Source organism: Arvicola amphibius, chromosome 5 (assembly GCF_903992535.2).
Source record: "Arvicola amphibius chromosome 5, mArvAmp1.2, whole genome shotgun sequence".
Taxonomy (NCBI): domain Eukaryota; kingdom Metazoa; phylum Chordata; class Mammalia; order Rodentia; family Cricetidae; genus Arvicola; species Arvicola amphibius.
Window position 1 is genome coordinate 24637732 of NC_052051.1, and position 141788 is coordinate 24779519.

Sequence of the window (141788 nt, forward strand, 5' to 3'; positions counted from 1 at the left end):
CTGGGGTGGCTTCCAGACTCTCCCAAGGTCCGGCCCGAGCCCCTTGTTCAGGATGGTGGTGTAGGGGTCACTAGGGGCCCTTTGGCTAGATAGTGATCTTGGGCCCACCAGCACATCCCTTTGGAAGTACCTGCAACACACCCTCAGCGCCCCCCTCAGATCTCCCTCTCATAGTGCCTATGACCCTTCCCCAGCTGACCCCCCCAAGGCCTTTGGGGACCCATGCACAGAGTCAGGTGGGGCTGCTATAAGAACGAGATGAGACTAAGTCTCTCATCTCAAAGGCTATTGAAACTAAAGGGAGTTTAGAGCTGGCCCTGCCCACTCTATTGGCCACCTTGCTTCCTGCCTGCCCATCATACCCACGGAAAAACTGACCGCTTGGGAAGCGACGAGCTTACACACCCAGCCTTCACTTGGTGCATCATGTCTGTGAAGAAGCCTGAGGGTGTTTGGGGGAAATTGCTGGGTTAGCAATTGGGGTGGCTTCCCACTTACCCACCTCCTACGTGGACACCCTAGGTGTTTTCTTTCATTGGGGTTCCCCAGCCTCAGACAGGAAGGACACTGGGAGGAGCCTTCAGGTAGACCAAATAATTGGCAAGTCTGTCCTTACCCCTGCCGATGACCTAGGAGCTGCCCTCGTGGCTGGGGAGGAGTCTGGGATTAGAGGATAGCTGGAGAAGGATGCGGTACAGGCAAGAGAGACTCCACATGACGCCATGTCACCCCCACAGGCAGTGACCCTCGGACTCACCCTACACTTGACAGGTGAGGGTCCTCAGTGCCACTCCTGACCCTGTAGCTGTGTTTCTCCATGGTGTCCTACTGAGAACAGCTGGATGCCCTGTTCACCAGGCCTGGCTCCCCATTTCTCTGTAGAAGTTCACACCCCTGAAATGCATTCTTGATTTAAGACCTTCAGATATTTTTTAAAGAAAGAAAAAAACTCATGAGGGCTTCCTGGGTATCAGATAATGTTAGAACTACCATGCCCATAGGTTCACTGTAGCAGAACCTAAGCTTCCTGGGGCAGCTTCCACCAGAGTGTTCGGGTTGTGGGGACTGACAGGACAGATTGGGCTCACTTTGGAGTGCTTCCGGGATCCTCTTAAGAAGGAGGCTCGGGGGCTCTGTCATTAAATTGCTTGCTGTGCTGCCTCGGGACCTGAGTTTGACTCCCAGCACACACACGAAAAACGTCAGGCATAATGGCATGCCTTCATGGTCACAATGCCGGGGAGGTAGAGACACACAGATGCCTGGGGCTCATTGGCCAGTCAGCGTGCCCCAAAAGGCAGGCTGCAGGTCAGTAAGGAACCTGATCTCAGGAAAGATAGCCAACACCTGGTTGTACACAACAGCCAGAGAGTGGAGAGGGAGCTCACCAGAGCTTCAGCCAGAGGCAAAAGATGACACATGCTAGCAAACTCTCGGCCTCCTGAGTTAGTTACAGCCCAGGCCCCCACTTGTGCTCTATTCGACTTCTTAGAAACCCGAAGCCTCCAGAAAGAGCATGGTCTCACTGAGTCATGGCTATGTCTGGCCTACTACTAACCTGGTGTAAGGTCAGACTGTGAGTCTGGGCCAAACCATCTGCCCTTTTGGGGTTTCCATTACTCCTTTTGATGAAGAGGAGGCAAGCCTAGACTCAACCCATTGCCTACATCTGGAAGGTTCAGCCATGTCCTGGACTTTGAGGTGTTTTTAAAGCTTTAGATTTCAGTGTCCCAGACCTATATACATTATGAACTAGCTGAGCAGCGAACTGAGCTGGGGTGGGAAGGGCACCCTGAGATCCAGGGTCTAGGTTGAGGGCCACAGCTCCAACTCTGACTCCACAGCCCCAAGGTGTGTGTGTGTGTGTGTGTGTGTGTATGTGTGTGTGTGTGTGTGTGTGTGTGTGTAGCTGGGAGATACAGATATGTTCTGTCTGGGGTTCTTAAATCCTAGGCCACAGGAGGCTCCAAATTCCATAGTTGTTACAGGACAAGAGGGGAAGGTCTCTGGCCTGGAATTATCTAGCCATGCTCTTTCCACCATGAGGTGGGGGACCTGATATTCTGCCCCTAAATGAGGGCTCTGGGTATTTTAAAACATTTTCTAATGTATTTAGGTTTAAATAATTCTCCCAGGGTCCTCACCGTAACCTAGGGCTTCAGGCATCCTCCTGTCTACTACTGTTCTTTTGTTCCATTGCTCCCGCCTTCCTGGTAAAGGCTGGGAAAGTTCAGAAATGCTCCATTTCTGTCGTTACGGAGAAGGCCGGTGAGGTTGCTTGACCCCTCAGTGATGATCCAGTGGCAGAAAGGGACACTTTGTTCCTCCTACCCCATTCCTGCTACTCTGTCCTTACCTCCACCAGACCGGTCACCGTGGGCTGCCTATTATTCCCATGTACAGCCACTAGAGGGTGTGACTCAACCAGGAACTGCCAGCCTGTTTGCAGCCCACTCTCTGAACCTGGGGATATATTGCTGTCCTGGAGGACAGGGAGAGACTGCCTCCCAGCCTCAAGTGAACGGTGACTTAGTGGAATGGCCCTCACAGCACCACACGACGACGTCTAGACTCCAGACCCAGGCCCCAGGCCATTTCTAGCCCACAACAGAAACCTGACTCAGAAGACAGCGTCCGACATTCCAGGAGAGCCATAGCGATACCAGCCCCAGGCAACCATGAACATCCCAACTAGTTTTAAGAAATTTCCATTCATCCCGTGGGACCCGTCTGACTTGGAAATGTGCATCCTAATAATAAAAATGATAGTGACGGTGGGTGATGATGTTCCATATTAGTTTAACAATAAAAATGATAGAGACGGTGATGATGGTGTTCCATTTTAGTTTAACAGTAAAAATGACATTGATGGTGGTGATGGTGTTTCTCAGAAAATTGGAAATCAGCCTACCTCAAGATCCAGCAATACTACTCTTGGGAATATACCCCAAAAGATGGTCAATCATACTACAAAAGCATTTGTTCAACTATGTTCATAGCAGCATTATTTGTAATAGCCAGAACCTGGAAACAACCTCAACCAAAGAATGGATAAAGAAAATGTGGCACATTTACACATTAGAGTACTACTCAGCGGTAAAAAAACAATGACCCCTCGAATTTTGCATGCAAATGGATGGAATTAGAAAACACCATCCTGAGTGAGGTAACCCAGACCCAAAAAGATGAATATGGTGTGTGCTCACTCATAAGTAAATACTAGCTATAAACAAAGGACATTGAGCCTATAGTTCATGATCCTAGAGAAGCTAAGTAATAAGGTGAACTCAAAGAAAAACAGATCCACCTGGAAAGTCAAAATAGACAAGATCGCTTGACAAAATTGGGAGCATGGGGGTGGTGAGAGAAGGGAGAGTAGACGGGAAAGAGGAAGGGGGAAGGGGAGGGTTGAGGAGAACTTGAGGGAATGGGATAGTTGAGATGGAGGAAGGACAGAGATGAGAGCAAGGAAAGAGATATCTTGATTAAGGGAGCCATTATAGGCTTAGCAGAAACCTGGCTCTAGAGAAATTCCCAAGAATCTACAAGGATGACCCCGCCTAAGACCCTAAGCAATAGATGAGAGAGGGCCCAATCTTGACTTTCCCTGTAGTCAGACTGATGACTATCTTAATATCACCATAGAACCTTCATCCAGCAACTGATGGAAACAGAGGCAGAGACCCACATCGGAGCACTGGACTGAGCTCCCAAAGTTCAGTCGAAGAGTGGGAGGAGTTTACCTGAGCTAATGGGAGCTCACCAACTTCAGCTGGACTGGGAAGGAACAAGCATAGGACCAAACTAGTCCCTCTGAATGTGGTTGACAGTTGCATGGCTGGGGCAGAGTGTGGGGCCACTGGCAGAGTGGTACCAGGATTTATCCCTACTGCATGTACTGGCTTTTTGGGATCCTGTTCTCTTTGGATGGACACATTGCTCAGCCTAGATATAGTAGGAAGGGCCTTGGACCTTCCCCAAAGCAGTGTGCCTTACCCTCTCTGAGGATTAGATGGGGGTGGAGTGGGAGGTGTGTGGAGGGAATGGGAGGAGGAAAGGGGGTAAAAAAGAAAAAGAAAAAAAAAAAGAAGCCCTGCTTCTTGGCCTCCTTCCTCTGGCTTACTCGGATACTTTTTCTAATACACCCGAGGCTCACCTGTCTAGGGATGGCACCACCCACAGTGGACTGGGGCCTCTCATGTCAATCATGGATCAAAATCATGCCCCACAGACACACCCACATCCCAATCTGATAGTGGCAATTCCTCAGTTGAGGTTCCTCTTTCCAGGTGACTCTACTCTGTGTCAAGTTGACAAAAACTGTACAGAACAGGCAAACAGCATATTTTTCTCTCATGTGAGGAATCTGGTTAAATGCGGGTGCACATCCCTGGGAATGTAAGACACGAAAACAGAAACAGAACTGAGAGGGAGGAAGGCATCTAAGGGGAGGAGGAGAAGAGAATGGAACATGGGTTGTATGTTATGTGGACAGAAACGGAACTGAGAGGGAGGAAGGCGTCTAAGGGGAGGAGGAGAAGAGAAGGACATAGATTATGTGTGACGGGGAAACAGAAGCAGGGAAGAAGCCCAGAAAGAAGGAGAAGGAAGTGGATGGAAATGGGTGGTGGTGGTGGGGGGGGTAAAGACAAAGTGCAACGATGGGCACATTTGGGAACACCCACGGTGGAACCCCTTCTTTTTGTTGTTGTGTTTTGTTCAGTCAGGGTCTTTCTATGTAGCCCTGGCTGACCCGAAACTCGCTCTGTAAACCAGGCTGGCCTTGAACTCACATAGATCCGCCTGCCTCTGCTTCTTCAGTGCTGGGATTAAAGACATGTGCTACTACACCCTACTTAAACCTCTTCCTCTGTAGGCTAGATTTTAATAATAATAATATTAATAAATCACAGTCAAGGTGAGGGATGGAGAAAGGGAGGAAACAGAGACAGAGGGTGGGAGGTTGTAGGACCACCAGATTATCTGAACTGGTTATCTGAACACGGGCTCTGTGCTTGGCAGTCTTCTCCTCCATCAGCCCAACACAGGAAAAGCCATTTCCCGGGAGAACAAGAGCTGCTCAGGTCACACAGCTCGCTGAGGTCACAGTGGTAACCGTTCCTCACAGGTTCTGAGCTACACTGGACAAGCATCTGGACCCATGCCATGGAAGAAGAGAATTCCCTGCCGTGAGCTGCCCTCTGGACTCCACATGTGTGCCATGGTACGTGTGCACACGTGTACACACGTACGCACACACAAAGTCAGTAAATAAAATGTAATTTAAATTTTTCAAAATGTCTTTATTGTTCATTATAGCCACTTAATTTGCGTTTCTCTGTTGACTGATTCTGAATATCTCCTCATGCATTTACTCATTATCAACATTATTAGCACCTGTGGTGGTGAATCTTGATTCTCAGCTTGATTGGCTTGAGGGTGGCCTGGAAGATTAGTATAGCACATTTCTCCTGCCCATGAAGGCTTTTCTGGGGAAGATAAGCCAAGGGTGGGGGTGCTACCCAGAGTATGGGAAGCGCCGCTTCATATGCTGGGGGCCAGGTGGAACAAAGAAAGAGAGAGGAGGTCACTAGTGCAGGCTTTCTGCCTCTCTCTGTCCCTCACTCCCTTCCTCCGTTCCTTTCCCCTTCCTTCCTCCCTCCCCTGCTCCATCCTGGTTACAATGATGTGAACTTCTCTGCTTCCTCACAACAAGTACCCAAATCATAAGCAAAGTGAGTTTGCCCCACACAGTTGTTTCTGTTGTGGATATCTGCCAGGGAAGACTATAGTCTAAGCCAATAGAAAGTTGCTATTAGCGGGCCAGTGACTACACTCGGCGTTTGGATCCCAGTGAGAAAGGCACCTTTCTCAGGGTGAACTTTTAAGCACAAAAAACCATGTCCTGGGCTGACACACTTCAGTTAACAAGACAGCTAGCCAGAAGCGGAACTGCAGAAGCCTAAAAGCAAGGTTAAGGCGTTTAGAGACTTTCCCAGAACTGCAGACTTTGATGGATTAAGTCATTGTTTTCATTTTGGCAGGTGGTGGTGTCTACTGGCTGAGTTTTACAGCTGAATGGTACTTCCATCCTGGAGTCAGTTGTGCTAAGATCTGGGAACTGTTACATTCCTGTCCAGCATTTTGTCACAGAGTCAGGAAAAGTAACCAGTCCAAAAAAATTGTATCAGGGCCATTGCTGTGACTAAGTCTTACCATTTGGTTCTTAAGTCTTTTTTGTTTGTAGAGGAATTAGGAAATTAGATAAGCAGGCTAGAGAAGTCTAGGACATGCTACATAAAACTCAATGGGCAGTTCTAGTGGGTACTCAGAAAACCGGAATGCCAATAGAATGGAGGCAGGGACTCAACCAGTAATTAAATCAAAGGCTGCTGATGCTACGCTCTGGCAAAGACCTTGCCAGAATTTTGCCCATATCCTGAGATTGGGACTGTAGGTTAAACATGGCAGAGGGGATTTCAGGGTGTGGTGGTTTAGATGAAACTGTCCCCCATAGGGTTGCATGTTTGAATACTTGGCCCCTAATTGATGGCACCCTTCAGGAGGCTAAGGAGGTATGGTCTTACTAGAGAAAATTTGTCAGTGGGGGCAGGCTTTGATGCTTCAAAGCCTCATGCCACTCCCAGCGCTTTCTCGCTCTGCTTCCTGCTGTGGATCAAGATGTGAACACTCAGCTTGCTGCTCCAGTTTCTGTGCTCGCCTGCTGCCATGTTTCCCCACCCCAGTGGTGACAGACTCTTAGCCCTCTGTAACCAAATAAGTCCAAATAAACCCTTCCTTCTAGAAATTACCTTGACCATGATGCTTTATCACAGCAATAGAAAAGTAACTACTACACCCAGCATTCAAGCATTGTGATTACTGCCTACATTGAACCAAATTCACAGTGAGGATCAACAGTAAAGAGCAAAGGAAGAAGCTGGGAGGTGGTGGCACACACCTTTAATCCCAGCATTTGGGAGGCAGAGGCAGGCAGATCTCTGTGAGTTCAAGGCCAGCCTGGTCTACAAGAGCTAGTTCCAGGACAGGCTCCAAAGCTACAGAGAAACCCTGTCTCAAAAAACAAAACAACGCAAAACAAAACAAAAAAAGAGGAAAGGAAGAAAGACTGAAAATTTGACAGCTTTGTCAGAAAATATGGTATAAGACTGGACCTAATTTCACAAGAAATTAGCACCACTAAAGAAAGAAGTTAGGAGAGCTGGAGAGATGGCTCAGTTGTTAAGAGCACTGGTTGCTCTTCCAGAGGGCCTGGTTTGATTCCTAGCACCCACATAGTGGCTCATTGACCAACTGTATCTCCAGATCTAGGGGATCCGATACCCTAACTTCTAAAGGCACCAGGTACACACATGGTGCACAGATATATGTGCAGGAGAAAACACACAAAATAGGAGAATAATTTTTAAAAACAAATTTAAAGAATGTGTGTGGTAGTTTGAATATATTTGATCTCCATAAACTCACAGGGATGGCACTATTAGAAGAGGTGACTTTGTTGGAGGAAGTGTAGTCTTGGAGGAGGCTGGATGACACATGCCTTTAATCCAGACCTTGAGGCTAAAGGGCACGCCTTTAATCTGGGCCACACTTTCTGGAGGGTCAGGCTTTGAGGTTTCATATACTTAGGATACCACTCAATGAGTCAACCAACTTCTTGTTGCCTGCAAGATGTAGGACACTCAGCTATTTCTCCAGTACCATGCCTGCCTGCATGATGCCTTGCTCCAGACCATAATGAACCTCTGAACTAAACTGAATTGAACTGAACCTCTGAACTGTAAGCAAGCCACCTTGATTTTTCCTTTATAAGAGTTGCCGTGGTCATAGTGTTTCTTCACAGCAATAAAAACCTAAGACAATGTAAGAGAGTAAAGCTACCTGAAAGATGTTCCCTTGAAGAGTACCTGCAGGACACCTGCTTACACAGGACCAACCACCTAGACACTGCTCACACAGGACCAACCACCTAGACACCTGCCCACACAGGACCAACCACCTAGACACCTGCCCACACAGGACCAACCACCTAGACACCTGCTCACACAGGACCAACCACCTAGACACCTGCTCACACAGGTCCAACCACCTAGACACCTGCTCACACAGGACCAACCACCTAGACACCTGCTCACACAGGACCACCTAGGGAAGATGTCTTTCCAAGACTGACTGTGTTCAGCTGCCAAGCACTTGGAGGCCAATGCTCTGTGATCCAAGGGGACCCCTCACACTGGTGGCAGACCTTGGTGTTGGTCAAGTGATGCATGTCTGGAGAGGGTATGAAAGTCTGGAGTTATTGGGTCATGACTTCCACCTAGATTCAAATAGAAGGCCTTGTGGGGGTCAGATGATGTGTGCCGGGGTCAGAGTCTCTACAGGTGGTCTCTGAGAGCCTGGAATATAAAGCTGTGAGGATGAAGCCTAAGTTATAATGGAGACCACAGGGTATTGGAGATGTCAAGACGGTGAGGTATCTGCTGAGCAAAATGCAGGCAGTGAGTTTCAGTGCAAGACAGAAACTATGTAGACTGCCAAGGGCAAGGCCACAAGACAGGTAGAACTCACTTCCCACCAGTGTGCATGCATCCCCTGATGTAGGACATGATGCTACAAGATTTAGTGTTTACCTTCCAGGGTGTCCATCTTGCTTGGGTCCATGCATTTTTTTTTCTTCTAAGTCTCCCATTTGGTACGGGAATGCCTCTACCACACTTTGGGTCTTTACAGTATGCCATTCATTTTTGATTTTACAGGGGTTTGCCTTTGGTCTCAGAGGAGACTCTGGACTTACACTTTCACACAATGCAACAGGTGCCCAAGCAGCTGCGAAGACTTCTGGGATGGACCAAATGCATTTTGATTATGAGATACAGAGAAGCCTTTGAGGGCTTGAAGCACAATGCTTGATTTAAATAAGAGTGACACTATTTGGGGAGGTTCTGAAAATGTTAGGATGTGGGGAGTATCTGGAAGAATTAAGGTCACTGGACCATATCCTAGAGACCCCCTTTCCTCCTCTTCCTTCCCCTCTCCTTTATCCCTCTCCCCCTCTCTCTGTCTCCCAAACACCATTAAGTGAGGATCATGCACCCTTGCTGCCATGACACACCCAGACACACAACATCGAGCAACCATGAACTGAAACCATGAGCTCCCCCCAAAAAAAGCCTTCCTTAGGTTGTGTTCTTAGGGGCCTTGTCACAGCCATAAAAATGTCTGATGAACACAGTACCTTGGGCTGGAGCTGGCTCTGTATTCAAGCGCACTCTGAAGAGAGCTGCTCTGAAGAGAGCCAGGCTCTGTTCCTAGCACCCACAGGGTGGCAATTCTAGTTCCAGAGGACCCCACAGCTTTTGCTGGCCCTCCACACTCATAGCCATGCACGTATGCACCAACATGCAGACAGGTAATAAATAAACACATAAATAAAAACAAATGTTTTAAAACTAATAAATAAACATAGTATCTTTTAAAATAGCTTATCCTTTTTAATGCATTGTTTTCTTCTTATTGAGTCATGGAAACTTTATCTCCTTTGTTTCTCTACATAGAGATCAAGTATAGATCTAGAACTATTTAGACAGACAGACAGACAGACAGACAGATAATAGATATCTTGTAGATACAAGCCTTTTACTAAGTGTTGGTTTTGCGTGCATCTTCTAGTCTCTGGTTGATCTTTTCATTGTCTCAACGGGGTCCATGCTGTTAGAACAGAACTTTTACATGTTGTTGTTGCTTGGGTTTTGTTGTTGTTTTGGTTGTTTTTGTTTGTTTAACACAGGGCATCCTGTTTCCCAGGCTGGCCTTGAACTCGCTGTGTAGCCAAGGATGATCTTGAACTCTTAATCCTGCTTCCACCTTCTGACTGCTGAGATGATAGGTGTGTGCCACCAGGACAGGCTCCAAACCTTCACATTTTAAGTAAAAATTTCCAGTTTTTATCATTCATAGTTTTTCTGTCTTATCTAAAAATTCTTTGCTTAACCAAAATTCACAGTGATTTTTTTTTCTCCAGAAATTTTATGGACTTAGGGTTTCCATTTAGATCTTGGCTCTCTTCTTCAAGGTATTCAAGTACTTGAGGGGAGGTGATGGTGAGTTTGTCTTCATTCCTTTAAATTTTTTTTTTTTTTTTTTTTTTTTTTTTTCGAGACAGAGTTTCTCTGTGGCTTTGGAGCCTGTCCTGGAACTAGCACTTGTAGACCAGGCTGGCCTTGAACTCACAGAGATCCGTCTGCCTCTGCCTCCCGAGCACTGGGATTAAAGGTGTGCGCCACCACCGCCCGGCTCCTTTAAATTTTTGTCTTGATTTTGTGTGTGTGTTTATGAGTGTGTGTTTATGAGTGCATTTAATCGTATGATTATGAATGAGTTGTGTGCATGCCTGAGTATGTGTTGCATGAGTGTGTATATTCATGAGTGTTTGCATGAGTGTGTGATGTGTACGTGTGTGCATGTGTGTGCATGTGTTGCCATGGACACTAATGTGTGGAGGTCAGAGAACAACTTGAAAAAGTCAGTTTTCTCCTTCTATTATATGAGTTCCAAGGATTGAACTCAAATTCTTGGGCTTGGTAGCAAGCCCTATGCTTGCTGAGTCATCTCTCAGGTTCTTTTCTGTTTTAATATGACTATAGAATGCAGTTTTACTTCTGGAAAATTATCTTCCCTGGGAACTGGGAAGTGACTGGGCTGGTAAACAGAAGATGACGTTGGATCCTCAGAACCGGTTTAAAGTCGTCACAGCCTCATGCCTGTAACCCTGGAACCCCCGTGCCCAGATGGAGGGCAGTGAGAGGAGGATGCAGAAAGCTCTCAGGCCAGTACATGGCAGGAGGGAGAGACCATGTCTCACAAAGGGGCGAAGATGAAGACCAATGCCCAAGGTTGTGCTCCGGTCCCCACACACGTACTGCACATGTGTGCGAAAGAGAGAAAAAAACAGAAAGAACATTATCTTCCTGCCGTGCTAAGTGGCACATGCCTGTGACTCTGGAGGCTGAGGCAGGAGGATTGGGAGTTGAAGGCCATTTTGAACTACCTATCTAAGAAAGGGAGGGAGGGAAGAAGGGAGGGAAGGAGGGAGGGAGGGAGGGAGGGAGGGAGGGAGGGAGGGAGGGAAGAAGGGAGGGAAGAAGGGAGGGAAGAAGGGAGGGAAGAAGGGAGGGAAGAAGGGAGGGAGGGAGAGTATTGACTACCCTCCCACGAATGTATGAGATGATATTTATTGCAACTTTGACCCAAAGATAAACCATCAGAAGCCACCTGTACCCCTCACCTGCAGACTGCCGGGGGGCAGGCACTGTGGAAAACTACAGCAACAGCAGCGGTATCGGCCATCAGTCAATGTACGTCTCAGGGGCTGGCTGCACACTGCAGGATGGAATCCGCTCTGGTGGCCCAGTGCCCATGCCGACTCTGTGGTGTTTGAAACCATCTTCATCAGGCATCAGAAAGCATACAGCTGTCCTAGTGGGGTAGAGGGACACCTCTAAAGAGTTCTGTCAGCAAGGGACAGCACAGGCTCGAGTGTACGAATGAGTGCTCACTGTGCATTTCCTTACATGTGTATAAAACACCTGGAGAAATTCACAGGGAACTGTCCACAGAACGGCCTCTGGGAACAGGGCTGGGGTCTGGAGGGCAGAGTTGGGGACATTAGCTTTTCACAGTGTCCCTTTGTAACACTGAGATGTCCTGCTATGGTTGGAGAGTACACCCTCCGAAAACAAATAGGAAATGGAAACAGAGGACATTGCTTCCCCAGAGGCGGCTGTTGGGGAGGCCCTCTGCCTTTGAGATCGTCCCCTCCTCCTTCCCAAGACACATCCACCGGCAGGCAGCTTGACACAGAATTCTTTCTCAACTGGGGAAACTGAGCCTCTAAGCAAGGTCACTGGGATTGGACCAAGATTCTGGGTCAGGTAGCCACTAAGACCAGGACTGAGAGCTAGTGAGGGGCCCTTAGTTCGTCCTGCCCCTGAGGAGACCCTGACAGAGTCACTTGAGGGCCAGCTCAGAGGCCAGCCCATCTGGAAGCTATCTGTGCCCTGGGCAGAGAGGACAGTGGAAGAGGGTGGTGGAAAGGGCAGGAGGAGGGCAGGAGGGGGGCAGGAGGACCTGGGGTGTGTGCACACATCTGTTCCTCATCAAGCTTGAACTGTGGACTGCACCCCAGCCCTGGAAATCTCGTGTACCAGTCACCCTCAGACTAGCCACCCTCCCCATAGGACAGAGCAGCCTCACATAAGATCCGTGGGGGTTGGGAGCAGGCAGCCTGGCTGTAGCCCCACGCCTCATGGCTTCCCAAGTTCCCCTCCTGGTAAAGATTCCATAAGCCAGGCAGGCCAGAGGTCCCTGAAGGTCTTACAGCGATCATTTCCCCACCTCCCTCCTGGTCTCCATACCATAGGGCAGGTGACCACACCGGAAGCTGAAGTGTCCAATGCAGATCCAAACAATGTGTGCTCAGTCACCCACATTGCACAAAGCCACTGAACCAGGCGCCCCTACTATCTCGGTTCTTCTGACAATCCCACCAAGGCTCCGAGACGTTGAGTAACTTGCCCGGAGTCACACAGCGTGCAGATGGCAGAGACTGGCTATAAACCTGAGTATCTGACTCCAGAGCTCCTACATCAAAGCACTTCTTAACCATCCTAGCCACCCAGGAGCCCAGGTTCTGTGGGTACTTATGGCACTGTCCCCTGAGGTGGGGTTAAAACCTGGTGCTCCTACCGGTGCTGGTTGTCAAGGCCACAGAGGAACTGCCACCTCCAGCAATTGGAAGAGAGCAGGAAGACAAGAGAGGACTGGAGATTGGGGAAGGCCGTGTGATGGCTTGTTTTTATTGTCGGACTTGTTTGGGCTCCAAGGAGGACCAAGTAAGGGGGAAGACACACTCTGAATACAGGCAGCCCCGCCCCACGGACTAGGCTCCTATAAAGATGAAAAGAGGAGGACTTGAGCAAGCATGAGGTCATGAGTTCAAATTGCCTAAACCTATACTTAAAAAGAGAGAAAGAGAGAGCTGAGCACAGCAGTCCACACCTATAATCTGGTCCAGTCCAGTTGAAGCTCCAGGCTCCAGGCTCAGTGAAAGACCCTATCTCAGAAAACAGTGGGCAGAGATTGAAGAAGATACCTAATGTTAACCTCTGTTTTCTCTCTCTCTCTCTCTCTCTGCCTCTCTCTGTCTCTCTCTCTGTCTCTGTCTCTCTGTCTCTGTCTCTGTCTCTCTCTCTCTCTCGTGTATGTACACCAGTACTCTCTCTCGTGTGTATATACACCAGCACACACACACATGTTCACGCTCACCAACACACACAAGTGTTCACACACATGTGCACATATATTCATACAGAAAAATGAAGCAAAGGAGAAAATGAATTGCACAGCAGTGATCACTTGGCTCTGCTCTCTGACAGCAGAGGCAAAGAGGCCCTGCAGTCAGTCAGGGATGCCCTGCAGTTGGGGACACCCTGCAGTCAGGGACGCCCCCCAGTGGGGATGCCCCGCAGTCAGGGAACCCTGCAGTCGGGGATGCCCCACAGTCGGGGATGCCCCCCAGTCGGGGATGCCCTGCAGTCAGGGACGCCCTGCAGTTGGGGACGCCCTGCAGTCGGGGATGCCCGCAGTCATGGACTGTATCTTCGAGCTGTGAGCCAAAATAAACCCTATAGGAGCAGGGTGGTGGGGAGGGGTGGGAACTCCACTCTGGAGCACAGTCTGGACCACCCTGCTGGTAGGGTAGATGAGATGTGGCTGACTCCTCCATTAAAGAACATGGTGTCCACTGACCTCCTGTCTAGGATGCTCCCTTGGAGAAGCAGGCTTGTGTGGACTAAGTGGCACCAGCAAGGACTTCCCGACAGCCCTGCTAGTAACAGGATATTAGCCACAGCTCGGTTGCCTGGCAATGGCAGCCGTGTGGCCCAGCCACACTGTGGCAAACTATGCAGCGATGAAAAACCTGAGGCCGAGCCCCCGTGCTGACAGGCTCTGTGCAGAACCCATTGTTCCAGGGACAAAGGAAGCTGCTGGCCAATGTGTGCAGTATGGCTCCTGGGGAACTGTCTGCGCAAGGAGCTGGGAACGAGCAGCAAGTGGAGCCAGGAGTGGTTGCGTGGAAAGAGTCACCACCTTACGCCCTCCCAGAGCTTTCCTCACCGAATCAGCAATGGCTATATCAGAATGTTTTCTCGAGAGCTGTGCTGGGTGTGCGATAGAGCACAGCTGAGTCTGATGAGGGTGTTTGGGGCCCTTGTAACTATTTGGAAGTACAGACACTGGCCAGTATGTGCAGTGAGCATCCTGGGGAACTGGGAGCTGGGAATGGAAGAAGTGGTCCAGAAGAAGGTAGATGCATGCACAGAGTTTTAAAGTTTGACCGGAGCCCCTTCCCCAGAGCTTCGGGTGTCTGGCGGGTGGTAGTAGCAGGAAGAGGGGAAGCTGGGAAGGAGAGAGGGGAGTTGGAAGACTGGAGACTTCCAGTGTTAATGGTGGGCCAGAGTCACTCTCCCGAGAGAGTTTTACCATCCCATCTTCCAGATGGGGAAGCTGATCCTAGAGTACTTACCTCCCTTGCAACCAGCCAACAGCGGCAGCACAAGCCACACAGGCTGGCTGCCACCGCAGCCTGTGCTCCCAACCGCTCGGCTCTACCCATGAGCCATGACCAACTGCCCTCAAGTCACAGGCCAAGAGCCTGAAGCCTGACTCCAAGTCCACACTGGCCCCTTCCAGTGGAGGAGGAGGGCAGCCAGCAGCCCCTGGCCACTCCGCCAAGACGCCTGGGAGTGATTAGGACCAAGCCCAGCACTCTGGCCAGAGGCGCCTTCTGCATTTTAATTACATTTTAATAGAGCTCCCAGTCACAAAGCCCACAGGCAGGGCCAGCCTTCAGGAATGTGAAGAGAAAGTGCCTCCCCATGAGAGAAGATGGTAGAGGCCCAGGTAGAAAGACTTTAGGACAAACAGGAAGACTCAGTCCCAAAGGACTGATCTGTCCCCATCCCCCGCCTCTTGGTTGAACATCCAAGTGTCATTAACCGTTCTCCTACACACTGACTACTGAGCCACCTACCCCCCTTGAAGCCAGAAGGGACCCAGGTCAGGGTCTACATGATTATCCTGATGACAGACCTAGTAACAGTCATAGAGAGGCAAAAAATAGGAAGTCCCCACAGTGACTGATAGCTACCTTGTGGTGACCTTGGGACTGGGCCATCCTCATTCCACAGATGAGATGGGTGTTGAAAAGCTGCTCAGAGACAGACAGCGGCCAAGTGTAACACCACGCTAGCCCCTGAACAGTGAGGAGGCCAGCCCAAAGAGGGTACAGAGCCGGGCGGTGGTGGCGCACGCCTTTAATCCCAGCACTCGGGAGGCAGAGGCAGGTGGATCTCTGTGAGTTCGAGACCAGCCTGGTCTACAAGAGCTAGTTCCAGGACAGGCTCCAAAGCCACAGAGAAACCCTGTCTCGAAAAACCAAAAAAAAAAAAAAAAAAAAAAAAAAAGAGGGTACAGAGCAGCCGCAGGTCACAAGGCGAGCCAGGGCAGGACTCTCAGACTGTCCCCTTACATACCAGGCTCTTCGGGAAGGTGAGACTGTGGGCTGGGTTCTGAGGGCCTGGATTCAGGCCTGAGTCTCTCTCTCCTGGGGGACTCAACCTTTACTTGCCAAGGGCCCAGAGTCACAGAGTGCAAACAAGAGAAAAGGCAGGGAGGGAGGGACCAGCTGGTCCCCTGAAGAGGAAGAAGACATCCCTGTCTCTCCAGTGATTCTTCCTCCCCCACCCCCACAGCTGGCCTTCAGGTAAGACCTTCCACTACTGCCCACCAGCGCTGTCCTTTGTCACAGCTCAGGGCTGGTGGTCATGCTGCCTCCTGCCTCCTCCACTCGATCACATTGCCCTTCCTTCCATCCCGTGATAAGCTGTCCGACCTCAGGAACTTTGCACTGGCTATCCCCTCAACCCAGAGCATCCTCCTCATCAGTCTCCCTGGGGTTCCCTCTGCTGTAATGTCTAGGCTCCAGGACCACATGTGGTCCCCAATGTGGAGGTCCCCAGGCCCCTCCTGTCTTATGTCTTGGGGTCTTCATGACATTCATCCCCCGCAAACTCCTAAGGTTTATTTACTTGCCTATATGTTCTGTCCTACCTTCCCCTACTGGACCATGTGCCTGCGGGGAGGTCCAGGGTTTCCTCGCATCTTCTTCATACTGTGAGCGTGGCTGCAAAGGTACCCGGTGCTATCCCACAGATCATGCTGATGGCCTGGCCTGGGGAGAGCAAGGGCAGGAAGCTCAGGGAAGGCTCCACCCACCCAGAGCCTTAAGCTCTCATCTGTGAAGCTGGCTGACCTCAATGCTGTCTTCCTTCTGCCTCAGCCAGGATTGGATAGCCTCAGCCTGCCAGCCCTGGCCCCTCAATGCCCTTGGATGCTGCAGTGGCTCTGTGATTACTACCCTTGTTATGGCTAGTGTCCTGTCTTGTCGCCAGACCCTCTGCCTGCCTGGGCGCCGTCTGGCAGTCCAGGCAGAGGAAGTCTCTAGAAACATCTGGCCTGGGTTTCACAGAGTGGTCACCAGGGTTCTTAGGGGCGCCTCTTGCCTGCCTGCTCCCACTGATGCCAGTGAGGAGGTGCTGGGATGTTACCATTGTCCTGCAAACCTTTGAGGGCTCCAGGAAGAGGGTAAAGTGTGACGTGAGAAAACCTGTGCCAAACTTGCCAGTGCCCAGCCCGGCAAGTCCCGGAGAAAGAATTGGCAGCCCTGACAGACCCTAGCCCAACCCCCAAACCCCAGCACCTCAGGTTCCCCCATCTTTCAAAGAGCCCCAGGAACATGGCATGTCTTGGTTAGGGTTTTTATTGCTGTGATAAAATACCATGACCGAAAGCAATTTGGGGAGGAAAGGGTTTATTTGGCTTATACTTTCCCATCCCTGCCCATCACAGAAGGAAGTCAGGACAGGAACTCGAGTGGGGCAGGAATTTGGAGCCAGGAGCTGATGCAGAGGCCATGGAGGAGGGCCGCTTACTGGCTTGCTCCCCCACAGCTTGCTCAGTCAGCGTTTTATTGTAGAACCCAGCCCAGGGATGACCCCGCCCACAATGGGCTGGACCCCTCCCCATCAATTACCAATTGAGAAAATGTGCTACAGGCTTGACTACAGCCCGATCTTGTGGAGGCAGTTTTCTCACTTGGCATTCTCTCCTCTCAGCTGATCCTAGCTTGTGTCAAGTTGACATAAAATTAACCACCGCAGGAAGGGAGACCTGGGGACAGGAACTCAGTCAGAGATGCCTCCTCAGCAAGGGATGAATGCCAGGGAGACCTGAGTTGGGTGTTGCTTCTTTAGATTCTTCCAGCCCCAGTCCTAGAACCATAGAACCGGTTGCTGAGCAGAGTTCAGAGAGCAAACACCCTCAGTGCAGCTGTCCTGGGACCTGCAGGGCAGGCACCCGTGTAAACAGGTGTGTGGCACAAAAACTGCCCACCTGCATGGAATGGGGGCAGGTTTGGACTCAGGTCCACTTGGCCTGAGAACTATGGGGATCGCAGATTAGAAGGGTGCGAGAAAGAAGTGCAGGGAAGGGGAGGAAGATGGGGGGAGTTCAGAGAAGAGATCCTCAGTCTTCAGTATCCCAAGGGCTGAAAAAAAACCACAAGCAAACAATAGCAGCAACAACAACAACAACAACAACAAAAAACCAGTATGACTCCATGACCAAGCAAGGCAAAACTGGGCCTGAAGGCCAGAACACTGTGCATCTGATTCGTGCTATATGGCTCAAACTTTCTTCGTAGGGAAATTCCACCTACAGGAAAAGCCTGGTGGAGCCTGAAGCTAGAGCCTCCACATTCCAGGGTCTGCCATGAAACTGGCAGCCAGGAACAAGGTGCTAACCATCCTGCTGACCCAGGACTGGAAGCGTGGCCCCCACATCACTACTCTGTGGGAAGACCCTCCCTGATTCTACACACTCATCGCCTCGGCAAGGGTGGCCACTCAGAGTCAGGTGTATTTGCCTCTCTGCTGGTCACATGACCCACTCTCCCACAGAGGAAGGAAATCCCTTTGCTGTAGTGGTGGTGGTTTGCTGTCTTGGAGTCTTCCATGTTCTAGGCCGACCTTGAACTTGCTGAGAACAACTCTGCATTTCTAGCCCTTCCACCTTCACCTTTGGGATCTAGGACCCCAGGCACGCACCACCATTGTGGTGCTGGGGATCGAACCCAGGACTTCACATCTACCAAATGAGCCACATCCAATTCCCTGAAGGACTCACTTGAATAGCACAGGAGGTCAGCATGAGAAAGAGTGGCTGGTGGAACCAATTAGTGTTTTTCTAAGGTTTCAGAGGTTCGAGACAGGAGGAGAATCCCTTGGAATGCTTTCTGTTATCCCTAAGAGGAATCCTGTGTGGTATTGCAAAGATGAGTTCAGATTTCTCTTAGCTGAGAGTGTGGCCTTAGGATCCAACAGGTTCTTGGATCTGAGAAGCAAATGTCTTCCCTGCAAGTGATGCTCGCCCACATCTCTCAAACTGAGCTTGTCATATAGACGACAAGAAAAGACACATTTGACTGCACAGCCCCCGGAGGAGGAGTGTGCTCTGAGTTAGCCAAGCCTGAGTCTCACTCCAGGGTGCAGGTCTCTGGGCATTCAAGAAGGCCTCTCAGAGAGCACATAGGGAGACTGGGTGAGGAGCAGGAGAAACACAAGACCATGATGAACATAGCCAATGGCAAGCCCAGTCTGGTGTCAGTAGCCTGAGGTGGGAGACGATGGACCAAGGAGCAGGGCTCTGCAGCAGCCGATGCTCAGCCATGCAGAAACGGACAAAAACAGGCAGCTGGAGCAGCTCAGGAGTCCACAAGATTTTGCCTTCTGTTTCAGAAAGCCACTGCTGCCACAGAGGTGAGCTTTAGATAGCATTTGTCTGTCTGAACTTCTAGCCCATGGAGCGTGAATCTGCCTTCCAAGAGCTTACGGTGCCCCTGTTCTATACAGCTGCTGCACCTGCCTGCAGATTGTGGGGCCAGCCACACTCTGTAGCAGGCAGAGACGAGTGTGGGAGATGGGGTGACTTCTCTGGGTTTAACTAATCTGCGGGGCGGATGATGAACCAGGGTGTGTGAGTCCAGAGCCTGAAGTACGCCATTATGGGCAGCTGGCATGGCGTGTAGAGGTATGGACCAGCTCGGTAGTGCACACAGAGTTTGTGGTGTGGAAAAATTTGGCAATGAGACTTAGTCTGCCATGTAGACCACTTGAGTCAGTGGTGTGGACTGAGCGGGTGCTACCCCTTGGGCTCATTAGGACTCCATCAGGTCACCCCTGTTATTACTCAGCTTAATTGCCTTGCATTATCCTCAGGCACAGAGTCCCTAGCCATGGGAAGTCCTTGGTAAATGTTCTAGCAACCAAATGACAATGATAATAATGCCCATAGTGTGAATCTGGCCAACCCTTGTTCCAAGAACTGATGGTGTTGAATGCAGATCTAGTATCATCCCCTGTAATAACGTATGGTTGGTAAGTACGGGACTAGACCCATTTTGCAAGTGAGGAAACTGAGGGTCATGGACACCAAACCTTTCACTCTCTCCCGGTCACTCTGGTTGCCAGTGTCCATCACTGACTGGGAGTATGGTAAACACCAGCCTCAAGTGTCTGCACCAAGATCGTCATCTGAGGGTCAGGAGCTGGAAAACGTCAGTGCCTCTCAGCCCCTTGGCACTGCTACACTGATCCCAAGAGCTAAGCAACAGCCTTTGAGAGAGAAAATGGGCCATGAAGAGGCAGTGAGGGCAGAGCACACAGTACAGTCCCCTGGGCAGGTGCGGGAGGCTCCAGGGCTTGGAAGCAGGACACGTTGTAGGGCTTGCAGGAACCTAAGACCACAGGTCTCACTGGGCCAGCCAGAGCCCAGGACAGATTTCTAGAATTCTCAATAGTTTTGGTTTTGGTTTTTTTGTTTGTTTTGTTTTGTTTTGTTTTGTTTTGTTTTGAGACAAGTTTCTCTGGGCAGCTCTGGCTATACTGGAACTTGCTCTGTAGACCAGGTTGGCCTGGAACTCACAGAGATCCCAAGTGCTGGGATTAAAGGCATGTGCCGCTGCCACCCAGCTTGCCTGTTTTAATGGGTTTTTCTATTACTGGATTTGGATGCCTCTTCATAAGTATCTAACTCTCCCATCAGAGACATATTTTTGCAAAATTTTCTGTGGTTTTCTTTTTTATTGTCTTACACTAATAATTTTTAAAATGTAAAATGACTAAGTTTGGTGAAGTTAAACTCTTGAGCCTCTTGTCTTGAGTCACATATCCTGTGACTTGATTTTGTGACTCTGAGATCACACCTGACAGAAACTACTTACTCAGACAGACATTCCCGCCACCCTCGTGACCTGCCTCCACCAGACAAGCCACGTCGCCTAAAGCCCCGCAGCCAACATAGCGCAGCTGAGTTCAAAGCATGAGGCTGTGAGGCACTTTGCAAACTGGGATATGTGATTCGAATTTTTGCTGGTTATGGTTTGTTTAAGATACACACACACACACACACACACACACACACACACACACACACACACTGCAGCCCTGACCATCCTGGGATTCACTGTGTAAACCACACTGGCCTTGAACTCACAGTGATCCGCCTGCCTCTGCCTCCCAAGTGCTGGGGTTAATCAATGAGGTTTTTAACTGTGTGATCCACTTGGAGTCTTGCTCTGGGATACTAAAGGCTCTGGGTTTGCTCCAGTTCCCTATACCACTGAGAAGAGTAGGCTCCAGGCAGACACCAACCAGTCCCCACAGGCATGGGTGGGGTAGTAGTGGGGTGGGGAGACCCCTTTAGGTTCAGGTGACAGCTCAAGAGTCGCCCTGTGGCCATCCACCACACAGGTGTCTCTCAGTGCCTGCCCCTCCCACCTGTGTAGAGTGGGCACTGCCTGGAGAGAGGGCTGGGCACAAATCAGACAGAAACAGGAACAAATGGACGTGACATACCGAGCATGTGCCCAGTGCCCAGAAAGCCTCCTCTGGTAGCCATATTAGTCAGTGGATTTTAGTAAGTCCCTTTCCCAGGCTACCTGACACGACTACCTGAAATGACAAAAGTGGACTCGCCCAGAGCTTCAGGACCAGAAACCTGCCATCACTATATGTCTCCCTCTGGGACTCAGCCCGTCCCTCCCTGCATCTTCCCAGCCTCTGGTGGTGGTCATGGTCCTGGTTGCCAATAGCTTGCAGTCGCATTGCTCCATCTTTGGTGACATCTTTACAGGGAGCCCTGCCTGGTGTCCTCTGTAAGGACACCAGGTGAAGGGTTAGGGAGTTTTTCTGCGGTAGGAGTGGGGACTGTTCAGCCGGAGGATTTGTCACGCTCAGCCTTACAGTCCCATATCCATGTCTTCCAGAATACTCCATCAGACTAGCGAGCTCAGAATAGAACAATCAAGAAGAAGCAGAGAGGTCACTGGTCATGTCTGAGACCCAACAGCGGCAGGAACTGTGGGGATTGAGTCCTCCCTGTGCGGCACCCACACGCACCACTCATTCCATCCCAGTGACAGTTGGATGCATACTTGTGTTCACCCAGTTAGAGACTGAGGCTCACAGCCTGTGGACTGGCTAACAAGAGCTGCTTTGGCTCCTGTTTCCTCACAAACCCCCATTATGGGTGTCTTGAAGAACCAGTGATTCACATGGGCTCCATAGTCCAGGATGATCCAGTTCGATTGGTCTAAGGTGAAGTGACAGGAAGACTTACTTGGTCATATGTCTTGTTCTCTAGCGGGCTAGCTCAGCCTCACTCACAAGGTGGCCACAGGGTTCCAAGGAAGTGGAAGAACAAACCCCAGGCCAGGCCAAACCTCTGTAGGCCTCTGTTTGAAAGTGTCCCTCTGGCCAATGCAGGTCGCAGGGCCAAAACCAGACTCAAGGTCTGTGGAAGAGAGCTTACCTCTTCATAGGTTGAGCTTACCTCTTCATAGGTTGAGGGCATGGGGACAGGGGAGAGGAACTTGTTCCTGGGCGTATGGGGAGGCCTACCACAGAAATAACCCGCTGTCCAACAATAGGGGCCACTTAGAGAACTCCCACTGGAGGCGAGGAGGCCTAGGCCACTACAAACACAACAGAAGTCTGTGCTGAGGAAAGTGTGTCGTCCTTGTGTGTCATCAAGAGAGAGTTAGAAACGTGCACAGGTCCTTTCCCAACCCCAAATAGTCACAAAAGTAAAACTGGACAATACCAACAGCAGGTGTGGTGACCTAGATAGGTGGGAAGTTACCTATAAAGCCACATCTCAGCAGGGACACCCTTCACTCCATCCCTTAGACACGGGACACTTGCTCTGGGCCAAAAGGCTCTGGAGAGGGAGAGACACAAAGTCACTAGGAAAAGCAAACGCTCCTGAATGAAGCCAGCATCCCTCTGCAGGGCTGAAGGAACACGGGGTATAATTACAGGACACAGCACCTCCCAGCAGGAGGGAAAATGACCCTAGGCTTGAGGCCAAGCCAGGATATGCAATCTAGACAGACCTGGAAAGAGCTAGCTGGAAACAGCGGGCAGTAATGCACATCCCACAGAAGACTGACTGCCTGCTTTCAGAAAATACAAAAGTGCCTGTATCATTTGTATATATCCATAGGAACAGAGCAGCCTGTGAAGGCACATGCCTGCATTGCCTTGGCTGCTGCAGTCCTTTTAAAGCTGAAGACAAATTTAAAAACTCTTGATCTAAGTGAGGGATGTGTGCACTGCAGGGTGGTTTGCTATGACATTTTTCCAAAAGATAAATCTGAAATAAGTAAAATAAAATTTAAAAATGGCTTAGAGACTAGCCCTCGTGTGTGTGTGTGTGTGTGTGCACGCACATGTTTAGGAAGACATCACTGAAAGCCTATATACATGTAGAAATTGCTGAGGGAAATGACTGTGGAGCTGACCGTGGACTCTGCCCCAGCTGGGGAGCACTTTCCACCAGGGACATACTGTGCTTGTTAAATGAAAATAAACAGAATCCAGAAGGGGCTGTTGGTTCTCTGGGTCACAGGCTCCTCCAGGCCTCTGCAGGGTCCCAGGTTCCAAAATAGATCTACACCCCCACCACCACCCCGACCTGGCAGGCCTGGTCCCTCATCCTGGAGGAGAGCCAGAGGCAAGCTGGGCTAAGCTCCTGGCCTGAGAAAGGACAGGCATGGCAGTGGCCCAGGCTATCCAGGGCCGAAAGGACACATCTTCCACTGTGGTTCTCAGGGTCCCTGGTTTAGCGGGACCGAGGTAACACAATGGCTCAGGAGCTCAGAAGGGAAGGCAGAGGACAGGAGGACCTTATCTGGAGCTCGTGTGTCTGACCACAGAGATAGTTGTGTTTGAGGCTCATCTTCCTGGGATGGGGCTGACACACCGGGTGACTTGGGATAGAGGCAGTGCAGTCTCTGGACCAGTTTCTCCAGAAGCGTGCATGGAAAGAATCCCACCTTCTATTGCACCTTCGATGTCACGGGGATAATTGGATGCAAAGAGACACTGGCTCTTTCCAACACCAACACAGGTGACAGTAGGCCACCTGGAGTTCTCTGGTGCTAACACTTAAGTTGTACTGCCTCACACCACCCTGTGGCGGCCAACATACCACCCAGGTGCAGTACCTCACATCCTGCTCCTCACTAAGGGGTGGATCTCTTCGGCCTGTCCTTGCCTACAATGCTGAAGGCTCAGGCCTGAGGGACTTGGATGCTCTCTGTCCCACTTTCCCACTTTGGGATTCTCTGCCTTGGGAACCAAAGGGCTGCCATGTATATGGGGCCCAAGACACTCCATGACTGGACTGTCTCAGCCAATAGTCAGAGCTAAGGCTGCACATAGTGAGGGAGGGAAATGCTGTTTCTTTTCTCTCTTTCTGGTGTGTGGTTTGTGATGTGTGCGTGCGTGTGTGTGTGTGTGTGCGTGTTTGCGTGTGTGTGTGTGTAATGTACTGTGTTCTGCATCCCTGCATGCTGGGTACTGGAGTAGAAAGCATGTGACATATTGTTGTCTTGGGTGAAGGATTATTCAGCACAACATAGTGGCTGCTGCAGGAAACTTGATCTCTGACTTCCTGGGGACACTGACAGACCATCCTCCAGGGTTGTTACCATCCCCTGAGCTTCCTGCCAAGACCTCACCATGCCCACCAGTGCTATGGGAAGTGCCCGGGGAATGACCTCTGGGAGGTGGGTAGCACTGCGAGGCCAGGTTGGCGGCAGCCCTCACTCACCACCCGAAGGATGAAAAGCAATCTGGAGAATGTCATCTGGAAGGTGCAGCGTGACCATCAGTGGGGATAAAGATGGGTGATATTTATCTTCTTTATGCTCCAGATATTTAAGGAGACCAAATTAGCAAGTGACTTAACAGGTATGGCTCATTTCTCACCTGAGTTCCCGAGAGCAGAAAAATCAGCTATTTTGGATCACTCAGGCCTGCGTTTGACTTTGATGGCGACCTTCCTCTCCAGCACTGTGTCGGTTCCCTGCGAGATAAGAGCAAGGCAAGGCCCAGGACCCCACAGGCTCACCGGGGAAGCACAATGGCTCACTTGAATGTCTGAGTTCCAGTGGGGGTGGACAGGTGGGAAAAGGACTTTGTTCCCCCTTGGGTTTCCTGGAAGACTACCAGGGTCTCAAGAGACCAGACCCTGTTCTACTGTTCCAGGCTTTAGCATGCAGGGCAGTGTAACTAACCCATTCAGTCCTCCAGCCATAGCAACTGGGCCAGGAATAGCCATGTGCCCTGAGCTGGGATGATTCCAAAGCCATTGGGAAAGTGGCTTTCTATTTCTGAGGGATGCTGAATTGATAGAAGACAGTAGTGTCAATGGCAGGAATTGTCAGAGGATGAAGCCAAAAGATGAAAATCATCCTGGAGAAGAAGAGGAAAAAAAATCCCCACTTCTGTCTAAGCTCTGAGACCCAACCATCTCTGATGCTAGACCCTGACTTCTCAGCTGTATTGCTCACCAAGCTCTCTCTTTGACAAACTATTTGAGCAAAAGTCGAAGTGCTAAATATCAAAAGTGTGTTCTCCAAGCTCTGCCCCCATGCTGGCAAAATGAAAATTCACCTAGAAGTCAGTTAGTCTTCTACACTTGGAGGCGAGATACTTAGAGTGGCCCAAATGGAAACTTCCTGCCACCCCAGCCCTGAAGGAGAAAGATGACACTCCAGTTCCTCTTTGGGACTGTACTGAGCCAGCTCCTACCCAAGGGTGGGAGTTATTTGTTCAATAAACTCTTATACATGCTTCTGTGAAGCTGACCTTGGACAGGCACCAGGCACTAAGACAGAAAGAATGGCCACAGCCAGAGGGTGCTGAGCCTGGGTCCAAGCACAAGCCTTTATGAGGCAGGGGAGTGCTTTGGTAGGGACACTGTGGCCGGGGCTATTGGAGCAGTATTAAGAGGAATAGACAAAGCAAGGAAGTGGCCCTGCAGGACGCACATGGGGTGACTTCCGTACAACTTCATACAGAAATGTGAGCCTCAGGCCTCAGGTGGCAGAGCACACACAGAGGACCCCATCAGGTGTCAGACAGTCCCACAGGGGTCTGTGAGCCACCGGTCTGGACTTGAGAACAGAGGGTGGGTCCATGAGTGCGTAGGAGAGAGCACTTGGTTGCCACACTGGAAACAGACTAGCATGCCTTCCTGGCAAGAGACAGGCCTCCCTCTATGACCAAGACAGCTGAGTTTTCTGGTCCACACGGGCTGAGAAGGAGCAGAAATCATTGAGCTGCAGTTCTGGAATTCTTTCGGGAAACCCAAAGCAAGATGCTAGCCGGAAAGTCATCTAAGAACAACATTCTGCACTTCAGCAACATCAACTTGCTGAAGTTTGTCACTCAAAATTAATACACCTCTCTCCTCAGCAATCCCCACCACCACCACCACCACCAAGAACCAAACCCTAAGCTTACCATGCCCTTCTGGACCTCTTTCCAAGGGTGTTAATCCTGCCCATGGGGCTCTGCCCTGCCCTCCTCTTCCTTAGCCTCCTTCCCAAGGCCTTTCCAGTTGATACATAGACTTGAATAGGTGCCTACCTACAAACCCTGGGGCAGTCCATCTCCAGACCACAGGGAGGAGTGACAGCTGGTCTTCATTTAACATGCACTGTGCACTGACATTATGAGGCAATGGTGGCTATTAGCCCCATAAGACAGAAGAAAAAGAGTCAGTGAGGTGACTTCACTTGGCCATGGCCACAGACAGAGACGTACAGGCCATTTAGAGTTGCGTACAGGCCAGACTGGTCAGTGGGCTCAGGACACTCAGAACTAGAACAGGGCAAAGCAAAGCTGGCTGGATGTGGGGCCGTGCAGAGACACAGAGGGAGATCATGGCTCCTTATCAAGCCCAGCTACACAGCCCAGGCTGCCACATGGAACACAAGCCAAGGTCTTTGTGCTTCCACTGATAACTTTAAGACATGATATGGTGTTACGCCCAGCTTGATGGAAACACTTGAAATCATCTTTGAAGCCCAATGGTGAGAAGTAGTTCGGCCTTTCACCTGGCTCTCTGGAGCTGTGTGCCTCTGTATCCCTCAGTGGCCTCGTGAGAAACCTGCCTACCTGAAGCCACTACACTGGTGACGACTCTGAAGAGACCCGGAAGGTCAGCTGCTGATAGATGAGAAAGGAAGCCTTCAGATAAAACCCGACCAACTGTCATGATGCTGTGGGAAGGACTGGAGCCTCAGGGAACACCCACACTCCTGACCTGACAGATGAAAGCAGTTACTGTGGTTAAAGCCACCAAGCACTCGGGTCCCTTGTGGGTGCTGTGATGAATGGAGAGGCAGAGTAGGTGGGTGGCAGCGCTCTGGACAGAGAATGTGCCATGTGCACATGTGCAAAGGCCCTCAGAGAAGAAGGGATGTGCCACAGGTAGTGGGGCCAACAGGTAGCCACCCAGCACAGGCACTGGAGACCCGGCTCTTCGTCTGGTCTTGCCCATGCTCTTCTGTGAAGTATGACCGCCTCCTCTTTCTGCTGAGGGAGAGCTGTTAGCGTAGCCCTGAGTCTATTTGGCTAACCTGCGCAGGGAGTGAAGCCGTGTTTCTTTCTCTCGTTCATTTGTTCTCTCCATCACCAGAGGCGTCTCCTGTGCAGGAGACTTTCCACTGTTATCTGGAGTCCACATCACAACCCACAGGAGGTGTGAGCACTATTTCCCGAGTCTACCGCAGACAGGCTGGGGTGGCAGAGGGTCTTGCCCGCTGCCAGGGCTAAGAGGCAGAGAACAGTGGGACTGGTAAGGGGCAGGGGTAGAGGGGAAGGTAATGGCTGCCCAGCCTGACCCCCTCTCCCTCCCTACCCCCATCCAGCGCAAGGCCTTTCAGACTATGTGTCTTTGAACAAATAACTCAATTGCTCTGGGCCAGGCTTTGTTTTCTCTGTGGTAAAATAGAGAGGAATCCTGCAGGCCTCATTGGGGTCAAGAAGCGTGTCAATCAAGAGTCATTATGACAGCTTCCCTTTAGTCTACATTCCTGTGTATCCAGCACATACATGAGACTGTGCTCCTAGTCTGAATTCGTGGGTTTCCTCCTCCACGGCCCCATCTGCAGTCAAGGTGAGCAAAGCAGAGGTAGCCCACTCACTAAGCAGGCATCTTGAAAGCTGAATGCTGTCCTCATCTACAGCTGTTTTTTCCTACCAGAGTCTCACACCTGGTTCAGGGTCCAGGCCCCAATGAGCTCTTGTTCATTCATCCATCCATCCATCCATCCATCCATTCATCCATTCATTCATTTACCAGGAGTTCACAATACAAAAGAGAAGAAACACTACCATGAAGGTGGACTAGCTACACCCCGAGGGGCAGGACCCAAGGACAGCCCATAAGCACAGCTATCAGTCCCCAGTGGCCATGGCCCCAGGGACAAAGCTCTGCATTCTCAGACTTTGACTGCAATATCCGTAGGAGGGAGAAACACAAGTGTGTGGTGACACCACGCCTCCCTAGTGTGTCCCTGCACAGCATGGCCGGATTCAATTTCTTCCATGTAAAGTGGGTCTTCCATGCTCTGTAAAGTGGGTACTGGCATTTTTCTTGCTCAAGAAGAAGCCAAGGCATAGAGGTTAAGTGACTTGGTGATAGTCACACAGCTGGTAAACGGTAGGGCTAGATTTTGAACTGTAAACTGAAAATTCCTCAAGTCCGTGAGCCAGGACTTACAGCATTCCTCAAACAAGAGCTGGGCTTTGCTCTGTTTTGCAGCAGGAGTGTGAGATTTAAGGCCAGCCACCTCTGATTCTAGGGGTACTGGCCAGGATACTCCCCAGCCCAAGACTTACCACCCAGAACAGGAAGTTCTAGGACAACCTACCCAGGAGACTTCTGATTCCTGGCGCCACCACGAAGCCAGAGCCACCACAGGGCAGAATGCCCCCGCCCCAGGCCCCAAGGGAGAAGGGAGGCCAGGAGCCAATCGTGCTGGGCACCCACAGGACTCTCCTCCAGGCTTGGAAGGCTTTCTGTCTCCAGGCTGCTTCCCCAGCCTCGCCTTGATCCCTCCTTCCCCAGGCTGCTCTGGGGGTCACTGCCTGTGTTCCAAGCCTAACTTGGAATCAGAAGGGGAAGGTGGTGGAGGGGCCGAAACTTGAGAACCAGTCTTTGGGGGACAAGGGTGGGGGTGGAAGGAAGAAAAAACTGGGGAGAGGAGAGGAAAAAGATTCAGATGCTTCCCACTGGGGAGGGAGCCTTGCATGAGCTGTGGTCCAGTGTGTGCATGTGTGTGCCTCTCTCTCTCTCTCTCTCTCTCTCTCTCTCTCTCTCTCTCTCTCTCTCTCTCTCTGTGTGTGTGTGTGTGTGTGTGTATGGGCAGCCTCGAGTCTGGCCAAGGAGGACAGGACAACTGTACAATCAAAGCCTCAGAAGCAGAAAGGGACAGAGAGAGGACAGAGGTGCCTGGGGGGTTGGAGGGGGGGAGCAGGAGGCGAGGCCTTACAGGGGAAGCCAGCAGCTGTGGCTGCCCTGAGTATAAATAGCCCAGAGGAGCTGGCCCTCAGGACTTATAGCAGTAGGAATCTGCAGCCACAGTCTGTCTTCACAAGCCCCAGCTGCACAGCTGCACAGCACATCTGGGCAAGTGCTGGCTGGTACCTCTGACAAGATCTTCTCAGCAGCACTTGTTCTGAGATGCTCTGCCAACCAAGCATGCTGCTAGGTGGCCTCCTCCTGCTGGCCACCATGACCACAGCCCGGCAGAGAGGGTCAGCAGCCGGTAGGCGCCGCAATATTTACCGGGTCCAGCACGGCCAGTGCAGTTACACCTTTGTGTTGCCAGAGCCTGATCTCTGCCAGCTGGAGCCTGTGGCCCCTGAGACTTTGAGGGGCTCCAACAGCCTCCAGAAGGACTTGCCTACCTCCAGGCTGCCCCCGGCAGACTTGCGAGCCCAGCGTGCCCAGCGTGTGAGCCAGCTGGAGAAGATACTAGCAAATAACACGCAGTGGCTGCTGAAGGTACAGCTGGGGTTGTGTGGCGGGCTAGTGGGTGGCTAGGAGACTGCCCATTATCAACATCAAGAGATGCTCATCCCCAGCCAGAGGGGCTGGGGCTTTGTGTTGCATAGAGCCTCTGGGATATGCGGTTCAGAGAGGACGTGGGATGAGGATGGCGATCAGGCCTCATATGCAAGGCTGAGCACCATGTGGCTGGGAAGCCAGATGTTCATTCATTCATCTAAGAGGAATTTGCTGAATATGAGTCAGGACCATTCTAAGTGCCGGGCATCCCCACAGGAACAGGACAATACGTTCTTATCTAATGGGCTGAGGAAAGGGCGCGAAAAAGTTGTCTGCTTGTGTGGGGCAGAGACAGGAAGAAGGCACAGGTTGGCTTTCCGAGGTCAGATCCTTGGAGAATCTCCGAGGAAGAGAGCAAATGGGTACCTGGAGGGCATCCTAGCAGAGGTGAGGCTATAAGAGCACTTAAGTTAGGGTGGGGGAAGGGGTATTCATGGAGGGATGATCAGGCCACAAAGGCCCTTGGGACTTTGGTGTCTAAGTGACTTGGCTACCACAGTGTTGTAAGCAGGCTGAGACTAGTAGATTTGGTTTAAGTAAAAGTCATACTGGGTAGAGTGGCCTCTGGGAGGTCAGGTGTGAGGTCTCCATGGATACTGCAAGCTCCGTACATGACGTTCTGGAGTCTATAGAATGGCTATTTGGTTCTGTCTCCTCTTCCTCCTCAAGTCATTTCCCAGGTCCCAAATCCTATGCCCACAACTCAGCTCAACTTCCTAGACTTCAGGACAGTGTTGGCAGCTGGCATCATCCTCTCTCTCAGGTCTGCCCAGAAGCACTCTTCCTATACCCGGTCCATCCCTCCTAGCCCCTGCCATAACACACCTGTACCAGCTGTTGGCTTCTCTGTGCTCGTTTACACAGGACTTGCCATCTCTCCTTTAGATGCTGCCTTTTCTTCCTGCTAGCTCCCTACCCCAAGTCCCAATCTCTCGTCCTTGAACCTCCTAGTACTAGCGTCTGGGATATAGCTGAGTCAGTAGAAGATTTCGACTTGATGATCACCGAGACCAGTCACTTGACCCAGGTACAGGATCCTACCTGGGTGTCAACCACCTAGATTCATAATCCAGGGAGTCCTGTGGGACTGAGGAATGATGGGAGAGTCCTCCAGCCTGACCTCCCTCACATTGGTGGACCAGGAAACCCTGATTAGTTGTGGATGAACAAGCTTATTTCCTTATCTCACAGTAGGTCAGGGGGCGCTGAGAACATCATGAGACTCCCAGGCACCCTTTCTGCTGTGTCCCAGTGGCAGGAATGACACCAGCACCATGCAGTTGGTGCAGAGGCAGTGGGTTGATGGGTTTGTAGTCTCTCAGCACAGTCCACACCTGAGTCACCCCAACTCTGAACTCAGTCATGGTCCCTCTTATTCACATGGAACAAAGGGCGGTGACCATCCCTTCGGGCAAGGAGCGTCACCCACTCATGCTGGATTCTCAACAGGTTCCCAACCTGGGCCACTCTCTGGGGGGTAGTCTGGCCATCTTCTGGGTAAGAGGCCTCTTGGGTTGAGCACATTCTTTCACAGACCTTAGCATTCACACCTGGTCAACCAGCCCCTGTAGAGCCTGCTACACATCAGACCCACGGACCTACACCTGCCTAGAAGTTTCTTGGCTTGAATATGTTACCTCCTTGGGTGGCGGCAGAGCCCAGAGCTTCAGTTATTCCTTCACTTCAAGACTGAGAGAAGAGGCCTTGCCTCCCCAGGCCTCACCAAGTAATAGCACTGTCCTAGGAAGATTTAGCCAGACAATGCCCAGGGCATTCTCTTTTCAGTGGGTCCTCGGTGAGTCCAGGGTATTTGCTCTAGGGTCCTCTGCAAACAGATGTGAACCCTGAAGGTTTGAGCCTTTCGTTGCCCCCAATTGAGATGTGTACCCCCCCCCTTTGAATAAACACACACACACACACACACACACACACCATTGTCCCACACAGACACAGTTTCATACCCCTTGAACATGCTTCTCATCCCAGGCAAGGGAAGTTGTGCCTTCTATGGCTGCAGCTGGGACTCTCTTTAGTCTCCTGTCCCTTCCTGGCATTGCCTCGGGGCCATAAAAACTCCAAGTTACATTTTTTTTTTTTTGAGTTTGGAAACATTCTCTGATTATATCTTCACAAAGCACTACTAAGCCTGCCCGAGCGCTCCACCACAAGTTCCTTCTCTTGAGCTGCAAGGGAGCCCCTCCCTGGTGTAAGCTTAAGTAGCCAGCACCTACCTGCTTATCTCTAGCTCCCTGCCTGTTCCTGCAGTTTATCTATGAGGAACCTGAGGCAGGAGGGGTCGGCAAGTCCCTGTCCAACTGTGTATGTCTTCTCCTGACTGTGGAAGCTGGATACTGAAGGATAATGCTGGAGGGAGCCTGTTGCCACCACCTCCCCACCGTGTGGCTGCTGGAGTCCTACCACCCACAGTTGTGTGAGCCCCAGCCTCACCTTCCTTCTCACACTCTTCCTCCCTGCACCCCTCCTTTGCCTTTCTTTACCCTACTCACCCCACCCCTCTCTCCTCCTAGAAAGCTTCTGTTCAGTGGCTCATGACCCACAATGCCTTTCGTGGGCTGGATGGTGCTCAGTTCCGCTCCGTGCCTCTACCTGGATGAACTGCTGTGGCCAGGAGGGATGAGGGGTGGGCATGGACAGTGAATGAAAGGGTTTCCTGCTGAGTAGTGTGACACAATGGTTAGCCACAGCCCTACCAGGATGACCAGGACCCTTGCTTGGGACAGCAGATATAACGCAGAGCAGGAAAGGTCTCCTCGCCTGAGACCTGGCAGGAGAATGCCTGGCCACAGCTGACACCCCAATGCTCTGCCTTTCGTTACTGGGGTTCTCCATTACTTCTCACGGTGTGCACAGGTCTTGGGTCTTCCAGCCATAAAGTGCCTTCCTTGACTTCACTCTGTCCCCTCATCTCTTGTCTGTGGATGAGGAACACCCACTCCAGACCTCAGTGCTGGGCCCTACCCAATGTCCACTGTCAGAGAGCAGCATGTCTTCCCGAGTCTCTAAGGCCACAGGGGAAGAACAGACATCAACCATGGAACTCAGGTCCTGTGCTTCCTCGTCTGCTCTGTGTGAGCACTGCCATGGGGTTCTGAGGCCTTCCCCATGATCTGTCTCTGCCTCCCTGTTCCTAGCTTTCTTTCTGTCTCTGTCTCTGTCTCTGTCTCTGTCTCTGTCTCTGTCTATCTGTCTGTCTTTGCCTGTCTGTCTCTCTTTCTCTATGTCTTTCTGTCTCTTTCTCTCCATCCCTTCTTTCCTTCCTCCCTGTCACCCTGCGTTTCTCTCTCCTTCTCCCTGTCTCTTCCTGTCTCCTTCAAGCTCTCCACCAAAGTTCCTAAGCAACCTCTCCTGCCTCTACCTCTCTGGGTGTCTAATCTGGAGAGTTGGACCCAGGACCCCAAGGTGCCCACCCTCAGCCAAGATGCTTGGCTTGAGGCCCTCTGCCCCCTCTGTCCGCAGCCACAGGAAGAGGAGTCGGCTCCACCGGTGTGCAGCCTCCTGGCAGCAAACAGATTATCTGGGCCCCTCAGCCCGGTGGCCTGGCCTGCAGGCCAAGGGTCAGGAGGGCATTCAGCAGGAACCTAGTGTGGGGTCCTGGCCCCACCCAAGACCCTCCCAGGCTGACAGGGGCTCCCAGAAGCCCTGGCCTCCCCAGGCTGCCTGTAAATTCTTGGCATTTTCAGCCTTCGGTTATGCAAACAAGAGATAAATCTCAGTTGCCACAAGAAATAAATCTTGGTTGCCGAATGAAATAGCTTGGGGTTGGTTTCCTAACCTCTCCACTGGCTTTCTGGGCAGTCGATGCGGGGGATGGGGTGGAGCAACAGCCTCTGCTTCTGAGAGGAACGGGATGACTTTTCCAAGAAGGGCTTAAGAACTGCTGCTCCGGGAGTCCTGGCCCAGGATGAGCAGTTGGCTGATACTCAACTGGAGGCAGCAACAGTGGCTGCCTAAGGCCCGTCCTGCCCCCAGAGGGACAGGTTTATTTGTTCATGTGGCTTGGCCAGTCAGCCTGTGGGCCAGGGCCACGTGTGTCTAGCTCTGTCTCCTCCAGTGCCTAGAGAGCTCGGGCTAGGATGCACATCCTCCCTGTTTCCTGACAACAGGAAGTGCAAGCCTCAGACAGGTCCATGAGCTGTACTTCCTCCGCGACGTTCGGTCATCTCAAACTCAGCCACATTCAGTTACTTCAGCCTCCGAGGGCCCCGGAATATAGCCGTGTTGACCTTAGGGTCTCCCCAGGGCCTGGAACAGCTGTGGCGAGGAGCGCGTCCTAAGGGTGCACTGGCCAGCTATGGGACCCTGGGGGAAATCATCTGTATGGGTGGATTCTTTAGAAGTGAAAGTCTGCGTACTCGCTGGCTCCCTGCATAACCAAAGGATAAGGACAGGAGAAATTAAGGTTGACATTCACTAGGCACTTTCTGTGTAGTGCACATTTGTGCTGTGCACTTTGTGGAGATGTTAGCATTTCATTCTCATGGTGACCCCAGGAGATGAGACTGTCAATGGTGAGGAAACAGGCACCGGGAGATGGGGTGACCCGTCCACGGTCGCAGGGGCAGCAAATGTAGATCCGATGAGAGCCGTGCTCTAAGTACCAAGGCCAATTTCTCATAGCTGTGAAGGCTTGAAATCCCGGGAGTGCCGATCCTCTGCCTGGGATCCCGGCGGTACCGCTCCATCCTTGGCCATGCCACAGGATGACTTGTGGATCCCAGCTGCATGCCTGCCGACTGTCTTTGCAGCCACTTGTTCTGTTTTTTTTTTGGGGGGGGGGAGAGGGGGGAGTAGATGGCACTAAAGTGTGGATATCAAAAAGGCTGATGGACCGGCAGGGCTTCTCTCCCAGGAAACACCACTGTGGAGCTGGAGAAGGCAAGGAACTGACACTGGAGTCGGTACCCACGTCAACTCAGGTCTCTCCACTTACACAGAGCCTTTTTTTAAAAACTCCCTGAGCTTCAGTTTCCTCATCTGTGAAGTGGGGATTATAATAAAATCCCCCGGTAAACACAAAGTAAAGTAAGACCTGAAAATTATCTGGTGGGGTCTCAAGGTAAAGGGATACCTGGGGACCCACTTCCCTCAGGCAGTTAGGCCAGCAGAGCCTGTGGACCCCTACTCCTGGCCCTAGCCCAGCCTCCATTGGTCTATAGCACAGCAGGTCCACCGTGCAGGGGTGAATGTAGACCAGTAGAGCCTTGTGGTCCCCTACTCCTGGCCCTAGCCCAGCCTCCATTGGGCTATAGCACAGCAGGTCCACCGTGCAGGGGTGAATGAAGGAAGATCATTTCTGAGCAACTGTGGGCACCTCCCTCAGGAAGCTCTACCGTGGTATGATTTGATCTCAGAGGGAGCAGACAGGAGAGAGGGGCCAGCCCTGTCCATCAGCCTGGCCTAGTCTGCTCCTTGCCAGCATTCTCGTCCATTTGTTCAGCTTGATAGGAGATGCATAAAACCTTTCTGGGCCTCCTCATCAGCTCCAGCTTGGTTTCTTTGCATTCCTTTTGGGCGCTTTAAATGTTTGCTGAAATGGTTCGTGTATATAAAAAGACAGGGAGAGGAAGCATCCTGCTACAAAGACAAAGCCTCACCAAGGCCATCTTGCTCCTGCCTCTGCCCCTCCTCCCAGCATAAAAAGCCATTCTGTATTTTGTGCTGGGATGCACAGCGCCTCTTCTTGTCTCCTCCAAGCAGGAAATGCAAGCAGCTGGGCCCAAACCCTGCCCATCAGTTGTACATCCTCTGCCACATACGGTCACATCAACCTCCTCCATGACCCTGTACCTGGCCCTGCTCTCTTCTCCCGTGCCATCTTCAGAGTCTGCCTCAGACTGCTAACGACTCAGGACAGGCCTGCAGAAACAGTTCTGCTTACCAGCTTCAGGGCAATGCTGGTCTCTCCCAGCTTCGGCTTACTCTCTTGGCGAGTAGGGACCATCACACTTCCCTCTGGGATGCTGGGAACCTGGTTAGGGAAGAGCCGTGCACTGCAGCTGAGCGGGGAGGAAGAAGAGTGCTGGAAGCAGCTCTCTAGATCACAGCCCAGGTGAGGTGACTACAAGTGATATCACAAGCAGGGTGAGGAACGGAGACTCCTGTCTAAGTTCTCTTCACAGGACCTACTCAGGGGAAGCTCGGATTCTTGACTTCGTTGCAGGAAAGAATTCAGGATGAAGCACAGTTGGATTTTATTTTAATAAGAAACTTTAAGCATGGGACTAGCAGAAAGAGACACTTTAGAAAAGGAGACGGCACCCTCAAGCGTGGATCCTTAAGGTCTCGCTCAAGCGTCTGGCAGAAACTATGTTTTCGATTTTGATTTTGATGACTCTAGGGTTACATCTAAAAGGTTGCTAAAGCCGGGCGGTGGTGGCGCACGCCTTTAATCCCAGCACTCGGGAGGCAGAGGCAGGTGGATCTCTGTGAGTTCGAGGCCAGTCTGGTCTACAAGAGCTAGTTCCAGGACAGGCTCCAAAGCCACAGAGAAACCCTGTCTCGAAAAATAAAAAAAAAAAGAAACAAACAATCAAAAGGTTGCTAAGAAACTTTTCTCTTTTTTCCTTCTTTATAAAAAAAAGTGGGGTTATAGGGTAGTTCTAGGGGCTCTTAGAATGGGAAACAATCTCATAAGATAAACCATGGGTCATAAGGGTGAAAGGGACCTAAGACATTCCTTTGACTGTAAATGGCATTTCTTGTGAGATTCCTCACAAATTGCAGGTTACAGTGGGGAAAGGAGGGAGGTCTTATGTGCTTAGACCTTAAGCGTGACTCATCGCTATTTTGACGTTCTTCTTTGAAAACATCTTGATATCAAGAGAATACTGTCTGTGTGTTGGCAGCCTGCACAGTCAATATTCATTGTGCTGGAACTGCTGGCTCTCGGGGGAGGTAGGAGGCAAAAGCTTCTACCAGATTCCAGAGCGAAGTGCTCCCTTCCTTCTGTACCACCCAGTGGTTCTGGCCCAGGAGACCTTGCAGAGCATGGCCTGGTGGAGCATTCCTGTAACTCGGCCATTCCCCTTGGAAGAAGGGAGTGCTGAGTGAGTTCAGAGCAGCTATGTGGATGGCCATTGGGACCTCTCTCCCAGTGGCCACAGTGAGAGGAACTGCAGCTGGACAGGGATGGAGGACTTGCTGTTCACACTACTCCTCTTGGCTCCTTGGAAGTTTGAACCGTGTGTTTTTTTTATCTGCCTTCAGAAGAAATTAAAATTGTAGCCAAATGTGAAGCCCATCTGTAATCCTAGCACTTGGGAGGTAGAGACAGGAGGAATTGGGTGTTCAAGACCAACCTGAGCTACATGAGAACCTGACTTAAAAAAAACATATTAAAGAGTTAAAATTAGAGACATGTGAATTGAAACTGAGAGAGAGAGAGAGAGAGAGAGAGAGAGAGAGAGAGAGAGAGAGAGAGAGAAGAAAATTACCTGAGGAGAAACATCTGAGTTGACTCATGGCCTCCACACTCAGGCGCATACACACACAACATTAAATGTTTCAAAACAAAGGAAACAAACTGCCTTGTGACTTCCTAGAAACAGATCTGTGTCTGGTACAGCCAATCCTGCTTCTCTATTCGTCCTTGGACTACGTGGATCTGGTAGCAGAGCTGCTCTGTTCTGTGCACAATATCACAGGCGCACGATGATCTAGCAAGGGACTCACGTCCCTTCTGTCACTAGGAGCTGGGGGCACACCTCCATTGTAATACCCACAGCTATGTGACACATGAGTATATCTGTCATTTCCACTGGTGACCAGACCACTCTGGTCCCTCCTGGCCTAATTCCATCCACATAAGAAAAGTTCGCTTTAGCAAGAGATTATTTGGAGGGAAAATATCATTTTTTTTAGTCTACAGATTCCCTGAATTCTACTAAGAGATTCTTTGGGAACACAAGGAGCTGAAGAGATGGCTCAGCAGACAAAGGTGCATAATTGCTCTCCAAGAGGCCCGGAATTCAATTTCCAGAACTATGTCAAGCAGTTCACAGTTACCTGGAAATCCAACTCCTCTGGCCTCTGTGGGCACCTGCACTCATGTATACACACACACACACACACACTTAGAAATAAAATAAATCTTTGAGAAAAAAATGAATACTTGGTAGTGTCAGGCAAGATGGAACATTCCTATGATCCCAGCACTGAGGAGGCAGAGGCAGGAGGATCACATGTTTGAGGCCAGCCTGGGCTGCATAGTGAGACTGTCTCAAAGAAACAGAAGAATATCTGGTATATATGCTAGCTGCTAAATACATTAGTTATACCTGTATTCATTCACAATATAATTTTGACGTTTATTTTAGTGTGTGTGTGTGTACGTACATGCATGTAAACAAGAACACACATACATATGTGTGGAGGTCAGAGTGTAACTTGCAGGAGGTGGTTCTCTTCTGCCATGAGGGCTCCCGAGATCACAGTCAGGTCATCAGGCTTGGCTGCAAGCTCCTTTACCCCTGAGCCATCTTTCTGGCCTTTCATTGAGCTTTTAAAATACAAACATATTTGAGATGTGTAATATGAACAGAAGATGGCTGTCCCCCCCACTGTCACTCCTCCCCAGAGGTTGGTCAATCCGGCTAACCGCTTGCCGTCATCCTTGCCCTCCATCTGTGCACACACAGCACATATCACCAGCATCTTCCTTCCACAAGAGTAGGGCCATGTCATGCAGGAATGGATCTCCACTGTGGCAGGAATGAGTCCACACTGTGGATGGCGCTCTGGTCTGGTCATGGTGATGCTCACCATGCACACATCTGAAGAGGAACAATGGAACAAGGAAGAGGCTCGGCTGTGGTGTCAGCCAGCATTGCCAGGAGGTAACTGTAGCACACACGTACTAGGGTTTGTCACCTGCTGGTTACACAGCCACACCAAGTCATCTTAACAGTGCTGCTAGAAACCCTGGGGGTAGAAGCTGTGATTATCCCTGTTTCAGTGAAGAGTCTCAGGTAGATGGAGACGCTTGCCTGAGACCAAGTGGTGGCCACCACTGATCCAAGGCTTGACCCCCTTTCTATAACAGTGGCTTTTCTGAACCCTGAGCCTCATGCACCCCAGAAAGACACATGGAGTAGATTGCTCTCACCAGCCTCGACCTTCAAATCCCACACATACTCCAATCTACCTTGTGGCCTTCATCCTTGCCTTCCCTCCACCTGAAACCCCTCCATCCTGGCTTTCCTCAGGCTGTTGGGATCTCATCCTCTTAGTCCAGATGACCCTGACCAGCTTGTCTTGAGTGTTCATCCTGCCTGGTTTGGTTAGGTGTATATCACTACTGTGGGTTGACTTGTTTGCCTAGTAGGGGCCCTGGAAACAGAATACTTATTGATTTTACTCATCTCTGACTCCCTATACTAAGGGCAGGGCTGGTTATGTAGCAAGGATTCAACAAATACTCCTGAGTGGATATGTGCTCGAAACTCAAGGTCCCATGTTGGTATAAGAAAGCAGTTCAAATTATAATTCATATTTATCTGGGACATTTTCTAGAAACTTGTGTTGTGTTTCTTTTTTTATTGAGGCATAATCCACATATAGCAAAATCCATGTACTGTCATCTCATGGTATAGGGTATTGCCAGCAACCCTAAAAGTTCTCGTGTCCCTTTGAAGACACACATGCCCACTCAAGGCCTGGTAGATGGAGATTATGACTTGCTCAAATGTCCCACTGGTGGGGTCCCACATCTGCAGACACTGAGTCTGTGTTTTTCGCTTTGGAAGCCTGTGTCACTGTGGCTGGGTACACTAAGGACTCATTTGTTCCTTCTCTTGGAGTGGAGCCCACAGGGTGACTGGGGCTCAGCTATTCAGCTCTTTGCCAATTAAGATCCATTTATATAGATAACAGCGATAAAGCAGGCTCACTTGGACCTGCTCAGTCACCAAAACTACATACTGGGGTCTGCATGGAGGACCCTTCCTTTCTTCCTTAGTCTCTGCCTGCTGAGACATCTCCTTTCCCCTCCTCTCCTCTGCCATTTCCGCATGCCTTCTTCCAAAGAGAGGATTGTACTTACTGCCTCCATAGAACATATTTGGAAAGTGAGGTCCAGGATCATCCAGAAGGCTTCCAGGGTGCACAAACAGGAAGGCAGCAGAGTGGGGGCCTGAAGGTGAAGGAGTGGTGCACGCTGGGGATAGGGTATGCTGCTGGCACGGGTATGAGAATTGGCTGCTCCAAGGTTCTAGGAAAGATTCTGATGGTCTGATCCTAGTGGAGTGATACCCGGATAACAGTAGAACCCTGCCTGGGTCGGGTTCTCAAGAGGGTTTCTTTCCACATCCATTGACTGGTGCCTCAGCCTGGGCCAGCCCTGGCTGCCTGTCTAGGCTGGTCTTAGTACCCTGAACCCCAGCCTGGCTGAACCAGACCATCTGGCTGGGATTATCTGCCTAGGGCCCAGGCCAGTGGGTGGGCTAGCCGACTGAATAACAGGAACCAGCTGTGGATGGTTTAAGCCCCGCCCAACTACTTACAGTCACAGGCCCAGTGAGGAAAATCAGTGTGTCTGCTTTTAGGGAGCCCTAATCACTCAGGAGGGCCCTAAGTCACCCTGAGTCCTCAGCCTGGCTCTATAGACTGAGGGAGGCCTCATGGAACCTGGGCTTTCCTATATGTGGGTTCTAACTTGAAACTTACAGTGTGTAGGAGAAGCGACGTTGGCCCTGCCGTGAAGAGAACTCTCTGGAAAGTTCTCTACTCAGGAATGAACTTGCTGCTGACTGTCTAAGTAGAAGCCAAGGGCCCTGGAGTCTGCATCTGACCCAAGTTCTAGAAGGTTCATGTTGAGCAGAGTCAACGGGCAGACCCGGCACTGCTCCGTGCACCCTAGCCACTGGTGAGCCCCAGCCAGCCACCCAGTAGTGTCCCTGGGGAGCTGAGGGAGGAAGCGAACAGACTGGAAGTTCTTACTGGGAGCTCGTCAGACAGACTTAATAGCAGGATGTGTGGGATGAACAGAAAAGAAGTCAAGATTAAGGTCTGGGTTTGGGCCTTCAGGATTGGGTGGGGCCATTCACTGAGATGAACAAATGGGAGAGGACTGAGAGATCCAGGGACAGGGAAAGAGGTAGGACTCGGGCCTCTGCTGGGCATTGGAAAAACTAGTTGTTTGGTGCTCGTTTCTTTATATCTCTCTCTACTCATTTGTTTTTGAGACAGGGTCTCAAGGTAGCCCAGGCCAGCTTTGAATTCACTAGGTAGCTGCGGATACCCTTACATTACACATCATCTTGTCTACCTCCAAGTGCTGGAATTCCCATATCCAGTTTTAGAGATGCTTGTCTGAAACCTGTGTAGCTATAGAGAGGTGTCCAGGAAGAATTCCTCATAGGAAATGGTAAAGTCATGAGCTATGAAAGTCTCAGGAGTGGCCAAAGCACACGTGCAGTTCCAAGGGCTTTAAAGCGCTGAGTCCTTCAGTGTCTGGCCCCAGAGAGAGCCCATGCATTTTCTTAGAAACATATACAGTCAACTAGGTATGGTGGTACATGCCCATGACCTCAGTACTCAGGAGGCTAAAACAGGAGGGTTGTTGTGAACTCAAGACCAGTCTCCTAATTTCTGGGTTGTAGAGCAAGACCATGTCTCAAAAGGCCACACAAAAGAAAAACTAAAGTCAAGGCCCTTGGAAGAGCATCTACTAATACTGTAGCTATAATCTAAATATTAAAGGCCAAATTGAAGTTGTTGCCTCATCCAGTGGTGGGTTGGTAACTCCTATAATTCCATAGTCATACTGGGGTGGGGGGTGTTCTGTAGATCGGGCTAAGGATGTAACAGCATTCAGAATTTCTCTTTGTCATGGAGTCACAGGACACGCTGGGCCAGCTCTTCTTTGTGGCCTGAGCTACAGTTGATGGAAATGTCAAATCACAATCACAAATCCATGTCCAGTGTCACCTTGCACTCACTCAATGCCACGGACTCCTGAAATCTCTTCACAGACCATCTGGTCCCCTGTTGAGGGCCCCTGGCCTGGGGAAAGAAGGGATAAAAAGGCAAAGAGACCAAGACTGAACCATGAGAAGGATTCAGCAGTGCCCAGGTTGTAAGAGGAGAGTGTGTTTGATTGTATGTGTGTCCTGCAGCTATGCTGGTGATAGTTACAGTATGAGATAAGGGATCAAGGAGATCATGACAAGGTGAATTAAAGGATCTTGGCAGGATTAGTGATAGAACTCAATAGACAGAGCCCTTGCCACACAAGCATGAGGACCTGAGTTCAGATCCCCAGAAGCCAAGGAAAGCAAGGTGCTAGTAGCACGTCTGCCATTCCAGCCCTCCTGCAACAGGGGAGACTGAGGCAGGAGAAATCCCCCAGTAGCTCTCAGGCCAGTTAATCGGCAGGGGTGGACAAGAGACCCTGTCTCAAACAAGACAGAAGGTAAAAACCAAGACTCTGGGGACAGAGAAACTGGGAGGCAACTGGTGGGGGAGAGTCCTAGTGTTCAGATGGATCTGTGAGCACATATCCTCCATGTGCTGCAAGAAAGGGTTAGGACCAGTGATGATGCAGAGTAAGAAGGAAGATGAGGGCAGAGACCTGGTGATGCTCCAGGCTGCTCCATGCGTCTTCCTTGTGTGCTCCACTTCAAGGTCTCCGTTTTATTAAGAACACACAGCTGTTCCACGTTTGGTAGTATTGGACCAGGTCTGGAAACCCATGTTTCTAACCAGCTCTCAGGTGAGGCTGATCCACTCTCTAGGCATTCCCAGCGTTCTCCCTATGCCCACTGGGACTTGGCAGTGGAGTGTACACCAGAAGTGCTCATGGCAGGAAGAGATGGATGGGCAGAGGAGAGACAAGAGAGGATGGGCAGAGGGCTCAGAGAATGAAGAAAGAATCAGCCCAAGGGAGCCAGACCCCAATTCAAGATCCCCACCCCTCATTGAGAGCCCTGGCCTTCCAAGGGCCCCTTTGAGTGGCCCCCATGGATCTTAAGGAAGCCTGAGTTCTGGCCTGAGAGACGGAGGGACCCGGGCAGTGAGTGCAGCCAGAAGCAGTGGCTCGGCCTGAGGACTCGCTGTTCACCTCTCCAGCTTGATCTTGGCTTCCCAGCAGACCAGCGCCATGGCCTCTCAGGAAGAATAACAGCCCTGCCAAAGAAAGCAAGCCAGCTCAAGGCGTCCAAGGCCCTTCCTTGGATGTTATGAGTTCAGCCGTTTGGCAGACAGCAGGGCTAAGAGAAAGTTCCATTTAGCAGATGGACACAGAAACCTGTACAAAGAAAAGATGTGAGCCCACCCCATCCCTCCTCTGCCATAGGCCAGTTCTCCCCGAGAAGCTGGGGAAAGGCAAGGCGTGAGGGCTGCACTCTGATCCTTGCTGAACCCCTTTTCCTATCATTTCCTTGAACACAATTATTGAGTAGCCACTGTACACCTGATGGTGTTTTAGATGTGGGAGATGAAATATTGAGCAAGACCGTATCCCTGGCTTCCTGTAACTGACACTCTGGAGGGTGAGAGAGATCAAAAGAAATGCTTGTCATAAAACTAAGGACTGGTAAGGACGTCAGTGAAATGACATGAGGAGTGACCGTGTGAGGGGAGAGGGGTTCTGGAGAGAGTACAGGGGACGTAGCATGTGGAAAGGCCTAAGGTGGGTGCGTGCTGTCTAGGAGGGATGCGTGGAGAACAGCCTCTGGAGTAGAACGAGAGATGAAGGGAAGGATGGAGGAGGGAGTGGACTGGCTCTGGAGGAAACAGCAAATCCAGATTTTTAGCTTTTCCTGTAAGATGGGAACCCCGGGGTAACGGGGTAACGTAGAGCAAAGGAGGGGTGTGGCTCACCTAGTTTCAACAGGACCCTTCTGGCTGCCCAGTGGGGGACAGATGGTTTGCAACAAGAATAAAGACAGAAGCCAGTGGGGGGGACCTAGGGAAGGGGAACACTGGCCTTACAGAGCACAGTCTCAGCCAGAGGTCTACCCTAGCTGCTGCTCCGTACTCTGCCACGGAGCTTTGCGGGAGGGAGCGACAGGAGGCTCCTCCCAGCCCCTGCCCTGTCACTCCAGCCCTCTGTCTCCCTACAGCTGGAGAAGTCCATCCTGAGGAGTTTGAGGTCAAACCTGGTGCAGGTCGAACAGCACACAGTCCCGAACCAGACAAGCACTGTGCTAGCACTGGGTGCCGACGTCGTGAACCAGACCCACAAGTTGACTGCTGTGGAGGCCCAGGTAACAGGAGAGCCACCAGAAGGCTTCCTTTCTCTGCCACTGTCCCAGTGAGGTCAGGGGCCTTCCCTGGGCCTGAAGTCCCCTGGCCTCCTCTCTCTGATGACACATCCACAGAGCCAGTCATCTTGCTCTAGACTGCAGTCCTGGGTCCGACTTCTCTGTGAAAGCTCAGTGACAAGGCTGGACTGGGCACTGGGGGAAGGCAACATTGACAAAGCAGGGGGCAAGGGAGCGGGGAGGAAGGAGCAACTGTTTGCTAAAGCCCTCGTGTGTGCCAGATACCATGTGAGACCCCAGATCCAGGCTAGAGCTGTAAGCAAAACAGTCAAACTTCTGTTGCCCTGGACCCCACCAAGAAGGCAAGCAGGATACACGGCCCCTATGTGTTACTCAGCGGCGGTGCCGGGGAACCAGCATGGCACAGAGAGAAATAGGGCTGTGTTGGGTACATGGGTAGAATGGGAGGCTATGAGTCCAGACAGCAAGGTCAGAAGGATACTGGGATGCAGTGCTAATAGGATGTGGACCAAGTTGCAAGAAGAATACACCAGACAGGGAGAACAGCATGCATAAAAGCTCAGAGGTAGAGCCTGGGTTACTCCAGGAGTATGGAGGAGGGCAATGGCCTGAGAGACAGAACAAAAAAGCAATAGAGGGAAACTGAGTCAGGGGCCCAGTGAGGATGAGCTTTCCACAGAAGGGTTCTGAGCAGCATGAAAGGCTGCCTCAGATCGCTTTGTAGGAAAGGGATAAAGGGGGAAAGGCAAGAGCAAGGAACCCGGTGAGGCCAACACAGGACACTGGATGAGAGGCAGCAGACAGCAAGCTAGCTGGCTTTCTGTTGCTATGATAAACGCCCTGACTAAAAGCAACATAGGAAGAAAGGGTTTGTTTAATTCTTGCTTCCAGATACCAGTCCATCATCAAGGGACGTCAGGGCAGGAACTCAAGCAGGAAGAGGCAGGAACCGTGGATGAATGTTGCCCAGTTTGCTTTCTTACTCGGGACCACCTGCCCAGGAGTAGCATCATCCTTAGAGGGCGGGGCCTTCTACATCCATCAACAATCCAGAAAATGTCCCACAGACATACCCTCAGGCCAACCGGAGAGAAGCACTCTCCTAACTGGGACTCCCTCGATAACTCTGGGCTGTCAAGTTGACAGCTGAAGCTAGCTAGGAGAAGCCAAGATGCGATATGGCCTTAGGGGGAAAGGAGGTGGTGAGGGGCCATTGGAAGATGAGGTGGATAGACTGATTTCATGCGGGGTCAAGGATATGGAGCCCAAACGGCTAGAAGATTGGCACTGGTGTGCAATAGCAGTAATGAGGAAGGGTAAGTCAGAAACCGGATAAATCAGGGAGGGCCTGAGAAGAGTAGTAAGCTGGTAGCTATGGAAATTCATAGCTTAGGTTGCAGTGGGTTAGCAAGTTTCAAGAGTGGCAGGCAGGCCCTTGGGCCTATATAGCAATGCCCCCACAATCCTCCTGCTTGTTGAGACAGGTTCCAAACCAGACATCACACATAAAGAACCAAACGCTGGCGAACTCACCGTCCACCAACAAGCTGGAAAGACAGGTGCTGATGCAGAGCCACGAACTGCAGCGGCTACAGAGTCGCAACAGGTGAGCAAGGGCGGGGCTGGAGCTAGGCGAGAAGCTAGAGCTCGCCAACATCAGGATGGGGCCGGGGGCCTGGATTTGCACTTGGGTGAAGGACCACTGTGGGATGGAGCTAGGATGAGGAACAAAGCTGGGGTGAGGTTGGGCTAAGTAAGGATCAGAACTAGGCTTGGCATCCAAACAAGCCCTGGTGATGCTAGGGCGGGGTTAAGCCCAGGCGGCACCGGGCCTGGCTCCCACATTGGTATTGACAGACACTGTCATTTTCCTTTGATTCTTTCCCTTCCCACTCTCCTTCTTGTCGTGATGCTGGCGATAGATCCCAGTTCCTTGCACATGCCAACAAGCTCTCCACCTCTGTGTCAACCCTCAGCCTCCTCCCCCAGCCCCCACACTCTGCCTTGGTTAGGAGTTTATGTTGTTGGTGGTTTGTTTGTTTGTTTGTCCGTTGTCAGTTTGTTTTGCTTGAGGTGGATTCTCACTATGTAGCCCAGCTGTCTTCAAACTTACTATGCTCCTGCCTCAGCCTCTGGTACTGGCATGATAGGCTTGTGCCGCCACACCCATCTCTCTCTTCCTGTTTTAATTTTTTTAATATTTATTTATTTATCTATTTATTATGTACACAATATTCTGTCTGCATGTATGCCTACAGGCCAGAAGAGGGCATCAGACCTCATCACAGATGGTTGTGAGCCACCATGTGGTTGCCGGGAATTGAACTCAGGACCCTTGGAAGAGCAGGCAGTGCTCTCAATCGCTGAGCCATCTCTCCAGCCCAATTTTTTTTAGTGTTGTTGTTGGGTTTTCGAGACAGGGTTTCTCTGTGTAACAGTCCTAGCTGTCCTGGAACTAGCTTTTCTAGACCAGGCTGGCCTCAAACTCACAGACATCCACCTGCCTCAGCCTCCCGCGTGCTGGGATTAAAGGCATGCGCCACTACTGTCTAGCCTGTTTTAAATTTTTATTTCTTTAATAAGATAGAATTTCCACACCTTTCAGTCCACATTGTGAACTTTAACTGGCTGATATAACTGTCAGCACACAGCCTGACCTGACCATCCACGCCCCCGTCCTGGAGAAAGCAGTCCCCAGCATCTGTCCTCACAGTCAGTCTGGTGCTCTGGACTAGTGTGCACTGGGGTCACCTGAACTTACACAGACAAAAACAGTGCTGGGGTAGAGACAAGGCAGGGAAACCCAACACCCAAAGCCCAGAGCGTGGATCTGCAGTTAAGTGATGCACATGTTGTTCCTTTCTCCAGCTTCCCAGAGTCGCTCCGTGTCTATTTCCCAGTCCCCAGTCAATGGACATTAAAGTCATTTCCAGCTTCTTACTAATCCACCAGGAGATGCGACCAGTGCTCTCATACCTCATCTCCCACAGACAGGAGAGGACTCCTAGAGAGGAAGAGATGACTGGGAAGCTTTCTTTTCTTAAACGTGTCTTTGCTTTTTATACCAGGATGTGCCTTGTGGTTATTGTGCTAGTGGAGCTGCATGAGGCTCAACTCGGAAGTGGAATACTCGCTTAGTATGACCCAGGGCCTGGTTTCCACCCAAGCCCTGCAAGTGAACAACTAAAGGAACACTAGCAATGCACTCCAGTCATGTGTCCCTGTCCCTCTACTCACTCTGATTCCTGTGACTCCACGGCTTCTCTCTCCTCCTTGATCTGAGCTTCAGGGGACACAGACTCCCAGGCTGTGTGCCCATCAGGCAGACACTGAGCATCTCCGAGCCTCTGTAGTGTGTGTCTCTATACTCAGGGTGTTTTGCCTCGTTTCTTTAGTCATCCACACTGAGGCTCTTAGCACCCTGTCCCCAGCACCTCCATACTGCCATGCATTCCTTTCTTCTTTCTCTCTTTTATGTCTCCCACACTTGGGGTTCCACCAGAGGCTCTGCCATGCCATGCTAGTCCCTACCTTCTCTTCCGAACTCTTTGCCAGTACCTCCACCTCTATCCTCTCTGTGGCTGTAGCACAGTCCTGGAAACACCAGAACAGAATTGACCCGCCAGTCCTGGCTCTTGAGCATCACTATGGCTTCCCTCTCACACATCTGCGCAGGATCATGCCCACACTCCCGCGAGACTGTCTTCTTTGAGGGGAGGCACACCAGTCATAGCCATTGATTCTGGGCTTCGCTCATGGCTGCTTGCTTGTTGCTAGGTCCTTCCCTGCTACCCTTGCTCCTTTACTCACTCCTATTCGCGTGACTTCACAGCCTCTCTCTTCCTTGATCTGAGCTACAGTGGACACAGACTACAAGGCTGTGCGATCCTGCAGCAGTCACAGACTGAGCGTCTCTGAACCACTGTACTGCGTGTGTGTAGCTGTCATACTCAGTCCCAAGGAAGCAGTGGGTGGGATGAGCATTGGAGGAAGAGACCTTGCATCCCTGCCAAGAGACATCAGCATCCCTGTATCCCACCTGGCAGGGCACTGGAGAGCAGGCTGCAGGCTTTGGAAGCTCAGCACGAGGCCCAGATGAACAGCCTCCAAGACAAGAGGGAACAACTGCAAACCCTCCTCGGCCGGCAGACTGGGACCCTGGCTAAACTGAAGAACAATCTGGAGGCCCTCAGCAGCAATTCCAGCTCCCTGCAGCAGCAGCAGCAGCAGCTGATGGAGTTAGTACAGCGCCTGGTCCGCATTGTAGCCCAGAACGAGCGCACTGGTGAGCAGCAGTGGGTGTGCATGGGTTGGGATGGAGAACCAAGGAGGGGAGGGAAGAGACCTGGCCTCAGTTTCCCCATCTGCTGAATAGAGATGAGATAACAACTCAGACAACCACAGCCTATGCGGATTAGTCTATGTCTTGGTTCCCTTTTTTTCTTTTTTCTTTTTCTTTTAAAACAGGCTTTTAACTGATAGCTCTGGGATGGAACTTGTTTTGTAGAGCAGGCTGGCCTCAAACTCACACAGATTCACCTGCCTCTGCCTTCCAAGTGTCAGATTAAAGCCATGTGCCACTATACCCAGCCACCCAGCTCCTCTTGCTTCATTTGCTACATGCCTCTCCAGGCCTCAGTTTCCCCATAAAATGGAGGGACACAATGAGTTCCAAGAATTTGCTCTCCTTAACGCTCCTGCCGCTAAGCCTGGTGAGCCATATGGAACTGGGAAGAATGTGGTAAACCCAGGCTGCCACAGAAATGAGAAACATGCCCACCTTGCTGCACGGTCCTCTCTGACACTCCCAGTTCCATCTGCAGTCTCCCAGACAACAAGCACCCACTGTGTGCCAGGCAGAGCCTTGGGTGGCAGGAACTCAGCAGCACGCAGCTGTAACGGTCACTGACTCCTGCAAAATTTCCTACCACTTGGCAGTTCTCAAGGGAAGGAGGAATAAAGCTTCTCCATTGAGGGACCACTGTATGCCAGGTACTCTAAGCTGTCCACCGACAACTTCCACAGCTCAGAAGGCTAAGGGGCTGAGCCAGGAAGAGGGCACTTTAGCCTAAGGACAGCAGGGGCCCAAGAGGGGCTGGGTGGGGTAGGGCTTCTTGCAGAAAGCACAGGCTGTATGGAATGGATAGGCTTGGTGGGTGAGGTACCAAAGAGGCTCCTGCTGTAGGACAATCTGCAACCACCTTGCGGGAGGCTGGGCCTTTGGTAAGGTACCCAGCTTTAAGCACTTGAAGGAGTTGCAGGCTGGTAGGGAAGTGGGGCAAAGAATCCCCCGTGGCTTCTCCCTAAGCCCAGCAGGCCAGGGAAGCCATGAGTGGGAGAGGTAGATGCCTTCTAACCCACAGGATACGCAATGACCAGAGCCATTATGGGGTTGTGCACAGCCTTGGCAGCGAGACAATCTGAATGAGTCCCATGTGTGGGTTTCTCACAGGCCAGGGCCAGGGCCAGGGCCAGGGCTGGTGCCTTTCCATGCAGGCCTGCAGCTCGGCTGCTTCAGCTGTGGCTAAAGGTCTGTTCCCTGAGCCCAGGGGGAGGGTGTGTCAAGCACCCATCAATCGCTGTCCAAACACCTGCCCGCTTGCCTGACTGTCACCAGGAAAAGACTTCTGGGAGTTGCTTTTGCCCTCTGTGTGGATGGAGAATCCATGGGAGGCTGAGTGAATAGGAGCTGTGGAAGGATGGGACAGCACAAGCTGAACTGGGTGGGCAGCCAGCCTCCTGCTCTGCAGAGCTTCCTCCCAGCCAGTGACAGCTGTGGAGAAGAGTGGGGGAAATCCTGGCTATCTCAGAGAGTCAGAGTCACAAAGTGAGAACAGGGACACAGCCCCGTCCCTGTGATAGCAACCCCTGTGCAGCAATCCATTTGCGCAGCTTCCCTGTACTCAGATGAGACACCCAACCCCCAGGAAAGGGTGGAGGGGGAGGAGCTAACCAGTAGAGGGAGCAAAGTTCAAGCCTGGCTACTTCCCTCACCTCATAACTCACCCAACCTCTCACTTACATGATAGGACAGGAGCCTCCAAAAGCTTCCGCACGTCTGTGCAGAGAACACACCAAAGGCCACAGGGGGTTTGCATGGCGCCTAGAACCAGAAGGGGGTGGAACTGGGCAGCATCAGCACCAGGCACACATTCCACCCAACTGTTTCACTGGCATATCAATCTCGTTTTATTTTTATGCTGTACCCTGAATCATTTTTTCTGGACCCCAAGATGCTCTCAGCAGAAGCTGACTTCCTAGGAAACCCTCCAACACAATGGTTTCAAGTAAAGGCACTGCCATTGGGCTGCTCTTGTTGCTCTTGCTCACTGAGGAAATGGTCTGTGAGCAGAACCTTGGAGAGAATAGCTAGAGAACCCAGGCCAGCTCCCAGCTCTGCCCTGATTTGTTAGATACAGCATGTCCTGTCCCTGCTTACCTCTAAGCCAATACCTGCCCTGTATTTGTCTGGCCTCCCAATTCCCATGGGCTGTGAGGGTCTGGGGGCTGCTGGCATGTTGGCACTGGAGACCCTTGCTCAGGAAACATTCTGGAGATTTCATTTGTGGTATGGAACAGCCTCCTTCAGATGTCTTCCAATGCCAGAATTTGGGAGCCACCATGCAGGTGTAAGGCCCAAAAAGGAAGTCCCACCCCCAGTAGCATCCTGTTTTTTTTATTTGTGTTGATAACCACCCCTCCACAACTTCAACTCCATCCTTAGGTACTGCCTCCCAGAGAGATTGGGATCTAGTAGAATCCCATCCCAAGCCTACTATGTGAGACAGACAGACGATTTTTAACTCCCTGTGTGTCCAGAGGGTCATGATAGATTCCAGTCATTAAATTAATAGCCGTCTGGTCTCAAGAACACATTTCTTAGGGAGTAGAGTGGGCCACTGAAGACAGGAAGAGCAGAATGAGTGGTCTCTAACTGGGGCTGCAGGGGATCCAGCCTGTCCGTGGGCCACGGGAGGGAGAGGCTGGGAGCCCGTGAGTCAGTCCTCACCCTGTGCTTCAGCTTCCTCCCCTGTGATGCAGGAAATGTCCCAGTGGGTGGCAGGTGTCACCTGCCCTCTCTGTGTGCTGGAACCTGGCACCCGGGCTCCAGTTTGCCTGCTTTGGGCATCCGGCTCCAGCCAATCCACCCAGGCAGAGCCCTGTGCCACAGCCCTGCAGCCAGGTTTCTCTGGCTGGCATTTGAAGTTGCTGAGCCTGCAGAAACCCAGGCTTCTTACTGTCTGTTCCTTCCTCACCCTGTCTATGCCAGTGTCCCCTGATCTCACGGTGGACACGGATGACCTTTCCTTCGCCCCATCCCCTGCACTGAGAGCTGTTCCTATGTGGGGATATTGATAACATGTTGTTCCCCTCCACAAACCCCAACCTCACGTGGATGGTCCCAGCTCACCATCCCCTCCTGGAAGAGACCTTTATCTTCCTGTCTCCATACCACCCCAGCCAGAGTGTGCACAGAGCAGGCGGGTGTGGCAGCCTGGTCTCCTCTCTCTCTCTCTCTCTCTCTCTCTCTCTCTCTCTCTCTCTCTCTCTCTCTCTCTCTCTCCTCACTCACTTCCAGCTGATGTTTTCTTCTCTCTCCCTCTCTCAGTCTTTCTCTCTCCTTCTCTTCTTCCTTTCTGTCCTTCCTTTATTTTGAAACAAGATCTTATGATCCAGGTAGGTCTCAAATTCAAGATGCTCCTACCTCTGCTACCCACGTGCTGGCATTCCAGATGTGCACTGCCACGCCTGGCCCTCCAGCTGATGTTTGCTTTGTCCCGCTGCAGTCTCCTTAAAGGTCCCTAAGCAGCTGTTCCAGGACTGTGCAGAGATCAAGCGCTCCGGGGCCAACGCCAGCGGCGTCTACACCATCCGTGTGGCCAACATGACAAGGCCTCTCAAGGTTAGGGGCTCCTGGAGATGGTGCTAAACTGAGGGCTTCTTTGACAGACTTTCCCGCCCCACCCACCCCATCAATACTAGGCTTTATCACCATCTGAGAGCCCAGAGAAGGAGGGAGCCCTGCTTCTGGAAACTCTCACCAGGCAAGTTTCTGAGGAAGAGAGGAAGCAGACGTTGACAAAGCCGGCAGTATAGCCTTTATCTCCGTCTTCTCCAGAAGCAGGCTTCTAAACAGAATCTCAGGAAATTGTTCTTTGTTGGTTAAGATGACCAGCCACTCACGTAACTGACAGCCCTAGGCACTCCTGTTTGTCTTTGTCCAAGCAAGTTATTCCATTTACACAGCCCAGGAGAAGCAGGAATTGGGTCTATGAAGCTGGCGGTGGGCTGACTGGGGGCGGGGTGCCATCTGGTGAGAGGCTCCAAGGTTGCCCTGAGCTTGACAGTCATCCACGATAGAGGGTCAGAGGAAGTACGGATGTCAGGAGCAAGGTTTGGGGCAGGCAAGAGGGAACAGGAGTGGTCCTTTTGCGGTACCAATCTGACTTTTCTGCATATATTAGGAGCAGTAGCCTGGTTTGACTCCAGACTGACTTCTGTGTTTCTCTATAACCTGCCACACTCCCCTCTCCACACAGAGATCAAGCCAAGGACCTTGACCCGGCAAAATCTAGCTGGTTCTTCACAACACTCTTGCTTTCCTCACTGTTCACTGCCATCCGGACAAAGCCAGTGTCTCTGGCTTTCCCTTTACAGTGCTGATAAGGCTTCCTTTCCAATGGGCGTTTACCCTGTGGGTGTGAGCCCAGAAATGCCAGCACTTGGAAAGTAAATGTGTTGTGTGAAGTTGAGTAAGCTGTGGTGGAATGTGGGTAGATGTGAATGGCTGGAATTTGGGACCCCTGTGGAGAGACAGGAGCTGGCCTGGGAGACAAGCCTTCTGAGCTCAGACCTCAGTGTGTCTTTGGTCTTATAGCTGCACACCTCTCTGGGCTTCCTGTACCCTTTGCGCTCACCACAACAGGTGCCCTGCCTTCCCTCCTTCCCTCCCTCTGTGGACCAGCTGAGCCCCGCTCCTGCTCGCGCACGCACGCTCTCTCTCTCTCTCTCTCTCTCTCTCTCTCTCTCTCTCTCTCTCTCTCTCTCTCTCTCTCTCTCTCTCCATCATCCACCTCTACTTAGAAGCACACCATCATCTGATACCCCCTTCCAGAACAACCTCTTCCAGGAAGCTTTCCAGGAGTCTCCAGGGAAGACTCCAGGGAAGTCTTCTTGTAGCTACTCAAGCAGTCCCACTCCCAGTAGTCAGCCTGCCCTGTCAGAGCCTCCTTCAGAGCAGCCAACCCTGCGAGTTGATCTATCTATCTCCTATTTACCAATAACTCGCTTAGTGCAGGGCCAGGCAACATACCCGTGCTCATTGTTTGATGAACATGGACTGAACCAATTGGAAGAACGTGTGAGCAAAGTCAGGCTTGAAAGAGTCAGCTGTGCTAGGCTGCAAGCCCTTTGGAAGAAAGTCCCTTGTGTCTTATTCACACATCCAATCCCTGCCTTAAACAGAGGTTAGCATGAAGGTACTCAGAAGACCTTCATCCAGTCTTTCCATAAGAAGAGCGCTTCCCGAGTCTACACTGCATCCAAATTCCCTCCGCTCGATATGGTTCGACCTCATGAGGTCGTGAGCTGAGTACTTGGCTTTCAGCTGGTGGTGCTATTCTGGAAGGTTCCGAAAAGCACAGGCAATAGAGCCTAGTTGGAAGAAGTCAGTAGGAGCACACCTGTCAAGCCTCAGTCCTTCTTCACTCTCTACTTCCTGTCTACCATGAATTGAAGCAATACACATGCGCATAAAACACACAACACACATGCACAACATACAAGCACATGCATGCGCACACGCGCACGCACACACACACATGCACCTGTCGCATTTTGTCCCAGGACAGAATGCCAAGCAATTGTGTCCCTGAAAACACTCTTAAGCCACGAGCAAAATAAGTCTTTCCTCCCTCGAGTTGTTTCTGTCAGGTGTTTAGTGTGAACTCTGACCCTGGCTGTGCCCCTACGGTACTAACAAATGAGAAGCATCCCGTGTATGTGCAGCCTCTATTCAGAATGTTTGCGATGGTTTGCCTCATTTGTGGAGAACAGGGACGTGAAGAGGTCACAGTATTAACACCCCCGCTTGGCAAATGAAAAGGAGGCTCTGAGAGGGTGTCCCTCACCTGTCTCCTTGAGAGATGATGGCAGTTGGGTGGGGGGTCTGGCTCTGTATTTTTCCCAGGTTCACTGTTGCTGGAGAAGGACAGAGTTCAGCTGAATTACAGTTAGGCTGGCTGAGAGTTGGCTTGCGAGGCCTCCAGAGCTTCCAGCTGTGTTGTGTTCCCCCACCAGGTGTTTTGTGACATGGAGACTGATGGAGGCGGCTGGACTCTCATCCAGCGCAGGCAGGATGGAAGCATGAGTTTCCAGAGGACCTGGGAGGAATACAAAGAGGTAATATGCTGTCCCGGGAGCTCCCAGCCCAGAGTTTGTGCAGGGGGTGCTGTGGGTAGGGACTGGTACGCTCTCACCTCTCCTCAGGGTGAACGCCCAGCTCACCTAAAGTCCAGGCTCATTTGTTTGTCCAAACCCCGGCCTCAAACTGGGGCCTCTTTTGACATTTCTCATGCACCCTAAGAAAGTAATTTTATTTTTGTTTTAATATTTGGAAAAGTAACACATGCATGTTGGTAACTCTTTTTAAAGACCCCAAAGGAGGGACTGGAGAGGCAGCTCAGTAGGTGAAACGCTCACTGGGTGAACACAGGAACCTAAGTTTGATCCCCAGAATCCATATAAGAAAGCCAAGAAGGGGGCTGGAGAGATGGCTCAGAGGTTAAGAGCAGTGACTGCTCTTCCGGAGGTCCTGAGTTCAATTCCCAGCAACCACAAGGTGGCTCACAGCCATCTGTAATGAGATTGGGTGCCCTCTTCTGGCCAACAAGGATACAGACAGACAGAACACTGTATACATAATAAATAAGCAAATCTTTAAAAAAAAAAAAAAGCCAAGAAGGGTAGCACACACCTGTGGTTCCAGATCTGGAGAGGCAGACAGACAGATCCCTGGAGTTCAAGACTCACTAGCCTAGTGAACTGTCCAGGTCCAGGCCACTGAGAGATCCTATCTCAAAACAAAGAGGAGAGCCCCTGAGGAGTGACAGCTGGGGTTGACCTCTGGACTGTGCACACACACACACAGCACATGCACATGCACGAACACACAGAGAACCCACAGCATACACACATAGCACATGCACACAGCATATGCACACACGCGCACATAGCACACATAAACACACATACACATGCATATGCGTACACACATACACATGTTCATACAAACAAAAATAATGCAAAGAATGAAACAGGAAAAAAAAACTCCCCATTATCCCTGACTATATGGCTTAAACAGATTTTTTTTTTTTGAGACTATATATCTTTACATAGTACTCATTTTCCTGGAACTTATTCTGTAGATCAGACTGGCCTCAGACACACCTGTCTCTGCGTCCTGAGTACAGGATTAAAGGTGCACGCCACCAGCCTCCACAAATTTCTTCATCTTTGTACATATCTGTAACACATCTACAAGACAAATTTCTCTTCCTCCTCCTCCTCCTCACCTTCTTCTGGATTTCCTGTATTTCAAATTGACTTCAAACTCTCTCTGTAGTTGAAGATGACATTCAGCTTCCGATCCTTCTGTCTCCACCTTCACAACGCTAGGCTTATAGTGGTAATTCCCCAAGGTGGGACTGCTGCCTCAAGGAACACACACGCTGTATAGGATGGCTCAGCTGCCTTCCAATTTTATGTTTTCAGCTAAATTTTGAACACAGGATTTTTGACAAGCTGACTTAAAAGCCCTTAAAGTTTTCAAAAACAAAAGACATAGAAAAAGATATTCCCAAGGTCTCAAACAATCGGCATCCACCAGCCATGTTCCAGATAAGGACTTAAAGTAGTTGGCATTAAGTAGCCAGCAAATCAAGGGCACAAAGGACACTGTGTGCCCCTGTCCTTGGTCCTGAGAGATTTCTCTGCCAAGGTCATCGGTTTCTTGCTACCCTGGAGCTCAGATCACAAAGACACTCTGAGAACTTGTAGCCTTGCGTTTCTCTGTTGCTGAAACTGTTGGTTCTCTCTCCTGCCTCTGGGGAAATGTGCTCCTGCCACTCCTGCCCGGCAGCTGGCTCAGCCACTCAGCCGTTTGCTTCCTGCTGAGGCTTAACCTGCATGCAGCTGAGTCCACAACTATAAAGCAGAAAGCTCGGCGAATTTTCGCACAAGCTCACCCGTGTGATCTCCATTCACAGCTAAATACCCAACTTCCTGGAAAGTCCCCCTGTGCCTCCTCTCCCTAGGTGTGTCCCCAAAGTAGTGGCTATTCCTTTCTTATGTTTATCTTACTGTCTGTGGGTGTGAGTTTACCTGTGTGGAGTACCCACACATGTGGATTTGTGTTCCCAGTCATGCTAGGAGGCCAGTGGGGGATGTCAGGGTCTCTTACTAGCCTAGAGCTAGACCGGCGGCCAGCAAGACACAGTGATCCTCTTGTCTCTACTTTGTCCAGGGGTGTCAGGGGTTCGAACTCAAGCCCGCATTCTTACACAGCATCTGCTCTTCCCCCCACTGAGCCATTTCCCCAGCTATTCCTATCTCTGTCACCACAAATGAGTTTTGGGTGTTTCTGACTTTAGAGGAATGTGATTTCAATTATTTTTAACGGGCTTAAATTTTACAAACACTTTATCTTTGTTCCCTGGAGGGATCTCCTGTCCCAGGGCTGTGCACACTGTTCTTATGAACTTGCTCATTAGGCATTGACTTCGGATAAGTGGCCATGGAGCCTGGACTGGCCCAGCTCCTCAGCCACAGACACCACCTCCCTCTTCAGCACACAGCCACCCTTTCCTCTCCTCCCCCACAGGGTTTTGGTAATGTGGCTAGAGAGTATTGGCTAGGCAACGAGGCTGTGCACCAACTCACCAGCAGGACGGCCTATTTGCTGCGTGTGGAGCTACGTGACTGGGAAGGCCGCCAGACCTCCATCCAGTATGAGCATTTCCAGCTGGGCAGTGAGAGGCAGCAGTACAGGTGGGCTTGGGGCCCAGGCTTGTGGGTGGTTCGGGGCCCAAGGCAAGTGGCTGCAGAATCTGCACCACGGGTCATTCCCTGGGCGTCTCCTGCTTCTACCATCTGGCCCCTATTTGGGCACACGTCACAGGATCTGGAGGTGGCTGCTTAGCACTCAGCACATCTCGGCCACTGGGTGGGGTGAAGAGACTGTCAGGGACGCCACCGTGCCTAGAGCAAGAAGGGATCTTCCAAGGTTAGTCAGCCCACTTGCAGGCAGCAGGAGTGGGGTTGACTTCTCAGTCTGTGCCCTGTGGTAAGGTGCGAAAGTCACCACACTGGGAGAAAGAATGCTTCCCAGCACTGCTATCTGCAGCTCCGAATAAAACTTGGGACCATCCATGTCGGCATTCTCTGGGCTCCCCAGTAGTACTGAGCACAAGGGTGTGGTCAAGTCATCAGGGTCTCCTGCCCCTCCCTCTGCCTGGTTTATGGTATGTGATCAGGAACAGCAGCAGGCATTTTCCAGGCGTCTGCTGTGCTCTGGACACAGATTTGCTCTCTCCTCACGCTAATAAGGCTGACATTACTTTCTATGGTTTGGTGATGAGGGAACTGAATCTTTAAAGTGACAAGTTAGGTGGATCCTGAATTTGAACTTAGTTCTCCCTGCTATCAAACCCACTGTGTCTCCACTGTGATGTCACCTCTCTGGGGCACTCACTGATCTTCAAATTAAGCCAGTATCTTAGCTATCTTTGGACTAGGCTTGAATAAGCTTATGGACTCACCCCTGACACCTGGCGCTTCTACAGCTGTAGACAACTTCCAGAAAGCTGGGGAGGCTCTTACTTCCTCCCTGGGAAATCTCTAAATGACTCTTCATGGAAATGTACTTCTGAGAACCTTTCCTGACATCTCTCCCCCATGCTTCCCTTTTCTTATGAAAGGTCCTTGCTTCCTCCAGTGGAGTGAGCCTGCCAGCCTCCCTTGTGGGACCCACCCTGAGGCTTGACGTGCAGGAGGCAGAGCTGAATGGAGCATCCCTAAGGCTGAGCTGTGCAGGGCTGAACCAGATCCTCAGGGCTGGCCAGGGGAAACTTAGCATGCCCTGTGCATGCCTACTGATGCCACTGACCTGTAAAGAAAAGCCTGTGTCTCACCCACACCCCTTTCTGACTCTGAACATACTCCCCTACCCAGTTCAGAGGGTACGGGCTCAAATGTGGGGTTACGCCTAAAGCACCCTCACAATACCTGGCAGGTAAATAGTATTGTAACCGCTGTTCCTGTTGGCAGCCCTCATGTGCCATTGGCCTGCTCTGTGAGAGCCAGAGTCTGGCATCATAACCTGTGGCACCTAGCAGATAGTGAGTGCTGGGTAAATACTGGCTATCTTCAAATGCTAGACTCAAAGGCAGAACTACACCACCCCAACATCTGTCTAACAGTGTAGGACATTCGCGTCTACCACACAAAAGTTGTGCTCAGGCCTCCGCCCTCCAAGTAAACTGGGTGCTTTATATATCTCCGGCTTTGCCTCTGAACCATGGAGAGCTCCTTGCTACCTGCTCTGTCATGCCTCAAAGAGCAGCAAGTACTTAATAGCTGCAGAGCCCTAATGACAGAGTATTGAAACTTGCCCTGTGCCAGGCATGCGCTGGTCACTTAGGAAAGACTCCGGCCTGGACCGACTTCCTCAAAGTTGCTCATATCCCAGTGGGGTGACAGTGTGGTGGGGGATAAACATGTCCACAGGCAACCCCACTTCCTCCAGAGAGGCAGTAGCTGCCTGGGACAATATCCAGGATAAACATGTCCACAGGCAACCCCACTTCCTCCAGAGAGGCAGTAGCTGCCTGGGACAATATCCAGGGCCTTGAAGATCTCGTACACTCAAGGAGGTTTCCTGGGAGAGGAGAGGTTTGTGGCAAATGAGTCTCTTTTGGAGGGGAATCCCAGAAAATGAGATTTTTCTCCAATACTGCGCACCTCCCCCCCCCCCCCCCCCCCCGTGTCTGTATTCGGTGCGCTATTACCCAGTTCGCGAGATTCGGGCAAGGGACTGGAGGTTAAAATACACAGACACACACAGACAGAGAGACAGCGACACAGGTCATCCTTGAATTCCCCAAGAATGCCCCCTTTATTGTGTTCAGGGGGCAGATTATATAGAGATAGCCACGCCCCAGCCAAACCCACCAGAAACCACTCTGCCATCAGGAACGCCTGAAGGTCTCGTGCTCAGAGCAGCTGTAGGCACTCAGATCAGGGAATTACAAGAAATTCAGGATCTGGGGTCTCACTGCTCCCAACACTCCAAAACAGCAGAGAGAGATGGAGAGATGGCTCAGTCAATAGAGCCCCTGCCTTTCCTGCATAAGGACCCAAGTTCAATCTCCAGAACCCAAAATTTTAAAGCCGGGCATGGTGGCACGTGCTTATATGCCCAGTGTTGGAGGAGTCAAGAGGATCACTGAAGCTCACAGGGTAATGAAATAAATGCCCTGTTTCAAAAAGAAATAAAATAAAAAGTCTGAGGAAGGACACCTGAGAGTGTCCTCTGGCCTCCATGTGCACACAAGCATATATGTGCACTTGTACACACAGAGAGAGACATCTACACACACACATACACACACACACACACACACACACACACACACATACACACACACACATTTGGAAAAGGTAAAGAGCTGGCATCCAGCTGGGTTACACATTCCCCAAGCCCGAATAAGATGTTCACTAGGGCTTCTGGGGCCAGGAAGACTGACAGTGGGCATGGGGGTCTTAGAAACTACTGAGAAGCCTGGAAACTACCAAAAGAGGAGCAGGGGAAAAGAATGACAGCTTACACTGGAACCCATCTCCAGGTCAGGAGCTAAGGTGGGAGGACCCGCAGGAGAGCCCAGAGGGATGAAAGGGCCAGCAGCGACAGGCAGGAGGCGCCCTTGTATGTCAGATGCAGGGACAGGAATGCTCTGAACATGGTGGGACACCCTTCATGCTCTCATTTGGGGATTCACTAGAGACTCAAGCATCTGGGTTTCTTCAGACACACATGATCAAAGTCAGGTTTCCCAGACCCTGAGGTAGAGGTACCCAGAGAATTATTGACTCCCATTCTGGTTCCCGGAGGGACATCACCAATTTTAATGGCTAGAGGAAGAAGCCAGAGCCTATCAGTGGGTGGGCAGCCTGTGAGTCTCCACCCTGAAGCCCCTAGCCGGTCACACCTCTGTACAACACTGGTCCCTGGAGCTAGAGTAACACGGTTAAGGGCACACTTGGGCCTTCATGGCTGGTCATGAATACTCTGCCTTGCCACAGACAGATAGAGCCTGTGGGTGAGAGGCATGGATTGAGTCAAGCTTCCTTGGGCCTGCAGGGCTGGCTGCCAGGTCCTGCCCTGGCTGTCCCCTCCCTCTACTTCCCTCTACTACAGAAGCGTCTTAGTGGCTCTCAACTCAGCTCTTGCCTCAGCTGCTCAAGCAAGCTTCCCCTACATTTTTCAGTCAGGCTGACTTGTCCCCAGGACTAAATCACCAGTCCTGAATGTATGGGGCTCTCACCAACCGCCCCCCAACCCCTCAGCACACTTCGCCTGTTGATGTCACTAACTCACAAGGTGAACAAAGTCACAGTAAGTCTCTTGCCACCATTTACATAAAAAGTGAAGACACACAGTCTCAGTGGGGTGAAGATGCCTTCCCAAAGTCAGGCAGTGACCAACTGGCCAAGCTGGGGTTTGAATCCAGGCACTCTGTCCTACCCCATTCCCATGGCTATTATTACCCTGTAGGCTTGGGAATAGTTGCCAAGGATAGAGAGTCTGGCAAAGAATCAAAAGCCCTGTCCCCTAGCTGGGGTTTTCCTAAGTGTTGATCCATGGGGGCTGGTGTGTCCTGTCCAGGGAAGGCTTTCAGGAAGAGGTGTGGGATAAAGTGGCTGCAGTACACAGAGGTTGCTGGGCTGTCAACTGGTAGGCAAAGGATGTAACCGTGCCCGTACCAGGCCACTCCAGACTAGAGTCTAGCTCTGATGGCTACTGGTTCTAAGAACTGAACGGCTTCCTTGGGCTCTTGCTTCCCCATGTCCTCATGTAGAACAAGGTATTGTGAGGTTTAAATGAAAACAAGTTAGACACTGTAACAATGCCTGGCCCAGAGCAGATGCTCAATAGGCTGCTAGCTGCTGTCCTTATTATGTGCCTCCCACCCAGAGCTCTCTAGGACTCAAATTCAGCAAATAAGGAAGAGCCAGCAGCAGTAAGTGCTGTGACCCCAGGGTAGCAAGTGAGGAGGGACAATGGCCTGGGCATCCGAGCGGGTTGTTTCCCCTGCAAAAACATCAGGAAAGAAACTTTGCCAGAACAAAGCCCTTTGGAGAACACCAACCTGAACCTGACTGCACCCCTTTCTTACCCTACTCCCCTCTCCCCGGCCTCTAGCCTCTCTGTAAATGCAAGCAGCAGCTCATCGGGGTTCAAGAACAGCCTGGCTCCACAGGGCACCAAGTTCAGCACCAGAGACATGGACAATGATAACTGCATGTGCAAATGTGCTCAGATGATGTCTGGAGGTGGGTGTGCCCAGAGGATGTCATTTGGAGGTAGAGGAGGGTATATCCAGATGATGTCTGGAGGTGGGTGTGCTCAGATAACATCTGGAGGTGGAGAAGGATATGTCCAGATGATGTCTGGAGGTGGGTGTGACGTCTGGGGGTAGGTCTGTCCAGATGATGTCTGGAGGTGGGCGTGTCCAGATGATGCCTGGGGGTGGATGTACCCAGATAACATCTGAAGGTGGGGAAGGGTATGTTCAGATGCTATCTGGAGGTGGGCATTCCTGGTGAGGCTCCAGCCAATCTTCCCTCTTCCAGGTCATTAGAGTCCCCACGGGATTGTACCTTCCATAGATGGCACTTCTATAGCAATACCCCCAGAATTCCTTAGAGACTAGCTGGGAGACACCAAGAGTAGCTCGAGGAAAGCACAATGCCCATCAATCCCACTTTCTTGTCTGAGGATTCCCCCACTCCCCAGGCCAGGTGGAAACAGCATCGGGGAGATTAGAGGCAGGAAAGGCAGGTCCATTCCACACGTCTATGTCAGACAGTGCTCTGGTAGGGACAAAAATCAGAGAATGGAGATGGGAAGGGGAAAAACAGATAGAAGAGACTCATCAAGTCATAGAGGCAAGGGCCAGAGGAGGCCAAGAGTGACACAAAGTGGTAGAGGCAGAGAGGTGCAGGTGACAGCAGACTGAACGAGGGGATAGACAGGAGGTGTGCAGAGTTCACTGGAGACAGAGCCCATGGGGGAAGGACAGAAACCACGCGAGCCAGATGACACAGACAGAGGACACAGAGAGGGACACCCACAAACAGAGACCTCTAGAGAGAACAACATGGTAGGAGGTCATCAAGGGAAGAAGAGGGAGACAGGGGTGTCAGAAAGATAGCAGGAAGTCACAGAGGAGCCTGAGCCGTGGCCAGAGCCTCTGCTGACCTCCAAAGCTCCGGCTTCACCTCTGTCCATACCCAGTCCATGACCTTCAGCAAGCCGGTACCCCAAGATGACAGCCCACCAGCCCTGCCCTCCTAGAATCTAGGCCAACACACCCTACCTCCTCCAAATTCTGTCCTCCCTCTTCCACTAGGGTGGTGGTTTGATGCCTGTGGCCTCTCCAACCTCAATGGCATCTACTATCCAGTCCATCAACACTTGCACAAGATCAATGGCATCCGCTGGTACTACTTCCGGGGCCCCAGCTACTCATTGCAAGGCACACGCATGATGCTGCGGCCAATGGGTGCCTGACACACAGCCCTGCAGAGACTGACGCCACGGGAGGATGCTCAACCCAGATGGCTCTGTGCAAGCTTGGCCCCGCCCAGAAATCAGTGCCCAGGGTTCATCCTTGACATTCTAGGACATCAGAGCCAGCTTACCTTGCCCCCAAATTACAAAGATTCGCCTGCCTCCCCGTGGCCCTCCATTGTGAAATGCTGGGTGCCTGAGGCACTGCCCCTGTGGCACCTATACCCCCACTTCCTCCCGCCATCTGCAGGGACTCCTTGCCATAACCTGAGGAACACTGAACTTGACACCTCAGAGGGCGGGGTTACAGCAGAGGGGAAAAGCTTTGCAGACTGGGGGTGCCCTCCTCCAGGGGAGGCTGAAGTCTATTCCCCTTCTCCAATTCCAAGTTTCTCCAGCCTTGAGATGACTGCAGACTTTCTTTCCAAGGCTTAGACACTGTTCCAACTCCCCTACCCACAACCCTGGTGCTAGCCATTATTTCCCAGTGTTCAATGACTCCGGGACTTCAATGGCTAACCATCAGACCTGGTCTCTCAGAAGTTTCTAGAAGTACGAGAGGTATCTTTTGACTCCAGCATGCCCTAGAGTGTGTTCCACAGGTAATAACCAAGGCTCCTCTCTAAAGTACATAGGAGAAAGTGAGAGAAACAGCAGGTCAAATAAAAAGAATAGGTTTCCTTAACTGCATTACGTGTCAGAATCTTGTGGCCACCCATTAAGGGGGTAGGGGGAGCAGCTTTCTCCAAATGTACTTATTTGAAAATGAGGGCTGGCAAGATGGCTCCACTGGTAAAAATTCTTACCTCGCAAATATGAGGACCCAAGTTCGAACTCCCAGCACCCATGTAGAAAGCCGAGTGTGGCCATGAGGACCTGAACTCAGCACTGGGGAGGCAGAGACCAGTAACTCTCTGGAGTTTGCTGGTCAGCCAACCTAGCTGAATCAGTGGGAGAAAAAAAATAAGGTGGAGAAGTGGCTGAGGAAGACCTGAGTTGACCTCTGGCCTCCACATGTATGCTTTCTTAAATAAAGTCATATTCTTTCTATCTCAGGGCCATGGGTTCCCTTGGAAAAGCCTGGTCTACAAGAGCTAGTTCCAGGACAGGCTCTAAAAAAACTACAGAGAAACCCTGTCTCGAAAAACCAAAAAAAAAAAAAAAAAAAGAAAGAAAGAAAAAAAAAAAGAAAAAAAGAAAAAAAGAAAAAAGGAAAAGCTGGTCCTCACCTGACATGGGGAGGGTCCCTAGGGACAAGTCCTCCACTTCACTGCTCCACCTTCGCTGGCTACAAGGACCATCGGGAGGCCTCGGATGGCCCCTAAAATACAACTAGCAGGAACTTTGCATTAAAATAGACACATGCCCGTAAAGACGGTTCAAGAACAGAGACCCTCTCTGTGCTAGGAGTTCATCTCCTCCAAGGTTCCTTCCAACCCCAAGAAGCTGTCCTTGGGGCTCCTCAGCCACCCTGGCTCACTCTGGCAACTGTCAGGCCTGACACCAGTGCCAAGGGATCCTTCCTGCCTCATCCAACACAGCGTTGCCCCTCTGTCCCTGGAGGAGGCAAGGCCTCAGCAGTCCTAGCACCCCCATGGCCTCTAAGGTGCTCTCACTGAAAAGGGGGACACACAGCCGTGCTCTGGCCTGGTGCTTCACTGCACCCCTTCCAAAGTCCTCACAATGCTGTGAGCATCCCTGACACCCAGCCCAGCCAGGAATCACTTTTCTGAGTTCTCCCAGGCAAGCTAGGCCTGCAGGGACAGGCTCCATCCTCCCTGGAGTCCCACAATGCCGGAGCATCTCTAGCAGGACCAGAAAAGATTTAGGAACAGGCTGCTGCACAGAAAGCTCAAATCGCCTTACTCGGCATTTACCCAGCAGAATTTTGCTCAGCACCTACTATATGAGACTGGGAAAGATAGGGGAGAGGGTCAAACTGGCTCTGAGACTCAAAGCCAGTGGTCCAGCTTCCCATGGCCTTTATTTTCCTGCCTGAGAAATGGACCCAGTAGTGCCCCCTTCCAGCTGTGCTGTACTATGGAGGAATGACGCCGCACATAACATGTCCTGGTCTCCTGGCAGAATGTTAGTTCCTGAGCTGAGGAGATGGCCTTGTCAGTAAAGTGCCCATGTGGACACATCATGAGAAACTGAGCTTAATCTCCAGAACCCATGTGGGAAGATGGGCACAGTGGCTGCTCCTGTCATCCCAGCACTGAGGAGGCAGAGATAGATGGGCTCACTGGAGAGTCAGTCTGGGTAAGCGCCAGATCTGAGTGAAAGACAAAAAGGGTAGCTCCTAAAAAATGACAACTGAGGTTGACCTCTGCCCTACACACACACACACACACACACACACACACACACACACACACCACGCTAGTTCCCCAAAAGGCCAAAGGACAGAGGAAGGCTACCTCTTTCCAGTGTGTGTTACTACTCCTGATCCCAGCAACCAGGGAGCATCCGGCTCAGAGATGCCAGATGCGGTTCTGAAGAGCCCTGGCCCTCTCTGAGCATCAGTATCTCATGAAACACCCACCAACGGCCCGAGGACGGCAGCGCTGGCTCACCACAGCTGCTGAAGGAGCCCCGCAGGGACAGAGGTGGCTTGGGAATCAGGCTCCATCTCCTGGGGCTGCAGTTCCTCGGAACTGGATCAGGGATATTTGTTTCTGAAATTCCTACCCAAAATCTTTGTCACCTCTTCTTGCCTCAGCTAAGAGTCCTTCCATGTCTGTGGTAGGGGAAGAGGGCTTTGTCTAGGTGCGTTATATCTACTCCGGCACACATGCAGCCCTGAGCTGTCCCTTCCTTGAGCTCTGTGGAGACATGTGGCCACCTACCATAAAGATGCTAAAGCGCTGTCCCTGCTGCCCACCACAAGAGCTAAAGGAACTTTCTAGAAAGACCTCCAAGACCAGCTTGTCCTCACTGGTGCCTGGGGAGTCCTGGTAGGTCCTGGTGGAGCCAGCAGGGCAGCACACACTGTTCCTAAGAGCACCATGTGGGACCAGAAAAGGTTGTTTCTATACTGGAGTTCACCGTGTTCGTGCCAGGGACCTAACAAGGGACAACAGCTTAGGTGCTCCTTGGAGGAGCAAGACAGGAAGCAGGCAGCCCTCGTGGAAGGGTTCAGGAATGGAGCCTTCTCTGGATTTTCCTTCCCATCACAGGCTGTGTAAGCCTTTGCTTCTCTTATAAAGATGCTTTGGAAAGCAGGCACTGTTGCCTTGGCAACAGCAGCAGCAGCAGCAGCCTCTTTAGTGGAGCAGCTTTTCAGCATTGGACCTGGTAGGTTCATCAGTGTTCACACATTCTTTCACGGGTGAATTCACTTGCACAGCTGTGATTGGTTGAAGGCCCACCTGGACCAAGGCCTGGCTGGGTGGTGGGGCTGGGGCAGTGTGTGAACAGATGTCTACAGCCCACCTCGCTGAACTGAACAGACTTAGGGGAGATGGCAAAGGAGCAAATTAAACGTAGTCAAGATGAAGTGAATAAAGAATACACCACAAATGTAGACAACACACAGGACAGACCAGAGAGAATTGCAGAGAAAACAACTCAGAGACCTCTAAGGAGACCTGGTGTGTGTGTGTGTGTGTGTGTGTGTGTGTGTGTGTGTGTGTGTGTGTTTTCTCTTTCATGTGTGTGTGCTGGGAAGACCAGAGGATGACATCAGGTGTCTCCCTCAATTGCTCTCCACATTGTTTTGAGACAGGGTCTCTCACTGAACCTGGAGCTCCCAGACTGCCTGGCCAATTAGCACCAGGAATCTTTCTGTCTCTGCCTTGCCAGTGCTGGAATAACAGGCGTGCACCACATGTCAAGCTCTCAATGCGGTGGTGATCTGAACTCAGGCCCTTATACTTGCGTATCAAGCACCTTACTGACTGAGCCGCCTTCTTCTTCTTCTTCTTCTTCTTCTTCTTCTTCTTCTTCTTCTTCTTCTTCTTCTTCTTCTTCTTCTTCTTCTTCTTCTTCTTTTTCTCCTTCTCCTTCTCCTTCTCCTTCTCTTCTTCCTCCTCCTCCTCTTTCTCTTCCTCCTCCTCTTTCTCTTCTTCCTCCTCCTCTTTCTCTTCCTCCTCCTCCTCTTTCTCTTCCTCTTCTTCTTCCTCCTCCTCTTCCTCTTCTTCTTCCTCCTCCTCTTCCTCCTCCTCCTCTTTCTCTTCCTCCTCCTCCTCTTTCTCTTTCTCTTCCTCCTCCTCCTCTTCCTCCTCTTCCTCTTTCTCTTCCTCCTCCTCCTCTTTCTCTTCCTCCTCCTCCTCCTCTTTCTCTTCCTCTTCCTCCTCTTCCTCTTCCTCTCCTCTTCCTCTTCATCTTCTTCTTACTCATTGTCACTACTGAGTCTCAGATATGGCACCCAAATGCTCTTGGGCCCATTTCAAACACAGAAGCCAATCCAGGAATCTGCTCTTCTCCTGCTATTTGGGAAAGGACTTCGGGGCTCCATGGGAACACAGTTTGAGAATGAGCCCATTGATTATCTAACACCCCTACCTCTGTGTCCCTGGGTCTAAGGGACACAGGAGCCAGAGGGCAGAACGCACATTAGCCTCTGAGAAGCAACAGGACGAAATGAGTGAATGGTGGTCAATTCAGTGGAAGGGGTGCCCGTGGGAGGAGCCTCCCAGCCTCCATGAGGGCTACAGCTGTGTTCAGTTTGCAGTACTCCCATCAGATTACGCAGCGTGCTTACACTTTTCCCTAAGTGTGCCTCTACATAACGGCAGGCATGTGAGGAGGAAAGACCGGATGTGTTCACACACACTAAAACTGAAAAGAAAACCCTGTCTCAAAAAAAAAGAAAAAGAAACAAAAAAGTATTGCATAATTCTGGATAATTATCATTACTGACTCGCCTCACCTCTGCACTCACACTTTCCCTGCTTCAGGAAGTCAGTTCTCAGAACTCGCCCTCCCTGGAGAAATGCAATCCCCTCCATTTACCAGGCTGGGTGGCATGTAATGGAGCATGAAGGTAAAGGTGACGGCACATGGCTGAAGTCCCAAGCACTCAGGAGGCTGAGGAGGGAAGATCCCAGTGCAGGCTAATCAGAGCTACATAATGAGACCCTGTCTCAAAAACAAAACGGAAAATTCAAATCGCCCTCATTTAGCAGTTACGCTTTTTGCTATATTTAAGAAAAATCACCTGCCTCACTGGAACTTAGATGGCTTATGGTGGTTGTTTTGGTTTTTTTTGTTTTTTGTTTTTTGTTTTTTGTTTTTTTTTTTTTTTAAAAAAAAAAAAAAAAAGGTGCTAGAGTGTGTGTGAGGACCAGGGTCTGACCTCTGGATTTGCCTGGTCCTGTTGGCTGTGTGGACAGACTCTGAAGGGGAGGGGCCAGCAGGTTCTGACTGACCATGCATCCACAGCAGCTGCAATCAGCAGGCCAGCTCAGAGTTTTATCCTCCAGCAGCCTGGCTGGGTTTAATGGTACTTGTCTGGGTCTAGCTCTGGCCTTTCCTGTTAGTCAGGGCGATTGGTCCCTCCTGTTAGTCAGGGCAATTGGTCCCTCCTGTTAGTCAGGACAAGAAAATATGAATGTCAGAGGGAAGGGATAAAAAATGCCAGGCTTGGAGGGGCCTCCACGGTAGGGAAGAGGAAGGACTCTCACACAGCTGCTGGGAGATGCCCACCTCAGGGTGTTGCTCTCCCACGTCAAGGAGTCTGCAGAACCAGTCGAAGCACTAAAGACCAGACAGCATCATTTGCACAAGCCCGGGGGGCAGCGGTGGACTCCAACTTTCCAGATAAATATGTATGAGTCATTGTCTACATAAACCAATTATGAGATATGAAGAAGAGATAAACTCCCATGAAGAAGCATTCTGCATGTGCACAAGGGGCTACCCAGACCAGTCCAATGGAACTGCCCACTCCCAAAACATGGACTGCAGTTAGGATAGAAGAGGATGAAAACAGAGTGGTATTTGTGACAGACAACCTGCCAGAGGACTAGTAAGTCCTTCTCAGAGCACACCCAAAGGCGGCAAGAGGAGAGGGTAGAGCCCTTCACCAATCACAGAGCCCAAACACCGGGAAATAATCTGAAAACTCACAAAGTATTCCACATCCCAGAGGAGCCAAAGGAGACACGACAGCTGGGTGGGAAGCAGCCCAAAACCCAGAGCCGTGATGTGGTGTAAGCTTACAAGCTAAGGATAATGTGATAATATTGGCTAATTGGGATGCATGCCATATGATGTTACTGATGGATGCAGTATATGGGTTCTTAAGGTCTGAACATGGGTTCTGACAAGTCAGGTGTGGACCCCCATTCTCAACAGGCCAGTTAAAGAGAAAGTCATAGTGAAAAGCCGAGAAAGGAAATGCGTTCAATTCCCACTGGGAAGAGGAACAACGACATCCAGGACCACTAAGGTCCCCTCCCCACAAGCCCTTCTTGGGGTCCCGACATGAGGCTTATGTTCAGATGGAAGGGCAGAGGTACGCATCACTGAGCAGTGAAATCTCTCTCCTGGAGACAATTCCTCCTCCGCTAGTCTGCCACATCCTTGTCCTTTTCCCAGCATGGGACTCCTGGGGAATCCCAATTTCTTAAGGGCCACGATTTTAATGGTGTAGCAGCCCAAAGGAGAGAGACAAGTGTCTCTCCTTAGAATAGCTTCACCCCTGGGTGAATAGAGCTTCACCCCTACCGGGGCCCACACATATTAATACACTAACGGTGGGGGAAGCGCTGTGGAACGGGCAGAAACTGCACTAGCTTTCAAATAACTCTTTGGTTGTTGTCTGTCTGGTTTCTTTCTTTGAGTCAGTGCTTCCTACATAGTCTTGGTTGTCCTGGAACTCACTCCATAGACCAGACTGGCCTCAAACTCACATAAAGCCACCTGTTCTGCCTCCCGAGTACTGGGATTAAAAGTATGCACCACTAGGCCTGACTTTTGGAATAACTCTTAAATACAAAATTGCTCGAAAACAAGTTTTCTGTTTCTATGTGTATGGGTGTTTAACCTGCATGAATGTATGTGTACCACATGTGTGCCTGGTGTCCACGGAGGCCAGAAGAAGCCATCAGATCCCCTGGAACTAGAGTTACAAACAGCTGTTGGCTGCCATGCAGAGGCTGGGAATCAAGCCCCCGTCTTCTGGAGGAAAATCCAGTGTTCTTAGCCCTGAATCAGGTCTCTAGTCCATCGCTGGGAATTTCTGCCGTTTTCAGATTTGTGTGTATAAGCTCTTGTCTGCATGTATGTGCACCATATGCATGCCTGGTGCCGCGGAGGCCGGAACTAGAGTTATGGATGGTTGTGAGCCACCCCACCCTGTAGGCTCTGGGAACTGAACCCAGGTCCTCTGCAACACCAACAAGTGCTCTTAACCAATGAGCCATCTCATCCCCAGCTGTTCATTTTTTTTTTAAAGAAGTACAGAAAGAATCTGAGCAGAGCTGATCTAGTCTCCATATGTTGTCAACACCTTAGTTCCTTCCTAACCTCAGGTTGCTTCAGCCTGACTTAAGTGATCCATTTTTAACTTTTTGATCCAAGATGGCAACTGGGCTCTAGCCATAATGCCTGAGCCCTAGGCAAGAAGAGAAAGAAGCAAAGGGCTTTCCTTCCCGTGGTACAAGCCTCTCCTAGGGATATTTTGGAGAAGTCTCAGCTACTTATTTGCATTTTTCTGGTGGCCAGTAGCTTCAAGAGTGGCCAGCACTATAGTCTATTGAGGAAGGAAAGGACAGATTTGGGAAAACAAAGAGGCAGAGAGCAGGGTAAGCGCAGAGGCAAGCAGGAGCCCTTCAGGGCTGGTCTAAATCTGTTTTGGAGATGAATGCTGTAATGGTTGAGGTTTTTGTAAACGACTCAATCTCAGGTCATCTGGGAAGAGGGAACCTCAACTAGGAAAATGTCCCTGTCCCAATGACCTACGCATAAACCAGAGGAGACTTCCTTGATTTTTTTGATTTTTTTTTATTAAATTATATAATTTTACAAATTATCACCTCCTCCCCTCTTCCCATTCCCCCCTCCCCCTCCCTCTCCAGTCCAAGGAGCAGTCAGGGTTCCCTGCCCTGTGGGAAGTTCAAGTTCCTCCCCTATCCATCCAGGTCTAGGAAGGTGAGGATCCAAACAGACCAGGTTCCCACAAAGGCAGTACGTGGAGTAGAATCAAAACCCAGTGCCATTGACCTTGGCTTCTCAGCCAGCCCTCCTTGTCAGCCACGTTCAGAGAGTCCAGTTTGATTACATGCTCCATCAGTCCCAGTCCAGTTGGCCTTGGTGAGCTCACATTAGATCAGTCCCATTGTCTCCGTGAATGGACGCATCCCTCACGGTCTTGACTTCCTTGATTAATGACAGATGTGAGGAAGCTCACCCCACTGTCAGTGGCGCCACCTCTGGATGGGTGGTACTGAGCTGTGTAGGAAAGCAAACTGCCAGGAGCAAGCTGGCACTCTCCTCTGTGACTTCTGTTTCAGTGCCTGCCTCCAGGTTCCTGCCCTGCTTGAGTTCCTGCCCCGACTTCTCTCAGGCAAATAAAGCTTGTTCTCCCCAATTGGTTCTTGGCCATTGTTTTACCATAGCAACAGAAACCAAACTAGAACAAACACACTGAGGGTCAAGAGAATGAGTGACTTTCCCATAGCCTGAGGTCCAGACAAGGAGGATGTCACATCCAAAGCCAGAGCCCTGACTCTTGGGGACTGGGGAGAGGGTTCAGTAGGTGAAGTGTTTGCTAGACATACATAAAGGCCTGTTTGGATTCCCAGCACCCACGTAAACGGTAGGGCTCGGTGCACATCTGTAATTTCAGTACTCGGAACTGTGGGATAGAGACGCAAGTGGATTTCGGGGGTGCTAAACAGTAAGCTACAAGTTCAGAGGGAGACCTGCCTCAAAAAATAAGGTGGGTGCCAGGTATGGTGGCACACCCTTTTAATCCCAGCCCTCAGGAGGCAGAGGCAGTTGAATCTCTGAGTTCCAGGCTGGCCTGGTTTACAGAGTGAGTTCCAGGACAGCCAGAGCTACACAGAGACACTCTCCACACATGCACTGTGGCACATACCCACATTCACACACCCACATGCACACACACACACACACACACACACACATCATGCACATACATATAATAATTAATAGGTCAATTAAATTAATTATTAATTACTTAATTAAAATAGGGTGAAGAGCAACTGAGAAAGACATTCAACATCAACCTCTAACTTCCACATGTGCACATACATACACCACACACAGGTCCTGATTCCTGAGCACATGGCCCTAACCATTAGACCATGCTGCCCTATCTTCACTGTGACAGGATTAGCCAATGACATGGTGATGCTGCTTTGCTGAACCTGAACTGCCACCAGTAACATGAATGTGGGGCAGTCAACAAGATGCCATTCCATCTCAGGTCTTTACACCCTTCCACCCAACTGTGCTGATGACTCTGTCCTTTCACCGTGTGGCTCTATCCCACCCACAGAGAAATGTCTTCCAACCTCCTGCCTCTGCAACGCACAGCTTCTCCTCAGTAGGAATTCATCTGTGCATAGCAAGGCCACCTCCAATCTTTCCTCCCCACCCTTGAGCCAGAGACCAGTGGTGAAATCCACTAGGCACGATCATAGTCCCTGGTTTTAGATCTTGGCTATTGAACCTTTATGTTAGCACCTCAACCTCTCTAGGCCTTGACTTCCCGATCTGGGAAGTGAAAATGTTGGCAGTCTGAGAGGGTTGTAAGGCTTCAGTGAAAACAGAAGAGAGGCACAAAGCATGGTGCCTAGCCCATAGTTCACACACACAGGCACGCACACGCCACATACACACCACACACACGCACACACACATGCACAGCAGGACCCAAAATCCAAATGCAAGGCCAATCAGATGGGATCCACCCACACTTAGCTGATGGTGTGTCATCCTGATGGTTACTGTTTCAGGAGTCAACACCACAGAAGAGCAAACCATTTCAAAATTCTTTGGTCAGGTTCACAAAGCTCCCCCTCACATCCCAACTCCCATTTAAGTTCCAAGCAAAAAGCACCCACTTTTTGGTTTTGCCTCAGACTCTAATTCAGCCATGAAGTGGCAGTTTAACATTGAACATGTCCTTGCCCTGTCTGCCTAGCCAGATCATGGGACATTGATGTAATATCCAGAGAGAGCTGGCATCTGTGGACGTAGTAAAGCAGCTGGGGTTAGCAGGACCTTTGTGGTGACATCCACACAGTGTGTTCAGCATGTACACAGGTGATTGTGTTCTCGATGGAATCTGATGAGTCTAGGAGTTAGGGACAGTCTATGTCTTCCCCCATAATGCCCCTGTGCTTTGACTCCAAGTGCTGTGACCCCAGGCTAGCTGCACAAACAGCCAAAAGGCTGGAAGGAAACTAGTTAGTTTAGTTTTCCCAAGTCTGGTCCAGCCCAGCCCACGGCACTTGTCACCATGGAAACAAAACTTCTCTCAACCTGGGAGGCTCTGCTCACTGTTCCTTCTGGTGGCGTGATAATGAAGACGCGGCTAGCTGACATTTTCGGGCATCGTACCCTCTGACCTGCATCTCTCTGTCATGGTAGGTGTTATCTCATGTTGCAGCGAAGAACACTGGGACTCAGAAAGCATGGGTGACTTCTCCAAGGCCACACAGCAAGCAAGAGGCAGAAACAGAATTTCAGTCTTCAGTCAACTGTTGGGGGTAAGTCCTACCCCGAACACTCAACTCTTTAGCAAATGTAGAAACTGGGGCTTGTGGAGAAGTCTGGTACACACATCTATGTAGGACCCCAAAAGTTTTATCACCTGAGCTCCACAAGAGGGATTGTCACTGCTTTATACCTGCAGGGCCTATTTGAGAGGGTACCTTACTGAGTACAGGAAAAATGGTGGGCAGAAGGAAGGAAGGACGGAAGGACGGACTGGCGTGCACAGAACTACAGTGGCAAGTTGGGAGCCTGTGAAAAGTGGCATCTCTTCATCCCTCTGGCTCAAACTGCATCATCCCTCAGGTATGTAGACCACGCCATTCCTGGGACTTCGTCATACCCACAACCAGGCTTGGCGGGCACCCAGCACAGAACCTGATGCCCATTGGCTGGGTTTTCCCGTGGGTGTGAAAACCAAAATATTACTCTAGAAGTGGAGCCGCGTAGCCAAGCTGGGCCAAACCCAAAAGGCAGCCCAGGCGTCCAGCTGGGCCTGTCTGTCTATGTTGGCTTCTTGGCTACTTCCTTCTAAATCTATTTACTTTTTCTGCGTAGATAATAAATTTATATGCGACTTATATAAATTTGGATTCCAAAGGCACAAAAGGAAGAAGTCTCCCTCCCACCAGTGACCCCGGTCAGCCAGGGAATTCCATCTCCAGGGGTCGGGGGAGAGCATTTATTGGAGACCTCCCATGTCTTTGCAGCCGTGTTCCTGTCCCCACAGACATCCAACACTGCTCCTGAACAGTCTTCTGTGGCTGCAGACCAAATGTACATAGAGCATTTTTGACTGCTACATAGGCCTTCATGTACAACGTGACCTGAATTTAGCATTTTCTCAGAGACGGCCATTTTTCATTGCTAGCACAGCAGTGGTGTGAGAAAGAACAGCCCACAGTTGCTGGTGGGATATCTGTAGTCTGTTTGAGCTCACCTGCTTGCCCACACTGAAACTGTGAGGGGACACCAGGTTCTGAGCCTGCTCTAAAGCCCCACTTCTCAGGAGACTGGGTGTTCTTGGGTGGAGACGGTGGGCTGGGGTAGGCCTCTTCATTTACCACCATCATACACCCACGTCTGTGGAGGGATCACAGATACCCAGATAGAGGGACCAACTGAGGCAGCCCTACCTATGACCTCAAGCATATGACTCCCCCTTCTGAGACCATAATGGAGACCATATCTGCTCCATGCTGATCCTGTCCCCACCCTGCTCTGGGTGTCCGTGGTTACAGAGGGATTTACTACCGAGTGGGTATACGGTTTCCTTTCCAACAATTCAAGTGTTTAAATCTTGACAACAAACCAAAGTTGGAAACTCCTATGTGGCACTAGGATGCTCTTCCTGACAGTGTCAGGGATGGTGGCACCTCTCCTTTGCTGGGCTGAACAGCAGGGGTGGCCAGTGCACCCTCTGGGGAGATACCAAAATGGGATTGGAGCCTGAATTCCCTGTGACTCCGTGTGCTCTTGGCCCCCAACCTCACCAATCCCAAGTAACCACAGAGAAGAGGACATTATTTGGAAGCAAGACACAGACACATGTACACATACCCCTCCACTGGCAGGGGTGAGCAGGCCTGCCTGGGCTCCCGTGGTAGCAATGCTCCGTTCCAGAATGCCACTTCAGAAAGGCAGACATCCTAGCTAATCCCATATCTCCACCAGCCAAGCAGTATAGGAGTGAAGTCAGGCCCCGGGCAAGAGCAAGCTTCTCAAACTGCAGGATTAAGGGATTATCCCACCCCTCATGGACACAGAGGGAAGGTGGTCAGGTGGGGAGGAGGCCAGCTTGCCGGGCAGAGCCTCAGAACATGGCAGCTGTCAGGTGACCTGGCTCCAGCAGGCTCCAGTTAGGCGGCAGAGGGAGGCTCCATACAGAGCTGCCCCTTCCCCTGCTCCAGTAGGACACCATAGAAGGGTAGGGGCCTCACCAGGGGCCATGCCATGCTATTTTCAACTTTCAGAGGCCAGGCAGATAGCCAGCTCTGTCCTGCCACTGATTCTGCTTCTCAAAGTTGGGGCTAAGCATCCCAGTCTAGAGCTGCTCTCTCGCCTCAAGACACAACTGGGAAAAGAAGAAACAGGAAAGATCCAGATAGAATCTGAACCCCAGAGGCAGGGGACACCAGAGCAGGGCAAGCCCCTGTCTCATGGAGCTCCAGTTCTAGTGAAGTCACAGCATGTGGCCTGTGTGTAACACACCACAGCATGTGGCCTGTGTGTAACATACCACAGCATGTGGCCTGTGTGCAACTAAAGCAGGAGAGGGGCCCAGAGGCCACAGCTGACGGTTCTGCTGTGAACTCAGGCATGGACAGGGAAGGGCTCTCGGAGGAGGTACACAGACAGACGCTGAACAGTGAAGAAAATGAGTCATGTGGGTCCCCAGCACTGGTCAGGAAACAACATGTGCAAAGGCCCTGTGCAGAAATGTCTGGTGTGCTCCTAGAACAGTAAGGAGGTAGCATGGGATATGGAGGAGAAACAGCACAGGGTGAACATGAGGATGTAGTCCAGGCTGTCTGGCAGGATGAGCTCTCCCATTATTCAAAGGCTCCCACAGCTCCTTAGAACCCGGCTTGGTGCTCCAGGTCCAAACACCTTTTCTCTATACTTCAGCTACAGGGCCCTCGCACGTGACATCTAGAATCCTTTTCTGTTTCTACCCTTCATCTCGGTTAGCTCCTACCTAACCTTAGCTTCACATCTTAGCTCAAATATCTCAGGCTTCCCCATTCCAGCCCTAGAACAAGCAGTCGGTCTACCCTTCTAGCATGGAAACAAATCCTCAGGCCTATCTGGCCTGTCTCTTCTCAGGGTTCTCCTGTACCCATTCCCCACCTACTCCTGCTCACTTGCCTTTTATAGCCTCCTCTCTATCCCACACCCCTCTCTGAGGTCCCCCAAAAGACAGGGCCATCATTATACATGTAACACCCAAAACACAGCCCCAAATCCTGAGATCAATGAATGTTTGCACAGCGACTAAATGATCCCCATTGTACATATGAATGTGTCTGGGTTCCAGGTGGATGGAGAGGTGCAGGGCAGGGGCCACAGCATCTTTACCCATCTTGGAGATGCCCTGGCCAAGGCCGTGGTCACCCATCTAGCTCCCATCTGCTTGGTCCCCAGCTCGGCTCCTAGCACTCGTGGGCTCTCACGGATGCTTTTCTTACAAGCATCCTACAGGTTCTATTTTTAAGAGTGGCTCCAATTTAAAGGACACGAGGACGGTTTGTTCAAAAAGCATTTGAAGAGTTTCAGAAGGGAGACTGAAACCAATAAAGGAACGGCTGTCTGTCATACAACTCTGGGAAAACTGAGGGAATCATGGCCGGGTTAGGAGGCACCAGCAAAACAAGAAAAGCCAAGCAAACAGCAACTGGTGGGGAAACAATGGAAGGAAACACGAAGGAGATACGGGGTGTGAGACAGCCTTTGTAGAGCTGGACCGAAACATTGTATAATCACAATGAAAAACTGGGGCACACCACGTTAGAGAAGCACGCAAATAAAAGGCAGCTTCCTTGGTATTAACCAAAAGGAAGTTTGAACGCCTGCCAGGCTCGTGCATCATGCTAAGCACATGAATGCATGTCTTCCCAGCAGCTCAGTCACCTGAAAGGACAGGACTGCTTTCGAATGAGAAAACTGACCCCCATGGCCAGTGAGGGGAAGGAAGGGCTGAGCCATGCCAGGCCAGCAGGCTGCTGCCCTCACTATAAAGGCACCAGATGGCAAAGCCAATTGATAATTGTCCCAAATCAACCAGCAGCAAGGGGGGAAAGCTCCTTAGCAATACAAAGGCAGATACCAAAAATTAAAAGAAAAAAAAATTACTGAAAGAACTGAAGTGGTTGCTCGGGAGGATGCAGGCTGGAAGGGGAAGGATGCTTTCATGGTGCCTGTTTAACCCATTTATAAGCAGAGAGGAGTCTGCAGGTGGGAGCAGGATGTGGGAGGGGAGAGACACAGGTAGCTTTCCATGGTGACGGTGGCGGGACTTGGGGCACAAGACACACTTGGCCAAACTCACAAAGTGGTGGCCTTTTAAGAGCTGTGAGTTTCACTGTTGCTAAAAACAAACAACAAACAAACGACACGAGGGCTGAGGAGCTGGCTCAGTGAATACAGTGTGTGCTGCACAAGCGTGAGGACCTGAGTTCGGATCCTCAGCATTGCAGGGACACACACAGGTGGTCGGGGACATACCCTGGGTGTGGCGATGAGTGTCGGTAACCCCCGTATGGCAGGGACACACACATGTGAATCTCCAGGGCTCGCTGGCTAGCCAGCACAGCTGAACATGGGGAACTCCAGGTCCAGTGAGAAACCCTATCTCAAAAAGCAAAACACCACGGAGAACAACAGACGCAGACAACAGATGTGAGCCTCTGGCCTCCACATGTACATGCGTAGGCAAGTTCACCTGTACAAACGCATGCACACAAACATCATATACAATAATATGGCATACCCTGGAAGGAAGAGTGCTGATACTCACACTTTAATTTGAGAACTTTGTTAAGAAGTGTTGATTTAGGGGGCTGGAGAGAGGGCTCAGAGGTTAAGAGCATTGCCTGCTCTTCTAAAGGTCCTGAGTTCAATTCCCAGCAACCACATGGTGGCTCACAACCATCTGTAATGGGGTCTGGTGCCCTCTTCTGGCCTGTAGGCATACACACAGACAGAATATTGTATACATAATAAATAAATAAATAAATAAATAAATATTAAAAAAAAGAAGGGTTGATTTAATAGATAGGTGGATCCAGAGTAACATTAAAGTACATTTGGAGGTGGGTGAGTTCATTGTATATTTCTTCATATACCAAGGTTTTCTAATAACAAACTGGGGGAATGGGCCATTGCATTACTTGAAATATATAATATTGTTAAAAAACCTAGCCGGGAGCCTGGAGAGATGGCTCTGCAGTATAGAGTACTCGTTGCTCTTGCAGAGGCCCTGGGTTCAATTCCTAGCAACCACATGGTGACACACAACCATCTATAATTCCATTTCAAATGAATCCAGTACCCTTTTCTGACCTCCACAGTCACCAGGGACCCATGTAGGACACATACACACAGGCAAGCAAAACATTCATGTATACAAAATAAAATCAATCTAAAAAAGACAAAGCTAAGAAAACAAAACAAAATAGCAAGCTAGCAGGAGAGCTCTGTCCACACCTGGACAGACCACCTACCTTCTGGGTATGAGGGGTAGCTGCCTATGTCCCCACTGTACTCTGAGAACCCAGAGGTCAAGGGCCAATCGCCTAACTCCTCACTGCTCCGTGCTCCCCTACACCAAAGATGCTAGGACTGATGGGAAGGTCTGCCCTGAATCTCCTGGGATGCCTCGCTTGAAGAAATAACGGTTTCACCAAAGACAGCCCCTACAGTCAGCTACATTCCACTCTCTGCCAAAGGGTAAACTGAGGCCAGTCCATGGGGCTTTTCCCAGGAGCCGTTTACATCTCCAGTACTGGAGTGGATCACCGAATTGCATTCTTCCGAGCTGTCATGTCAGCTGATGGGGAGGAACAGAAAGGAGGTCTCATCTCTGCCTAATTACGCACCCGGCAGCTGGGGCCAGGCTGGCTGGGAGCCCCAGCAGCCAGGGCAGCAGCTGCGGGACCTCTGTAGGGCTGAACAGCAGCAGCACTTGGGCTTAGACTCCTGATTCTCACACTACAATGGAAGCAGAACAATAGAGGAGCTGCTACCTCAGATCCTAAGGCTGCTGGGAAGAGAGGCCCCTTATAGCCTGCTGCTTCCACAGATTCTTAGAAGACTGGGCCCCTCTCCCAAAATGAGGCAGCACCTGTGGGGAGAAATCAAACCTGGTCCAGCCCCATTGCTACGTCCAGTAATACTTTCCAGAACTGAGGTTCCTAGACATACCTGCTTTAGATTCCACCAGAATTCTCATCCTCTCCACACACTGGCATGGGGATGGTGTCTGATATAGGTACCCAGGAGATGCTCAACCATAACACTGGTGAGGAAGAGAGCTTGGGCACATGCCAAGGGAGGAGGGCGAGGGTGATGTTGGCTGTGGAGTGTCTGGAAGAACAGACTGTGGCCCAGGCTGTCTTTCAGTCCTGCCCTGTGATGGCTCACAAGGTCTCCACCATTTCATGTTCCACATTCTGCCCTAAGACCACACACCTGCCTCTCCAAGCATCACCTTGAGTACCAATGAGAGGTGTGGCCAGCACTAACCCCTCCTCCAGGAACAGGGTTCACTCACTGTTCCTGGAATCAGAACCCTAATGTCTCTAATTTTTTCTTTTTGCCTTGGTTGTCCTGTAACTCACTCTGTAGACCAGGCAGGCCTCAAACTCACAGAGATCCACCTGCCTCTGCCTCTGCCTCCCAAGTGCTGGAACAGCCAGAACCCCAATTTCTTCACAGGTGCAGCCAGCTCATCTATCCTCCTGGGTGGCCAGGGTATTGAGGATCACAGTCAGAAAGGGACCCTGACCCAAGCCAACAGGGTACCCAGAAAGGCAGGGTGGTCTTTAGCATCTTGAGGCATCACTATGCAAGGCTGGCCTGGATCTCTCCACAGTCCCATTCCTTTTTCAGCATGGGGACTATGAAAACCCACCAGTGGCAGGTGACTGCCCTCCTGTGCCTTTCTCAATCTGCATCTGCAGTGGGCAGAGCCTGTCCTCAGTTTCCCCTTCTTTCTCTAAGGACTCTGGGGGTTGGTGTCAAACAGACAGCTGTGCTGACCCAGATGTTTGTCAATAGCCCAACGGAAATCTCTCTATGCTTAAAATAAAACCAGCATCGAACCTGACACCATGCCTCCCCTGATGTTTCCTGTTTCTGAAGACTGGAGTCAAGGCAGGCTGCAATGAGGAAACACCACCCAGTCCCCCCTCCCCGTGGAAGACAGTCAGGCCATCCCTCAGGTCACCCTTTATGCACCCAGGAGTCTTGCTGCCCCACGACATGGGGAATACTAACCTGGGAGACTGGTCAGATGTGAGGCCATAGCTCCATAGTTAGCTGCTCTGGGATATAGAGCACTTCAAAAGCCCCAGAATTTAAAGTCACAACGAAAGACCTGTACCACCGAGCTCTCTGCTGAGGTCCAGAAGTTAAGACTGGCCTCTCCAGGGTCACCCAGGGACACAAGCAAGGCCACCACTCTGGGTTGTTCTCCCCCAAGTCTCTCTTCCTCCAAAAGTCTCACCTCCAGCCCCTGCTGAGTCCTGGTGACCTACAATCAGAGCTTTCTCTTGCTGAACCGCCTTCCATTGGGAACTCAGCAGGGCTGGCTGCTTTCGGAGTGAGTGGCTCCATGCCTCCTGCCAGCCTTTTCCTTGTGCCTTCCTTTTGAAGGGGGAAAGAACCCACACTCGGCTCTGATCCTACTCAATGGCTGGCCATCTCCTCACCTGTGGTGGATCCTGCAGGTGAGTCTCAGGTGAGGCCTACCTGCACTGACACAGATGAGTCACTGGCCTCCTGAATGTCAGGGGTCAACAGTCATTCCATTTTGAAGGCCCTATCCCAAGCCTTCTCCCACTCCTCCCACTGTGAACAGAGAAGAGTCTGAAGCACCAGACTTTGAGAAACAGACATTTGTGTTTATTAACCACAGAGGTTCTGAGCAGCAGCTCCTAGCCAGTCCCTCCTGGGATAGTTTACCCACCCAGACCACCTGCCAAAGACCAGGAAGAGCGGTAGACAGATCCCAACCTCTCAACCTCCTCCCCTGAGCGAGTTCCCCGGAAGCCAGGGCCCATTCAGTAAGGAAGAGGAAGTCAGCAAAGGAGGACAGAGAAGGAAGAAGGAAACGGCCCGGGACAGACAGGCTTGGCAAAGTACTTGGTTCCCAACTCAGTGGAGGGGAAGCAGCCCAAATCCAGCCTTACCAGAGGAACCAGGCAGAAGCACACTGTGTCACAAACCTTGTTTAGGGGTAGGGGAGGCCAAGGGCAACAGCAAGCCTCTGTAGGTCAGTCCTTGCTTGCCAGAGGATGCTAGTCTAGGACTAAGTCTTGGCCTCTACACAAAGTTCAACCAAGGGAGCTGCCTCTGGTCTGCCGGACGGCAGCCAATGAATACAAGAAAGGACAAGGTGCCAACTGCCTCTTCACGATGTCCTTCCGGGAAGCCTGAGTCCAGGAGACCTAGCCCTCAGTAGCCGGAGGGTCACGTGCCTGCCGCAACCCATACAGCCACTTGATCACGCGGGCATTGCGCTCAATCACAGACACCCCGTAGGGGACACGCTCCAGGGCCCGCTCCTCCACCGTAGCAGAGCTGCGGCGTGAACAGCCCCCTTCGGAGCTGCAAGGTCCAGCACTCGGGCCGGCTAGAGACACGATGTCCGAGCTGGCCCTTGCTAGGTGGGCCACCCCCAATCCTCGTGCTTCCTCGGGATCCAGGCCGCAGAAGTTAAAGAAGCGCTCGAGGTCTGCTGCTGCCCTGGAAAAGCGCTCGCTCAGGTCCGACTTGGAGCGTTGCAGGCCAGGTGGCCGGCCCGGGCTGGAGGTGGCAGTGGTGCCAGGCGATGGACAAGGACGAGCAGGTGAAGCAGGTAGGGGACGAACATCCACTCGGCGCACAGCGACCGTACTAGGCGGCGGACGAGGAGGGGTGGCTGGTGGGACCTTGTGGGCAGATCCTTCTGCCCGTCCAGGCGTTCGGCTGGCCTCAGCCGGGGTCACAGGACTATCACACAGGTTGATGAGACTGCTAAGGATGTCAATGTCCAGTTGGGGCCGGCGGCCAGGACAGGGCAAGACTCGGCGGCTAGGTGTGAGCACTGGCCCCCGAGGACCAGGGCTGAAGAGGGGCTGTCGGGCCAGCGGCGGTTGCACAGGCTCCTGGCGGGTGTTGGCCACATGGAGGCTCTTGACATACTTAGCCTTGTCAGCCTCCAAGCGTTCCACAGCACTCAGCTTTCGGGCTCCCCCATCCGCTGGCCTTGGTAGCAGGTAGCTGGGGACCTTGGTTCGCAGGCGAAAAGGTAGGGCAGGAGCGGCGGGGGCTGCAGGGCTCAGCGTGTCCACGGGCATGGCGGTTACATACCCCGAGGGCAGAGGCGAGGAGACAGATACAGGCACAAAGTTGGCAGCTGGATGCCGGGCTCGGCTGCAAGCAAGAAAAGAAGGCAGGCTGAGCACGTTCAGACAAAGGCTCGGCTGGCTGCGAAGCCTGCGCTATTATAAGGTAGAGGGCACGCCCCTGCCTCACGAAGAGCCAATCATCAGGCAAAATGTACCATTGGAAGGCCTGTGGCCCCACCCACACCCTTTCCCTCCAATACTGGGCGAGGAGCAGCGCAGCTGCCAGAGAGAGGGAAGAGGCAGAGAAGGCAGGTCCACTTTAAAGAGAGCAAAGCAGGCTCCAGGCTCCAGGCTCCAGGCTCAGCCCCAGGGTCCTCTGAACAGACCCATTTATGGATGGGGAAACTGGAGCTCAGGGAGGCAATAAACTTGCTTAAGCCTTCCCTTGCTCCCAAGATAGAGGATACTAGAGACAGGAGAGTTGAGGCTGAATGGCCACCATCACATCCCACCTGAACTGCCCAGAGGAGCCAGATACCACCAACATCCCACAACTAGCCCAGGCAGGAAGCTGTGCAGTGCCAACCACCTGTCTGGGCCTGCCAGGCCCACAAAGGGCACAAAAGCAGAGGCTGCAGGGGAGGAGCAGAAAGAAAGCCCACACCCCCACCCTTGCCAGAGCCCAGACTAGAGTAGCTGCCAGGATATGGCTCCAAGGCAAAGACCACAGAGATCAAGGCACATAGACAGGATTACCAGCCCAGAGCTATCTGTTGCAGGGAACTATGGAGATCACAGCCCCACCCAGAGTTATGCTGGTAACCAACCACCATGACAGTGCTCATGGGCTGTAAGGCCCATGCCTGGGTGCTCAAGTGGCCCCATAGTTGTCCGACAGTCAGATCAAGGAAACATGGTCAGAAAGTGCCACAGTTCTCCTCACCACTCCAGCCCCTCAGATATGCAGCAATGCAAAACCCATGTCAAACCTTCTTGTCTCTAAAGAGTGGGGGAGGGGCTGAGCCCAGGGGCTACCTACTCTGGCAATTCAGTCACTCAACAACACTAGCTCCTGAACCGTACCAGCCATGCTTCAAGTTCTCCATGGCTGCACTGAGACCGAGCATGTCCAAACACAGTAAAAGCGTCACTGAGACATCCAGACATCCCAAGACAGGGACTCCCCACTGTGGGCCAACACTCAAAGCCACGCTCTCTTGATCCACCTCAGACAGCCCAGAAGCCACTCGCACCATTTCAGCAGGGAAAACTGAGACTAAAACTGAGACTTCCCTAGATCCCAGAGAAGACTAAAAAGGCGATTTGAGCCCACTCCTGCACACTGCTTGTACACACACACGCACACACACGCACACACACGCACACTCACACGCACACACACGCACACTCACACGCACACACGCACGCACACACATGCACACGCACACACACGCACGCACACACACGCACGCACACACACGCACACGCACGCACACCCTGCTTCTCTTCTCATTACAGTCATGGGTGCCATAGAACTTACTGTGGATATGGTTCTTTCGTTCTTTGCTGTCCCCCACTCCCTAAAATACTAGCTCCAGGAAGGCAGAGGTTTCGGCTGCTTTGCTCACTGGGTCTCAGCTTCATGATGGAGCTCTCAGTACATGCTAGATATTCCACAAGTGTCCTGAACTGAAACGCCTGGGAGGGTTAGCTGAGAGCCAGCACACCAGTGAACTAGAGAAGCCCCGCCCACCACGGACAGGTGAGTCCAAGGTAAGGGGGGCAGTGTTCCCAGGGCTGGCGATCCAGAGGGGCAGGTGCTCTCTAGGTCTGTAACTGAGCAAATTCCATCATCACGTTTTAAAGACTGCATGTACTGGGCAAGCATAGCCTATCTGCAGATATAGCTGCACTTCTGTCAGCTTCTCCCAGGCCCCATGGAAACCTCAGCACAGTGGTGGGGTGGGGGTAGGGCTGCTCTCTAGACTCAGGGGCCTAATAGGCAGGAAAGGAGGGCTGGCCCCACTCAAGTAGACCCCCAGGTGACCTTGGGCAGGAAAGGTATGGCCATTAGAGCTGTTACAGAGCCCTGCCTAGGTAGCCAGACTCTGCCCCACCTCCTTAACCCCCACATCTGCTCTGCCACCCAAACCAGTCCAACCCGTTGGTGGTGGCTGAGGCAGTTCCCTCCCAAACATCACCTGGGAAAGAGGAAGGAGGTCAGAGGGGCAGGGCCAGGGCAGAAGCTCCCCACCACCACCACCACCTTGCTTCTATACCCACCACCTAACCCTAGATTAAAATGGGGGCAGGAACAGATGCAACAGACCATCCGGGTCCCCACTCTCCCACCAGCCCCTGCCTTGCACCTTGCACAAGCTCTTAACAGACTGTTCCCTTATCTGCTAAAGGCAGTTAAAAATAGACCTCCCTGTGCCTTCGGGTCACCGCTGGAAAGATCAAACGGGTTCGCAGCACCTGGAAAATGGCCAGCGCTCCATAAACCAGGCTTGCTGTCAGATACTCAGGCTCTGATTACAGGAGCGAGCAGACCCGCCCCCTCCAAGGGTCTCTAAGTCCGAACCAGAAGGCGGATCTAGGCTCCAGCAGGGACAAAGGAGACATCTGGTAGGGGCTGATCACAATGAGCCAGCAGACCGGCACCAACTCACGTCACAGGGGCCCCTCCAAGAGGAAGCCTGGGTCCGGGTCGCCAAGTGAGATTAAACGTCTCCTCTGGGGACTTTTCTCACCATGGGCTTTCAAATCCTGCCGCAAATGGCCCTAAATGCAGCAACCTCGAGCCTTTCTGGTCACTATTCCAGGCCCAAAGTCCGATTTTTGTCCCTCCCTTCAGGCTCCCAAAGAACCGATCAGGACGCCAGGAAGGCCCCAGTTTGGTTTCGGCCCTTTCCCACTTAGAAGAAATCCTGGAGACTTAGGCGGCAAGCCTTGAGGTGAGCAGAGGCTGTGTGAGCCTCCCATGATCTGCTGTCCCTCTCTGAGCAGCAGATCATGCGGGGACTGAAGGCACAATCCCTGCCGCGCTCCCCACTCCCCAGCACCGCAACATACCTGGCTGCGCAAGCCGCCTCCTGCCAGCAGCCTGCGCGCCTCCCGCCCACCTGGCTCAGGTAGCCGGTATTTGCGCAACTTCCGGGGCCTGGCAGATGAACCCGCCGGCTCGGAGTGTTCGAGGAGTGGGAAGGAGGGCCAGGCAGTGATCGCAATGGGTGACTGGCAGCCTGGTGCGGGAACCTGGCCGCAGCGGCGCCCGCCGGCTCACCCCGCCGGGCTCTTATCCGAACTGGAGCCTGTACAGTCGGCAGCACATCAGGCAGTGTTGCACGGGATTCTAGTTGGCCTTCAATGCCCGGCACGGGAAAGTGCTCTTCCTGAACATTTAATCTTTCCGTGATTAAACGGGGCGCAGTGAGAATTAGTGTGGTCTGGGTAGCCTTCCTATGAGGCAACTCCATTGTCATCCAAGTTGACTAATGGAAACCCCAGACAGGCCCGGCTGAGTCACTTGCCAAAATCAACAGGGGGAGTCCCACCTGGGTACTTTCCTCCCACCACTCCTCAATGCGACCTTTCCCCCGTGTGCCAGCAGGTGGCTGGGCTTCAGTCCCATGAATGAGAAGAGTGGGACCTTAGGGGACAGCCTACTGGGAGTGCTCAAGGCTTGAGGGGCTGGCTTTGAGCCAGCTTGAAGGATCAAGAGGGGCAACCACAGTGGAGTGACCCAAGATGTCCCATTTAACCCCTGAACAGCAGGACCACCAGCAGGGGGACAACCTGAAACCCATAGTTCACAGAGGAGACTGCAACCCTGCTGGGAGGGATCCCTGGCGGGATCCACCTGTCCCTTCTGCCAGTCCAAGGTTCTGTCACTCCCCAGGGTATTGTGAGGTCCAGGGGAAGGAGACCCCAGCCCTGGCAAAACACTCCTCTACCCAGGAGAAGGCTGGGTCAGGGCTTGGGTGGGGCAGGAGGAGACAGGAAATGGTTCCTGTCCACTTTCCTTCCTTCTGAGCATTGAAGGCCCCTCTAGTCCTGTATGTTACAGGACAGAGGACAAGTCACCCACCTTGGCCAGCCAGCTCACTGTCTGGCCTGGCTGGGATAACAGAGGAACAGGCAGTCAGCAGGCCTCAGGCCCTAACAGTAGACACTACAAAGACAGAAGCACCTGTCAAGGAGAAGCCTGCTCACTCCTGCAAATTTCTTTAGCAGCAGACACTGTCTGAAGCTTTTTGTTGTCGTTGTCATTGGTAGAGGATGGGTGTTTGTTTTAAATGGGTCTTGCTGTATAGTCCAGATCAGTCTGGAACTCTCTATCCTCCTGCCTCAGCTACCCTTTTGGGATTACATTTATGTACTGCCATGCCTAGCTCAGATTATATGTGAACTCATTCCATTCTTATTCCTACCTGTGAGGCAGATACTGCTATTGTGCCCATTCTACAGATGAGATAACTAAGGCACAGAGAAGTGAAGCCACCTGCCTGAGATCACACAGTCAGCAAATGACAGAACCAGGATTTGAATATGACAGGGAGAGAGACAAGAGACAGAATGTACCTCCTAGCAAATCCCGTAAGACCACTCAGCCACCTTGCCTGGTCTCCATAAGGATCTGCCGCCTATGAAAACACATCCAGGCTGTGTTTGGGGCTGCAGCATCCTCCGCTATAACAGAAGATAATAATGGCGATGTTTTCCTAGCAGATCCACACTTCACTACTGATGTGCTTGACCCTCATATGCTCCCAGGGATAAATTCCAGCCTCCCACACTGCCCTCTGGTCTTTGTCCAACTTTACCACCTCATCCAAACTGTCGTTCCTGGACCAGTCACAGAACACTCCTGGCTGCTAGTCCTTTACAAAGGTCCTTCCTACCCCAAGCCCCTTGCACCAGCTGCTCTCTGTCTAAAACCTCTTCCCTCACTGTCTCTGAGAGCCCTCCCTTTCTGCCCTGTGGGGCCTCCATGGACCTTCTTGCACCTCCTGTTCCCCTTAAAGCACCTTTGCTGATCTTGCCATTCCTGGCATTCACGTCCTGGTCATTTATTTCCTAGCCGCCCACTAGACTGAGCACCACAGCTCTGCTGTGCTTCCTCCTCCCAGGAACAAACGAGAAGAAACGTCGCTGTCCAAGAGGCTGAAGAAGGCCCAGGCCAGCATCAAGATATACACATCAAACACATACACCTTTCTGTATGTCAATCACATTTCCAAAGGAAGGAAAGAGGGAGGGAAGGAGAAGACAGGGAAGGAGGAAAGAGGGAGGGAGGAACACATGGAAATGCCCGCGTCCCTAGCACAAACTCCCTCGCAGGAGCATTTGACAAGATCTTGGTGATCAGCTGCCACACTGATCTTCCCCCCTTGTACTTAATAATTAGCTGGGGGGGGGGGGGGGCGGGGGCGGGGACCGGGATCTCTGAGTGCCAAGTTGACCCTCGGCCACCACGTTACTGCTGCCGGCATCCCTTCACCCTGTTCAAGCTTGGCCACTTCCAGCCAAGCCTTGCTCTTCCTCCAAAGACGCAGAGTCAAAATCTTCAGGGCTCTGGTTCACCCCACCCATACCTCCACTGCGGAGAACCTCTCCATACATCAGTTTCCCCCACTATAAAACAGGCCCAAGGCACGACGCTGCCATCAAAGAGAAAAATGTGATGATAGCTGGACACGCAGATCTTCCAGGGCCCAGCTCTGGAGGAGGCATCCACCACGACACTGCAAGGACCAAGAGCGGCAGCGTGGTGACAGTTAAAAGTTCAATCACTTGAAGCAGCACCTGAAACAGCACCTTCCACAAAGAAGGAAATGAAGCTGGGCATGGTGGCACATACCTTAATCTCAGCACTGAGATTAATGAGGCTGACGCAGGAGGTTCATGAGTTCGAAACTAGCCTGGCCCCCTCCACATACACACATATGCAAAAGCTATCTAAAGAGCCAATGGATGTAAAGAAATAAGTTCCACACCTTTAGACCATTAAAGAAATGCCAATCGAAATCACAGTAGCACAGTGTCACACCCATTAGCACGGGTCCTATCCAAGACATACATAAGATATTAAATGTTGGTAAGGAGGTGTGGCTTTAGGACCCTGTGCACAGTGGATAGTGAAAACCACAACATGTGTGTGGGTTAAGTAGTGAATGACCAGAGCAGCACCTAGAAATCGCTGAACACTCGTAGTAAGGGACCCACAGTGTGCATGCCAGCAAAGATCCTCCCACTAAAGCCGCAGCAGCATTAGTGACCACAGCCAAAACATAGGCACAGTCCAAGGTCCCACCAGTGAATGAATGGGTAAGGAAACATAAAACACACACCAAACAGATGATTCAGCCTTTAAGAGGGAAAGGGGACTGACACACACTACATGAATGAAGGGCATCAGGCTAAGTGCAGTAAGCAGAATACAGCAACAGACAGTGTGTGCTCCTATGTAGATGTGTCCTCTGACTTCCGCATGCTTGTTGTAGAATATGTGTTCGTGAGATAAAAGCAGTAAGCCCCTCACTTCATAGAGTGGGGGGAATCCTAGCTCAGGCTGGTTTAGTACTGAGTAGCCCAAGCAGCTGTGTCCACTCTTCCCTTTGTATCCTTTCTTCCCAGTAGAAGGTAGATTTCTAGGGTTGATCATTTTTATAACATTCTTCACCGCCCCATCTGCTTCTCCGTCCTTTCAAAGGAAACCTGGCTCAGGCTTGGTAGACAGAGGAGGATCAAGAAGGCTCCAGGCAGTAGGGAAGAGCCAGCCCAGCTGTCCAGGTCAGAGACACCCGACTGGGCATTCTCCAGGGCAGGCCAGGTTCCAAGCTATTTCTGGAGTTTTCCCCAGCATCATGCCCTGGCCTGCCCGGGAGTCAGCCTTGCTCAGAGTAGCTTTGCACGAACCTCAGGGAGGGAGTTATGAGTGGGCCACCACGGGAGGGGCGTGGTTGTGAATGCCTAGGGCAGTGAGCATCTCTACAGATCTCCCCTCCCTCATATCTGCTCCTCCACTAATTCAAACTTTGGGGACTCAGTTTGCACCCTGACAAAGTGGGAGCAAAGGCGGATTTACAAGGGGAGGGGGGGCCTTGAGTTAGACCTGTGGTCACACCCACTTCCTGTCCTACAGTACCCTGTGGAGGCCTGAGCTCACATGCAGTGTTTTACCCCAGCTCGGAATGTGAAGAAACTTGCCCACAGTCACACAACTAGTGACAAATCACAGGCAGAGCCGTGACCTCATAACTTTCTGTAGATGTCATCAGCATGTCTACTTAGTGGCTTCTCAATTAGCTGACCCGCGGTCGAAGCTTGGGCGGCAAAGCACGTCATGGTACGCGCGCTATGTTCACTCAGCTCCTCTGCTCAGTAGCCCACGTTTCTCTTGGTGCTCATCAGTACCTAAGGAGTTTCTGATTATTTCCCATCAGCCCCTACTGATGGCCGCTGTGCATTTGTCCAGTTCCTGCTTGCTACAAGCCATGCAGCATTGCAGCACCTGTCATTTTTTTTTTTTTTGCCAAAAAATGAGGTAACTGGATGGGGGGGGTTGGTAGGGGAGGACATTTACTCTAACAGTGATGCCCATGCTTGCCAGAGTCGGCCAGAGCTGACACCACCCTACCCCGCTCCACCCCCAGGACAACACACAGCAAATGACCAACAGATGTTGGCTTTGATCATCTTGGTTCTGGAAGCTTCGGGCACCCTGGCATTTTGTGCCTGTGTTAAGCATCTCATTTGCCTGACACTTTCCTGTGAGGAAGATAATAAACCACCTAATAAGATACCTAGTGCACAATATGGACCGGACACTACTGAGAAAAACGAGGCACACAGGGAGAGACCAGGCCACAGGAAGCCAGACAATGCGGGGGTGGGGGGAACACATGAGGCAGGGGGTGGACTGGACCCCCAGGGGGTGGAAGTTCAGTTGGTGGAGTGTTTGCTTAGCACGCACCAAGCCTTGGGTTCCATCCTAAAAAATGGCACAAAACTAGCGTGGTAGCGACACATGCCTCATCAGAGAAGTCAGATCCAGGGCGATGGCGAGTTCAAGACCAGGCTAGTATACAGAGTAAGTCTGAGGCCAGCTTGGCCCACCACGAGACCCTGAGGGTAAGGGGGGGGGACACCACAAGGACATACAGACAGGCAAACACAGACTCCCCCCAGAGCCAGAATGAGGACTGGAGGATGAGCAGCTCCCCTCAGAAGACGGCCTCCATCAAATCTGCCTCTTCCCTGTGTCGAGGACGGGAAGAGTCCTGAAGAGTAAAGTCTGTGACTGAACAATGGGCTCAACTTCTCAGCACCCCACCTATGAAGAGAGACCGACAATGGCAACCTGAGCAAGAAGCACAGTCCAGCCTAAATCAGACGCTTAACTTGGGAGGGCCTGACCCAGCACAGGGCTCTAAACTACAGTGACTGGCAAGGCTGGCTTAGAGGCTGACCCACCCACCCCCAACACACACACACACACACACACACACACAGAGTGCACAGCACTCACAGGAGCAGACTTCCGAGAGGCCCACGTGACTTCCAGGCCCTTTGGCTCTGCTGTCCTGCTAGCCTGTCCCCAGGGAGGCTCTCTCAGAGGGCAGCCCTGGGATTCCGGACCATTCAGGCAGAAAAGTTGCCAAAAAGTCCCTGGGGAAGGGAAGGCCATATGTGGCCTGGAGGGGAACTCCAAGTTCAGGTGGGGCGGAGGTAAGCTAGCCCTGGGATCCCCTGAGCCATGTCCTCCCAAAACCATGAGAGTGACCAGCAGGGACCCTCTGAACGTCTCACGGCAATCTGCCTGAGGTGGAGGCTGCAGGGTGGGACAGGGAACAGCCTGGATCCTCCACGGGCCGCCTGGGCTGGACACTAGACCTGGACCCTCTGTCGGTCCTCAGTGCTGGAACACTTGCCTGGGACGGTGTGTGGACGCTGCTGCCCCCGACCCTCTTCCCCGCCTCACCCCCACGCTTACCTGCACCCTGTGTCTGGAGTCCCCCGCCTTTCGCGGGCTGCCGAGGCTGACAGCTGGAGCACTTGGTCCCAGCAGCTCTGAGGCGGCCGTCGCGTGTTGAGACTGACTGACTCTCTGGAGAGGGAGGCCCTGGCTGTCCCACGGTCCTGCTGGGCGAAGGTCCCCAGAGCCCGGAGGAAAGGGAAGTGAGCGAGCCGTCCCCGTCGCCGCAATGGTTCGCCCCGGACTTCCTGATTGGCCCTTCGCTTCCGTTCGAACGGCGCGCCACCAGAGTTGCCAAGCAACCTCAGGAGCGGCAGATGGAAGGGGGGGCGGACCCACAGTGGCCGCCAGGAGTCCAGCTGGCCTCTCGTCCTTCCTGCTGCCACGACCCCTGGCAGCCAATGCGTTCCCTTTCTTCTCCTCCTCTTCCAGCTGGGATTTCCTCGGCCCCCAGCTACAAGAGTTGCTAGTCCCAGATTTATTTGGTTTGGTTTTGCACAGGCCCTAGTCCCAACTTTTTTTTTTTCCACTTGAGACAGGGTCTCACTAAGCTACCCGGGCTGACCTTAAATTCACGCTGTAGTCCAAGGAGACCTCAAACTTGTTATCCTCCTGCCTCAGCTTATGGATGAGTATTACTTGCCAAGCCACCAAGCTGGGCCCCACTCCCAACTCAGCAACTACCTCTCTGTGTGATTTCCCACAAGTCTCTCTCTGTTCCCCTACTGCAATGCTAATTCAGTAGTTCTCACAACGCTTATCAAAATCAGTTCAATTATAGTACCTAATATCCATCCTGGGAAGAAGCTAAGTTGAGCCTTCTGCATAATTCTTGTCAGTACTCACGACATAACTGAGGTACCTACCTTCAGTTGTCTCCACTTTCTAGTTGGGAATATTATGCAGTAACTTAAAATGGCATGATTAAAAAACATTTTTAAAATATTGGAGGAATGCTAAGGAAGTGTTGCATGGTTTTTTAATTTTATTTATTTTTAATTTTATGTACTTTGGTGTTCTGCTTGCCTATATGATGGTGTTGGGATCCCCTGGAACTGGAGTTACAAACAGTTGTGAGCTGTCGTGTAGGTGCTGGGAATTGAACCTAGGACCTCTGGAAGAGCAGTCAGTGCTCTTGACCACTGAGCCATCTCCAGCCCCATAGTATTGTGTTTTAAACAGGTTTCAAAGCACTCCTTACAGCACAATAGATAATAAACACATAACCATACTATTCATACAATAAACATATCCTATTTACAATAACAGCAGCTAATTTTCCTTTTACACTTAAATATGTTTTATCCATTCTTTGAGAATATCATCCATATACACATATGATGTATTTTACTCATATTTACTCCACTCTCCTCCCCCTTACTCCCCCTACATCCATCCTCACTCTCTCCTTCCTTTCCTTTGGTTTTTTATAACCCACCACGTCCAATCTGCTGCCCGTCTATTCATGGGTGGAGAGCTACACATTGAACCATGATCAAACTACCAAGAGCTGCACCCTTTTAAAACAACAACAACAACAACAACAACTGATTTTCCTTCCCCAGAAGCCATCAACTGTCCAAAGCGCCTCAGCTAGGGCTGGGAGCTCATCAGCCCCTCCCTGCTCTGTACTGAAATATTAACTGATTTGATCTTGTGCAGCCACTGTGAGTTGCAAAGCGCAATGGTCCTGTAGCGTCCACAAGAATCCTTTCTGACCTCTGGCTCTCACAGTCTTACTGCCCCCTCTTTCCTGATCTGATACAGATTTCATGTCTGTGGTTGAACACACCACAGACACCTATGCTCCGCCCTTTAACCAGCTGTGAATCTCTGCTGCCATTCGCTACACAAAGAAGCTTCTCTGATGAGGTCTGACAGCTGCGCTAATTTTACGGGTATAGAGATACGAATTTAGAGGGCAGTTTGGTATTATGTTCACTTAGCAAAATAATAGCAGTAGTTCGCCCTGGAGCTGGTGAGCTCGCTGGTCACAGGTTCTTGGTCCCATTTGCCATACCAGGCATACGTATGCTCCTGGGGAACACGCCCTGATTCCAACCAGAAAGCTGTTGGCTGGCCCATAGCATTGGTCAGTCACTACTGTAGCTCAGAGGATTCATATCTGGGTCAGACAACTGAGGTCTTTTCTCTCCCAGCAGCCCACACTGCACCTTCTGGTGCTATGAAAGCTAGCCTACAGGAAGGACACATCTTAGCAGTACTTCATTTCTTATTCACGCTTTTGTGAATTTTGCAAATTTCTAACTCTTGAGCTATCAGAGGGGTAGCACGATTAATAAAAACCCAGAGACCGATAGTGGGGTTCGACGTGAAGGTCAGAAGAGCAAAACAGCCTGCCACTGGCTCTTACCTCGATCTCAGTCTGAAATGGCGATCCTGCCTCCAGGCATCTCAGAATGAGATGGGACTGAGAGCTGTCTCCTCCCATTTTATAATCCTCTCTAGGGCTGGGATTAAAGGTGTGCACCACTCCCTGGTCTGTAAGGCTGATCAGTGCGGCTGTTTGACTCCCTGAATTTCAGGCAAGCTTTATTTATTAAAATACAAATGAAATATCACTACACAGAGGAAATTTTATAAACTTCTGTTTGTGCGTGTGGTGTATTCATACATGTGTGTTTAGTGCACACACACACATGTGTACACAGAGACCTGAAGAGGAATTTGGGTGTCTTGCCCTCTCCTCTCTCTCTCTCTCTCTCTCTCTCTCTCTCTCTCTCTCTCTCTCTCTCTCTCTCTCTCTCTCTCTCTCTAAGACACAGTCTTTCTATGTAGTCCTGACTATCCCGGAGCTCGCTATGTAGACCAGACTAGCCTCAAACTCAAAGCTAGCTCTAAACTCTAACCTCTGCCTCTTGCCTTATTCTCTTTTCATTTTAGTTAATGTTTTGCATTTGTTTACGTGAGTGTGTGCACCCATGCATAGAGAACAGAAGAAACTTGTGAAAGTCAGTTTTCTTCCACCTTGTAGGCTCTAGGACTCGAAGTCTGGTTATCAAGCTCCGATCTCAGTCTGGTCCTCTCACTGCCCCTCCCCATCTCGTTCTCTTGAGACAAGACATCTTACTGAACCTGGGACTCATCTGCTGGCCAGCAAGGGCCTTTGAGTCTCCTGTCTCTGCCCTGCCACAGCCTGGGGACACAGGTATATAGTCCCATGTAACTTATGTGATCTCTGGTGATTTGCAATCAGTTATTCATGCTTGCACAGTAATTACCCTTGTCTGCTGAGGGAACTCCCCGGCTCAAGAACAATTTGTTTAAGGGGCTAGAATAAGTTAGCTTGAGTTGATTGTAGGTCCCCCGCTAATGTTTACATCTGCATGGCTCTATTTGCCGCTGGCCTCGGTTCCGTTCCAGCTGTTGTTGAGTCACTGACAGAGCACTTACTGTGCAGAGGCCCAGGATAGGCAGAGGAGGGGTTGACAACACATCAAGCAATTCAGAAGAGACTTCTGTCAGCACGGCACAGGGGTGTCTACAGCTATGTTAACACTCAACAGGCCAGTTTCATTTGGTCTTGGAAGCTAACCAGGGTCAGGCCCGGCTAATACTCAAATGGGAGGAAGGTCAGGGGATGCCGTGTGGTACAAAGACAGATCCGGGGCTGTAAACTTCTTATGGGAAATGTGAACAAACTGCACTGCCTCGTCTACCTAAGGTAAAATTAGGCAAAACTCCATTTTAAAAAGTATAAAGAAACCACTTGGCAGAAATTCAAATTCCTCCAAAATTGGCACTTCTTGAAATCAAAATAGATGTTCAAGTTTCATTTCTACCTAGAAACTGTGCTGTTCTGTATGAGTCAATCACAAAAGGACATGCAGCCAAGCTCTGACCACTGAGAGAGGCACAAAACCCCCCCTTTGTTAGCAATAAAAGCCCAGGGAGCTACAGTGAATCGGAGGCCCACGGCACCTCTGCACCATTCCCCAGGGAGCCACAGTGAGTGGGAGGCCCACGGCACCTCTGCACCATTCCCCAGAAGTAAAGTCTCTGCCTTGCTGAAATCCCTTGGATTTGGTGCTCATTTTCTTGAGATCCCAGATCCATTTCTTCTAACATGGTGCCCAGTATGAGGGCCCTCTCTCTCCACAACCAAGGGTCTTGCAGACTGATTCCCATACTGGGAGCCGCATCCTGCTGCCTCTTTGCAGTGGCACTGGGTGTAGAGACACTCTCTGGCTCCAGAACTAACAGAAACCTAAAAATCAAAAGTAGATCAGCAACTTGGCCATAGGCCCACAGAGAGCACCGCAGCAACCAGGCAGCTTCAGGTAGGAACCAAGGCAGGAGGCTTGGACTGTAAAGTACGCCTTGGTGGTTGGAGGTTTGGGTGGCAAGAATGTGGCTAGAGGGACAGTCAGACAGTCCTAGGTCCTCTGAGAATGGGATGCTCCAGTGCAGGGGTGCTGACTAAGTCTATGCAGGACCAGAGTAGGGAGAGATAAGGATTCTCCCTGACATCCCCATAGCCCATTAGGGTCGATGTTGAGGTTCTGGGAATACAACTCCAGAAACAAGGGGAAGGAGAAAAGATCTGGGGCCAATATGAATAAGATTCCTGGAGCTGAAGAGATGGCTACGTGGTTACAAGCACTGCCTACTCTTTTTTGTTTCTCGAGACAGGGTTTCCCTGTAGTTTCTAGAGCCTGTCCTGGAACTAGCTCTTGTAGACCAGGCTGGCCTCGAACTCAGAGATCCGCCTGCCTCTGCCTCCTGAGTGCTGGGATTAAAGGCGTGTGCCACCGCCACCCTGCTGCCTACTCTTTTAGAGGACCCAGGTTCAATTCCCAGAAGCCACCCAGATGTTCACACTGTGTGTACCTCCAGTTCCAGGAGATCTAATATCTTCTTCAGGCCTCATGGTGTACAGACATACATGCAAGCAAAACACCCATATACATTTTATTTATTTGTTTGGTGGGTTATTTACAAGGGGCTGTTTTTTTGAGACGGGGTTTCTCTGAGTAGCCTTGGCTGTCCTTGGAACTAACTCTGTAGACTAGGCTGACCTCAAATTCACGGAGATCCACCCATCTCTGCCTCCTGAATCCTGGGATTAAAAGTGTGCACCACTGCTGTCCAGCAACACATATCCATTTTTAAAAAGAATAAGATTCTCCCAAACAGTCCTCCGAGGCACAAGGTCCAGTAGTGGAGAGCTAGTCCCTGCACGAAGTGATGCTGAGGACTCTGATAGACGATCATATGGGGTGACCGATCAACTGGATCAATTCTTTGTGCCCTCACTCTATACTCGGCCTGAGTTGATTTTAGTATTGAGTATTCTCTTCTCTAGTGAAAAGAGAAGGATGAGAAGAAGGGCCTCTGGAGAAATAAACATCATCTCACACAGGTGCCATGGCGGCGGTTGAAAAACTCCCCAACCAGCAACCCACATGGAATAATAACAATGAGATCCATCAGAGCCGCACGGTCACAAGAGGGATGAGAAAATCAGTGTTGTCCTGGTCCTAGACTATGAAAAAAAAAAGCCTTTAATGTGCAGCAGGGGAAGGAAAAGGATCATGAGGAGTTCCCAGAAAGACTGAAGGAGCAGACGGGAAAGTACTCAGGATTAAACACAGAAGAGCCCTTGGGACCAGGGATGCTAAAATTACATTTGGTAACTAACATCTGGCTAGACATAGCAGGAGAGTTACAGAACACTGGGGGAGTGAAAGGTCAGAAGCTTGAGTTATTGAGGGAAACCCCAAAGGTGTATGGAAGAAAGGAAGAAGAAAAGCAGAAGCAAAGGCAAAAATGGTGTCGCCTTTTACCAAACAAATCGAGCAGCAAAGCAGGACCCAGACACTTGAGGTCTAAGTCAGGCAGACGAGGGCTCTGTCTTAGTTTGTACCTCCGCTGCTGGGATAAAACACTGACCGAAATCGATGTGGGGAATGGCGTTTGACTTGTCGGTCACAGTCCATCGCTGATGGAAGTCAGGGAAGGAACTGAAGCAGAGACCGTGGAAGGATGCTGCTTACTGGCTTGCTTTTCATGGCTCTCTGTTTGCTTTCCTATTCAACCTAGGGGTGGCACCACTCACAGTGGGCTGTGCACTCCTGCCGCGCACCGCGCCCCCGTGTCTGTGCTCTGTGCGCTGGCACCCAGTTCGCGAGCTTCGGGCAAGGGGCAGGAGGTTAAAAAACACAAACACATATAGACAGAGAGACAGCGACACGGGTCATCCTTGAATTTCCCAAGAATGCCCCCTTTATTGTGTTCAGGGGCAGATTATATAGAGATAGCCATGCCCCAGCCAAACCCACCAGAAACCACTCTCCTGCCATCAGGAACTCCTGAAGGTCTCGTGCTCAGAGCAGCTGTAGGCACTCAGATCAGGGGAATACAAGAAATTCAGGATCTGGGGTCTCACTGCTCCCAACACACTCCCACATCAATCATTAATCCAAAAACTGCCTCGCGGGCCTGCAAGTCAACCTGATGGAGACGTTTTCTCTGCTGAGATTCCCTTTTCCCAGATGGCTCTAGTTTGTGTCAAGTTGACCAAAACAAACAAAAAGCAAAGCAAAGCAAAACAAAACAAAACAAAAAATACTATTGTAACCCCCAGTAGGACTGAGGCAGAAGAAAATTCCAGAAAACAGAGAAAAATGTTATAAAAGTGGGATGAAAGGGACATTTCGAGGGGACATTCCCAGTCTTAGAGAGAACAAGAAGTAATCCCCCCACTTCTTGTGACCTTTGATGAGAACTGGGAAAATCAGGGACTCTTTTTTAGCAGGTTCCAGTGGGGATGCCCCATAGATCTACAGGTGGGACCACAGAAGAGGAAATGGTTTTTTTTTTTTTTGGCTGTTCTCGGGACCAAGGAGAATGTCTTCTGCCATCTAAGGCTGCACTTACAGAAAACTATGTAACTAAGGGGCTCTGTGTGTGCTTTTTCTCCTGCCTTTTCTTGTTTACCAGGAGGCTTTCACTTCAAGGTCACTGGTATCTCCAAGACACCATCAAAAATGGAAACTTTTTATAACTCTCAGGCTGTGCCAGACCAGAGGAGGAGGAAAAACTATAAAAATCCAGGCAGCAAAGAGTTTTCACAATAGGGGAAAGAAACTTGGCATCTAAAAGTAGGTATACAGATAATCCTAATTCACTACAGGGTGCCACATATAATGTGGCTTCAATTCTTTTTTAGGGGAATGAAATAAGAAGCAGGTTATGAGAGAGGATTGTGAAGAAGATTGTAAATTTGAGGTTATGTTTTTGGTAACAAGGGTTATCAAGAATAGAGAATAACTCTAGATAGGGGTGGATTTTGTATGATAAAGCAGCTTTCTCCTAAGAATGAAAAATAATAAATGAGCCCAAAACCATGGACACGTAAAGCCAAGACACAGTTGTACAAGGCCGATGAGGGACAGGACTTAAGATGATGTGAGGCTGATGATTCAAGATTATTAGTTGTTAAGTCTCTATGACTACCAAGATCTACTCACAGCCATGTTTACAAGAACAAGCATGGATGTCTGATGGGGATAATTACATTTTTGCTAACTTTGCTAGGATTTAACAACTGAGGGAAATGGAGTCATAAAAAAAAATAAGAGTCATTTAAAACTGTCCAGGATGTTTTGTCTAAGCCTTACCTTGATGTTACACAGAAGCAGAATTTTATGATGAAGAAAGTCATCCTTTAGACCCTTAACAGCCAATTGCCGGAAAGCCAACACCAATGAGAAGAGAAGGGTTTAAAGGGCACAGCCTCTTGTCCTCCAGAGTTAGTCAAGATACAGGGCATAATGGGACCCCCACCATGAGTCATTTATCCTCTGGAACAAAAAGACCACAAAGCCTCCAGAGACTGGACTCCAAACAGCACACAGCTAATAGGAAGGGAGTCCCTGGGGACCCCAGGCTACGTGTGAGGAAACATCGAAGTTATAGTTGTATAATCTACACTGTCGCTGAACATGCATATAGGGCATGTATGATTTGCCAAAACACAGGTAAGAAGATGAGAAAAGCAACCCTATGAGAGGCCTCCTGATGATCTGAGACTCTGGGTATCCAGGGAGATGTTGTCCAAAGTGGGCCAACTGAAATATTTATTGGTTATTGTAAACCACTTAGCTAATTAGGTGGAAGCCTCCCCTCCTCCTGGCGGTACAGCTAACCATATAGTGAAGATACTCCGAAAACCCACAGAAAATACCATTCAGATGACAGCAGGCAATTCACAGCCACCAGTTAATACACCCAGCTGGACGTTAATTGGGACTGTCATGCTCCTTGGCACCCTTCCTCCTCGGGTCAAGTTGAAAGAATGAATCAGATCCTTAAATGACAAATTACTAAGTTAATTTCAGAGTCCCGTTGCCTTGGGATAAGAGTTTGCCTATAGCTTTTGCTTAGAATCCACACAGCCCTCAGAAGGACCTCAGACGGTCCCTTACGCTGTATGGATCACCACTCCTGGGAAACACCTTCCCACAGAGAAACTGAAAACAGCCCCTTCTCTGCTTTGATTTCTCTTAGACGACCAGACCTTCTTATCCTAACCCCACCACGCAAGCATCCAGGCCATCCTTTCTAGCCTGGGGACCTGAAGATGATAAAAATCTAGAAAGAGAACCAATTGGAACTGACCTGTGAGGGGTCCTCTCAGGTGACATCAGCCAGGGAAACTGCAGTCTGGATTGGCTGAAGGAAGTTGGACATATTACCCCTGAGTAAAGGAGGCTGCTGATCACAGTGCCCAGGGAAATCGGTGGATCCTACCTCAAGGAAGATTTTAGAAATTAAAATTAAGAAAGAACTGCTTTAGACTTTTTATTATGGGCCAAGATCACAGGAAACCTAGTGACCGATGTAAGTAAAAGAACTTTTCCACTAACTGGTCAGTCTGGGGCACAGCTGGTCGCACCCTGTAGAACCCAGAAAGCCAGAGATCCCTAGAGACAGAAGGCAAGAGTAATGGAAGCTGAAGGTTTAAAGCAGATGATAGAGGATAGAAATGGGTTGAGGAGAGCAGGGAATGAAGGCTTGGGATGAGTTGAATATCCTGTCCATGCATTAAATAAGAGGAAGTGTTACACCTGCCCAGCAAGGGGGCCAGCAACTTGGATGGTTCTGTTCCACTCAAACGGACTTCAGTGCCCTACAGACGGGATGCGGCCTGGGGGAATCTGTCTTGTTAGTTCTCCTCTCTTTCCTGGGGACTCAGGCAGGGGTCTGTGGATTATCTGACCTCCTCTATTAGGAACCGGGAGACCTGCTGCCTCGAGAGGTGAGGGGAGAAAACTGGAATCTTGGGAAATGTGCCAGAATGTAAGGACCTCTGTTCCTCTGAGGATGTGACATGTGCTAGTCTGTGTTGCCAGGGGGGGTGGTAGTGGAAATCTGTCCAGTCAATAGAAGTGGGCCCTGAGTTTTGGTCCAATCGGCTAGCCCCTTTACTGTTGTGTATCTTCTCATTGGAAAGGGGTGCCTCTAACTCCGGAGTGGCCATCTGACACTCTGTTAGAGGGCCAAGAGGAGCTCTGATGAGTTTACGGCTAGGAACCAAATAGCAGGGTTTGAGTCAGTGCTACTCTGAGAGCGATCATGAATTAAAATTATAGACCGAAAAAAAAAATATATGGACGTACTTACATGTACTACAGCCAACAAGGATTTGCAAATTATCCTAGGAACTCTATCAAGGGTATAAAACGGCTGATTGGGTGCCACCCGTAGAATGGCATGGGAAAACAGGCTGGCCTTGGACAGGATGTTAGCAGAAGAGGGAGGTAGGCATGTGATGATAAGGGTCAGTATTGTGCTTTCCTTCTTAACGATTCAGCTCCTGATGGCAGGATAACAAAGGCACTTCAGGGTGCATCTAATCTCAGTTAACACCAACCTCAGAGGTAAATGACTCTGTTTCTAATCTTATGAAATGAGGGTTTGGAAGAGGGTGAATGAAGCCTTCACTTCTCGCCTCCCTTGATTGCTGCTGCGTGTTGCGTGACCCTGTGCATATGAGGCTCAGTCCACAGGATAACTGGAAACAGCTGTATTCGGCAAGGTTCCTGCATCGTATCAGAGTAATATGTTACCGGTGAGTAATCCGGCCCTGAAAAGCTAGGCAACGCTGGCTGTATTGGAAGAGAAGAACAAAAATGTAAACAAGGAGGAGATCGCAGGAAATATAAACAAAATCGCTGTCTCTTAAATAAGACAAAATTCTATTAAAAAATAAATAAAGAAGCCGCTTGGCAAAAATTTAAATTCCTCCAGTGTCAGCACTTCCTGAAATCAAAATATATGCTCATTTCATTTGTCCCTCGAAACCAAGCTGCTCTGTACTGCCAATCACCCCATAGTGAGTCTACATTCATTCAAGTCAACTATGAAGATTACGTGTCGGTAGCTTTTGAACACTGTGCCTTTAAAATGTACTATCTGATTATAAATACACAAAAACAGACATTATTTTCCAGGATATTTTTATGAAAAAACAAAACGAAATCAGAAAGTTCCAGAGGTCAACCTCTGTTGATCCTCAAGCTCCATCCACGTTTTTTGAGTCAGGCTCTCTTTTTAGGAGGGTGCTTAGAATCAAACCCAGGTCATCAAGCTTGCTCAAAAGCGCTCTACCAACTGAGCCGCCTCACCAGCCCTCAAATGCTAACAGTTCAGTGAGCATTCCACCAACGGGTAGCCACAGGTGAGTTAAAATTAGAAAACAAGAGCAGCCCGTGGTCCCGAACTGGCCAGACCGCTAAAGGGTAAACAATAAACACAACTAACTGGTGTCTTCCTGACCCAAAGCTGACAGTAGCTAAAAGGTAAATCCATGGTGCTGAATGCAGATAGATATCTTAAACACCCGCCCTGAGTTAGGGGTCACACAAGCATCCTTTGACTGACTACAGAGTTAAACCCACAATATTAGAAAGTAGTTATTTCTTCTTCTGTGGCCTGAGGAGGCGGAGCTCCCGCAGATTCGGACCCCAGGTCCTGCCCACCCTCTCCCAGTTTGCCCTCCTTGCCTTCCTGCAGTCCCATTCTTTCCCTGAACTCTGCTTTCATCAAAGGCCCCCTACCCTTTCTTCTGGTCTCTGTTTGGTTCTTTGTCTGTCTGGAAGTTTTCAAGGGGATGCACCCTGCACCTGAGACCCACCCTGCCCTGCCCAAGTACCAGGTGATTCTCCTGATGTCTGCTAATATGACCACAAGCCAATTCCCTGACCACATGACAATGGGGCTGGTGACTGGAGCAGCAGAGCTCTCAGTACCACTTCCCAAGGTCAAATCTGGAGGCTGGACAATGGTCACTAACACTGACATGGTTATGGCATTGATACCCAGGTATCCAGAAAGCACAGTGTGTGACCATACGGGTGTGGGAGCTAGGGAGCCTCTTGCTCTTCTGCTCATAATCCCACCATGCAGGCCCCATCCTCATGAACTCATCTAACTGTAAATGTCTCCTGTAGGACCTGTCTCCAAGTGACATCACACTGGGCAGTGAGGGCCTCGCCATGGTAACTTAGGGGAAAGAGAATAGCCAGTCCTTACAAGGATTATGCAAGGCAGCTACTTGGATGCCTGTCTGATTCTCCTCAAACCTAGCTGAGGACACGCATGTATGGGCTGGAGCCGGGTGAGCCAGATGCCAAAGCAGAATGACCCATGTCTCCCAGCAAGCAGTCCCCGGGGAGATGGGGGACAGACTGGTTGCGGATGGGTGCTGGGAACGGAGGAACAAACATGTCTGAGCATCCACAGGGAGCTGGTCCCATGAGGAGCTGGTCCCATCAGCTCCCTACTCCTGGGAACTTCATGCTGCAAAGGCAGAAAAGAGGTTGGAATTTGCAAATCCAAGGTTTTATTTATTTATTTATTTATTTATTTATTTATTTGTGTTTTATTTCTCTTCTTAAATATTTATTTACTTTTTCATTACATGTATGTATACGTGTGTCTGGGGAATGTGCACATGGGTGTAAGTGTTTAAGGAAGCCAGAGGACTGAGATTCCCTGAAAGTGGAGTTACAGGTGGTTGTGAGCTACCTGACATGGTTGCTGGGATTTGATCTCAGGTCCTCTGGAGGAGCAGTACATGCTCTTAACCACTGGAACGTCTCTCCAGCCCCTAAGATTTATTTCTATTGAGCTGGAGACATGGCACAGCAGCTAAGAGCACTAGCTGCTCTTGCAGAGGACCCAGGTGAAGCACAATTAATAAAAACTCAGAGCCGGGCGGTGGTGGGGCATGCCTTTAATTCCAGGACTCAGGAGACAGAGACAGGTGGATCTCTGTGAGTTCAAGGCAGCTTGGTCTACAAGAGCTAGTTCCAGGACAGGCTCCAAAGCCACAGAGAAACCCTGTCTCAAAAAACAAAAAAAAAAAAAAAAAAGAAAAGAAAGGAAGGAAGGAAGGAAGGGAGGGAGGGAGAGAAGGAGGGAGGGAGGGAGGGAGAGAGAAAGAGAGAGAGAGAGAGAGAGAGAGAGAGAAAGAAAGAAAGAAAGAAAGAAAGAAAGAAAGAAAGAAAGAAAGAAAGAAAGAGAAAAAGGCAACACAGCCAGTCACTGACTCTTACTTTGACCTCAGTCAGAAAATGGTGATCCTGCCTCCAGGAATCTCAGAATGAGATTCCTCTTCTCCTGTTTTTAAATCCTCTCTAGGGCTGGGGTAAAAGGCAAGCACTGCCCGGTTTCTATGGCAACTAGTGTGGCTACTGGGATTAAAGGTGTGTGCCTGGTCTGTAAGGTTGGTCAGTGTGACTGTTTTATTTTTCTGAACTTCAGGCAAGCTGTATTTATTAAAATACAAATGAAATGCCACTACACCCAGATTCAATTCCTAGCACCCACACATAACTCCAGGTTCAGAGGATACAAAGCCTTCTGGCCTCTGAGGCACCAGCCACACATGTCATGAACAGATAGATATACATGCAGGCAAAACACCCATACACATAAAATGAAAATAAACGTCGAATGTCTTTTTATTTATGTGACTATGTCTGTGTGTATGTATGTATGTACGCTGTGTGTGGGTGCCTGGGAGGCCCAAAGGGAACATTGCATCCCCTGGAGCTGGGGATTTGGGCAATTGTGTGTTCTCTGAATTCAGGTCCTCTGGAAGAGCAGCAAGTGTTCTTAATATCTAGCTTCTCCCCAGCCCAAGCCCAGGAGTTTTCAATACAGAAAGTATGGAATCCTTAAACGTATCTTGATCTGACTCTCAAGACCCTCATCAGCACCTCAGACCTCCCAGCTGCCCTCCTTGCCTTCCCGCAGCCCTGCTGTCCTTCCCTTTCCTTCTGGTCTCTGTTCGGTTCTTCGGGAAGTTTCTTGAGGGGACACACCTTGCACCTGAGACCTTCCCAGGTGACAACTCAAATGCCAGTCACACAAAGGAAGGTGAGAGGAGGAAGAGACGAAGACATGAACAGAGGGGCCTCAATCAGATCCAGTGAGTATCTAAGGCAGGTGGGGGAAGCTGTACCTTCTTAAGCTCTAAGCATCAGACTGTGGAGCGCTCACTCTCCAGAACATTCTGAGAGGCTGGAAGACCATATCTGCCACACGGCAGGCACTGGCTTGGGTGGTTCTTGAGACTGAACTGTGAGACTAGTGGCAGGGAAGAGCTGGATTTTAGATGTCACTGTTGGCTGAACATGGCCTTCTTTCTTTTCTTTCTTTTTTTTTTAAATGTATTTTTAAGGTAAATTGTAGATGCAGTAAAACTCCCCAGCTTTTCAGTGTTCCTGGATGAGTCTTGGAGAATGCCCAAAATCTATCACCACCCGTGTTAGTCAAGGTCACTATCGCTGTGGTAAATCGCCATGGCCGAAGGGACTTGAGGAGCAAAGGGTTTATTTGGCTCACACTTACACGTTGTAGTCATTACTGAAGGAAGTCAGGGCAGGAATTCAAGCAGGGCAGGAACCTGGAGGCAGGAGCTGATGCAGAGGTCATGGAGCGGTGCTGCTTTCTGACTTGCTCTCCATAGCTTGCTCAGCCTGCTTTCTTATGGAATCCAGCACGCCAGCCCAGGCAGGGATGGCAGCAGCCACCATGGGCTGGGTCCTCTCCACTGATCACTAATCAAGCAAATGTTCTACAGGATTGCTTAGAACCCAGTCTTCTGGAGGATTTTCTCAACTGGGGCTCCGTCCTCTCAGAAGTCCTTAGCTTATGTCAAGTTGACATAAAACTGTCCAGCGTACCTAGTTTTGTGTGGTGCTGGGATTAGAACCCAGGACATGCTAGGACAGCTCTGCCACCTGGCCTGCTTCCCCAGTCCATTTCTGTATTTTTAAATTGGGGCAGATAATATTCATTTTTGCATTTTTAGGGTTTCCATAATTATTTAAAGTAAATCTACTTCAGTAATGTAGAGTAAAGCTCAACTGACCAACCTTAGTTCACCAGGGGAACTGGTGGATCGTGGGCATGGTGATCACAAGCCATTCACATCTGAAAGCCAGGCTCAACACATGGGGAAACCAAGGCTCAGAGAGGGAGGGGGCCCTGCCTAAACATATAGAGCAGGTGGCCAGAGCAGGAGGGGACAGATGGCATGAGCTAGAAGGAGAGGCTGTGTCTCCCTTAGGGTTGTGGGGGAAGGCTCTCCCCTCCCCCACCCTCTGCCCACACCAGGGGAGAAGTTGGGGGTCAGGGGCTGCCCTGACAGATGGGATTTTGCAAAGGAAGAGGGCTAGGAGGGAAGGGTGTCCCCAGCCTGCAAAAGTCTCATGAAAGAAAAGGACTTTTTCCCTTAGGCTCCTCCCTAACCCCAGATGGCAGGGTCAGGAGGGAGAAAGAGAAGCAATGGGAATAGCTGCCCTTCCCCTCAGAAGTTCACGGCCTAGAGACAGAACCTTTGTAGAAGTCTGACACCCGTATCCCAGACAAAGCTCAGGCCTTTCAACTTGAACCTCCCCTTCATGACACATGCTAATGAGACCCTAGTGAGCCTGGCTGGCATCCTGCCTCAGGCATGCAGTCCACAGGGTCCAGAGGCCTGCTGACACCTCAGTCCTCTGGCAGACTCCCCTCCTGTATCCTGCCTGGACACTGCCACTCAGGGCCTGACTTCAGCCCTCTCCTATTAGCCTCCAACACAGGCAGACTCTTGTCCACCATCTGCTCCCAACTCCCAATCACTGATTTCTGTGGCTCTCTCTGCCTCTCCTTCTCTTCCACTTAAACAGTTGGCCATGAAGTCCCTCACACTCTCCAGAGCCCGGTACCTCCTCACACCACGGATAATACCTGTGGTCCTTATCTTCCTGTCTCCATAGGTGTCCCAGCTCTTCTACCCCATGCAAGTGCCTCTGGCAGGAGTCTGGCTTACCCCTCCCTGCCTGTAATACAACCCAGCACACAGTGGTTATTCCGCAAATATCCATAAGGGAAGTAACAGGTGCCGGAGGAGGCAAAGGTCAAACGCCCGTCCCAAATGCTGGGGAAGCAGATGGGTCCACAGAAAAGACAAGATACACACACCATCATTTGCCCCTTCAACAAATGTGTGCGCTGCTATTGTGCCAGGATTAACCGCTCTTGTCACCCTTAGTTGTCCTGCCCAGAATGGCTCTGTCCACACCCTAGGCAGGAGGGCTTGACTGGGCCAGGAGGACACAGTGAGCACAGAAAGCCTTGGGTCTGGAGGAGGCAGGAGTGCTGAAGAGCATCCTAAAGAAGTGGGGGGGGGGGTGTCAGGGTAGGAACCTGTCCTGAGCTATGATTTTCTTTTCTTTTTTCTTTTTTTTATTTAAATAACTGCTTGGCCCATTAGCTCTAGCTTCTTTCTTATATCTTAATTTAACCCATTTCTAGTAATGTGTGTATCGCCATGTGGCTGTGGCTTACTGGATAAAGTTCCAGCATCTGTCTCCGGTAGGGCTACATGGCTTCTCCCCGATTTCTCCCTTTTCTGAACAAAACTAGAATATGGAAAGGCCTACCCCTCCAGACAACCATGGCCTCCTGGGGGACTGCAGGGCATTCCCAGGTAGATTCTCAGAGGCCATAGTCACTTCTTTCCCTAGGGCAGGGGCCACCTCCTCACCTCAGAGCAAGGGACTCCTTGGGGCTCTTTCTGATCCTCTGCTGTGGGTTTGAAGGCATCCTTCCTACAGAGCCTAAGGTTTCTAGCTGACCTCATCTGCCTGTGAGCATCAGAGCAGACTCTGTCTGCTGGGTGCACTGTGTCAAGTACGCTGCTACAGGAAATCCCTGGTCAACTTGAAATCACCCTTGAGGGAAAATGGGAGATAGGTTGCGTCCGTTGCTGTTCGAGACAATGGTTTCAAAGCTGCAGACTAAGGTGTCTGGTGAAGAAGAGTCCTGATCCCTCTAACTTGCAGAAAGAGCTCTCAGAAAGAGCCAGCACAGGTACGGCTGGTGCTGATGGAAGCCAGGGTGATGGACGTGTGGTTCTTAAAGTTACTGGTATGCTGCAAGCCTGAAGGGATTCTAATTCACCCCAAGAGTGTTGATGGGGCTTGGGAACAGGAGACTGACGGAACTTTCTACACAAACACACCAGCCCTGCCTCCAGGATGCCCCAGCCCTGGGTGTTCCTCCCTGCCTGTTGCTCCTTCTCCTGGGACTCCTGATTCTCTACCCTGGCAGAGGCATCTGGTGCTCTGAGTAGCTCTCAAGACCCTCGCTCCAAACCATCCCTCCGCACACATGAGACTGAGCAAGAAAAGGGGCCTCACTCAGCTGTTCCCTGGAGACCAAGCCCTGTCCCTGTGAGTGGGGGAAGAGCTACAGGATACTCTTTTCCTTCCTCAGGCCGCCTACTCCACCCTTTTGGATCAGGGCCAGGCTGACACTTCTGTCTCCTCCTTTGACTGACAGAGACTCTGAGATCCAGGCTGTCTCTGAGGCTACCCTCCCCGCTTCTCCCTGTCTGGCCCGCTCTGGCTCTCACACAGGTAAGACTGAAGATGGCCAGGACACTGCAGGGGTAAGGGACATTCCAAGGCCATGGGTGGCTATGGTACCAGCAGGCTAGGCTTCTCCTTAGCCGTGTCCCTCTACCCTGCCACTCCAGACACGCATGCCCCGCTCAGGCAGGAACCCCAATCCTCCTCACGTCTCCCCTCTCCTTTACCCCCAAATCCAGTCATTAAACATCGGTTGCATTACAATTTCTTCCGCTGCATTGGTCTGTGGTGTCTCCTTGTTCCTCAGATACAACCTGGAGCCAAACCCATTCGAGATGGGAGCTCTGCCACTGAGTTACGGGCCTCACCCACGTTTTCTGGAGATAAAAGTCTTACTATGTAGCACAGGCTGGCCTTGAATTCATCCTCTTGCCTTCACCTCCCAGGTACTAGGATGGCAAGCTTTACGCTACCACACTTGGTACTGTTGTCTGCCAGACTGGGTACTAGGACCTCAGCCACGTGCAGAACAAACACAGTCCCTAACTGTTCCCCCGACAACAGTAGAGACCCAGACCCCAAACAAGAGGCACAAATGCACATATAATACATCATAAAGGGTGCCGTGCAAAATTCCAGAGCATCCCCATCAGGTCAGCATTTTAGCGAAGCAGTCACTTCAGAGGCAAGAGTGAGCAGGGAAGCGGTGGTGCCAAACACCTTTAATCCCAGCACTCTGGAGGTAGAGCCAGGTGGATCTTTGAGTTTGGGGCCGGTCTGGTCTACAGAGTGAGTTCCAGGATAGCCAGGACTCCCGTCCCGCCCCCCCCCCAAAAAAATAAACCAAAAAGAGTGCTCAGAAGCCTGACCGCACTGAGGAAGGAGCCATGCAGAAGCCCAGGGGAAAGGGTCGATGGGAAGGGAATAGAGAAAGCAAAGGTCCCGAGGCAGGAAATTAGTTTGTCACTGGGTGCAGACTGCAAAGAGACCATTAGGAGTTGGAGTGGAGCCTGATGCAAGGAAGGAAGCAAAGTCACTCAGCTTTCTGGGGACAGGTGAGTCCTACCAACAGGGAGGTGAGGTGTTGTGCCAAGAGACAGGCAAACAGCCTCCCAGGGCTGAAGAGAAGGTGGGGGAGGGAAGGACCTTGAAAGGAGAGATTGCAACAGCTCAGGCAGGTCACAAAAGAGGCTGTGAATGGTGCCTACAGGGCACCATAGGAAAGATCATGGGTCCACTTAGGAGTCCTGTTCCCTGTTGACCTTCCCTGCCGGGAACACCGTGAAATTCAGAGGAAGACAGCGCCCACCTCAGATCTCCTCTCCCAGCTCCACGTCCTTTCAAGTTTTCCAGAAGGCGCCTCCTGGTGGCGACTTCTTGGAACTGCAAGCCCTCAAATTTCTGCGCAAGCTGGGTGAGGTTTGCTCTTGCTCTCACTTCCCCCGTCTGACCTGCTCAGACCCTCTCGTGATGCGCAGCATCCACCCCGGATACTACCTAGTGCTCCCCCGCCATGTATTACCCCACATCAGCCCTACCCTGTGAGTGGTGACTATTTCTCTCAGCAGCGGGAAGGGTATTTCCCCAGTCCTTTCCTCCAGCCTTTCATTGCGCGGCAGAGGTGTGCACCGGTATCCATTCCTGTCTGCACACCGGGAGGCAGCTCTCTACCCCACCTCGTTCCTCAGGTTGGAGAGTATGTAACACCTTATCTACGATCTGTGCGTGTGGGATTCCCTCCACCTCCAACTCCTGGCATGCCTGAACCAGGCGTGTCCAACTTTTTGACATCAAGACAGGATACTGTCATCTACAAAGTTCATGCTAGCGAACCGCTTAATAGTTAGCAAAAATATTAAACTCTCATAAAATTTAGTTTTGTGTTGGACCCTGTTGGTAGCTATCCTCTGCGACATTTAGCCTGATGGGCCGGGAGGCGGCAGGGTTTTCACACAGAACCTGAGGGAGCTGTAACTTCCCTTGAATTTCACAGTTTAGGGCTCCTCCCACCACTCCAGGGTGCTGTAGGTGGGGCCTCAAAGCACGTGTGAGCGCCCGATATTTTTGTTCCTTAGTCTTCCTTTTTTTTTTTTTTTTCCCCTTTTTAAAAGTATGCTATAGCCAGGTGCTGATGGCACACGCCTTTAATTTCAGCACTGGGGAGGCAGAAGCAGGTGGATCTCTTTGAGTTCGAGGCCAGCCTGGTCTACAGAGATTTCCAGGACAGTCAGGGCTACAACAGAGAAACCCTATATCAGAAGGGGGGGGGTTATAACTTTAGATTAAATAATCTTACCGATTCACAGATGGCTAAAATAATCAGCTATTGATTCCTCTTCCCTCTTACTTTCTGCCCCTCCCCCCGCACACACCCACTTCACTGTCAGCGCTTCTAAATTATTTCTTCTGGGTCTTCTGTGCTAAACTACTCGCATACATCCCTAAAGAATTTGTGGGACTTATTCCTAGGAATGGTTTTCAAAAGAATGAATTTATGCGGTGTGTATTAATTTCTCAAACCCCTTCCCCGTGCTGTTCTTGGTTCTTGAGCTGTATTCTTGTGTGTTGGATGATTTTGATAAGGACTGCGGGGTGCTGCGGCCCCGAAAAGGGAACTAAGGGGTCCTTGGCCGGTCTGGAGGTCTCTCTAGAGCCCTTCTCTAAGCCTGTTCTCTCACGGAACTTTGGCCACTCGCTTTTTGCCGTCAGTCTCACGTCTCCTCCTCACACAGCTTTAAGGTCTCACCTGCGACACCCTGGAGTGCTGGGTGGGATGGGGGATGGGGGATGGGGGAGCCTTAGCTGTGAAATGCTAAGGCCCTTGTGTAGGAAGCAGGCTCCTTCGCCTCCTGGCGGCTGCTCGGGTGAACTGCAGCGGCGCCTTCGCGCCCGACCTTCCCACCCGAGGGTGCGGTCAGGAAGCTGCGCCTGTGGCGCGACGGGAACCCTCTTGTGCGTCCTGGCCAAAGGAGGACCGGCTGGTCTCTGCTTCCCCGCCCCTCCTAGGAACGTGAGCGCCATCTTGAGTTTCCCAAGGCTTTACACATTTGCAGGTACCAGTGATGGTTGCGTTGTCCTTTTGTATTTCTTAATGAACCAGGTTTTTTTTTTTCCTATTACATTTATTTGCGGGGAACTGGGGGAGACAAGCAATACCCTGTGTGCTCAGAGGACAATTTGCGGGAATCGGGTTTCTCCTGCCATCACACGGGTCCCGGTAATCGAACTCAGGTCAGTAAGCTTGGGTGCAAGCGCCTTTACCTGATGAGCCATCTCGACGACTCGTTAGTTTTGTTTTCAGACAGTGATAGAAGGGTTTTTTGCTCTGCAGTCCATGCTGGCCTTTAACTCGCGATTCTGCTTCGACTTCCCGCGACAGCTGAGATCACCGTCCCACCGGTGTGGCAGCTCCAACTTTGCTGTAATGATCTTGTCATATAATGAGCACCCGCAAAGAGCGAAGCGAAACTGACCCAAAGAAAAGGAATCCGGAGCAAGAGGGGCTGCCGACAGGAGCCCTTTCCCACCCTGGCAGGCCGGAGTCTCGCCAGCCACTGTCCTCTCCAGAGCCCCGCCCACCCGCCTCGCCCCTGACAGCCCCATTCTAAGGTGCGAAGTAAGCTGTTGGCGCATTCATCTCTATTAGAAGGTTGGTTTGCTAACGGCCAGAACTTTGTACCCTGTTCACTTGGACATCCTAAGCCCTTCCCACGGTGCCAGGCTACTGGAGTTACTGGATTAACTAGAGTTGATAATGAAGTCCCTGAAAGAAAATGCCAATGTAGTGATTAGAGAGGTCTGACAGGGTTTTTTCTATGTAGCCCTGGCTGTCCTGGAATTCGCTTTTAAGACCAGGCTGGCCTCATAACTCAGAGATCCGCCGGCCTCTGCCTCCTGAGTGCTGGGATTAAAGGCGTGTGCCACCACCTGAGCCTGAGCGGTCTCTGACATTAAGTGCAAACAGCAACTTCAGAATTTAGGATGTGCTGGGGATGCAGCCCAATTGGTTAAAGCACTCACTTAACATGCACAAAGCCCCTAGTTGGACCCCCAACACTGCATAAAACCAGGAGTGGTGTAATCCTAGCCTTTGGAAGGTGAAGGCAGGAGGATCAGAAGTTTAAAGCCATCTTTGGGTAGATATGGAGTTTGAGGCCAACCTGGGGTAACTAAGTGTCTCTTTCCAAAACAAACAAACAACGGAATTAAACAGACTGTGTGAATTGCGGTCCCGGATCCCCACCCTGCCTTTGCAAATAAACTTTAAATAAACTTTAAATTTCTCAAAAGACAGGGGGGGAGGGGGAGGGGGCGGTGGCAGCTTAATGGAAAAGTCCCTGCCTAAACCCTGGGTCCATCCCCATCACTAAAAATGCAGCGGGGGTTGGGGGAACAGGGACTATTCAAAACTAAAGGATCTTAAACAACAGAAGCTAAAGACTTTCTACAGATCACACAAGTCAGGGAGGAGGCACAGGCTGGGGTCCATTCATGTGTGCAGTGAGCTACACTCACACAGCCCATGCAGGTGACTTGTTACAGAGAAGACAGAGTTCTTCATGCTTGGAAATAAGATAGAATCTCATCAGGAAGTGATGGGTAGAAAGGGTATTCCACTGAAGAACTGGACGGACTACAGTAGCTCAGAGGTACCATATATACTTCTGAAAGTAGCCAGGGCAACTGGTGAGAGCCATAAGTTGAGAGAGCAGTAAGATGTTGAAGCATATTGGTCCCCATTGGGAAAGGATTTGCTTGTGAGAATGGGGTGAGCAGCAGAGAGTCTCCAAGGGTTGATAACCAGTCTGCTAAAATAGCAATGCCATGTGGAGCACCTGTGAGAGGCTGGTCACAGGCTAGACCACAGCAAGGAGGGGAGCTGGGATGGAGGGAACCCTGCTGGACCTGGGTGCCCAGCATTCAGGGCACAGGCATAGAACTAACACCTCTGCTAGGGAGGCTACCTTTTCAAAGCCAAGCCTGTGTCCTCAGGGCCAGCACAGCCTTGGTTCAGAAGGAAGGATGTGTCCTGCCTCCACCTTCCAAGTTCGTGTGCATTGGTGGTTGTATAGGCAGGAAACACACAGACTGGAGAAATTCCAGCCCGAAATACCGCAAAATCTGAGGCTTGAAGAAGGGTCAGGAATGGGAGCAAGTCTAGTATCCTTCATGACAGAAGGGGCTTTGGAGTGATAGTGGTACCCAAGTTATGAGGAAGAGGGGGTACTGCATGTGAGTAAAGACTGTTGTCACGGAGATAAAGAGCTGAGGACAAGCGCTTTCTGTACAGCCTCCTAGACACACTGTGACTCCCTTGGACCTGCCTTCACAGGTAAATGGGGATTCTATGACCAAAGACCAGTGCCCTGGGTCACCCCTGTAGGCCTGAGAAGGACCAACTCAAACTTTACCATAGATCTATGCTTGCTTGGGGTGGGGTGTGGTGGGGGCAGGGATGGGAGACCTGTTGCCATCTTCTAAGTACAGTTTGGGTAGTGTTTCCTGAGCCTCACAGTACACTGCCTGCTGAGTGAGGGAGGATGGGGCCCTTGGGTCTCCACAACTGTGGTAGGCAGTTCCGAAGGAGCTGAGACACTCACTGGAGGCCACCCAAAAGGAGAATGAGTTCCTGGACCTATCTGACACATTTTCCCAGTGTGTGGATCACCCCTATGATTCTGGCTCCAGTCCTAGCGGGAGCTTCCTATTACATCTTCCCTGAAAAGAGAATATAATCCTTCCCTGAGTCTGTTTTCCCATCTGTGAAATCCGGCAGGAAAGCATCCTCTGGCCCGCAGGCTTAAATGACTGTTGGTCGGCCACCAGAGGCTTGAGGGTCACCCAGAGCTGTGTAGCTCCACTCAAGACCCCACTTCTCTGGGCCTCAGTTAACTCATCTGTACAGAGGAGCTTCTGTAGTAGGCTCCAAGGAGCAACGGCTAGTTTATGTCTAGCGGCACCTGGCGGTGGTGGCCCATGCCTTTAATCCTAGCATTCGGGAGGCCGAGTATCTCTGTGAGTTTGAAAAAAGTTACGTCTAGACGCAAGAGCCCCTACCCCACCTTGGGTTGTTCCCTGAAAGAACATCCCGGAGGAGAGGGTCGGGGTGTAGAAGGCTCTAGTACCACTTGGGCTGTTCGTAGAAGCTCCCGAATGCTGTCGCAGGGCCAACCCCCCGGTCCCGCCCACCTTCCAGCCGGCGGGGCGGAGACAAACAGGTGTCGCCACAGACGCCAGGAGCCGCGGCGCAAACAGACCCTCTGTGACGCTCAGTAAGTGGCGCTCGGTGAGTGGCGGTAGAGCGCGCGCGGGCGGGCGGGGTGGGGGGGGGGTCGTCTGGGGACAGCGGGTGGCCTATGACCTTTCCCCTAGTTCCCGCCAGGAGGGCGGCAGGGATAGGCTTAGCAACTGCGGACTCTGAGCCGTCCGCAAGTTCCCAGTCCCGCAACACCTGTATCCACCAACCAAGCCTCAGCAGCCTGGCCCGGGCGCACAAGATCCCACCAGTCTAGGGATCGCTCTCCTCGAAAGTTCGGCTGGCCTGGGAGGCTGGATGCCCTTCCTGGCCCGCAGGCGCAGGGAGGAGAGGAAGGAAGGGAACCGTGACACCTCCCTCCCTGAAACCTGGGCCACCAAGTCATGACATACCCAGGACCTTTCACAGGTGGGACCTCCCAGGAGGCTCAAAGAAAGTAAATGACCCGAGGTCATACCGCCAGGGAGCACAGGCCTGAATGACAGACGACTCTCTCTGAGATCAGGGTGAGCAGGATGCTATTGCCACCAGCTGCTTGCTGGGTGTGTGGTTGCCCAGCCAAGTCTTCACAGGGGGGAACTTGAGTTGACATGAGTTGGAAGCTATAGGTGAAAATTCCTGTCCCACTTAGGTGTGAGAGGACCCAGGTTCCTGGCCACCCAGCAGCTGCCCCTGAACTAAGTCCTCCTCTTGGCCTCTTCCTCTATCTCAGCTTCTCTTGACTATTTCTGCATCTTTAACTGTTGGTTCTCTGGGCCCCAGTGCCCTGTGCACCATCGATAACTCCTCACACCCTGTTCAGCACCCCACTCCCTTCCCTAGGTTGACTTTCTGATCCCCTGCAATGTCTACCCAAAGCCAGGCAAGTCCTACCCAGTCCCCAGGGTCACCAGCAAGCCAGTACCAGCTCCCTCCAGTCTGGCCCATCCGCTCAGTGCCTACCAACTGCCAGCCTCTCTGTGCAGTGTGAGCATCCAACCATGGCGCCAGGGTGTAGGGTAGCCCAGTGTCCTGAAAGCCAGATGCTGCCTCCACATAGGAGAGAATACCTCCCCACATATACCCCCCGTTCCCGTGGGAGCACTCTGTACCAGCTGATAGCCCCAGTAGGCTCCATGACTAGCTGCTTTCTGAGGATCCCAAGATGGGAGGCTTTGCACAGAAGCCAGGAAACTGTTACAGTCCAGGAACAAGGTCGGGCCATGCAGGGGAGGAGGTAGCCCAGTACCACACAATGGGGGTGTGGGACCGCTGACATTCAGTGTTTGATGTACAAGTAACAAAGAGGGTGGTATGTGTTTGCCTAGCATGTGCAAGACCCTGGTTCACCCCTGCAACACACACACACACACACACACACACGAGAGAGAGAGAGAGAGAGAGAGAGAGAGAGAGAGAGAGAGAGAGAGAGAGAGAGAGAGAGAGAGAGAATCAAAAGGCCCTGGCATGAGGTCACCCTCTGAGGTTTCTAGTCACCCACTTGTTTCTGGATCAGAGACTTGGTCCAGTCTCTGGCCTTCTGCACTCCCCCAGGGGACTCTAGCACCCAGGAAGCAGCTCTATCTTAGGGCCTGTGTCTCAGGTCCCATCAGCCCTTCCTCGCTCTCTTCTTCCTGGCCCCAGGGTCCGAAATGTCACTCTTCTCTCTCCTTCCTGGGGCCTGCTCCACAGTCCCATACACCCTGACCAGCTGTGTGACTCTGGACACTTCTTTTTCCTTTCTGCGCCTCAGTTTCTTCCTCTGTGAAACAGAGTGAACCCGGCACTGCTGAGAGGCTACAGAGGTGGTGAGGGGTTCAGTACAGGTAGATAACAAGGTAACCATGGCGGCTCAATGTCTGTCAGCACCCTGACATGCAATGGCTGTGCCCTGCTTCCTTCGTGGCTCCCCATCGTTCACCTCACCATAACCAGTTAGGACTGGTCTTCCTCCACCTAGGGGGGTTGTGGGCCACTGAGGATACATCAACACTGTCCTTGAAGGTCCTGGTGACTCCCCCTCTTCTTCCCTTAATCTTATAGCCTCAGCCACACTGGTCCCAAAGCTGTTCTTTGAACATGGAGGGGGCCTTGTATGGACTGGCCAGCTCCACTCCGGCCCTCTTTCCCAGACTCCTCTCAGGCTCGTATTCCCGGCTCTTGTTGGCTCTGTAGCTCTGTAGCATGCACTGCTGCCTGGACCACTGTGTATTTGGATTTTATGGCTTTCTTGCTGACAGATTTATTCACATTCCTGCGAGCAGAGAACAATTGTTCAGCTGGGTGTAGGCACCCAATAAAGGCAGGTTTCACACACGACTAAACAAGAGCCACAAACCACTGAAAACAGGGCAAAAAAAAAAAAAAAATACAGATACTGAGCCAGGCCTTGTGGCCCAGGCCTACAGTTTCAGCTTCTAGGGAGGCTGAGGCAGGGCCATCCCAAGGTTAAGATCTGTCTGGGCTACAGAATGAAATCACAGCCAGCCTGGACAACTCAGACCCTGCCTCAAAAGTAAAGGCAAGCGGGCTGTGTGTAGCTTGGCGATAGACCTCTTGCCTGGCATATATGTGTACCTGGGTTCAATACCCAGGATGGGGAGGGGGCGTTATGCCTGGGCTACACCCCATCTTATGTTTATCTTTTTTGTTTGTTTGGTTTGGTTTGGTTTGGTTTTTCAAGACAGGGTTCCTCTGTATAGCTTTGGAGGCTGTCCTGGCACTCGCTCTGTAGACCAGATTGGCCTCAGCCTCGCAGAGATCTGCCTGCCTCTGCCTCCCGAGGGCTGGGATCAAAGGTGTGCACCACCACCACCCGACCCTAATGTTCATCTTTTAAACACGCCCCCACCTCCCCACCACACTCAGAACATTCACTGCTCTGAGACAAACAGTCTGACTTTCGGGTATATTGTTCCCTCCGCCTGGGACATCCCCCGCCCAGTCAGCCATCAGTGCCCGTGGCTTCTCACAGGATCTCCAGACCTAGAGAGCTGGGCAGGACAGAAGTGGAGAGCTGGGGTACAGACCCTGATGTAGCCCCACTGATCTCTGCATTTATCCCCCCTACACACACACCTGGCAGGAGCGCCCACATGATAGCCCTGGAGGGGAGATTGCCTCCTTTAATTACTGCTGGCTCCCTCTGTTCCCTTTATCCTTTGCTGAGTCAGGAAGGGTCAGCAGAGTAGGGTTCAGGTCCTCCTGCACCCCCTGGAGCACTGGCCCAGCAAGGGCTTCCTAGGGCAGGATCTTGCAGGAATCTGGGTGGAGACGGGGCAGGCCAGGACAGCACTTTAAAGGCAGGGCAGGAGAGCAAATGCAGCTTCCAAGCCGTCTCCAGGTCCTCTGGCACAGCCAGGTGTGCCCTGGGTAAGAACAGGACAGTGTCTTTTGTTTTGTTTGTTTTTAAAGACGGGGTTTCTCTGTGTAGCTCTGGCTGTTCTGGAACTTCCTCTGTAGACCAGGCTGGCCTTGAACCCACAGAGATCCACCTGCTTCTCCCTCCCTAGAGCTGGGATTAACTGAGTGCACCTCCACGCCCATCTTCAGAGCAGCATCTTTTATATAGAGTGAAGGCCCAGGTCTCGTTGTCTCCGCTTCTTCTCCCACCTCTCAAATCGTCTCCTGTTGCTAGGTCAGTTTCCCGTGTAGGGATCAGGAAAGGGGACCGCCAGAGCATCCAAGATTCCTGGGTGAGGCTTGGCCACAAGAAAACTCTAGAACTACGAGAACAATAGAGGATTCACGACTGTGGCGACACAGACCCCTGAGACAAAAGCAGGAAGATCTAGAGTTCTAGGCTAGCCTGGGTTTACCAGTCAGATTTTTGTCTCAAAACCAAAACAGAAAAAAAGGACAAAGAAGGCTTGGAGTCTGTTTGTGGCTACCCGATTGGGTGGGTGCTGGCTTGAGACCAGTTCAAGGGCATGTGGTGGGGGAAAAGGGGTCCCCCCTTCTATTCAAGGAGGAACTGGCTAGGCTGATCCAACTCTCGCTTGCTGGCTGGGTGGCCTTGGGCTCTGCCCTTCTAGGCTCTTCCTCACCTGCTCATGGAGGACACTAGTGTGGCTTGGGTGACCTTCCTTGGCTGTGACTAAAAATGTTCTATCTGCTGACTTTTCCAGCTCACAGGAAATGAACGATGGCAATGGCAGCCAGAGTCATCTTCCCAAAACTCAGTCTATAAGTCTATAACTGTTTCTATCTTTCACGGGCTTCCCTCTTGAATTTTCAGTTCTTGGTTTAGAAAAACTCTTTATGCATTAGAGCAGCAAGCCTTTCATCTGTTTTGCTCATACCTCCCCCAGGTTGTCCACTGTCTTTGACCTTGCTGTTGGAATTTTTTTTTTTTTTGCAAAAGTATGTTGTTTACCTGTTTGTGTTTATTGCATTTGTGTGTTTTAAAGTGTCTAAAGTTGAGTATATCCAACTCTTCGTTCATGGTGCCGGAATTTCTGAGTCCTGCTGAGGAATCCCTTGCCCAGTTGACGGTTATCTGTGAACAAATGATCTATGTCTTCTGCAGATATAAAAACGTCTTGTTGATGATAAAATTGAACTGTCTCACCAGGTGCCTTCTCCACCAGCCCCTGTGCAGCCTGACCTGGAGGACAGGACAGCGTCTGGCTCAGGCTGCCCACAATGGCCCTCCTGACACACCTGCTGGTCTGCGTCTTTGGCATGGGTTCCTGGGTGGCTGTCAACGGGCTCTGGGTGGAGTTGCCCCTGCTGGTGACCGAACTGCCCGAGGGCTGGGACCTGCCTTCCTACCTCACTGTGGTCATCCAACTGGCCAACGTAGGCCCCCTCCTGGTCACCCTGTTGCATCGCTTCCAACCCGGCCGCCTGTCTGAGGTGCCCGTCATCTTCCTTATCCTGTGCGTAGGCACGGCTGCCTGCATCCTCTTGGCCTTCCTGTGGAACGTGACCTCCTGGATCCAGGGCAGACAGCACAGCGTAGCCTTCATCGTCCTCACCTTCTTCCTGGCCCTGGTGGACTGCACCTCCTCTGTCACTTTCTTGCCCTTCATGAGTCAGCTGCCCACGTACTACCTCACCACCTTCTTTATAGGAGAGGGGCTCAGTGGCCTCCTGCCCGCACTGGTGGCTCTCGCCCAAGGCTCGGGTATCACCACCTGTATCAATGCCACAGAGACACCGGGCACTACCTTGAACCCTGTGACCACAGTGGAGACCCACATCACCCAGGTACCAAGTGTGACCCAAGCCATTGTTGCTCTGGTCCCCAGTGTGGGGAAGGGGAAATTCGTTTCCTTTATTTTTATAGTTTCGTCCACAAGACTATACATTATTTTATTTATTTTATCAGTATGTATATTCTGGTACATGTGCAAAGGGCCACATGCCACTGTACAAGTGTGGAGGTCAGAGAACAACTTGTGAGGTCAGTTCCCTCTTCCCACCTTTAAGAGGATTCTAGGGATGGAGCACGGGTTGTCAACCTTGCATGGCAAGTGCCTTCACCTGCTGAGCCATCTTATCGGCTAAGAGCTACACGCACATTAAAGTGTGTGAGGCGGATGAACAGCAGAAAGACCATTTTAAGCGTGTGCATGTTAGAGGTTCATAGAGGTGTGAGAAGCAAAGATGGGCCAGGTGATAGGGGTTTAAGCCTTCCCAAACCAGAAAGGGGCAGGGGCTTGGGGCTCATCCGAGTGTGGAGATGTACTCTGGGAGGAGAGAAGAGATGACTGATGAGCAAAGGTGGCCTGTCCTAAACTCAGATGGACTCTGACAAATGACAAAGGCTGCATATCTCAGTCCTGAAAATGTCTAAATCCCTTTCCAGTAGACCTTGGGGAGCTACAACTCTGTCTGGCTCGACTCAACCAGTTTAGAATAACCTGCACTACAGTCTAGGGTGACATATTCTGGTCTTTTAGTTAGATTGGGGGGGGTATCCCAAGCCTCCAGATAAAATCATGAGGACCGGGGAAATGAGAATCTAAGGTCAAGATGTCTCTAACCTCCCCAGATTTTTCTGGAAATCTGACATAGCAATGTTTCTGTCATCTCAGCCTCCCTCGGTGGCGCGGCTAACTGCAGCTTTCTTCCTCCGCAGACAACCTACAGCCCTTCCCTGCCGCCACTCACCTGGCACTTGGAAAGCCGCTACCTGGCCCCACGCTTCTCTCCACTGCTGTTCTTCCTCCTGCTCTCCTTCCTAATGGGCTGCTGCCTGGTCGCCTTTTTCCTCCTGCAGCGGCAGCCCTGGGGACGGCAAGGCTCCATAGAGGACCTGCTCCACTCCGAGGTTACCCTACACTCCATCAGGCCGCGAGACACGGGGGACACCAGCTCGCTGGGTGCCCCTATAAGCAGCCCGGGGAAGAGGTCTGTGGAAGTCAGCGTCTCCACACTCCGCCCAGCCCAGCTGGTCTTCATCTACTCCACGGTGGCCTTCGTCAATGCGCTCACCAACGGCGTGCTGCCTTCCGTGCAGACCTACTCCTGCCTGCCCTACGGACCTGTCGCCTACCACCTGTCTGCCGCCCTCAGCGCCGTGGCCAGCCCTCTCGCCTGCTTCCTCCCAATCTTCCTGCCTAACAGGTACCCCACCTGACCCAGGGAACTCTGAGAGTGCGGCTCACTCCATTCTGGAACCCCGTGTGTGAGGTGGTTAGTGTATGGGATCCCAGAGGCACGGGATAGCATGCTTGGACCCTGTGCCTCCAGGGTACCTATCTGAAGAACTGGAGAGATAATACTTCCTCCTGCGATGGCTAGGAATGTGGTATAGGTTGTTCTCTATCAGTGCCTGACAGTCCCAGTGTCTCAGCAGCAGGGCCACCAGTTCATGTAAGTGACAGTCGGCTACTGAAGTGGACATAGAACCCTAAGACCTAGAGAAAGGGATGGAGCTGGGCTTGTTTAGCCTTGGCGCTCCTGCCTCTGGTCCAGCTGCCCCCATCCAGATGCAGTTCTCGGATAGCTAGGCAAAGATGTAACGTAGACTACCAGAGCGGGCTAGGCTCTGGCTCAAAGGTATCATCTTCATCCTGGAAACCTGGCTGGGGCCATGGCAATGAAGAAATGACAGATATATGTACAGAATAGCTGGGATCAGGTGGGTCATGCTCACTCCGATGGAGGGCACCTGCTACACCACCCAGCTCTCGTGTTTCTTTGGCATTGCAAGGAGGAACAGTTAGTCAGGGTAGGTCTCTGTAGGTGCATGTCTCAGGTTACAGTCAGAGGGGAAGTGTCTTAGTTAGGGTTCTGTTGCTGGGATGAAACACCATGACCAAAAAGTAAGTTGGGGAGGAAAGATTTTTTTTGCGGGGGGGAGTGGCCTACACTTCCAGATCATAGTCCTTCATTGGAGGAAGTCAGAACAGGAACTCAAGCAGGGCTGGAACCTGAAGGCAGGAGCTGATGCAGAGGCCACAGAAGAGGGAGGTGGAGCGCTTACTGGCTTGCCTTGCCTTGCTTGGCTTGCTAGGCCTGCTTTCTTAAAGAACCCAGGATCACCTGCCCAGGGATGGGAACACCTACCATGGGCTGGGCCCTCCCCCATTGACTACTAATTGAGAAAATGCCTTACAGCTGGATCTCATGGAGGCATTTCCTCAACCGAGGCTCCTCCCTCTCTGATGACTCTAGCTTGTGTCAAGTTGATACACAGAACCAGTCAAGACTGGAGGTAAAAGCTGCAGGCTACAGTTTCCGCAGATACTGGTCAAATGCTCCTAAACACTCATTCACAGACCAGGGAAGGCGTTGCCATTTTTCTGAGCCTCACCCAAGGAAAGTGGTATCCTCAGCTGCCAGCCAGATTCTGATGGAATTCTGGAAAGTCTCCTCCAGGGCAAATTGGCTGACCTCCCAGGCAGATGGCAGGCCTCCCTGAGAGAAGGGGTGAAGGGTCCTGGAGAAAGCACATCACACCCTGAAGGGCCCTGCAGAGATCAAAGGCCCCCTGGTAGCTTCCTGGCAAGGAGCTGGTACCATGAGGGAAATGGCAGTCAACACAACATCCACGTCTGGGAAGCCGCCCAGTGCCCGTGCTCCATCCCCTCCCCCAGGGCACCTCTGCCCACCACACTCCCATTGTACAGGCAGGAATAGGCCAAAGGTGGGCCAAGGACCAGGCTCAAGGTTTGGGTGGTTGAGCTGTGATCCAGTATGAACATGAGGTACTTGGCTCTTGGTGTCCCCCTTAACCTAAGTAGCCTAGGGTTGTTTTCCATAAAGGTCTAACCCTGGAGGCTACTCCTTGAGGTCTGGGTGAAGGGGACAGAGGTCAGGCTTCTCAACTCCTCTTATCGCCCTTCTCCACTCCGCCACAGGTCACTGTTGTTCCTGGGGTTGCTCACACTGTTGGGAACCGGCTTTGGGGCCTACAACATGGCCATGGCTGCCATGAGTCCCTGCCCCATCCTGCAGGGTCACTGGGGTGGAGAATTCCTCATTGTAAGTAGTATCCCCTCTGCCTCTCAATTCTCAAGGCTGGGCGGACCCCAGGGACAGCCCTTTCTGTTAGCCTAAGTCCTCTGAATGTCCATAAAAGTGGGGACTTAGGGAGGTGAAATTGCCATAATGCTACCTCTCCCATATGTGCCCTGACTTGACCATTTGGGGGAGGGAGAGACACCCGGGATAGCTCCTATGGTCCCCTTAGCCCTTCAGGGTCACCTCCATAGGACCTCCTTGTAGTCAGGAGCCATTTCATCTCCCTTCCTCAGCCCATGAGGTTACTCTACCCTAGGGCATGCCCTCGAGTTGTCCTTCCTTCTGCATCTCCCCTGTTGGCCTTGTCCCCGACAGGTGCTCTCCTGGGTGCTGTTTGCAGCCTGTCTCAGCTACGTCAAGGTGATGCTGGGTTTGATCTTGCGTGACCGGAGCCGCAGTGCCCTCTTGTGGTGTGGGGCAGCGGTGCAGCTGGGCTCACTGATCGGCGCCCTGCTCATGTTCCCCCTGGTTAATGTGCTGAGACTCTTCTCGTCTGCTGACTACTGCAGCCTGGACTGTTCTTTCTAGCCTCACTTGGCCACCAAAGGACACCAGGACACCATCACCAAAGTGGAAAACCAGAACCCAGGAGGAAAAGACTAACAACCCCCACCCCCTTCTCCATGTGGTCATAGATCTAGGTCTGAGCTTTTTAACACAGAAGCCCTCCTCCTGACCTGGAGTTGCAAAGCACAGTCCCTCCTCCAACACTGTGCCCTAGTTGCAGACTTCAGTCTTTGACTTCTAAGAGATCTGGTTTGTTGCATTCAACTGGAGGTAGCCCAAGGATGTTGGGGGGTGGGAGAGCCCCGGGAGATTAGGCTGCCCCTCGTTTGTGGTGGGAACCAGGGAAGTCTCTTGACTGTCTAGGCCTCTTTTTTCTACTTAAAGGAGGGTGATAGTAAGCAGCCTTTAGCTTGTAGGCTTAGGCATCTAGCAGGCGCTCCTGAACACTCTCCTGCATTGACCCCCTTCTCAACCCAGCCTGGAAGTGGCCAGAGGGCTTAGGAAGGACCCCTGCCTCCATCCCTTTTCTGTGTCCCAAGGAAAGTACCTCTGCAGGATGCTGTCTACAGAAACCCCAGGGTCTCTGCCCTGTTCCCCAGGACAGTGAGACCCTAAGATAACTTGAGGTAAGCCCTTCCTGTGAAAGTGAACCCCACCAGGATCACAGCGGACAGTGAGGATCATAGAGGGATGTCTCAGGCAGGAGGAGTTTTGTCTGTAATTATTATTCCGTTTTTGTATTTCTTTTTATAAAAATTAAAGCTTTCCATGCTTTGCACTGGGGCAGTGTGCACACAAATCCTGTGAAAGCGATACTGCATCATTCTGGTTGTGACCTGTTTTCAGTCAAGGCTGAGACCCTCAGAAGGGCGAGCAGAGGGAGGCCGGCCGCCAGCGCCCTCTCCTGGACTGTTGTTGGGTTGCCTGGTGCCACCCTGCACTTCCTTTACTCTTAAAGTAGGATTGGAGAGATGGCTTGGCCGATAAGACTAAGCCACCTTGAAAGCCAAACACTTAGTGTTTATCCTTTGCTCTGGCTGTGTAGTCACACAGAGGTGGGACCCGGTGGGTGGCGTAGGCCTGGAGTCCCAGCACTCTGGAAGCTGAAGCAGGAGAATCAAGAGTTCAAGAAATCCAACCAGGCTTGGTGACACCCGTCTTTAATCTCAGCACTTGGGAGATGGAGGCTCCTAGGTGTCTGTGGCTTCAAGGCTGGCCCTAGTCTGCATAGTGAATTCTAGGCCAGTCAGGACAGGCTAAACAGTGAGATTGTCTCAACAGAACAAAACAGCATGTACACACAAAACCAAAGACTGTGTTGCTTCCTGCTCAGTCTTCCAAAGTGGCAGGAAATACAGAGACTTCCCTCTTGGACTACAAGATACAGCATCACAAACCATTGTGATGCCTTTGGTTCCGTGAAAACAGGACCTGCTCACTCATTATCCTGGGTTGGTTAGCACTCCACTGTGGGTGCCGAGTTACTCATCCATATTTGAAGAAGACGAAAATCTGATAAACCTCTGCACAGACAGGAAGGAAAGAAAGCGGCATTGTTATCGAATGAGTGCACATTCATCCTGGCAGCTGTGGGCATCGAAATCAATCTCCCACAGAGATACAAACACAAAGGCTAGGCATGGACCTCAGTGGCCTAGTGCTCACATGATGCGTGCCAAGATTCCATCCCCAGCACCACCAAAAAAAAAAAAAAATCACGCATCCAGAAATTGTAAACAAAAAGTTCCTCTCCTCACACAGCCAGGTGGGAATGACCCTTCACACAGACACTGATAACAACGAATCCTCAAGGAAGAGGACTGCCCAAGGCCATTAGTCATACAGCACAACCTGGGATTCCCCATTAACTAACCAGAGTGGCCTGGTTAACAGTCTGTCTTTATCCACATTCATACCTTTATGGCAGGTGTTCTGAGGTCTGTGTGGTGTCCTGAGGTAGGCTTCTACACACATACCCCTGCCCCCAGGAGGCTGGGTGACCAGATGCAGATTTCCTTGGTAAAACCCCCGGGTCCTTAGCATAGCAGCCCTGGGTTGTCAGGCAGCTGAGGGGCTTCCCTCCAGTCTGCTTTCTATTGTCGGCAACACCAGGACCAAAAACGACCTGGGGAGGAATGGGTTTATTTGACTTACACTTCCAGGTAGCAGTCTGTCACTGGGAGAAGCCAAGGCAGGAACTTAAAGCCCAAACCAAAGAGGAATGGTTTTTACTTGCCCCTCTCCCTGCCCTTGGTTCACCTAGCTTTCTTATACAACTCAAGGCCACCTGCTAGGGGGGTACCAACTTGCAGTGGACTGGGTTCCCCCACATCAATAATCAAGACAATTCCCCACAGGCATGGTTACAGGCCAACCTGATCCGTTGAAACACCTTTCCAAGTGACTCTTGGTTGTGTTAAGTTGGTGATCACCTCTGGGAGTTCAAGGCCTGCCTGGTCTACAAGAGCTAGTTCCAGGACAGGCTCCAAAGCTACACAAAAACCCTGTCTCAGGAAAAGAAAAAAAAAGTTGATCAAAACTAACCAGGACATTCTTCAGCGTTCAAATAGGCCCGTGGCTTAAAAGAGACAGAATGTAGACATTTTCTCTATAAAGATCCTGAAGAAAATAAAGACTGTCTCCCCTCTGTATACCAGGGAGGATTACTTTGTTCGCAGTGCCAGAGGGTGGAAGCTAGGGTCTTGTACATGCTAGGCAAGCTCCGTCCCCGAGCTGCTCCCCCACACCGAGTCAGAGCACACTCTGTGTGTGTCCTTTGCCTTACACAGACGATCAGGATGTGGCCGTGGGTATCCAGAGAGCAGCATAGATGAGGATGATGATCCAAGAATTACCAATGAATGCAGACGGCGCTTCAGCAGAGCGCCACCCTGGCTCACACGCTCTGTCGAGGATAAGCCAGGGTGTGCTGGCAGTTGCCTCCACCAGGGGACTTGGCTGGTTTGTCTGTCACCCCACCTTGGGAGCCTCCAGTCTGTAAATTGGCCCCAGTCAGCATGACTCAGCTTCTCAACATGCAGGTGGGAAAAGCACCACTCCCGGGATTGTGAGGGGTGACACCGAGCAGTGTATACAGAGTGTTCAGCGATACCTGCACAAACAGTGAGTGCCCTGCCCACCAGAGACCCGTGATGTCCCTGAGCCATACCTCTGCCCACTCCACCACCCCAAGGTAAGTCTGTATGGCCAGTGCACTCCACGGATCCTCTGTCTCTGCCTCCTTGGCACTGGGATTACAAGCATGTACCACCACCATGATGGGTTTTTTTTAAACTGTGGGTTGTGGGGATTGAACTCAGGTTCCCACTCTTGCAAGGCAAGTACTTTACTGATAGAGTCACCTCCCAAGCCCTGTGACTCCAGTCTTGAGTTTGACCCAAGATGTGGGATGTCGCCATTGCCCACTGGATGGCCAGCCAACAGTATTAAGTACCAGCACAAGGGCCTATCTATGGTCCTAGATGCTGGGGAGGCCAAGGTAGGAGGGTCACATAAGCCTAGAAGCCTAAGGGTAACTGGGGCAATATGACAAGGCCCTGTCTTTTTCTACTAAGGAAAAGAAAGAGATCGGGATTCTGGCCTCTGCCTGGGGTTGGCATGGGTCTTGGCTAAAGATGTTGCCCCCGTGCAGGCAGGCGCAATGTGGCTGAAGCCGGGAGGGCATCCATGACAGAGCCTCCTTGAGCATTCAGAGCAGTGCAGTGTGCTGCCCTGGGTGCATTTTGTGGGGTGGCCTTGAAAGGGTCACAAAAGATGCAAGGTAACTAAGAAGCCACTGGGGTGTTCTGGGGAGGAAGTGCCACCCTGGCAGAAGGCCTTGGCTGGGTAAGTTGGACAAGGGCCAGCACAGCGCAGACATGCAGACTTTGTCCTTTCTTCTGTTCTCGTAGGAATGCCTTTCATACCTGGTGACCCCTGGAACAAAGGGACTCAGGGACAGAACAGAACAGCCAGGCTAGCAGATGTGGGAAGTGAGGGGAGAGAGGAGCCAGAGTCAGGGTAAGGTCCCAGGAACCCCAACGAGAGGCACTGCAATCCCTCCAAGTAGGGGTCTCCTGGAGGCAGTCTCTTTTGCTGTTTTGTTGGTGATGGTGTCCCCAGGGAGATTTTCAGAATGGCCCAGAGGAAACCATGGCCAGACACCAGCCCATGCATTGGCTCTCTGGAAAGCCTGGACCAGTCAGTCCTACCTTTGGTTTGGGCAAATCCTGTCCCTGAGCAGGAATCTTAGATCTCCACCCAGTTCCTGCCCAGCTGGTCCTTCCTTCCTGGCCTGGGGCAACCCAAAGCCTTACAGGGCAAAACACTCCCATTGGGTGTGGCCTTACTTACACTTTTAAAGACGTGTGTGTGTGTGTGTGTGTGTGTGTGTGTGTGTGTGTGTGTGTGTGTGTGCCTAGCCTGGGTACAGAAACAACCCGAGGCTGAACTGTTCACCCCACACTCCACCCTGCCTCGCCCTGAGAAGGATCACTGAGGACAATGCACACCTTAATCCTGGAACTAGGGAATGCGCAGGACACAGAGGACTTTGAAATCAATGACGGTGACAGACTCTAAAGTTGAGGATTCTGTGGGATTGCCTGAGTGGGTTTCGTTAATCCACATCAGCTTCAGAGTGCAGAGCATCACCAGAGATGCCAAAGGAAAGGCATGAAAGTCTGGGGTCAGGAGTGGAACCCAAACAGAGATGCTGCAGGAGGGGACCAGACTATTATCCTGCAAATGTGCACATTGGTTTCTAAACTATTAGCCCTAGAGAATTTGAAGGAGGTTCTCTTTCCTAGAGACGCCACGAGGGGCCCAGCCAGCAAATATCCTCGCATTGTGGCTGGGATACCTTGGCTGACTCTAACCTAAAAACCGCAGTCACTTTGAATCTGAATTGTGGATGTGTTTTGCAGGGGTCTAATGCAGGCGGGCCTCAAGCTCTTCATCCTCCTGAGACTCAGGATCAAGGGCGTGTACTTCCACACCCATGCTTTCGTAACTGCTGTGTGGTAGTTTCTCACAGCATCAGCAGAAAATGGCGGATGGTAGTCGCTCTTGAGGTCCCACAGCCCCTTGCTCTTGGAAAGTGTGTCCTTGTGTATCCTGATGGCCACAGAGCATCCCAGGCTGTATATGTGGACACTCAGGTCCAGATGAGCCAAGGGCCAGCAGCCAGAGTCCCCTAGAGAAGGTGCTACAAATTCAGGATACCAAATGATCGGAAGGGAGCCGAGGAGATGGTTCAGAGGTTAAGGAGTACTTAATGCTCGCTCTTCCAGAGGACCAGGGTTCAAGTCCTGGCACACACTGGGCAGCTCACAGACCCCTGAAACTCCAGTTCCAAGGGATCCTGTGCTCTCTTCGGGCCTCCTTGGCCACTGGCATTCACATGGCATCTACTGACAGACAGATCAGGTGCTAGCTCTTAGTTCTTCTTAGCAAGCTGAGGCATAAATGCCGAGGTTAACACTTTAGATTTGTCCAGAGTAAAGAGGGTCCAAGAAGATGGAAACAGAAAACTAGACCAGGATGGCTTTGAAGACAAGTACACAGTCATCTGAATCAGGCTCATACATTTCCTTGAGGGTCTGTCCTCCCTGGAACTGCCACGCACCTCACCTGCCCATCTCCATAAAGGTCTGCCTTGGCAACCACGAGCATCATGGCTTTACAGGCCCTTCCTGTCACCCTGCCTGCTTAGCTCCATGCTGGGACCAGAGGCCACTCCTGCCATCTTCAGTGACAGGTCCTTCCCAGGAGTGGACTTGGCCCTCAGCTTTCTTTATTCCATTCTCACAAACGCCCTCTGAAAGGCCTCCTCTGCTCAGTCCAGGTTTGTGGGGAAAGAAACTGCAGCCCAGCCTGGTGGCATGGTGCAGGATTTCAATCCCAGCACTCAGGAGGCAGAGACAGGTGGATCTCTGTGAGATCAAGGCCAGCCTGCTCTGCAGAGTGAGTTCCAGGGCAGCCAAGGCTACATAGTGAGATCATTTCACAAAACAAAATAAACAAAAACAAAACCTACAAATTAAAAAGGAATAAAGGAGGAAGGAAGGAAGCAAGCAACAAACGAGAGAACAAACCGAAGCTCAGAGGACTTAAACACTTTGCCTGGACCTCAGTGCCAATCTTGGTTCTTAAGCTCTCAAATGAAAAACTTTAGACAACACAGCAGGACAGCAGGCAGGCGAGATAGTTCAGCAGGCAAAGAGGCTTCCATCAAGCCTGACACCTGGAGTTTGATCCCCGGAACCTACCAAGTGGAAGGAGAGGGAAGAGAAAGGACTCCTACAAATTGTCCTTTGACCTCTGCACACATACTGTGGCACATACATCCTCACCACACAGAAGTAAATTTTGTAAGAGAAAACTACAGCACCAAGGAGCAAGAACACAGACTTTAGAAAAAGAGGGGGCTAAGTCCAGCTGCAGCAGCCAGATCCTGCCACCATGCTTCTTCCCTCAACCTAGGTGTTGCCAGGAAAGAGACATGCTCTCGGAGCCCTTTTTACCCAGAATGCATAAGCAGATGTGCGAGGTGTTTGCCTGGTCCTAAGGCTCAAGCTCAGGCTATCAGGCTGGTGGCAAGATCGCTTACCCACTGAGTCATCCCGCCCTGTGTTGCTATTCATGTGTTGGTCAGTCCCTCTCAGAGCTAACCTACCTAACAGCAGCCCGAGCCTGGCTTCCTGACTTCTCATGGATGCTCAGTAGCCCAGAGCAGAGATAACAGCCACCTGACGTCCTTAGGGCAAAAGGGACAAGAGTGAGCTGCTGGGACAGGACTTCGACCCACAGATTGAGATAAAACATGCGTGTGTGCTCACCCAGAGCAAGCTGGAGAAATAGGAGCCCACTGTTCGCTAGGGGACTGGAGGAGTCGAAGGGTTGCAGGTATTTTTTTTTGACACTTTTCTGTACTTTGAATTTTTGACTATATATTCTTCCAAAATTCAATAAACTCTAAAGAGAGGGAGAAGGCTATAAGTAGCCCCTATTGTTTAATCCACCTTCAGCCGCTTCCGCTGGGCTCCCAAAGTCACCTGCACCTGATGTAGTGATTTTTCCCCCAATAGTTGGCTGTGTTTCGTGTGACTTTGTTTCAGAAGCTGTCTCTGGACAGGGCTTCGTCCCTCTGTGCAGACTGACCTCTTTCCTCCCCGGACTGGTGGGCTAGGCTTTGCTTCAGGGCCTGCTGGGGGTGGTCAACGCCCGTTCTGACTGGAAGCTATGGGGACAGCACGGTTGTGGATGAGATTGTTCCCCAGCTCTCCGGGCACATGGCAGGCCATCGGGCTTGCGCAACCTGGCTTCTAGTCCCACTTCCTTCTCGGTTGCAGTGTAGCCCTCAGGGAGCATGCTGTACCTCTTAGGATTCCTGTCTCATCGTTTAAAAATAGTTAAGAAACAGGAGGCCAGAATCCATGTGGGCAAGATGAGACTAAGTCCATCACGTGCTCTCGCTGCGTGACTGTCACGTGATCACACTGTATGCCAGGACTTTCATTTGCTTCCTCCTCCGGTTCTGTTCTGATTTCGTTGGGGTTCTTTTTTTTTTTTTTTTCATTTTTTTTTTTTTTGGTTGGGGGGTGGTTTTTTAGATAGGGATTCTCTATAACTTTAGAGCCTGTCCTGGTGAGTAACAGGCTGTAAACTAGGCTGGCCTCAAACTCAGAGAGAGATCCACCTGTTCGGCCTCTCCTGAGTGCTGGGATTAAGAGTGTGTGCCACCGCTGCCTGGCTTGATTTTACTAGTTTTTAAACAAAATGCTTTTAACCAATGTGTGCGTGTGTGTGTGTGTGTGTGTGTGTGTGTAAATTGTGTGTGTGTGCGTGTGTTATGTGTGTGTATGTGTGTTTGTGTGTACACGCAACAGTGTGGAGACTGTAGAATAATTTGAAAGTCAGTTCTCTCCCACCATGTAGATCCCAGGGATTGAACTTAGGTTATCAGGCCTAACAGGAAGTGCCTTTACCTTCTGAGCCATCTTGCCAGCCTGCTTTGGCTTTCTAAAGACAGGGTCTCATTATGTAACCCAGTTTGGCCTCAGACTTAATACCCCTTCCTGCCTATGGCTCCTTCAATGCTGGCATGAGCCACCACTTCCAGTTACTGGGTACTGGCCTTTGTGGTTGCACTGCCCCCTCTGGGTGTTTGCCTCTCTTCTGCCAGGGCACTTGTGATGGTGACGAAGGTCCCCTTAGACAGTCTTCGTGTGTGATCCCTAACTTAGTTATATTTGCAAAGATCCCTTTCCCAAGTATCCACCCTCCTGTACTAGGCAATCAAAGAGACATTGACTGTGGTAGCTCTAGGCATTTTCCTGGGTGATGGGCCTACTCCATGTGTGAACTGTGGCTAGTCTGTACCCTTGTCAAGCTGTGGGCCTGTTCCCAGGGCTCCCATGGGGAAGTGGCAGAGCCAGTGCTGGCCCCGCTTACAGTATTACCATCAAGTCCTTGGTGGCCACGGCTTCCCTCTGCTAGTGACCAAGGGAAAGACAAGGGTGAATGGGTTTGCCCACAGCAGTGACATGCCACCATCTTGTGGCTAGCTTCTCCTGAATCCTGCCAGAGTGCCAAGAGGCTGGCAACACTGCCCACCTTGGACACACGACATCTGGGATGCACTAGCCTGGTGGGGGAGGGGAAAAGACGATGCTGTAGAGGAAAATGATAGCACGGTGAGGGCTCTTCTGCCCCCAGGGACAAGGCCTCTGTCCCCTCCATTCACTGGGCCCAGCTGATGCACACCTCTCAACAGAGATCTGCCCTTCCCCCATCATCTACAGGGCTCAGATGGAAGCCTAGCCCATTAACCCCTTCCTGGCCTCTCCACCCCACCTTGCAGCTGTCACACTGTGGCCTCAGTGGAGCAGGAAGGGGACAGAGTAGTTAATCACAATCACAGAACAGTATATCAGCTGCTGGGCTGTCTCTGTCGTCGGCTGCCAGCCGGCCTCAACCGAGCAACTGCCTGCAACAGCCACAGTATAGGTTCGTCCCTGGGGACTGCCCCAAGACTCCAGCCGTGTGACGTCCATCATCAGAATTCCGTCCAATAGCTTTCAAGTTCATCCAGCCGCACCAGTGCTCCTGCCGAGTCCCATGGCATGCCACCTCCGCCTAGAGGACCCCTCAACCACATCACTCCCCACCACCTGCCCAGTCTACATTTACCTCATCCCAGCTTCTGGCTTGCTTGAGTTTGCGGGTTTCTCCCCAGCTTTAATCCCATTACTTGGGAGGCAGAGGCAGGCAGATCTCTGTGAGTTCAAGCCCAGCCTGGTCTACAGAGTGAGTTCTAGGACAGCCAGGGCTGTTTCACAGAGAAACCTGTCTCGAAAAACCAAGGAGGCAGCTAGGGATACAGGTCTGGGCCACCAAGCTTGCTCCTTTCTCTTTCCTGATAACTGGTTCTAAGGATGCAGATGTGACAGCTGGTTTTCACACCGTCATTTGTGGCCCATCCACTGAGGGCAGTGGAGAAGACAGGAGTCCAGTTCCCTAAACTGTGGCGCATGTGACAACCTTACCGTGCCATGAAAAACGGATGTCTCAACTTTGTTTAAACCCGACTTGGCTGGCCCTTCCTTCTTACCGCACTACCAGCAAACATTTTCAGATAGACGCACCCACTTCATGGGATCCTCTCTACCTCTTAACGAAGTGAATACCAACGCCTCCTCAACAAGCTGGACTCTCCAGAGGGCGTCTTGCTCTCCTGCTGAGACTCCTTCCGGCAAGCCCTCATTTCCTTTGCTCCCTACCTGGTCTTGTCTCAGATGGGGCCTCCTCTTGGGAGCTCTTCACCGTGCCTTTCCTTTCTGGGAGCCTGTTCTGGGCACCCGGGTCCTACTGCTAGCTTTCTCTGGCATCCACCTGGCTGCAGAGGGCCGATTTGTAAGTCTTTTGGAGCTCAGGGCTCAGAGCCTTTTGTAGTACAGATGGAGCCAACAGGGATCCAGATACAGGTGGGTCAAATGTGGTCCATTTACGGGTTCTCAGTTTGTTACTCGCCCTCCCACCCCCGCAGGTGTTTGCGCGACGGAATGGGTGGAGGCGGCTCCCGCTAGAGGGCGCTAGAGCTCCGCAGCCGAGCTGAGTGGGCGGGACCTGGGGTGGGGCGAGGACGGGGCGGAGTCAACTTGTGCAGGACTGGGCCGGTCCCTCCCACAGCCACACGCCCAGGAACCGCGCGCCCCTCCCTCCTCGGATAATTAACTGGAACCAATAAAACGTTGATGGCGGCGCCTTTGTAGGCACTGCGGCGGCTTTGTCATGGAAAGCGCGGTCCCCACCCGCCCTGTCCCCGCAGCTGGCCCAGAGTCGCCCGAGCCACCTGGATGGGACCCGGGACCCGCGCCGGCCCATCTGCCGCGCCCGTCAGCTGCGGGCAACAGAGAGGCGGGCCGCTCCAAGTCTGCAAAACTTCAGGTTAATGGTGGTACTGAGAATCGCCGAGATCAGCCGACAGGCCTGAGTTTTCATAGAATGCTTTCTTTTCGGTCCGCCCCGCAGGCCTCAGAAAAAGTGTCCGCGAGTGCTCACCGAACAGGAATCCAGCGCCCTGTCCTCAGATGACAAGTACACGGGGAATACCTCATAGCTGGGTGAGCCAAACAAGCTCGGTCACCTCTGCTGGCCGTCCAATTGTCTGCCCGGGGCCCATAGCCCAGCCCAGTGGTCGTCCATCCTGGGTACCTGCTACCCTGCCTTGTCTGTGGTCATGTTGCTGTGGCTGAGCAGACAGAGGGCCTGTGAGGTTCATGAGCTGTAGTCTTTCCTCAGAAAGAGGCGGGATAGTGATAGCCAGGAAGTTTTAAAACGACATGGCAGCGGTGTGTACTTACAGGACCATGCCATGGCACTGTGTCTGCAGAGCCACTGGGGACGTCCACCACCAACTTGTGAGTGATGCTTGTGACTTTTGACATTGTTCCTGGAAGAACAATGCAGTTTAGGATTCTCTTCTCTATACGGTCCTTGCTGCTTCTGAACTCACGGCTGCCATGATCTCCTCTGACAGCTCTGTCTGTCAATCCCCTTCATAAGGAGCTCAGAGAAACTGATAGCTGGGGGTGTGGCTCGGTGGCAGAGCTTTGCTTAGAAGCCATGAGGCCCTGGGTTCTATTCCCAACACCAAAACAAAACCTACCTTTGGTACAGGCTCACCATATTATAGACATGCAGGCCTTTCAGGACAAGAAGAAGCCAGCCCCTAGGGTGCCTGATCTAGCCTTGACAGCAGAAGCAAATGGAGGGGTTGATTCAGGCCCTAGTGTCCTTCTGTATCCAGCTCCAGGCCTGTCCCTGCCCTACACAGCTGAGGTGGAGGAAGAATGGAAGCAGGACTCTGGAGACACAACCGCGGTCTGGGTGACTCTGGCTGCGCTGTTTATCTTCTTTCGACCTCAGGCTCCTCATCTGAAAAACTGGGGCAATGCTCTTCCAAAATGTGGACGGGCCTGAGCCATGAGCTAAGCTATCACATACTGTGTTCATCCCACCTTCCCTCACGGTTGCATGGCTCTGTATGCTGGTCTCTGCCATGAAATACAGTAGAGTCCCCTGGAGCACAGAACCACTGTGATAGGTAGAATCTGCATGCAGGATACTACAAGGATTCTCAGGCCTGTTCCTGCCCAGCCCTTGATTGAACTCTTCCCATGTGTTGGGGGGGAACTGGGTAGCTGAAGATTCAGTCAGCATCCAGGAAACAACCTTCAGGTCAGGTTCCATGGGTGGATAAGAAAAAAAAAAATCAGCTTCTGCCAAAGAAGAAACCTAGAGAGACTGTCGCTGAGAGCACAGGGCAGCTCATGGCTCATGAGTGCAGCCAAGGAGGTGCTCTAGGCACCTGGCTCTGTCCTTGTAGGTATGTGAGAGTGTAGAGCAGCCAGAAAGCCCGTCAGGGGCAAAACCCAGGCTCAGGGAAGCTCTTAGAGAGGCAGGAGTGGAGGCCTGGAGAAAAAGACAGCAACGGGTGTGCAAGGGGCATGCAAGCTGTGAGAAGAGCCTGAGGCAACAGAAAAACAGAAAGGGCCACTAGGGGGTCACAAGACTTACTGGCAGTATCTTCAGTAAAGTTAGCCTTGTCAAGAGTCCCAAAGTCTGAATGAGACAGAGCTGGGATTGGAACTGTAGCTGGAACACTAGAGTCAAGGATCCTCCTAACAGTGACAGAAGAGGGAGGACACAGGAAGAAGAAAAGAGGCAAGAAGGACACAGGAAGGGGCAAGAAAAGGAAGGAAACCAAAGAGACCCCAAGAGGATGGTGGGAGAAGAGAGGAGCTGCAGAGGGCAGCAGCAGAGAGTTAGGGAGGAGGGAAAAGGGAAGGTGCGGGCCAGAGGAAGCCCAGCCGAGATGAAGGGGTGGGGCTACCCTCTGCCCCACTCTCCGCATGCTTCCCCGCTGGCCACAGGGCTGAGCATCACGTGGGACGATCAACGTGACAAAGGGGTTCCACAGGTGGGTCTGCTGGTCTACCAGTTGTCCCGGCCAGCAGGAGGAGGGCCCAGAGTGAAGGACCGGGGGGGGGGGTGGGGTGGGGGGGGGGGGGGGGGGGGTATTGTGCCAGGGGCTTGTGTTACCCTCATGGAGGCCCTACTTACAACCCTGCCACCACATTACAGGGGAATTACTGTCTCCAAAGCTGGAGCCCAAGTCAGAGAATGAAATCAGTCCTGGGTGAGCCTTGGATGTAGAACTTGAGCACAAAGTTTGCTCAGGAAGCTGCCTCTTTAACTATTGCTGACACACCGTCCTCCTAGAAAAGGAGGCAATGGTCAAAAAAATCAGCTGTAGCCACTAGGGCAGCCTGATTGGGTAAGTCTCCTGTGCTCATCAAACTGGAGCTTCTGTTGGGCGCTGGTAGTGTATGCCTTTAATCCCAGCACTCCGGAGTCAGAGACAAGTGGATCTCTGTGAGTTTGAGGCCAGCCTGGTCTACAGAGCAAGTTCCAGGACAGGATCCAAAACTACACAGAGAAATTCTGTCATGAAAAACAAAAACCAAAAACAAAAGAAAACCAAAAAAAAAAAAAAAAAAAAAAACCCAAAACCACAAACAAAACAAAACAAACCTGGAGCTTCCATGTTGTTCCTCTTAAAGTAACACACACAGCACACATCAGCTACAGCCTAACCACCTGCTAGCTTTCTCTGCTGGATAGAAAAGAAGAGAAAGAGGTCAAGGCCATGTGCCACCAGCCCTGGCCAAGTTAAAGACCTACAGAAGATTCTACTGTATACTGTCTGCAGAAGCTCCTACTGTATAGTGTCTGCAGAAGCGTCTACTGTATGCTGTCTGCAGAAGCTTCTACTGTATAGTGTCTGCAGAAGCATCTACTGTATACTGTCTGCAGAAGCGTCTACTGTATGCTGTCTGCATAAACGTCTACTGTATGCTGTCTGCAGAAGCGTCTACTGTATGCTGTCTGCAGAAGCATCTACTGTATACTGTCTGCAGAAGCGTCTACTGTATGCTGTCTGCAGAAGCATCTACTGTATGCTGTCTGCATAAACGTCTACTGTATGCTGGCTGCAGAAGTGTCTACTGTATGCTGGCTGCAGAAGCAGCTGCCACTCCTCAGTGAAGTTTAGTCAGTGTCCATGGGGACCCTGTGGGATCTGGGACCTGGGGGGCTCAGCTTCAATGGCCTGGGATTCCTTTGAAACCATACCTCAACTTGCTTCCTTGTGTCCCTGAACTTCGTAGGTAGGCCTGTGGTTTGCAGCAGACTCTCATTGAATGAAAGAGACACAGCAAAAGAGGCCAGGGAAGGAGAGGCCCTTGAGACCTGACACAGCATCACAAGTCACCCCAAATGTAGTGAGTTACACCAATAAGCATAATTGAATGTATCTCCCAATGTCTCTGGGAAGAATCCAATTAGCCGTGGCCATGCAGTTCTGGTATACACAGACTGGAGGAGCCGCTTGCAAGGTGACTCATTTATATGACGTGCAGGTCTGTACTGTCTGACAATGGGGTCTCAGGTCCTGAGTGACTTCATAGCAGAGCAGCTGGCTATCCCAGAGCCACCAAACCCAGAGACTGAAGTAGAAGCCACAATGCCTTAGAAGCCAAACTCTCTTGTCCCCACAAAATCCCACTGGTTAAAGCCCCTAAAACTCCCAGCTTTATTGGAACTCGAAAAGAACGTGGGTATGGGAAGGGAATGGGCAATTCTGGTGAAAGACCAGAGTGCTGAATAAAATATGGACAGTGGAGGTTTGACTCACAGATCTTCAGAGGAACACAGGGGAGTCTATCGGGAAATGAGCTAGAGGCTATTCGTGCTGTACCCTCTTAAAGACTCTCCTGTATTTTGCCCATGTCCTGAGAACTTAAGTGGCACTAAATTCAAAGACTAATTTTTTGGCAGAGGAAATTTCAAAACAGCATAACATTCAGGTTTATATCATGGTTACTGCTCACTGCTCTTATCCAGATATGCACTAAGAGAGCAACAAGCAGAGATAGAGAATAATTTTAAAATTTTAAAATATGCAGATTGGCAAGGAAAGGGATACGTGTGAATTTGAAGTTGCAGATACGGCAGATGTGAAGGCAACTCTAATTGTATGAGAAACTCCCACCCTGAAAGAGAAGCCTTGGGTTCTGCACTGATGGTGAGACCCTACCCATCAAAAATGCTAACTTGTGAAAATAAAAATTTATTCAGAAGGAGAGAACCTAAGCTCAGAATGCCACCACAGGGATTCTCTGATACAAAATAGATACCCAGAGAGCTCCTTCTTCAGGACAGCTATGACGGCACAGAAAGGCTGCTGTGACTATGGTCCAAGAGCTGGCAGCAGAATTTAGGAGTGTCACCCACATGATATTTTACAGGCATAAAAGATAAGAAAGTGAGGGGGTCATAGAGGTTTACAGCAAGTTTCCAAAGAGCCTCTGAGGTGGAAGCAATGTGTGATAAGGTTAGAATCCCCCCGCAAGGAGATCCTGAAAGGGCATTGCATGGAGCTGGGAAAGTAGACCTCAGTTTGCAGTGGAGACTTCAGGGTATGGGAGATGTCAGAATAGTGGGCTATCAACCAAAGAAAGCTGGAGGCCCTGCGTGCAGGCAGGCCAAGAGAGAGGCCACATGCACTTACCTTAGGCGGCAGAGCTGGAGAGGCAATGCCATCCAAGGCAGCTGGAGACCGGTGAGTTCATCACAAGCCCCAGACACTGGCTATAGAACTGTAGGTTTGGTGTTTGTCCCAGGTGTCAGTCTTGCTTTGGTCTAATTGCCCCTTGGTATGTCCCCATCCCTCCCTTTTCTTTTTTCTTTTTTTTTTTTTTCTTTTTTTTTTTTTTTTTTTTTTTTTGGTTTTTCGAGACAGGGTTTCTCTGCAGCTTTTTTAGAGCCTGTCCTGGAACTAGCTCTTGTAGACCAGGCTGTCCTCGAACTCACAGAGATCCGCCTGCCTCTGCCTCCCGAGTGCTGGGATTAAAGGCGTGCGCCACCACTGCCCAGCCCATCCCTCCCTTTTCAAATGAGATTATTTACTGTGTGTCATTATATATTAGAAATATATAATTTGTTTTTTTTTTTTATTTTACAGAGGCTCACAGTTAAGAGGATTGTCTCGAGTCTCAGAAGAGACTTAAGACTTTGGACAGTGTTGAGACTGTTAAAGACTATGGGGATCTTTGAAGTTGGACCAAATACATATTACACCATAAAATGGCCTGCTCCAAGTCATCACCGTGTCTCCATTTTACTGTTTTTGTTTTGTAGTATTGTGGGGTGAAAATCAGGGCCTTGTACATACTAGGCAAACACCCTATCACTGAGCTACACTCCAGCCCTCTGTTTTATTTTGAGTTTATCTGTGTGTGTAGGGCACACGTGGTGTAAGTGTGTGCATCAACACACACTGCAGAAGTCAGAGGAGGATGCCAGTTTTCTTCCTCAATCATTAAGCCTCGGTCTCTCTCTGGACCCGAAGTTTCAGGTAGACTGACTGGCCATCGAGTTCTAGGCCCCTAGCTCCCAGGGCAGAGGTTACAGGCCCTCCTGAGACCTTGGCCAGCTTTTTTCTTGGGTGCTGGAGACTAACTCAGGTCTTTGCGCATGTACAACAAGCTCTCAGCCATTTCCCTGCCTTCTATCCTCTGACCGAAGAATTGCACACATGAAGACGAGAATACAATTCTGGCATTGAACACATAGCCCAGTGCGTCTTCCTGGAGTGGGTGGAGCTCTGTGCCCACGCAGATCAAGACACAGAATGCTGATAGTTCCCAGGAGCCTACCTGGCTGCCTCCCTGCTATGGACCCTTGGACAAGACCTATATCTAGGTACCACTGTGGGTCTGCAGGGTCTCTACTTCCCCTCTTGCCCCATCCACTCCATTCAGTCAAGAAAGCCTAGTCCTGTGTGTCACAAGATGCTCCTTTTCTGCCCAGAGCCTCATACCTCCCTTATCATTCAGTGAAAAAACTGAATCCTAACCATGACCTGCAAGGGCTTCTGAGAGCTGTCATATCCTTGCCTGTCTCCCCACTTTCCCCCAGAATCCCTTGCTCCAGCCATCCTGCTTTCTTTTTGCTCACACACAAGGCCACTGCAGTATATATCCCCTGGGATTCTGATGCTCCTATACTCTGGGCCATGTTGTCACCTCCTTCCGGCTTGGTGATCAATGTCAACTTCAGACATCTGCTTCCACCCACAATGGAGTAGCAGACAGGAGTTATCCTCCTGCTAGAGACAGGCACACAAAGGCAAGCAGCATATTTGAGAAGATGGTTTCCAGGATGCGGGCATCCGACAGTGAAGGGCTGTGAAGGGTTTTTGCTGATGCGACTGCTCCAGGCTGGGGAGAGGCTTCTAAAGAGATCTAAAAAAATGGGGAGGGGGGCAGTGTTATGGCTCAGTGGGCAAATGTACTTGGCACCAAGCTTGACAGCTTGACTTTGATCTCTGGAACCCTCATTGTAGGAGAGTGGAGACTCCTACAGGTTGTCCTCGAACTGCCACACGTGTGCTGTGTGTGTCGTCATACAAACAAAAGCACACATCAACACGAACGTTTATTTTAAGGCTCAGGGGCTGGAGTGATGACTCAGCACCTGCCTCTCTGCAGAGAACCTGGGTTCAGTTCCCAGCACCCGGGCTGTACCTCCTAGGGTACCTGATGCCTTCCTCTGGCCCCTGAGGGCACCAGGCATGCATATGATACACAGAGATACATGAAAAATGAAATTAAAATATGCCAAGTACACAGAAGAAGAAAAGACAGCGAGACGGAACAGATTGTCCAAAACTCAGCACCAGGAGAAAACTAATCTGTAAGACAAGCACATGAGGAACTGAGGGACAGCTCAAGAAGCCTGCTACCATGTGACCTGCGTCCCCAAAGAAGAAAAAGGATTTGCAAAGAAATACTAAAAACAATTTCAAATCTGATGTAAAGTATAAACTCACAAATTAAGAAAGCTTAACAAACTTCAAGTGTGAGAAACTGGGGCGGGGGGGATGAAACATCACAAAAAAAACTGCTCAAAAATCTATGACAAAGAAAACAGTATTAAGGGCTAGAAGACAGGCAATGGTGGCTCACGCCTTTTATCCCAGAACTCTGGGAATCAGAGGTAGGCAGATCTCTGAGTTCAAGCCTGGTCTACAGAGTATGTTCCAGGGCAGCCAGGGCTGTTACACAGAGAAACCCAGTCAAGGGGAGAAGGGGCAGTGATGGAGCTCAGTGGTAGAAGGCTTGTAACAGCACTCCAGAGGCAGAGTTCAAGGCCAGCCTGGTCTACAAAGCAAGTTCCAGCACAGCCAGGACTGTCTTGAAAAACAAAAAAAAAAAAAGAAAGAAAGAAATTTAAAAAGTGCTCTTGCAGGGCTGGAAAGATGGCTCAGCAATCAAGAGTACTTCCTGCTTTTCCAGAAATGTGAATTCAATTCCTGGTACCCTTGCTAGGCCTCTCACAACCAGCTGTAACTCTGGCTTCTGGGGTTCCAACATTCTCTCTGGCTTCTGTGGGCATCTGCCTACAGTGGCACACATGCATACACACACACACAAACAGAGAAAGAGAGAGAGAGAGAGAGAGAGAGAGAGAGAGAGAGAGAGAGAGAGAGACAGACAGAGACAGAGAGACAGAGAGAAATGAAAATACGACCTATTTTGCAAACATATTTATTTTTATTTTATGTGTATAAGTGTTTTGCCTGTACCACACAGAGTGCTGGTAACTGAGGAGGC

At 51.2% G+C, this 141788-nt stretch overlaps 3 protein-coding genes across 5 annotated transcripts; 2 read left to right on the forward strand and 1 right to left on the reverse strand.

Annotated features, from left to right (window-relative positions):
- Window positions 1–29238: 29238 nt before the first annotated feature.
- Window positions 29239–62718, forward strand: Angpt4 (angiopoietin 4). The gene is made up of 9 exons (XM_038332000.1): window positions 29239–29562; window positions 43707–43850; window positions 45353–45474; window positions 47915–48153; window positions 51656–51771; window positions 54168–54269; window positions 56749–56915; window positions 61348–61478; window positions 62558–62718. The coding sequence occupies exons 1-9, from the start codon at window positions 29239–29241 to the stop codon at window positions 62716–62718; spliced, it is 1506 nt and encodes a 501-aa protein (XP_038187928.1).
- Window positions 62719–81008: 18290 nt separating this feature from the next.
- Window positions 81009–91614, reverse strand: Fam110a (family with sequence similarity 110 member A). 3 transcript variants are annotated; one of them, XM_038332084.1, is made up of 2 exons: window positions 91456–91614; window positions 81009–82542 (listed from the first exon to the last, which is right to left on the reverse strand). In XM_038332084.1, exon 2 carries the CDS (start codon window positions 82464–82466, stop codon window positions 81576–81578), a length of 891 nt encoding a protein of 296 aa, XP_038188012.1. In that variant the 5' UTR covers window positions 82467–82542; window positions 91456–91614; the 3' UTR covers window positions 81009–81575. The 3 variants fall into 3 exon arrangements, with proteins under 3 accessions (XP_038188012.1, XP_038188013.1, XP_038188011.1); XM_038332085.1 differs by lacking the exon at window positions 91456–91614 and adding an exon at window positions 90624–90779; XM_038332083.1 differs by lacking the exon at window positions 91456–91614 and adding an exon at window positions 85533–87763.
- Window positions 91615–114561: 22947 nt separating this feature from the next.
- Window positions 114562–124130, forward strand: Slc52a3 (solute carrier family 52 member 3). The gene is made up of 5 exons (XM_038331574.1): window positions 114562–114615; window positions 119138–119775; window positions 120650–121137; window positions 122877–123000; window positions 123355–124130. The coding sequence occupies exons 2-5, from the start codon at window positions 119209–119211 to the stop codon at window positions 123565–123567; spliced, it is 1392 nt and encodes a 463-aa protein (XP_038187502.1). The 5' UTR covers window positions 114562–114615; window positions 119138–119208; the 3' UTR covers window positions 123568–124130.
- The last annotated feature ends 17658 nt before the right edge of the window (window positions 124131–141788 follow it).

What these genes read in the sequence shown, in the direction of transcription:
- Angpt4 (XM_038332000.1), top strand. Translation starts at nt 29,239, where the DNA reads ATGCTCTGCCAACCAAGCATGCTGCTAGGTGGCCTCCTCCTGCTGGCC. An exon ending in AGCCCAGAACGAGCGCACTG is followed by an intron (nt 48,154 to 51,655) that starts GTGAGCAGCAGT and finishes GTCCCGCTGCAG; the next exon opens with TCTCCTTAAAGGTCCCTAAG. An exon ending in TGCTCAGATGATGTCTGGAG is followed by an intron (nt 61,479 to 62,557) that starts GTGGGTGTGCCC and finishes CTCTTCCACTAG; the next exon opens with GGTGGTGGTTTGATGCCTGT.
- Slc52a3 (XM_038331574.1), top strand. Translation starts at nt 119,209, where the DNA reads ATGGCCCTCCTGACACACCTGCTGGTCTGCGTCTTTGGCATGGGTTCC. An exon ending in TGGAGACCCACATCACCCAG is followed by an intron (nt 119,776 to 120,649) that starts GTACCAAGTGTG and finishes CTTCCTCCGCAG; the next exon opens with ACAACCTACAGCCCTTCCCT. An exon ending in GGGGTGGAGAATTCCTCATT is followed by an intron (nt 123,001 to 123,354) that starts GTAAGTAGTATC and finishes TGTCCCCGACAG; the next exon opens with GTGCTCTCCTGGGTGCTGTT.
- Fam110a (XM_038332083.1), bottom strand. Translation starts at nt 85,942, where the DNA reads ATGACAATGGAGTTGCCTCATAGGAAGGCTACCCAGACCACACTAATT. An exon ending in GAGGCGGCTTGCGCAGCCAG is followed by an intron (nt 82,543 to 85,532) that starts GTATGTTGCGGT and finishes TCTTGCTTGCAG; the next exon opens with CCGAGCCCGGCATCCAGCTG.